Here is a 144179-nt window from a genome sequence, read left to right on the forward strand (position 1 = left end):
AAAAACCATGTTTATTTTTAAGATAGTCCTTGCGAAATATATTATTTACAAATCCATGTTTATTGATCAAATAGTCCTTGAAAAAATACTCTTTTCAAATCCATGTTTATTGGCCAAAAAAGTCATTGAAAAAATATTTTTTAAAAAACCACGTTAATTGATACTATAATTCATGGAAATATTATTTAACAATCTACTTTTATTGGTCAGAAAGTCCTTAATTTTTGTTTTAAAAAAATATTCTTTACAAATGCATTTATCCAAGCTAATTGATTCTACAGTCCTTGAAAAACATCCAGCAATAATCCACCTTTATTGATCAGAAAGTCCTTGCAAAAATATCATTTAAAAATCGGCGTTTGTTGGTCAGGATGTCGTTGCCAAAAATATTCTTCAAAAATCCATGTTTATTGGTCAGGTAGACCTGGCCAAAAATATTCTTTAATAATCCACATTCATTGATATTATAGTCTTTGAAAAAATATTCTTTAATAATCCACGTTAATTTATAGTCATTGAAAAAAATTATTTTATAATCCACATTTATTGATCACGTCCTTGCAAAAAATATCATTCAAAAATCAATGTTTGTTGGTCGGGTTGTCCTTGCCAAAAATATTCTTTAAACATTCAAGTTTATTGGTCAGTAGACCTGGCCAAAATATTCTTTAATAATCCACGTTCATTCATATTATAGTCCTTGAAAAAATATTGTTTAATAATCCACGTTAATTGATTTATATTCCTTGAAAAAATATTATTTAATAATTCAAATTTATTGATCACGAAGTCCTTCCAAAAATATCATTAAAAAATCAATGTTTTTTGGTCAGGTTGTCGTTGCCAAAAATATTCTTCAAAAATTCAAGTTTATTGGTCAGAAAATCCTTTCAAAAAATATCCTTAAAAATTTATATTTATTGAGAATTTAGTTCTTGAAAAAATATTCTTTAAAAATCCAGGTTTTAGAACAAATTCTTTAAAAGTCATGTTTCAGAAAAAATACTTAAAAAATCCACTTTTTAGAAAAAATTCTTTAAAAATTACTTTTCAAACAAAAATTCTTTAAAAATCCACGTTTTAGAAAGAAATTCTTTAAAAATCACGTTTCAGATTTTTTTTTTAAAATCCACGGTCAAATAGTCGTTATATTCTTTACAAATCCATGTTTATTGGTCAAATTGTCCTTGAAAAATTATTCTATACAAATCCACGTTAATTTATTCTATAGTCCTTACAATTATTCTTTAAAAATCCAATTTTATTGATAGGAAGGTCCTTGTAGACGTTTATTGGTCAGATGGGCCTTGCGAAAATATACTTTAAAACTCCGCGTTTGGAGAGAAAAATTTCTTGAAAAATCCACGTTTATTGGTCAAAAAGTCGTTGCAAAAATATCCTTTAGAAGTCCACTTTTATTGATCACATTAAAGAATGCTCGTTTCTGATGTGGTTGCTACAATTGGAATGACATACTGAATATACCCTCCATTCCATAGTGGGTTTATAAAAAGAAAAACATCCACCTAGCAAAGCCTTAATTTTATAAAAGCCACTTTTGAAGGTTTAAAAAAAAAAGATTAAAAAAGTTGTAACCTTCAAGATGTTCAGTGGGAATAAATGGCAGATTGGCAGGCAGGATGCTGCTAAATATTGAATGTGCCAAAGACGACATGACCGGCAGATACTCTCAATGGTCTCATCAATTCTTAATGGTCTGGCATTAAGTTTTGGCTAATTTCTGCGTGTTTTTTGGCCATTAATTAAAACAGAAAATGTGTAAAATTTTGTTTAAACGATTCGTTCGCCGATGTGGAAGCCTTTGCTGGCCAAGTGGCAGAAGAAAAATGAATTTTAATAATTTTTTTATTTTTTTTTTGGCGTTTGTTGTTGTTGCTGTTTTTTTTTTTTTTTTTGATTTTGTTGTGGCAACAATTAAGAAACATCACTTAAAAGATGAGTGGCTGCTCTTAAATGAAATAAATTTCTGCCAATAATTCATAGGATTTTTTTCGTTAAGAGATGTGTAATGGCGAAACAGGGAGTGCAGATGCTGATCATCATCAACAAAACCTGGCTCCCTTGTCATGCCAGCCAATTGAGCCAAACTGGCTCACTGGAATTTTTAAGACCTTTGCTGCTAATGTGCAGGTGGGTGTCACTTGTGCTAATATTTGGCCATAAATTATAATTACAATAAAAACAATGTTGGCCCCAAGTATTTTTGCTGCAGTTGTTGTTTTTCTACCTCTTGATCAATTGTTTCTTAATCAATTGTTGTACATTTAATTCTCTTTGGATCACTCCTTTATCTTTCTCCGCGAATCTCTGCCGTTTACAAGAATTGCTTTTAGAAGAATAATTGGCTTATTCTATGGTTTCCACAGTCAGTTAGTTTGTAGCATCTTTTAAAGATGCCGGCAATTCTTGAAAGCGAGAGAGCGGCTTGTTTTCCTTTGCTCTTTGGCAAAATTGGCAACTTTGGTACACTGTCACTTAATGTGTCATTTCAAAATATATCCCTGGTTTATTTGTTATGGGAGTTAAGAAGATGCCGTTTGATTGGAAATATTTTGGGATTTACAAAAATTATTTGAAATTTTTTCAAGGACTATTGGTATTTTATGATTATTTTTTAAGGGACTATCCAATAAACTTGGGATTTTAAAGACTATTTTGTGCAAGGACTATCTGGCCAATAAATGTGGATTTTTAAAGAGTACATTTTCAAGGATTAAATTGCAAGGACGAAATCACCAATAAACGTTTATTTTTAAAGATTACTTTTCGCAAGGAAGAAATCACCAATAAACGTTTATTTTTAAATATTACTTTTCGCAAGGAAGAAATCATCAATAAACGTGGCTTTTAAACAAAATATTTTTTCCAAGAACTCTTTCGCCAATATTGTTTGCAAGGACAATCTGAACAAAAACCTTGATTTTTAAAAAATACTTTTTGCAAGGACTAAATGACCAATAAACCTTGATTTTAAAAGAATATTTTTTTCATTACATCTGACCAATTAACGTGGGTTTTGTTTTTGCAAGAATTATCGACAAACAAACGAGGATTTGAAAAAAAATTTGCAAGAACTAAATTACCAAAAACTTGGATTTTTAAAAATATTTTTCATAAGGACTAAATGACCAAAAAACGTGGATTTTTAAAGATTTTTTTGCAAGGACTAAATGAACAATAAATATGGATTTTTAAAGGTTTTTAAAGATTATTTTTTAAGGACTAAATGACTATTAAATGTGGATTTTTAAAGAATATTTTTTGCAAGGTCTAAATAACCAATATACGAGGATTTTTAAAGATTATTTTTGCAAGGACGAAATCACCAATAAACGTGGTCTTTTAAAGATTATTTTTGCAAGGACTACATGACCAATAAACGTGGATTTCATTTTGGATTTTGAAAATCCAAGGATAAAATGACCAATAAACTTGGATTTTTAAGGATTATTTTTTACAAGGACGAAATCACCAATAAAGGTGGATTTGAAGAAATTGCAAGGACGAAATGACCAATGAACGTGATTTAAAAAAAAAAAACAGGAAGGACAAAATGACCAATAAACGTGGATTTTTTAAAGATTATTTTTTGCAAGGACGAAATCACCAATAAACGTTTATTTTTAAAGATTACATTTCGCAAGGAAGAAATCACCAATAAACGTTTATTTTTAATGATTACTTTTCGCAAGGACGAAATCACCAACACACGTTGATTTAAAAGAATTGCAAGGACGAAATCACCAATAAACGTGGATTTAAAAAAAATTGCAAGGACGAAATCACCAATAAACGTGAATTTAAAAAAATTGCAAGGACGAAATCGCCAATAAACGTGGCTTTAAAAAAATTGCAAGGACGAAATTATCAATAAACGTGGATTTAAAAAAATTGCAAGATGAAATCGCTAATAAACGTGGATTTAAAAAAATTGCAAGGACGAAATCGCTAATAAACGTGGCTTTAAAAAAATTGCAAGGACGAAATCACCAATAAACGTGAATTTAAAAAAATTGCAAGGACGAAATCGCCAATAAACGTGGCTTTAAAAAAATTGCAAGGACGAAATTACCAATAAACATGGATTTAAAAAAATTGCAAGATGAAATCGCTAATAAACGTGGATTTAAAAAAATTGCAAGGACGAAATCGCTAATAAACGTGGCTTTAAAAAAATTGCAAGGACGAAATCACCAATAAACGTGGATTTAAAAAAATTGCAAGGACGAAATCACCAATAAACGTGGATTTAAAAAAATTGCAAGGACGAAATCACCAATAAACGTGGATTTAAAAAAATTGCAAGGACGAAATCACCAATAAACGTGGATTTAAAAAAATTGCAAGGACGAAATCACCAATAAATGGGGATTTAAAAAAATTGCAAGGACGAAATCACTAACAAACGTGGATTTAAAAAAATGCAAGGACGAAATCACCAATAAACGTGGATTTAAAAAAATTGCAAGAATGAAATCACTAATAAACGTTGATTTAAAAAAAATTGCAAGAATGAAATCACTAATAAACGTGGATTTAAAAAAATTGCAAGGACGAAGTTACCAATAAACGTGGATTTAAAAAAATTGCAAGGACGAAATCACCAATAAATGGGGATTTAAAAAAATTGCAAGGACGAAATCACTAACAAACGTGGATTTAAAAAAATTGCAAGGACGAAATCGCCAAAAAACGTGGCTTAAAAAAAATTGCAAGGACGAAATCACCAATAAACGTGGATATACCTTCTGAAGATAAAAGTCGTTTGAGAGTTCACTTGTAGAATGAGAACCCCCAAAATCTGCCTTTCCGTTTCCCTTTGCTGTACCAGTGTACACATTTTCTTAATTTCCATCAACCCAACACAACATCACCCTTCACCCACATTCATCATACAATGTTGTAGATGCTATATAAATTATGTCGATTGTTTGTACTACCATGATGTAAGTTCAATTTTTTCGTGTTGACTTCGAATTGGTTGCGATTCAATTTTTCTTACGTTTGTTAAATGGCCCTGTTGTTTTCTTACATTTGTTAAATGGCCAACAACCACAAAAACAAACAAACTGGATTACAAAAAGGAGATGTTGTTCCATGTCAATATGGTCGAATATGCCACTTAATTGATTTATTACAGTTGTCTTTAATAAACTAAAAACAAAACGACGATGACGACAACAAGGAATAAATGTTCGCCTAATTAGATGCGATCAATGTCGGAGAATACCAAAATTACAGCAGAATTTCGCATTTCAGAATTGGAAGAAGTTACAAAATGATTTCTTGGAAATAAGCGGATTTTGTAATGTGTCAAAAGGATTTTGACAATGGATATTGTTATGTCACAAAATGTCATGGACAAGATGGTTGGAGAATGTAAACATCTTTGGGACAGAAGACAGAAATGATAAGCTGAACATTTTTAAAGAATATTTGTTAAATTCCCATAATTGATATTTTTATGGATTTGAAAAACATTTTTAAAACTTCAACAGAACCATAATCGAGGATTTTTATACCCTACAACACTATGTGTTGGGGGTATTATAAGTTTGATTGGGCCAGAATTTATGTAACACCTCGAAATATTGGTTTCCCATATAGGAAAGTATATATGGATCTTCCTAGCTCGCCGAGCTGAGTCGATCTAGCTATGTATGTCCGTCCGTCTGTCCGTCTGTCCATGTTAATTTGTAATCACGCTACAGGTCGCAATTATGGCCCGATCTTCACGAAATTTAGAATGGAGGTGGGTCTGGGGTCAGAAAAGAACCCTATTTCTTTTGGAGATGATCGCTAAATGTTTAGGGGTTGAAATGGACCAAATACTGAAAAAATGTCGGATTTTGCAGTAGCTATACAGGTCGCAATTATAGACCAATCGACGCGGAATTTCGCATGTAGCTAGAGTTTAGGGTGGGGAAGAAGCCCACCAATTTGGGTGGTCATCGGATAATATTTAGCGGTTAAAATAGACCATATATTTTGTGTTGAAAAAACTCAAAAATTTTCATTAAACCGCGAATATTTTAAATCCCGGCGAAATCACAAAGCCATGACAATGTTACTTCTGATCTTTACATTGATGTTAACATCCAACAAAACGGATATATAGCAAAATATGTGCGATATATACGTTTATCAAAGAAGATATGCTTGAAAAATCTCTTATATGTCGAGAACGGCTGAACTGATTTCCACAGTTCTCATTAATTCAGAATGGCCTCTTGGCAGGAAAGTAAAAACGTCTAAAAAAATCGCATAAAAATATCTCTCTAAAGATGAAAATATTGATTTTGTAACTTTTTCTCATATTTTTTCAATTTTGTCATATTTTTGGCATATTTTCATTTTGAATTGAACATTTGGTAATATTTCTACAGCTAACAAAACTAAGTAGTTAGGATATCAGGATATCATATACAGATCGCATTTATGGCCCGATCCTTACGAAATTTTGCATGGAGATAAGATGAGGGTCAGAATAGAAGCCTGCTCTTTGTGGAGATGATCGCCATATATTTAGGGGTTGAAATGGACCAAAAAACTGCAAAATTGTCAGCAGGTCGTAATTTTCGCCCGACCCTCACGCACATTTGAATGGGGGTTACCGGACATTGCAAGAGCCATGCAGTTTTGGATGGCCATCCAAAAATATTCAATGTGCGAAATAGTTTGCCAACTTTTGTAGACAAAATACGAAAATGTCCATTCCAGTGACTTTTTGGAGAATTCACAAATACAGGAAAGACGCACTTCTGACTATTTCGTTAACGCTGATTTCGTTGAAGGATATAGTCAAATGTCTGTATCTCATATAGATGCGTTTCAGTCAAAAACCAATAATAAATGTTAATCTTTTGCCACTTCTGAGAGATTATAGGTCTTTGGGAAATATTGGTTCCAGATCTAGGAAGACCATTTACTTGAACATCTGCCAATAAATTGGAAATGAGCTATTATTCGAAAATTAGAGAACGAAACCTGATGGTTTTCTTTTATAATTTGTCACAATATCTTGTGGAATTCTTTCGAGTATCTCGCCTATATAAACTGTATCGTTTATTATAGTGTTGTAGGGTATTCAACGGTCGGCCCCGCTCGACTGTAGCCTTTGCTTACTTGTTAAAAATATTTTTTTTTTTGGAAATTTGAAGGCAGCTTCCTATTAAAATACTCCAAACTTGATATTTCACCTCCCCACCAAAGGTCAATGACAATTACTTACATGTTTATCACCAAAAAATGCGGAAAATTTATGTACGTGTTTATATTAAATTTCAATAAAACATTTTTCCATCAATTTGTCCGAATGTATGTACGATGTCTTGTTTTCCCCTTCTTAATAGCTGCGAATAATTTTCGTGGTTTACCAGCCAGCTACTCAGTTCGCCAATATAAATGTAATTAATTTGAAATGTAATAAAATGAAATATGCTACAATGATTGGCACGTTAAATGGACATCATTATCGAGTCACGTTTTTGACACTTCATGTTGAGTTAATCATGGCGGAGACGGGCAAAGCTGCGACTCAGACGGCACTGACTGGCGGCAGTGGTCTTTCCATTCTTCGGCGGCGATTTTTTTGGCATATTTTTTCCAATCATAATCGCCGTGATTCTCGAGTGTGTTGAAGCATGAAACCTCAATGGTGATTGAGACAAGTACATATTACATACTTAATTTGCCAATTACAATGGTTGGTGGGAGGTTGGTGTGTGTGTGTTAGTATGTGTGAAGTCTCGATATTGGGAAAATACATTTTGATGTATAGCCTACATCAATGGTGATTTAATAAAAACATTTTTTGTTTCTCTGCTTTCGTTGGAAGTTTGATATGGGAATTTTTGCAAAACTATAATTGACCACGTTTTCGAAGTTTATTTTTTCATTAATAAGGATTTAAGAATTTGATATATTGTGTTATGAAGGTAAAATGGGTGATTAACAAGTAAGCAAAGGCTATAGTCGTGCGGGGCCGACCATGTGATACCCTACAACACTATAATATGTTAGAAGCCCCCTTATGTCCAAATCCATTTTGGCAGATTTCGCTTTTGAAATTATGTCACGGAGCACTGCCCAGATATTACTATCATTTTAGCCAGGAACATTTAACCAATATTTACGAACTTCGTCGTACTGTTAGTTGTAGTGGTCCATTTTATAGATAAATATAATCCAATGGCCATCAATAATGATAGACTTCTTCACCGTCCCTAACATTCTTCTCAGGCGTGTCGATTGGCTTCAATTGTGTGATTAGGAAATTTTCCCTGTTTTTGAATATTGTGCGATCATCTCCAAAAGCAAGAGGTCCCTCTGTATTTCTAAATTTAGACTCATCTATATGATTTGCTTGTCTATGATATTTGGCTATATTCGTCAACGAAATCAGCAAAAAAAGGCAGAAGTTCGCATTTTGTGTATTTCGGCTATCACCTGTAAGTAATGTTGGTATTTTTCAGACAAAAGTAGTGGTTCATTCTACCCGCTGTCTTCAACTCTAACTTTATGCTAGATTTCGTGTCCATTTGTTTCTATTTGTGACCTTTATAACGGCTGCACAATCAGGAACATTTTAGTTGTTGGTCCATTTCAACACCTAAATATATTGCGGACATCTTTGAAAACAATAGGCCTAGCCCTTCTGAGCCTAACCCTACCCTTTTCGTGAGGATCGGACGATAATTGCAATCTGTATATAATATCCCAAACCTGTGTTGTAAGGTGGAAAAATATTACAAAATGTATACCTTAATATTATAAGTCAAATGGAAAAAATCGCATGCGATAAAAAATATGAAAAAATAAAAAATGTCACAAAATACTACAAAATCTTTATTAACATCATTTTTGACCTATTTTTATGCGATTTTTTTAGATTTTATACTTTTATGTTAAGAGCGCATTCTGAATTGGCAAACTTTGTCAAAATCGGTCCAGCCATTCTTGAGATATAAGCATTCTATCTAACATTCCTTCCCTTTGTATATACATATTGTGTATATTTCGCTATATATATCCGATATATTTACTATCGGTATCTACGTAACGGTCACAATTGACCTGTTCGTCTATTTATGATTTCGCCGGGACTAAAAATATTCGCGGTTTAATGGAAATTTGACTTTTATTTAACACAAAGGTATAGTCTTTTTCACCCACTAAATATTACCCGATGACCATCAAAATTGGAAGGCTTCTGCCCAGCCCGTAGCTCTAGCCCCATGCTAACTTACGCGTCGATTGGTCCATAATTGCGACCTGCAGAGCAACTGCAAAATCAAGAAATTTTTCAGTTTTTGGTCCATTTCGACCCCCTAAATATTATGCGATCATCTCCAAAAGAAATAGGGTTCTATTCTGACCTTAACCCCACCTCCATTCTAAATTTCGTGAAGATCGGGCCATAATTGCGACCTGTAGAGTGATTACAAATTAACATGGACAGACGGACAGACGGACAGACGGACAGACGGACGGACGGACATACATAGCTAGATCGACTCAGCTCGGCGAGATAGGAAGATCCATATATACTTTCCTATGTGGGAAACCAATATTTCGTGGTGTTACATAATTTTTGGCCCAATCAAACTTATAATACCCCCAACACATAGTGTTGTAGGGTATAATTATACCTTACACCACAAGGTGGTCAGGGTATTATGTCTTTGTGCATTTGTTTGTAACAGGCAAAAGGAAACGAGATAGACCCATAGTTCCTTTTGATGATCTGCATAGAATCACATTCTGAGTCGATTTATGCATGTCCGTCCGTCCATCTGTCCGTCCGTCCGTCTGTCCATGAATTTTTGTAAACAAAGTACAGTTCGCATTTATTGCCCTATCCAGATGAAATTTTGCACAAATCATTTGTTTGGGCCAAGGACGAACCCTATTGAAATTGGAGATAATCGGTTAAAATTTAGATATAGCTCCCATATATATCTTCTTTTATTGTGCACCAAACGTGTAATATCAGTCCGAATAGTATGGAATTTTGCACGTACGATCAGATTGGACCTGAAAATAAGTATGTCAAATTTGATCCAAATCGGTTCAGATATAGCCATAGCTCCCATATATATTGTTCATCCGATTTGTCATATTTGTCCTCCGCAGCCGTAATATGCACTCTGTAACAACAATATTTGGGGAAATATATCAAATACAGCTCAGAAATACATTTGCTAAATTTTATCGAGATCGGTTCCGGTTTGGATATAGCTCCCATATATATTTTTATCCGATTTCAAATTAACTTCGCACCAAATGGACAATACAAGTCCGAATTTAAAAGATACAAATGCTTCAGCATATTTAGTCCCTTGAACTTTAAATAATTATAATTTTCATAGCGTGTATGAATGAATTCTCCCATAGAAACTTTTAATTGTTATGCGCAGCTCTACTAAATTAGCGAAGTGGTGTAGGGTATTATAAAGTCGACCCCGGCCGACTTTAAGACTTTCTTTACTGGTTTTTAGGTAGATTTTAAATAACACTGTGAAACACAAAAGATTATGAAATTAGAAGTAAATAAATAAGAAATGCAGTAAGTTCGGCCAGGCCGAAGTTTAAATACCCACCACGAATTTGAAAATGTTCAAAAAATAAAAATTCCCTTAAAAATTCTGTTAAAATCTTAAAAATACCGAATATAGCCGTTATATTGGGGTCTATACACGACGTGTGCCTGCATAGGTAATTCAAATTCCAAAAAGTGCTAGAACTTACACCGCAACGTAAAGAAAATAGACTCAAAAGAGCTAAAGAGTTACTTCGCTTGGCCGAAAGTGGTGAACTGCCGAATTTGGTTTTCTCCGATGAGAAAACATTCGTTGTCCAGCAGTTTGTAAACAATCAAAATGATCGTGTTTACTTGCCAAAGAGGTCAGCTGAAAATGTGCACCTTCGGTTGGCCACCAGAACTCAAGCGCCGGCCGATGGTCGCTCTCCTATTAATCGAACGTGGCATTAGAATAATATTCTGGAGGGTGTATTAAAGCCTTGGGAACGCAAATATTTTGGCCGCAGACCTTGGACATTCCAACAGGACTCAGCATCATCGCACTCAGCATGCGCCACCCAAGAATGGTTACAAAATGAGGTTCCTCGCTTCGTTTCCAGTGCACAATGGCCACTAAAATCTCCGGATACCAATCCGTTGGAAGGTTGACACTAAAAAATACCAAAGTTTCGATTACCTCAAACAAGCGTTTCGCCGGGAATGAACCAAAATACCACAGAGAAACATTCGGGCAGCGTGTGACGTTTTCATTGGTCATTAAGGCCATATTTGGTGCCAAGGGTGACCAATTCGAAAAAATCTAAACTTATTCTAAAATTTGATGCTATTTCCGAAATGTTATGCTTTCATTCAATAAAATTTAAAAAAAATGTCAAAATTATGGCGTTTGACTTTGTGCAGTTTTTTTTATCTCAACCTGTATTATACCTAAAATCGTCAAAATGCAGAATATAGAGAGGTACTGATATATATGGGGCCTATACGAAGACCTGGATCTGCATAGACAATTTTCTGTCATAGACTGTAGTTCCCATTACGAGCTTTAAATACGAAATTTGAAACAGCTCCGGTGAGTAATGTTCATAAAATAGTCAAAATACCGAATATAGGAGGTGCCGTTATATGGATGCTATGCGAAGACGTGGGCCTGTATAGGCTGTAGTACCCATTACAAATTCAAAATACGAAAGTTGAAACAACTCCGGTGAATAATGTGCCTTAAATCGTCGATATATCGAATATCGGGTGTACCGTTGTATGTGGGCTATAGGAAGACGTGGATCTGCATTCGAATTTTTGTTGCCATAGGTTGAAATGTTTTGCTTTCATTCAATAAAATTAAAAAAAAAATGTCAAAATTATGGCGTTTGACTTTGTGCAGCTTTTTTTTTATCTCAACCTGTATTGTACCTAAAATCGTCAAAATGCAGAATATAGAGAGGAACTGATGTATATGGGGCCTATACGAAGACCTGGACAATTTTCTGTCATAGACTGTAGTTCCCATTACGAACTCTAAATACGAAATTTGAAACAACTCCGGTGAGTAATGTCCCTAAAATCGTCAATATACCGAATATAGGAGGTGCCGTTATATGGAGGCTATACGAAGACGTGAGCCTGCATAGGCTGTAGTACCCATTACAAATTAAAAATACGAAAGTTGAAACAACTCCGGTGAATAATGTGCCTTAAATCGTCAAAATATCGAATATCGGGTGTACCGTTGTATGTGGGCTATACGAAGACGTGAATCTGCATTCGAATTTTTTTGCCATAGGTTGTAGTACCCATTACGTACTTCAAATACGAAATTCGAAAAAATTCCATTAAATAATGTCGCTAAAATCATCAAAACACCGAATATCGGGAGGTACCGTTATATGGGGGCTATACGAAGACGTGGACCTGCATACGAAAATTTTTGCCATAGGTTGTAGTACAAATTAAGATCTTCTAATACGAAATTTGAAACGATTCCGGTGCATAATGTTGCTGAAAACATCAAAATACCGAATATCGGGAGGTACCGTTATATGGGGGCTAATCGTAAACGACGACCGACATGGCCCAACCTGCCTACTGGTTAACTATGCATGTATGCACAATTTTAGCCTTTTATGTCAATTCGGTCGAAAGATAGCGTGATTACAACAGAGAGACAGACGGGTAGACTCAATCTCAATTCGGTCGAAAGATAGCGTGATTACAACATACAGACAGACAAACGGACAGACAGACGGGCAGACGGACAGACAGATGGGCACCGCTAAATCGTCTTAGAATTTTACGCTGATCCAGAATATATATACTTTGTAGGGTCTATTATGAATATTTCGAGGATTTACAAACGGAATTACAAAGCTACAATACTCTCCATAGAACCGTGGAGGTTGTAATAATATAAGGGATATACGTAAACGTGGACCTTTAATGATAGCTTTATAAATAGCTCAGTGGTTAAAATCTTCGATAATACTAATTCCATTATTACTGATGACACTATTTATGTAAATTGTCAGGATGTCAAGAAATCTTAACCCGCAGTCGTAAACAAATGTGGAAGAAGGCGTGGAACTACCCCCTCTACTTAGGTTGCGATATAAACATTCAAAATGCCGATGTTTTTCCTGTAATTGTGGACAAAAATGAAGTTTGTGCTATTATTTAGTAACTTTACATCGACGGACCATACCAAAATTTTGATCGGAACAACTTGTTCCATTGCAGCTTCTCATAAAGAACAACTCAAGCAAAATCTTTTTTCTTGACAAAGTTGCGTTTTTATCTGCACATAAAAAACAGCATTTCGGAACATCCTTCATGTTGCATATTACCTGCGGAAATTGTTTTTAACGCCTTCTTCTTCTTCTTCTGCAACATTCATAAACCCCTACCAAAGAACCTTTGAAAACGAAATCCATTTTAACATTACGTGTCGAGAGATAAAGCGTTTGTACATTAACACCCTTTTCCCAAAAGGAATATTAATAAAAACCAACAAAAACAAAACAACATCAGCAACAACGTCGATTTGTGCCACAAAACGAACCGAACACAATTCAACACTTTAACGCAATAAACATTTACACCTCGCCGATGAGATGCGATAGAAGAAAACCCGAAATGAATTAAAAAATCCCAAACAAACTCCACTGCATTGAATGAATTTTGGTTTTTAATCCGGTCAAACAATCGCTCATAAATAAACAACGAAAAAAGGAATCAGAAAAAAAAATCTCACAAAAAGCTTTTGCGTGTTATTAATAAAAAGCACATCCCTTTTTCGAAAAATTATTAACAAAACTAAAAAAGATTCTAGTCTTAAGAATTTTGGCCCAAGAAAAAGAAAAAAACAGTAAAGGAAGTCTTAAAGTCGGGCGGGGCCGACTTTATGATACCCTACACCACTTTGCTAATTTAGTTGAGCTCCACTTAATAATTTTTATGGGAGAATTCAATCATACACGCTATGATTATAATTATAATTGAAAGTTCAAAGGACTAAATATTCCGAAGCATTTGTATCTCTTAAATTCGGACTTGTATTGCCCATTTGGTGCACAATTAATTTGAAATCGGATAAAAAAATATATGGGAACTATACCCAAATCTGAACCGATCTCGATAAAATTTGGCAAAGATATTTCTGAGCTGTATTTGATATATTTCCCTGAATATCGTTCCTACGGAGTGCATATTACGGCTGTGGGTAACAAATACAATAAATCGGATGAACAATATATGTAGGAGCTATAGCTATATCTGTCACCAAATTTGACATACTAGCTTCTAGACTCAATTCGGTGGTAAGTGCCAAATTGCATCCCATTTGGACAAATATTAGCCGTTTGGTGCACAAGCAAAGGTAAATCGGACGAAGTTATATATGGAAGCTATATCCAAATCTGAACCGATCTCGATAAAATTTAGCAAATGTATTTCTGAGCTGTATTTGATATATTTCCCCAAATATTGTTGTTACAGGGTGCATATTACGGCTGCGGAGGGCAAAAATAGCAAATCAGATGAACAATATATATGGAGCTATAGCTATATATGAACCGATTTCGATCAAATTTGGCATACTTATATTCAGATCCAATCTGATCGTACGTGCAAAATTCCATACAATTCGGACCGATATTACACGTTTGGTGCACAATAAAAGGCAAATCGGACGAAGATATATGTGGGAGCTATATCTAAATTTTGACCGATTATCTCCAATTTCAATAGGGTTCGTCCTTGGGCCAAAAAAAAATGATTTGTGCAAAATTTCATCTGAATTGGGCAATAAATGCGAACTGTACTTTGTTTACAAAAATACATGGACAGACGGACGGACATACATAAATCAACTCAGAAAGTGATTCTATGCAGATCATCAAAAGGAACTATAGGTCTATCTCGTTTCCTTTTGCCTGTTACAAACAAATGCACAAAGACATAATACTCTGACCACCTTGTGGTGTAGGGTATAAAGATCGAAAACGGCATCGACAATTTTGCAGGAGATATATCGGGAATTCAAGCAAAAAGAAACTGAAGAGTGATAAAGGTCTCTGGTGTTGCATGGAAAAGGATTACTGTGAGGGTTTTTTTTTAGGTGTGTCCTTGTGTGTGTGTTAGCTTTTTGCATTGTGCCTCGTACGACTTCTGCAAAAGTGGTATTGTTTTTGATTTTTGTTACTTTCGGCGCCACATCCTGCTGCGCCAGACAACCATTGATAAACCTCCACTATGGTGTGGAGGGTATATTGAGTTTGTCATTCCGTTTGTGACACCTCGAAATATACATTTTAGACACCACAAAGTACATATATTCTTGATCAGCATAAAATTCTATGTCGATATAGCGATGACCGTCTTTCCGTCCGTCTATGGAAATTACTCTAAGTCCCTATAAAAATGCACCGTCAGATTTACAATTTACAATTTTAACCCAAATTTGCTGTAAACTGGAAGCATATGTTCCCACTATTAAAGAAACATCCTTGCATGTGGGTTTAAGTTTTGATATAGTCTCCATATAAGTGTACCTCCAAATAATCGGTATTTTGATGATTTGTGTCACACTTTTCATCGGAAATTTTTCAAATTTGCAATTTGAAGTTCCCAATGAGTACTAGATCCTATGACAAAAAATTGTACATGTAGGTCCACTTTTTCGTATAGCATCTATATGAGGTTACATCCCTATATTCGGTATTTTGATGATTTTAGCGAAATTATTAGCCGGAATTGTTTCAAATTTAGTATTTTAAGTATGTAATGAGTGCAATAGCCCCCATATAACTGTACCCTCCATTTTTCGGTATTTTGATGGTTTTAGCGACATTATCCACCAGATCTGTACGAAATTTCGAATATGAAGTTCCTAATGCGTACTACATCCTATTACACAAAATTACATATGCAGGCCCAGATCTTCGGATAGCCCCCATATAACACTTTTCCCCCATTATTCGGTACCTCCCTATATTTGGCATTCTTATGATTTTAGCAGTATTTTCTAGAAAATTGGCAAATTTCTTCCAAATTCTGGAGGGTCGTCAAAGTTCAGCCCAGCCGAACTAACTGCTTTTTACTGGCTTTTTTCATTTTTTGGCCATAACTCCTTTATTCATGAGTTCTTAAGTATTTTTGGGGTTTTTATACCCTACACCACAAGGTGGTCAGGGTATTATGTCCTTGTGCATTTGTTTGTAACAGGCAAAAGGAAACGATATAGACCCATAGTTCCTTTAGATAATCTGCATAGAATCACATTCTGAGTCGATTTATGCATGTCCGTCCGTCTGTCCATGTATTTTTGTGAACAAAGTACCGATCCAGATGAAATTTTGCACAAATCATTTGTTTGGCCCAAGGACGAACCCTATTGAAATAGGAGATAATCTGTCAAAATTTACATATAGCTCCCATATATATCTTCGTCCGATTTGCCTTTTATTGTGCACCAAACGTGTAATATCAGCCAGAATAGTATGGAATTTTGCACGTACAACCAAATTAGGCCTGAAAATAAGTATGCCAAATTTAATCGAAATCGGTTTAGATGTAGCTATAGCTCCCATATATTTTTCATCCGATTTGTTATATTTGTCCTCCGCAGCCGTAATATGCACTCTGTAACAACAATATTTGGGGAAATATATCAAATGCAGCTCAGAAATACATTTGCTAAATTTTATCGAGATCGGTTCAGATTTGGATATAGCTCCCATATATAACTTCGTCCGATTTACTTTTTATTGTGCACCAAACGTCTAATATTTGTCCAAATGGGATGGAATTTGGCACTTACGACCGAATTTAGTCTAGAAGGTAGTATGCCAAATTTGGTGAAGATCGGTTCAGATATAGTTATAGCTCCCATATATATTGTTCATCCGATTTATTGTATTTGTTACCCACAGCCGTAATATGCACTCCGTAACAACGATATTCAGGGAAATATATCAAATACAGCTCAGAAATATCTTTGCCAAATTTTATCGAGATCGGTTCAGATTTGGATATAGTTCCCATATATATTTTTATCCGTTTTCAAATTAATTGTGCACCAAATGGGCAATACAAGTCCGAATTTAAAAGATACAAATGGTTCGGCATATTAAGTCCTTTGAATTTTAAATTATAATTATAATCATAGCGTGTATGATTGAATTCTCCCATAAAAACTTTTAATTGTTATGTGGAGCTCAACTAAATTAGCAAAGTGGTGTAGGGTATCATAAAATCGGCCCCGCCCGACTTTAGGACTTTCTTTACTGGTTTTTTTAATATAATCCTTCTCGAAGTGATATCCTACACTCCATACCAATGTTATTTGGTATAAAAGATAATATTTTTTTCGTAAAATTTAGTTAACATCGATTCAGAATTGGATATGCCTCCCATAAATTAGTTTCCTCTGAAACCAAATACTAAAGCCAAAGGTTGATAGGTGGTATGATCTACTTCAAATAAATTATTTTCTTACGGGAGCTCTACTAAATATGCATAGTGGTGTAGGGTATCATATAGTCGGCCCCTCCCGACTTTTAGACTTTTCCTTACTGGTTTTCAACTTATCTTATTTATTTATCCTTTTTTGTAAAAAAATTCCCGGCCGAACTTGCTGTGTTTTTACTCGTTTTACTTACTTTTTCTTATTTTAGCCATAACTCTTTTATTAATGATTTTTTCTCGTTTTTTGATGTTTTAAATCTTATTTCAAATTCAATTTTTTTCAAATGCTTATTTTGACATTAACTCCTTTATAATTGAGTTTTTTAGGTGTTTTTAAACGTCGATTTTAAACAAGGAATATTTCAAATTCTTATTTTGGCCATAACTCCTTTTTTATTGAGTTTTCTCGTTGTTTAGGCGGAGATTCATGTTTTCAACAATGAACATTTCAAATTTTTATTTTGTGAATAACTTCGTAATTATTGAGTTTATCGCGTGTTTAGGTTATTTTAAATTGTCAATGGCTAGCATTTCAAATTCTTATTTTGGCCATAACACTTATATTACTTCACAGATATTCTCATAGCATAATTTCGCGAGCATTTGTAAAAGGTGTGATTTGACGTTAGATTTTTAAAAAATTCAAATTCAGAATAGGCCTGGAATCTCATAAGAAAAAAAAGCTGCAACAAACATAACTTGCGAACGCATAAACACCATAACACAAACCCTAGTTTATAATGTGTTGATGGTCTTCTTGTTAAGGAGACAGCAAAAAAGACAACCTCCCATTAGAACGAACATCAAGGGGAACCTCTGACGGTGGAAGAAGAAGAATGACTGTCGTTGTTATTATGATCGACAATCACGTTTGCGATCAACGCACACAGTTTGTATTCCGGGACTTGAAATAATGTTTCAAGTTTATTGCTGTGACTATCAACATGTTCGGATGAATGCATTGTAGGCTTGCTTACTTGTCTGCCTTTCTTTTGGTAGGCCTATTGCTTATTACCTTTTGGGTTCTTAAAAATTCATTGCGTCTTTTTTGCAGCGCCATAGTGGGTAGATGTTACGTTTTTTGCTTTGTTTTTGTTCTGCGTGGTGTAGATTTTATATGTCGATCTGTCTGTCTATCGGTCTCCATGCCAGCCAACCAGCCAAGCAGTCGTGCTGATGTTCATTGTTTGCGCACTGCTGTAAATGATGCAGGTGTTCTTCAGACTCCTAGGCGCCATTGTAATGGGAATCATTTAATGGAATTGCCTAAACTCGTTGTTGTTCTTCCTTCAACTCTCAACGTGGTCGGACTTTTTTGCTGGATGGATTGGCCGAGTGGGTTCATGTTCAAAGTAACAGTCGTTCGCTCGTAGCAGGCAGGCAGCGTCTGTGTCAAAGCTTTTCTTTGTCTTCAACTAAGTCGGCGTCATCGTTGTCTGTTGGCCGGTCGATTGTCTGTTAATGTTGTTGCTGTACTGATGCTTCAGCTGATGTTGTTGCTGTTGTTAGTGTCGTTGTTGCAGATCTGAGTAAACAATTTAAAGAAAATTAAACAACCCACTCACCAGTCACTCGTTTTGCAGATGAATCGAACCAAGAAACAAACGAACGAATGAACGAACGAATCGTTATAATGGAATTGGCATGGAACAATACCTGATGACCATATTTGGCCATAAAAGAAATAAGTGTCTGCAATAATAAAACTGCAGAATAAGATACACACACAAGACATGTTTTGGGAGATCAAAAACTATTCTTGAGATTAGGGATAATATTTATTTTACCTTTGGTGTTCAAAATCGGTAGATTATCAAAGTTAAAAATAGGAGACCCATTTATCGCCATTTTGAAAGTTTACATCACAAAAAACCTAAGTTTAAGGCATTAAGATTTCTTGATATCCTAACATTTTCGGGATATAGTGTCGTCGGGACTGACACTGTATTATTTTTATTGAAATTTTTCGGCCTCAAGCTATTCGCAAAAAATTAGTTGTCGTACAATTCGTCTTAAGGTATGAGACAAAACGTCAGGAATAAACCAGTAAAGAAAGTCTTAAAGTCGGGCGGGGCCGACTTTATGATACCCTACACCACTTTGCTAATTAAGTAGAGCTCCACATAACAGTTAAAAATATTTATGGGAGAATTTAATCATACACCCTATGATTATAATTATTATTTAAAGTTCAAAGGACTAAATATGCCGAAGCATTTGTATCTTTTAAATTCGGACTTGTATTGTCCATTTGGTGCAAAATTAATTTGAAATTGGCAAAATATATATATGGGAGCTATATCCAAATCTGAACCGATCTCGATAAAATTTGGCAAAGATATTTCTGAGCTGTATTTGATATATTTCCCTGAATATCGTTGTTACGGAGTGCATATTACTGCTGTGGGTAACAAATATAACAAATCGGATGAATAATATATATGGAAACTATAGCTATATCTGAACCGATCTTCAAATTTGACATACTAGCTTCTAGACTCAATTCGGTCGTAAGTGCCAAATTCCATCCCATTTGGACAAATATTAGACGTTTGGTGCATAATAAAAGGTAAATCGGACGAAGTTATATATGGGAGCTATATCCAAATCTGAACCGATAAAATTTAGCAAATGTATTTCTGAGCTGTATTTGATATATTTCCCCAAATATTTTTGTTGCATAGTGCATATTACGGCGGCGGTGGACAAAAATAACAAATCGGATGAACAATATATATGGGAGCTATAGCTATATCTGAACCGATTTCGATCAAATTTGGCATACATATTTTCAGGTGTATATGCATATTTGGGTGTATATGCAAAATTCCATACAAGTCGGGCTGATATTACACGTTTGGTGCACAAAAAAAGTCAAATCGGACGAAGATATATATGGGAGCTATATCTAAATTTTGACCGATTATCTCCAATTTCAATAGGGTTCGTCCTTGGGCCAAACAAAAGATCTTTGCAAAATTTCATCTGGATCGGGCAATAAATGCGACCTGTACTTTGTTTACAAAAATACATGGACAGACGGACGGACATGCATAAATCGACTCAGAATGTGATTCTATGCAGATCATCAAAAGGAACTATGGGTCTATCTCGTTTCCTTCTGCCTGTTACAAACAAATGCACAAAGGCATAATACCCTGACCACCTTGTGGTGTAGGGTATACAAATCAGCTAGTGTCGCCCGTGTCGAACTCTTAATACCCTCCATCATTTTGAATTTAATTGAAAATTTTCAACAAATTCCGAAAAATGCCGTTTAAATAATGTCCTTTATATGGGGGCTATACGAAGACGTACAGGGTTGCCCATATTCGACGGACCCATGTTTTTTTGGGCCCATTCCAATCGACGAGGCTTGTCCGCAGGCAATATTCTTTGCGAATAATCCGTTGTAAAGTGGACCGAGCCATGCCCAACTGCTGAAAACGGCGTTTTTGGGATGTTCTTGGGGACCCCTAAACACTGGCTCGTACGGCAGCGATATTCTCGGCCGATCGCCTTGGTCGACTTTTATATGGCCTCTTCGGATTTGAAAGAGCCTTACCAGTCGAAAATTTTTCGTATAAACGCTTAACGGTGTTCTTAGAAGGCACACTTCTCACATTTTTTTTTCACAATTGACTTCTTCTGTTGAATGTAAATTTCAACTATTTCAGAGCGCTCGCGTGGAGTCTATTGGTTCATGGTAAAAATCTGCTTGGACTGACGCTTCAAACACGGTATGTCATTAAGCGATGTGACATCGTCGAATATGGGCAACCCTGAACATCCCGATATTCGCACTTTGTTGATTTTAGTGACATTATTCACCGGAATTGTTTCAAATTTGGTATTTGAAGTCCGTAATGGATACTACAGCCTATTATAGGAGATTATCTGTGCAGTTCCACGTTTTTGTATAGCCCCTATATAACAGTACCTGCCGATATTCGCTATTTTAGCGATTTATGCTACATTATTCACCGGAAATGTTACAGATATGATATTTGAATTTCATAGTGGATACTACAGCCTACGACAGAAAATTGTCTGTGCATGTCCACGTCTTCGTATAACCCCCATATAACGGTACCTGCCGATATTCGGTATTTTGATGATTTTAGCTACATTATTCACCTATTTTTTTCAAATTTCGCATTTGAATATTGTAAAGGCTTATGACAAAAGTTGCCTATGCAGGACCTCGTCGTCGTGTACATACGGCTACATTAGGTATTTTTAAGATTTGAACGGAATTTTAAACGGATTTTATTTTTTTGAAAACTGCCAAATCTTTTCTTAAATGGTGGAGGGTATTTAAAGTTCTGCCCGGCCGAATTTTCAGTTTTTATACCCTCCACCATAGTATGGAGGTTATATTAAGTTTGTCATGCCGTTTGTAACACCTCGAAATACACATTTTAGACCCCACAAAGTATGTATATTCTTGATCAGCATAAATTTCTATGCCGATTTAGCGATGTCCGTCCGTCTGTGGAAACCACTCTAGCTTCCGAACGAAAAAAGTAGATTGATAAAATTTTACTCAAATGTACATTATGTCTGCAGGACTTTTGGTATTGAAAATGGTTTATGTAGGTCCACGTTTTGGTATAGCCCCCATATAACGATATTCGGTATTTTGATGATTTTAGCGACAATATTCATCGGAACTGTTTTATATTTGGTATTTGAAGTTCGAAATGGATACTACAGCCTAAGACAGAAAATTGTCTGTGCAGGTCCAGGTCTTCGTATAGCCTCATATAACGATACCTTCCGATATTCGGTATTTTGATGATTTTTGCGACATTATTCACCGGAATTTTTTCAAATTTGTTATTTGATGTTCGTAATGGATACTACAGCCTAAGACAAAAAATAGCCCCCACATAACGGCACCTCCCGATATTCGGTATTTTGATGATTTTTGCGACTTTATTCACCGGAATTGTTTCCATTTTGTTATTTGATGTTCGTAATGGATTCTACAACCTAAGAAAGAAATTTGTCTGTGCATGCCCACGTCTTCGTATAGCACCCATCTAATGGCACCTCTCGATTTTCGGTATTTTGATGATTTTAGCGACATTATTCACCGATTTTTTTAAGTTTCGCATTTGAATATTGTAATGGATTTTTAACTGATTTTATTGTTTTTGAGAATTGGCAAATTCCTCCCAAATGGTGGAGGGTATTCAAAATTCGGCCTGGCCGAACTTACAGCTTTTTTACTTATTTTTTAATTTTTTTTTTGTTTTAAATTTTTTTTAAAAATGTGACCAATATCAGAAAATCAAATTTCAAATTTCGTGGAAAGAGATTCAGAGTGTGAAATACCTCCTATATATTAGTTCCTCCCCAATCGAAATTATAACTTCTCTATAGCCATAATACTCATTCAAAAGAGGTTCACAGTTATTATAGTTCAATTCATATAAATTTCCAATAAAAACGTTTATTTTCTACGGCTAGCTCTGCCAAATATGCACAGTGGTGTTGGGTATCATAAAGTCCGACTTTTGGCTTTTCTTTACTGTTTTTATACCCTCCACCATACTATGGAGGGTATATTAACTTTGTCATTCCGTTTGTAACTCCTCGAAATACTCATATCAGACCCAACAAAGTATATATATTCTTGATCAGCGTAAAATTCTAAGTCGATTTAGCGATGTCCGTCTGTCTGTCTGTCTGTCCGTCTGTCTGTTGTAATCACGCTATCTTTCGAATGAATTGAGATAGGTGGCTAAATTTTTGCACACATGTTTATTTTTCCAGTAGGCAGGTTAAGTTCGTAAATGGGCCATGTAGGTCCACGTTTTCATATAGCCCCCATATAACGGTACCTCCCTATATTCGGTATTTTGATGATTTTAGCGACATTACTCACGGGAATTGTTTCAAATTTGGTATTTGAAGTTCAAAATGGATACTACACCCTATGACAGAAAATTGTCTGTGCAGGTCCACGTCTTCATATAGCCCTCATATAACGGTACCTCCCTATATTCGGTATTCTGATGATTTTAGCGACATTATTCACCGGAATGGTTTTAAAATTGGTATTTGAAGTTCGTTATGGGAACTACAGTCTGTGACAGAAAATTGTCTGTGCGGGTCCAGGTCTTCGTATAGCCCCCATATAACGGTACCTCTCGATTTTCGGTATTTTGATGATTTTAGCGACATTATTCACCGATTTTTTTAAGTTTCGCATTTGAATATTGTAATGGATTATGACAAAATTTGCCTATGCAGGTCCATGTCGTCGTATAGACCCTAAAATAACAGCTACATTCGGCATTTTTAAGATTTTAACAGAATTTTTAACTGAGCTTATTGTTTTTGAGAATTGGCAAATTCGTCCTAAATGGTGGAGGGTATTCAAAATTCGCCCCGGCCGAACTTACAGCTTTTTTACTTGTTTTATTTAAATTTTGTTAAAAATGTGACCAACATCAGAAAATCAAATTCCAAATTTCGTGGAAATAGATTCAGAGCGGGTGAAATACTTCATAAATCTTAGTTACTTCCCAATCCAAATTATAACTCCTGTATAGCCATAATACTCATTCAAAAGAAATGCACAGTTATTATAGTTCAATTCATATAAATATCCAATATAAACGTTTATTTTCTACGACTAGCTCTGCCAAATATGCACAGCGGTTTGGATATTATAAAGTCCGACTTTTGGATTTTCTTTACTGGATTTTTATACCCTCAGCCATATGGCTACAGAGGGTATATATCATTTGATACGGTCAAAACGTGCCTAGTCGAAATAACGGTTTTAGACCCTAGGTCTCTTTGGACCAAATCCGTTTCAGGACATTTGGAGTCGATCTAGCGATGTCCGTCCGTCCGTCTGTCTGTCTGGCTGGCTGGCTGGTGCGCACGATAACTCTCGAAGGGAGTACCCGATTTGGTCCAAACTTTGTACATCGTAATATTTTTGTCAAACATAGATCGAGTTCGGAGATGGGCAATATCGGTCCACTCCTTCTGGTACCTCCCCCACAAAAGGTCGAAATTTTCAAAAAATATATTTTCTGCACAGAAAGAGAAATGATGATCCGATTTTGCTCCAACTTTGCAAATCCTAATATTTTTGTCAGTGCTAGGTCAAGTGCGAAAATGGACAATATTGGTCCACTCTATCAAGTAATTCCCCCACAAAGGGTCAAAATTTTGAATAAAAACAACTCTTATAAAATGTGAAGTAAGAGTCCGATTGTCTTTAAATTTCACACATCCCAATAATTTTATTAGCGTAATATCTGGTATGAAGATGGAATACATCGGTCCACTCCTTCTGGTACCTCCCCCACAAATGGTCGAAATTTTCAAAAAAAAAAAAAAATATTTTCTGCACAGAAAGAGAAATGATGATCCGATTTTGCCCCATCTTTGCAAATCCAAATATTTGTAACAGCGCAAGGTCAGGTGCAAAAATGTACAATATCGGATCACTCCATCAAGTACCTCCCCCACAAAAGGTCGAAATTTGCAAAAAATATATTTTCTGCACAGAAAGAGAAAAGATGATCCGATTTTGCTCGAACTTTGCGAATCCTAATATTTGCGTAAGTGCTAGGTCAGGTGCGAAAATGGACTATATCGGTCCACTCCATCAAGTACCTCCACCACAAAGGGTCAAAAATTTGAATAATTATAACTCTTATAAAATGTGATGTAAGGAACCAAACGTCTTAAAATTTCACACACCTCAATATTTCTATAAACCTAAGATCTGGTGTTAACATGGAATATATCGGTCCACTCCTTCTGGTACCTCCCCCACAAAATGTCGACATTTTGAATACCCATGTGGCTCATAAAACGCCAAATTAACATTCGATTCCATTTAGACTTGGCACATCTGAATATTTCTATCAACACAAGATCTGTTATAAAGATGGTGTTCAAGATTTTGAAAAAAAAAACGCTCAAAAAAAAAAACGAAATAAGCATCCAACTCTCTGCAAATTTCAAACATACAAATTTTTGCTAACACAAGATTTGTATATATCTTCGAACCCCTTCTGGCACCTCACCCACATAGTGTCACAATTTTCAATAATTTTATCTGTTTTTATGATTTGGCATAAAATACGAAATGGACAATATTGACCCATTTCTTCAGAACCTGCTGCATAGAGGGTCAAACCTTTGAATAATCGTAATACTAACCAAAATATATTTAAATAATCTAACGTAGGCCGAGGGTATATATCTGTCGGCAATACCGACTGATACTTTTTAACTTGTTTTGTTTCAAATAGAGTTTTGGACAAAATTTGTGGCTGAGAAACAGATTATTATATATTATTACTGTCCTACTCTATTTTAACAAAAATAATTATTAAATATGGATTAAATGGATTATAGATTAAAACCGTCCTAAAAAATATTTAATTATTCGTTTATGGATTAAAAAAATATATATTTCATTTTTAATTCGATAAATTTTAAGAATTAAAAAGCCACTTTATTGCAATAACAAAGTTGAAAAGGGATATAAAATCCATAAAAGTCACCCCATGGTGTTTACGTTCGCTAAGGTAGCATTTCGTTAAAAGAAATCAGATTATAAGGAAATGTTAAAAAAAATAAAATATATTTTTGTATTTAAGGTCATTATTTTTTAATGGCTTTAAGTGCGAATTTGATTATCCATGTTGAGAAATGAAACAAAGATAATATTGCAGGTGTTGTTCGATGAAAATGCCTGCCCATTGTGTGTCACTTCAGAAACAATCTTTATTAGTTATCCGATGGCTGAAGTTGTCCATTAAATATCCAGCTTTTGGCAGTTTTATTGAAGGCAGATGATATTTTGTGGTCTTTTTATTGGAATATATATTTTAAATAAATATTCGAAATGGGAACCTGACAGTTTTTATACCCTACAACACTATGTGTTGGGGGTATTATAAGTTTGATTGGCCCAAAAATTATGTAACACCTCGAAATATTGGTTTCCCATATAGGAAAGTATATATGGATCTTCCTAGCTCGCCGAGCTGAGTCGATCTAGCTATGTATGTCCGTCCGTCCGTCTGTCCGTCTGTCCGTCTGTCCGTCTGTCCATGTTAATTTGTAATCACTCTACAGGTCGCAATTATGGCCCGATCTTCACGAAATTTAGAATGGAGGTGGGACTGGGGTCAGAATAGAACCCTATTTCTTTTGGAGATGATCGACAAATGTTTAGGGGTTGAAATGGACCAAATACTGAAAAAATGTCGGATTTTGCAGTAGCTATACAGGTCGCAATTATAGACCAATCGACGCGGAATTTCGCATGTAGCTAGAGTTTAGGGCGGGGAAGAAGCCTACCAATTTGGGTGGTCATCGGATAACATTTAGCGGGTAAAATAGACCATATCTTTTGTGTTGAAAAAATTCAAAATTTTTCATTAAACCGCGAATATTTTAAATCCCGGCGAAATCACAAAGCCATGGCAAGGTTACTTCTGATCTTTACACTGATGTTAACATCCAACAAAACGGATATATAGCAAAATATGTGCGATATATATGTTTATCAAAGAAGATATGCTTGAAAAATCTCTTATATATCGAGAACGGCTGAACTGATTTCGAAAGTTCTCATTAGTTTAGAATGGCCTCTTGGCAGGAAAGAAAAAGCGTCTAAAAAATCTCATAAAAATATCTCTCTAAAGATGAAAATATTGATTTTGTAAAATTTTCTCATATTTTTTCAATTTTGTCATATTTTTGGCATATTTTCATTTTGAATTAAACATTTGGTAATATTTCTACAGCTAACAAAACTAAGTAGTTAGGATATCAGGATATCATATACAGATCGCATTTATGGCCCGATCCTTACGAAATTTTGCATGGAGATAAGATGAGGGTCAGAATAGAAGCCTACTCTTTTTGGAGATGATCGCCATATATTTAGGGGTTGAAATGGACCAAAAAACTGCAAAATTGTCAGCAGGTCGTAATTATCGGCCGATCCTCACGCACATTTGAATGGGGGTTACCGGACATTACAAAAGCCAAGCAGTTTTGGATGGCCATCCAAAAATATTCAATGTGTGAAATAGTTTGCCAAATTTTGTAGACAAAATACGAAAATGTCGATTCCAGTGACTTTTTGGAGAATTCACAAATACAGGAAAGACGCACTTCTGACTATTTCGTTAACGCTGATTTCGTTGAAGAATATAGTCAAATGTCTGTTTCTCATTTTTTTGGGAAATATTGGTTCCAGATCTAGGAGGACCATTTACGTGCAACATCTACCAATAAATTGGAAATGAGCAAATTAGTTTAAGTTGCTATTATTCGAAAATTAGAGAACGGAACCTGATGGTTTTCTTTTATTATTTGTCACAAAATCTTGTGGAATTCTTTTGAGTATCTCGCCTATATCAACTGTATGGTTTATTATAGTGTTGTAGGGTATTCAACGGTCGGCCCCGCTCGACTGTAGCCTTTGCTTACTTGTTAATTATGAAAATATTATCAAAATTCAAAGGGATATTGAGCAGTAACGTGATTGCCTTTGCGGCATAAAAACTCACATTTATTTTTTTCACAAGCTCTGTTATCACACCTCAATCTTTTTACCCGGAAAGATGTGTCGTTCTACATAATTTGCGCTTAGCACTTCTTCTACATTTTGTCGCCTCCAATGCCTTTTTTGAAGATTGTGTTTCCAAAGCCTATTTCCATTGCAAAAGAAGTTACTTGATACAAATCCCTCCACACCCTTGGGGTATGCTGTTGGGTTGGGTGTCACTGTTGGCCCCTTTGTTTTTATCTATGTGAACTCACGTTTTAACCTTAACTTCGAAGTTAAACCTTTAACAACAAAAGGTGACAGGCAGACAAAGAGACAACCAAGAAATAACCAAGTCAAGTTGTTTCGTTGGTGTGCAACAGAGATATGAATTGGCGTTCTTGATTGAAGTTCATCGTTGGCTCAGCAACTCAAAAGTACTGTGGTGCGAAATATGTAATGCCATGGCAATAATTCTGAACTTCATATGCGAGAGCATGAATAAACACACACACACACTCACACACACACGAGTGTTCATAACTTTATAATTTATGAGTCGAACTTTAAAGTGCAAAATGAAATATTCATATGAGTGTTGCATGGAGATTAGGGTGGATCTTTAGGTTTTAAGGAAAAAATGTGGAATTTAAAACAAAATAAACAAATATTCATGAAAAGACAGATCAGTTTTTTAGATATGTAATTTAGTAAAGGTCGAGGTCTTCGTATAGGCCCCATACATCAGTGACTCCTTATATTCGGTATTTTGACGATTTTAAGTACAATATTCACCGAAATTGTTCGAAATTTCCTAATTACAGCCTGTGTCAAAAATTGTCTTTGCAGGTCCAGGTCTTCGTATAGCCCCGACATAACGGTACCTCTCTATATTCGGTATATTGATAATTTTAGGTACATTATTCACCGGATTTTGTTGCAAGTTTCGTATTTGAATATTGTAATGGCTTACAACAAAAGTGGCCTATGCAGGTCTGCGTCTCCGGAAAATTTTCAAATCCATTTGAAATGGTACAAAGATCGGGCCGGCCAAAGTTATTCCTTTTTATAGCCTCCACCATAGTATGGAGGGTATATTAAGCTTGTCATTCCGTTTGTAACACCTCAAAATATACATTTTAGACCCCACAAAGTCTATATATTCTTGATCAGCATAAAATTCTATGTCGATTTAGCCATGTCCGTCCATCTATCCGTCTGTCCGTCTGTGGAAATCACTCTAGCTTCCGAACGAAATGAAGTAGGTTGATAAAATTTTACTCAAATGTGCTTATGTCTGCAGGACTTTTGGTATTGAAAATAGGCCTGTAGGGCCACGTCTTCGTATAGCTCCCATATAACGGTACCTCCCGATATGCGGTATTTTGATCACTGGAATTGTTTCAAGATTGGTATTTAAAGTTCGTAATAGATACTACAGCCTATGACAGAAAATTGTCTGTGCAGGTCCACGTCATCGTATAGCCCCCATATAACGGTACACCCCGATATTCGGTATTTTGATGATTATAGCGACATTATTTACCGGAACTATTTCAAATTTGGTATTTGAATTTCGTAATGAATACTACAGCCTATGGCAGACAATTGTCTGTTCAGGTCCACGTCTTCGAATAGCCCCCTTATAACGGAACCATCGATATTCGGTATTTTGATGATTTTAGCGACATTATTTACCGGAATTATTTAACATTTTGTAATTGAAGTTCGTAATGGATACTACAGCCTATGCCAGAAAATTGTCTGTGCAGGTTCACGTTTTATAATCCCCGTGGTACCTTCCTATGTTCGGTATTTTCGATGATTTTAGCCACATTATAAACAGATTTTTATTTTTATTAAGTTCCGCATTTGAATATTGTAATAGCTTGTGACAATAGTTGCCTATGTTGGTCCACGACCCTAATATACGGCTACAATCGGCATTTTTAAGATTTTAACAGAATTTTTAACGGATTTTAGTCTTTAATTTCCAAATTTGTCCCAATGTTGGAGGGTATTCAAAGTTCGGCCCGGCCGAACTTACTGCTTTTTTACTTGTTTAATTGTTATATTTCCACACCACCCCAATATCCCTGCGTCAGTGTCAAAAATAACAATAGATTTTCGTTGGTATTTATTTGTTAGACATTTTGGCAGGAAAATATCGCCGACTGTTCTAAATAAAATTCGTGATCATATTCATGCCTTTTCGAAATATGGCTACAAATCAAACGGGGAGATTTGTTTTCCATTCGCACAGGTGTTGGGAAAACCATCACACAATAGCAACAAATAATAATGGACTACATCAAAATGTGTATACCACTGAACCGGGGTTACCATGAATGATTGATAATTCCATCAACATTTTCAAGATAGTAATTTTTTGAGTGGTGCGACAGGAGCTCTAGATTTCAAATGCGAAAAGATATTGGCACAGATTTCAATGCCAAATATTGAAAAAAAAAATGGTGTTGACTTTTTAAAAATTATCAACAAAAAAAGATTTAAATTGCGATAAGAGAAACAACTTGTAGAATATAATAGAGGCCAAAATAGAAACCTCCTTGTAAAATTAATTTCAACATAGGACCACATTAGGGTCAGAATATAAGCCTTTTGGAGATGATCGCAAAATATTTGATATTGTAGGTATTGCATATACATGTAGCAAAATAATAGATCAAAGATAGGGATATTAATTAGACCTCTTATAACTCAAACCTCGCTGGAATGATTTTGACAACTCTCACCAATTCGGAATTGTCTCTTGCTAAATAAGCATAAAATCTAAGAACATCGCGTGAAAATATTCCGGCGCGTCCGTCTATTGTAATCACGCTAGAGTCAAAACGAATATAGATAGGAAGTGTTGCACCGATCTTTCTATTGTCTGCAGCCAGGTCAAGTTCGAAGATGGGCTAGATCGGTCCACGATACCCTATAGCCCCCATATAACGGTACCCCCCGATATTCAGTCTTTTGATAATTGCAGTCAAAATTTTCAATAGAATTGTCTGGAAATCCGCACAAGGGGTTCCCTCTGAGTATTTTAACCCCTGGAAGAGAATTGTCTATATAGGTCCCTGTTTCAGTATAGCCTCCATATTATTTTATTATAAATATTTCCAGTTCCTTCTGAATGGTGGAAGGTACAAAAAGTTCGACCCGGTCGAACCTAGCTGCTCTTTAACTTGTTATTATTTATTTATTTATTTTTATACCCTACACCACAAGGTGGTCAGGGTATTATGTCTTTGTGCATTTGTTTGTAACAGGCAAAAGGAAACGAGATAGACCCATAGTTTCTTTTGGTGATCTGCATAGAATCACATTCTGAGTCGATTTATGCATGTCCGTCCGTCTTTCCATGTATTTTTGTAAACAAAGTACAGGTCGCATTTATTGCCCGATCCAGAGGAAATTTTGCACAGATCATTTGTTTGGCCCAAGGACGAACCCTATTGAAATTGGAGATAATCGGTCAAAACTTAGATATAGCTCCCATATATATCTTCGTCCGATTTGCTTTTTATTGTGCACCAAACGTGTAATAATAGTTCGAATAGTGTGGAATTTTGTACGTACGATCAGATTGGACCTGAAAATAAGTATGCCAAATTTGCTGAAGATCGGTTAAGATATAGCTATAGCTCCTATATATATTGTTCATCCGATTTGTTATTTTTGTCCTCCGCAGCCGTAATATGCACTCTGTAACAATAATATTTAGGGAAATATATCAAATACAGCTCAGAAATACCTTTGCTAAATTTTATCGAAATCGGTTCAGATTTGTATATAGCTCCCATATATAACTTCGTCCGATTTACCTTTGATTGTGCACCATATATATCTTCGTCCGATTTGTTTTTATTGTGCACCAAACGTGTAATAATAGTTCGAATAGTGTGGAATTTTGCACGTACGATCAGATGGGACCTGAAAATAAGTATGCCAAATTTGCTGAAGATCGGTTAAGATATAGCTATAGCTCCTATATATATTGTTAATCCGATTTGTTATTTTTGTCCTCCGCAGCCGTAATATGCACTCTGTAACAATAATATTTAGGGAAATATATCAAATACAGCTCAGAAATACCTTTGCCAAATTTTACCGAGATCGGTTCAGATTTGGATATAGCTCCCATATATATCTTTATCTGATTTCAAATTAATTTTGCATCAAATGGGCAATACAAGTCCGAATTCTCCCATAAAAATTGAATGATTGAATTCTCCCATAAAAACTTTTAATTGTTACGTGGAGCTCTGCTAAATTAGCAAAGTGGTGTAGGGTGTGATTTTATGACCCCCCCCTTCTTTAGGACTTTCTTTACTGGTTTTATTTTTATTATTTACTAGTATACAATATTTTACATTTGTTAATTATTTTATATTTTTTCATTTCAATTCTAACCCCAACAATTGCCTACTCTCTTTGTCTGTCGTTTAACAACCAATAACTAAATAGTTTAACATTTGTATGTCGTGATCCCACCATAACAACTTGACCCATAACCTCAAATATAAATGTTTGCCTCTCAACACAATTTTCACATTTGAATATTGAGTTTTTATGTCGAAGTAGGAGTAAGAGAGAACATCTGAGTGGCGGTTTAATTCAAAGAATTTTTTCTTTATATTTTTTCGTAAAATTTTTGTTTAAAATAGAAAAAAGACAACAACTACGTTATTGTTCTTTCATATATTTCATGTCGTTGGTGTTGCCAGTTGAAACAATAGAATGTTGGCTGGTATTTTATTTCCTCTATGAAACAATAACGCTGTTGTTGTTCGACATTCAAACATTGTTTCTTAGACATGGATTGAACCACCGATCGACCTATTGATCGACGACATGTTGTTGGTCTCTGGGGGGAGTCATTGTTATTGTTATTGTTATCCCTCTTACATTGTGGTTGGTTGGCTGATTCAGTTTGGTGTTGTTGTTGTTGTTGTTGTTACTGCAGCCTGTAATAAAATGGAAACTTGACCATTATATTGGGTCTCACAACTAATTAATTTGCCATTTGTGTCCCATTAGTGTAATTGTCTGTCAATAATAATAACACACGGTGAAAAGTGACTTTATGAGGGGGACAAAAGCATAACAAGAACAACAAGACAAAAAAATACAACAACACCGCTGGCCACAGAGATGTTGAGAGCTTCAAGTCGTATTTTACGACTACCCAGGGAGGCCCATGGCTTGGAGTTGAATTGAACGACAAATGAATGCAGCAGCACCACCACCTCCACACACCACCGTCAACTTCAATGAACCACTTCCAACAACAACCTACCGATCACCAATATGTTTTCAGTTTTGTTTCGACCACTATATGGCATATGTAAAAAATTGAAAAAAAACAAAAACTAGAAATTATGAAAATAATTTACAAGTCACTTGACTGTCGTTTGTGTGTGTGCGAGCGCTCGCTGGCTCAAAAATTAAATAAAAAAACACATTAATGACAACACCATGCAAATCCGCCGCCACTCAATGAAAACGGGGAGGAGTGGCCAATACAAAAGTTAAAATGTGGCGAACATTAACTGGACATGCCTATAACATGTCTCTGTTCGTTGGTTGTCATTGATCGGGTTTCGTTTTCCTGATTTGAATACCTAAACCACCTGTGCCTCCCTCTCGCACCAAGGACCACAACAAATGAGATATAATTTAAGGCGCCTTATTTCATGTTGAAAATCAGCGATATTATAAATCAGCTACCATTGTTAGGCAAACAATATGGAATATATAATTTTTATTATTATACCCTACACCACAAGGTGGTCAGGGTATTATGTCTTTGTGCATTTGTTTGTGACAGGCAAAAGGAAACGAGATAGACCCATAGTTCCTTTTGATGATCTGCATAGAATCACAATCTGAGTTGATTTATGCATGTCCGTCCGTCCGTCCGTCCGTCTGTCCATGTATTTTTGTAAACAAAGTACAGTTCGCATTTATTGCCCTATCATGATGAAATTTTGCGCAAATCATTTGTTTGGCCCAAGGACGAACCCTATTGAAATTGGAGATAATCGGTCAAAATTTAGATATAGTTCCCATATATATATCTTCGTCCGATTTGCCTTTTATTGTGCACCAAACGTGTAATATCAGTTCGAATAGTGTGGAATTTTGCACGTACGATCAGATTGGACCTGAAAATAAGTATGCCAAATTTGATCGAAATCGGTTCAAATATAGCTATAGCTCCCATATATATTGTTTATCCGATTTGTTATTTTTGTCCTCCGCAGCCGTAATATGTAACAACACTCTGTAACAACAATATTTGGGGAAATATATCAAATACATCTCAGAAATACATTTGCTAAATTTTATCGAGATCGGTTCAGATTTGGATATAGCTCCCACATATAACTTCGTCCGATTTTCATTTTATTGTACACCAAACTTCTAATATTTGCCCAAATGGGATGGAATTTGGCACATACGACCGAATTTAGTCTAGAAAGTAGTATGCCAAATTTGGTGAAGATCGGTTTAGATATAGCTATAGCTCCCATATATACTGTTCATCCGATTTGTCATATTTGTTACCCACAGCCGTAATATTCACTCCGTAACAACGATATTCAAGGAAATATATCAAATACATCTCAGAAATACATTTGCTAAATTTTATCGAGATCGGTTCAGATTTGGATATAGCTCCCATATATATCTTTATCCGATTTCAAATTAATTGTGCACCAAATGGGCAATACAATTCCGAATTTAAAAGATACAAATGCTTCGGCATATTTAGTCCTTTGAACTTTAAATTATAATTATAATCATTGCGTGTAGGATTGAATTCTCCCACAAAAACTTTTATTTTTTATGAGGAGCTCTACTAAATTAGCAAAGTGGTGTAGGGTATCATAAAGTCGGCCCCGCCCGACTTTAAGACTTTCTTTACTGGTTTAAAATTACTGATTGCTTTGGCAGCCAGAATGTTAGTGTTTGCCCTATGCATGTAGAACAAACATTTTAAAGCAAAGTAACCCGCCACCAAAAATAATACAAATTAAGGGACTCCTGAAAAATGTTATTAGCTTTGGCCTATATTTTAGTGAAGGACCTTTGGACATTTTTATAAGCTTTTGTCAATGTTTTGATGGAAAAACCATTGGAAAATATGACAAATAGAGGTCCACGTTTTGACAGAAAAATCATTGTCCTTGCAAAAAATTGATTCGAAAAGGTCCACTATGAGCCTTGAAAAATATTACCAAAATACAGGGTAAACTGCAACAAAGTTAATTTTTTTTACATTTTTTTAAATTTTATTGAATGAAAGCAACAAATGTCGGAAATATCATAAAATTTTAGAATAAGTTTAGATTTGTTCGAATTGGTCATCTTTGACACGAATTATAGTTTTCAAACGGCAAAGAAACCATCACACGCTGCCCGAATGTTGCTCTGCGGTTTTTTGGCCCATTCCCGGCGAAGCGGTTGCTTGAGGTGATCGATACTTTGGTATTTTTTAGTGCCAACCTTACTTTTCAAAAAACTCCAGACACAAAAGTCCAACGGATTGGTATCCGGAGATTTTGGTGGCCATTGTGAGCTGGAAATGAAGCGAGGAACCTCATTTTCTAACCATTTTTGGGTGGAGCGTGCTGAGTGCGATGGTGCTGAGTCCTGTTGGAATGTCCAAGGTCTGCGGCCAAAATGTTTGAGTGCCTAAAGCTTTAACACCCTCCAGAATAATTTCGCTATAATATTCGGCATTTATTCTGATACCACGGTCGATTAATACGAACGAAAAGCGACCATCGTCTGGTATGGCGGCCCACAACATCACCATGGCCGCCGCTTGATTTCTGGTGGCCAGCAAATGTATCTGGTGTATTTTGGAAAGCAAGGTTGGCCCTAAAAATACCAAAGTGTCGATCACCACAAGCAAGCGCTTCGCTGAGAATGGGACAAAATACCGCAAAGCAACATTCGAGCAGTGTGTGACAGTTTTATTGGCCGTTTGAAGGCCATAATTCGTGCCAAAGGTGACCAATTCGAACAAATCTAAACTTATTCTAAATTTTGATGCTACACCACTTTTGCTTTCATTCAATAACATTTAAAAAAAAAATTAAAAATTATGACTTTATTTCAGTTTTTTTATCTCACCCTGTAAAATATTATCTTTCCTTTCGTGTTTTGGAGTCACAATACAACACACAATACTCAAGGGAAGGCTTGATCTTTGCTGAGACATTAATTTTATTCTTAGGATGATGATTACTGAAAAATGGTATTTATCGATCCATGTTCAGGTAAAGCACCCATATTATGACTTTGCGTAGTTTGTAGGCTTCAGTCATAATTTCCAATCAAATGAATTAAAATTTGTATTTTGAATATCACCTCAATATGAGTCCAAAATTTGGTATAGCCCTCATATAACGGCCCCTACTGATATTCGGTATTTCGCAGCCCTAAATTATGGCATCCTGCCAATCCTGCCAATGAATATTTTTTAATATCGGTTCACATTGAGTTATAATCTCCATATAGTACCCCGGTCGATTGCAAGCATTTTCAAGATCTCGTGGCGTTGTACGTAATTTAATATTTTGAGAACTCTCAAACAGTGCAGCTCTAGGTTTGGGAATAGTCCCCACAAAACGTTAGCCCCACTAGTTGTCATTTCAAAGGCCCTATCTGTATCTTTCAACAAACGATAATTGAATACATAAAGGTATTGTAAATATTACACTTTTATTTCCTGTCATATGCTTGCAAACAAAAGACTTAAGCCACAAACTTTCCACTTCAAAATATTATCCCTTCTTATCTCAAGACATTATTTTCTCTGCCATTGTCTTTGTCCAGCTTACAATGTATTTACACCTGAAGTGTTTCTGTTTCTGTTGCGGCTGGTGCAACTGCAATTTGTTGGCAAAACGTTATCTGAACACCGAACAATTTAAGATTATTTGCATGCCACAGTGTATGTGTGCGTGTGTCTGGTTGGGTGATTACATGATTGCAAATAAATGACTCGTTTACTACTGTCACTGTCACTGGCTGCAGCCTGAACGGAACTGGAGATTATGATGGAGGTGGAGGTGCTGCCGCTGGTATGGGGCTATTTACTGCATAATTATTATTTTTAGGGGGTGTGCCGTAAAAATGTCGATCAACATGTCAACAACATTTTTTTTTCTTAAATTTTCATTGCGATACGATTTTTGCATGGACAATTGTAAAAACACACACACACACTGGCATACATGTAGACATTGCAGCAGCTGGTTAAACTTCTATCGGACATGTTATGATAGGAATACAAAATACTTGAATTTACATATAATTCAGATTCAGAGGCTGTGTAAGATGGCATTCTGCTTAGGAGGGCGAGTGGTGCAACAATGGGGGGAAATTTAAGGGAAGAATCTGAGAAATCAGATATCTTAAAACCCAATCTTTTTAATTGATGTGGAGGACAAATATCGGTGAATTATTTCTAAGAGAAATCCTCTAAATAATACCTGATAAGAATAATGGCGAATTCCTTAAAATTCCAAAAAACCTAATTTTTTAACGTGTTTTTAAAATATTAATATGTCTTGGACAGCTTATCATCCCAATCCTCTCCTCACTTTTTATCCACCCCTCGCAAAGACATTAAGACAACATGGAAATTTAAATTTAATTGGCTGTGATATTAATGAAAGGAGTATCCCCTGCTGGCAGCCACAAATATTCGCATATTTGATTAGCGGCTATGAATTTGATGACGCTGTTGACTAGGTGAAATTGATTAAAGCCATTAATCTTAGAAAATGTGTGTGTGCCCGAGTTTGACAAGCGTTTCTGCCTCTGCAACTGGCATGAAAAGAAAATAACAAATCGTGACTCCATTATTTAAAAATTCCGGATATAACAAGCTTGAAGACCATGAAATTGGTTTCGATTGAAATAATTTATTACTTGATTCTGGATAATACAAATTAAATGTTTTTAAAGAAAACAAGGTTTGTAATCCTTAAAGAGCTTGAACATAGTTAAAAATATAAAATCCACGTTCATACCTATGGTGATACTCGAATTTGAAATATATTCTTAAAAGTCTGATGGTGTTTCTGTAAAAAATCATTGTTTATATTACCGATGCTCCGGAAAAAATATTCTCCAAAAATTTCAAGTTTACAGTTTTTTAAGAAAAAATATCTTTTAAAATCCAAGCTTATAGCTCTGATGGTCCTGAAAAAAATTTATTTGAAAATCCACGCTTATAGCTCTGATATTCTTTAAACGATTCATTTTATAGCTCTGATGGTCCTGAAAAAATACTTTAAAAAATCATTTTATAGCTCTGATAGTCCTGAAATAAAAAAAAAATTCTTTAAATAATTCATTTTATAGCTCTGATGGTCTTGAAAAATTTGTGTGTTTGAAGGTCCACGTTTATAGCTCTGATGGTCCTGAAAAAAAATTTGTTTAAATGTTCCACCTTTATAGCTTTGATAGTCCTGAAATAAGTGTGTTAAAAAATCCTCGTTTATAGCTCTGATGATCCTGAAAATTATTTTTTAAAAATAAACGTATATCTCTGATGTTCCTGAAAAAAATTTCTTTAAAAATCCGCGTTTATAGCTTTGATAGTCCCGAAATTTTCTTCTTAAAAAAAAGCACGTTTATAGCTCTGATGGTTTTGAAAAAAAATGTTCTTTAAAAATTTAATTTTATAGCTCTGAGGGTCCTGAAAATTTTTTCTTTAAAAAATCCACGTTTATAGATCTGATGGTCCTGACAATTTTTTCTTCAAAATATCCACGTTTATAGTTCTGATGGTCCTGAAAAATGTTTCTATAAAAAATCTACAGTTCTTATGGTCCTGAAAAATGTTTCTACAAAAAATCCACAGTTCTGATGGTCCTGAAAAATGTTTCTACAAAAAATCCACAGTTCTGATGGTCCTGAAAAATGTTTCTACAAAAAATCCATCAGAAGGTTCTGTAAAAAATATTATTTAAAAAATCCACGTTTATAGTTCTGATGGAGCTTAAAAAAATGTTCTCTAAAAAATCCACGTTTATAGTTCTGATGGAGCTTGAAAAATGTTCTTTAAAAAATCCACGTTTTTAGTTCTGATGGCGCTTGAAAAAATGTTCTTTAAAAAATCCACGTTTATAGTTCTGATAGAGCTTCAAAAATTTTTCTTTAAAAAATCCACGTCTATAGTTCTGATAGATCTTGAAAAAATGTTCTTTAAAAAATCCACGTTTTTAGTTCTGATGGCGCTTGAAAAAATGTTCTTTAAAAAATCCACGTTTATAGTTCTGATAGAGCTTCAAAAATTTTTCTTTAAAAAATCTACGTATATAGTTCTGATAGATCTTGAAAAAAAGTTCTTTAAAAAATCCACGTTTTTAGTTCTGATGGCGCTTGAAAAAATTTTCTTTAAAAAATCCACGTTTATAGTTCTGATAGAGCTTCAAAAAATTTTCTTTAAAAAATCCACGTTTATAGTTCTGATAGAGCTTGAAAATTTTTTCTTTAAAAAATCCACGTTTTTAGTTCTGATGGCGCTTGAAAAAATGTTCTTTAAAAAATCCACGTTTATAGTTCTGATGGATCTTGAAAAAATGTTCTTTAAAAAATCCAGGTTTTTTGTTCTGATGGAGCTTAAAAAAATATTATTTAAAAAATCCACATTTATAGTTCTGATGGAGCTTAAATGTTCTTTAAAAAATCCACACTTAAATTTTCTTTAAAAAAATCCAAGTTTATAGTTCTGATGGTCCTGAAAAAATGTTCTTCAGAAAATCCATGTTTATAGTTCTGATGGCGCTTGAAAAAATGTTCTTTAAAAAATCCACGTTTATAGTTCTGAGGGAGCTTGAAAAAATTTTCTTTAAAAAATCCACTTTTATAGTTCTGATGGAGCTTAAAAAAATATTATTTAAAAAATCCACGTTTATAGTTCTGATGGAGCTTAAAAAAATATTATTTAAAAAATCCATGTTTATAGTTCTGAGGGCGCTTGAAAAAATGTTCTTTAAAAAAATCCACGTTTATAGTTCTGAGGGAGCTTGAAAAAATTTTCTTTAAAAAATCCACGTTTATAGTTCTGATGGGGCTTGAAAAAAGGCTCTTTAAAAAAATCCACGTTTTTAGTTCTGATGGAGTTTGAAAAATAGTTTTTTTTTAAAATCCACGTTTATTGTTCTGAGGGAGCTTGAAAACATTTTCTTTAAAAAATCCACGTTCATGATGCTCCTGAAGAAATTTTATGAAAAAAATACACGTTTATAGCGGGGACGACCATGTGGTACTTTACAACACCATAATATATTGCTCGGGGGAATTTGTTTCGTAAGGATCGGGTCATTTGCGACCTGTAGCGTGATTACAAATTTGGACGGACGGACATATATAGCTAGCCCAACACATAGTGTTGGTATAAAACCACAATTTATGACACTTTCAAAAATATTCTTTATTTATTTTAGAGTTACCTGAAACAATTTTTTGAATATTTAATTTATATACACTCGGGTAAAATTTCTGACAACGAGCTTGAGAAGCCCATCATTTGCCGGCGCAACAACTCTTTCATTTCAAAATCGAAGGGTTCACCGTAGCAGAGTTCCTGATCGCGATAGTTGTAAATCAAGGTCTTTAGATTCTCCATCAGACACTCTTCTTGTTCCTCCTGCTCTGCGGTTTCATCGCATTCCTTTAATTGTACCTCGGTGCGACATTCTGCGGGCACCAATTCATTAATCGATTCATTCAATACTCCAAAATTGGTGATCATCTCCTCTAAGGCCACCATTTGAAGTTTGGCAATAAATGGAATTTCGGTGTGTTCCCAACAGCTTTTGTGATCATCGAAGGTGTCGAATAAATGAAGAAATACACTCGCCTCACAATCGGCACATTCCTGGATGGGTAATGCCACAGCAAATTGATTTAAGAGTAGGGAAACTAGAAAAAATTAAAATTTGATTCAAATTTATTGAAAATAATGGTGCAAATTTGAATATATTTCAATTAATTGTAATTCAAAAATTTATATATTATCAATGTAATAGAAAATTAATTAGCAAGCTTATTTACCGCCAATGGAAATTAAAATTTGCGAAAAATACATTTTGATCGAATGACTTTACTACGTTTGTTAAAAATTGAAAGTGTCAAGGTTTTTCTATATCTTTAAGAATTTATTCATAATGGAATAATAGAAATGTTCAAACAATGTAAATATTTTCCAAACACAATTAAAAATGTTTTAAATTGGGTGATTAAGTCAGCTGGATAAACAGAAGCGTGAATGAAACGCTATCAAACAACAATTGAAAGTATTGAATATTCTATGAAAAAAATTTATTGTTGATTATATACAATATTTAGAATGTTCAGTTACCAGTAATTATCAGAAAAAGGTTGACATTTGTATGTCAAAGCCATTAGTCATTGAACACAAGTTGGGAAGGTAGGAAATTCCAAATTTAGGGGAAATATGTTATTTTAATTAGGACTGTTTGTGAAGGAGTTGCAGGAGAGAGCGGACGACAGCTCACTTCTTCGTCATTGACAAATTCTACAAAAAAACAATAAGAAGCCGTTGAAAAAAATTTTTACATTCTTGGATCTTGAATTCTCTGAAAATCCACTAGCTCTTGAAAAAATTCGTAAAACATGCTAATAAAACAATCTTAAAAAACAGTCTTGAAGAAAATCCAGAAACCTTTACCCAAAAAGAAAACAAGTAAGCAAAGGCTATAGTCGTGCGGGACCGACTATATTATACCCTACAACACTACAATAAGTTAAAAGCCCCCTTATGTCCAAATCCATATTGGAAGATTTCGCTTTTGAAATTAGAATTTTGAATAGGGACATTTGCCCAATATTCCTGCACTCCGTCGGGCTGTTAGTTATTGTAGTCCATTTTACAGCTAAATATAATCCAATGGTCATTCAAAATGCTAGAATTCTTCCCTGTCCTTAACTCTCTTCACAGGCGTGTCGATTGGCTTGAATTGTGTGATCGGAAAAACATTTCTATTTTGGTTAATTTGAACCCCTAAATATTTTGCAATCATCTCCAAAAGCAAGAAGCCCCCTCCGTATCTCCAAATTTAGACAGAAGTTTGCCTTTTGTGTATTTCGGATATCACCAGTAAGTAATGCTGGTATTTTTTCACACAAAATTAGTGGTCCATTTTTCGTGTCCTTTGGTTTCTATTTGTGACCTTTATAACGACTGCAAAATCAGGAAAAATTTTAGTTGTTTAATTTCAATTGCGGACATCTTCTGAGCCCAACCCTACCCTTGTGAAAATTTTCTGAGGGTCGGACGATATTTGCAATACTTATATAATATCCCTAACCTGTCTTGTGAGGTGAAGAAATATTACAAAATATACACCTTAATATTATAAGTCAAATTGAAAAAAATCGCATGCGATAAAAAATATGAAAATATAAAAAAATGTCACAAAATACTACAAAATCTAAATTAACATGATTATTGACATATTTTTCTGCGATTTTTTTAGATTTTATACTTTTATGACAGGAGAGCAATCTGAATTGACAAAATTTGTCAAAATCGGTTTAACCATTCTTGAAATATAAGCATTTTAGCTAACATCCCCTTCCTTTTTTTATACACATTGTATATATTTCGCTATATATATATCTGATATATTTACTATCGGCGTCTACTTACCGGTCAGAATTGACCTGTTCGTCTATTTGTGATTTCGCCGGGATTAAAAATATTTGCGGTTTAATGGAAAATTTGACTTTTATTTAACACAAATGTTGAAATGGCCTATTTCACCCACTAAATATTACCCGATGACCATCAAAATTGGAAGGCTTCTGCCCAGCCCTAAGCTCTAAGCCCATGCTAACTTCCGCTTTGATTGGTCTATAATTGCGACCTGTAGAGCAACTGCAAAATCAGGAATTTTTTATTAATACAGGAATAAATATTATGCAATCATCTCCAAAAGAAATAGGGTTCTATTCTGACCCTAGCCCCACCTCCATTCGAAATTTCGTGAAGATCGGACCATAATTGCGACCTGTAGAGTGATTACAAATTAACGTGGACAGACGGACAGACGGATGGACGGACATACATAGCTAGATCGACTCAGCTCGGCGAGCTAGGAAGATCCAAATATACTTTTCTATGTGGGAAACCAATATTTGGTGGTGTTACATAATTTTTGGCCCAATCAAACTTATAATACCCCCAACACATAGACGAAAAATACCACTCAAATGAAAACCTTTATATGGGGGATTTACGAAGACATGGTTCTGCATAAGTATTTTTTTGTCATAGGATGTACTAACGATTCCGAACTTAAAAAAAAAATCAATTCAGTTCGTCATTGCATTTGTAACACATCGAAATAATCACTTTAGACATAACAAAGTATATATTTTTCATCAGCGTAAAATTCTAAGACGATTTAGCCCTGTCCGTCCGTCTGTCTGTTGTAATCACGCTAGAGTCAAAACGAAGATGGGCTATATCGGTCCACGATATCGTACAGCTCCCATACAACCGTACCCTCCGATATTCGGTATTATGATGATTTCATCCACATTCTTCAATAGAATTTTCTTAAAATTAACACAAGGAGTTCCTTGCCAGTACTTTAGTCCCTGGAAGAGAATTTTTTTATAGGTCCAAGATATTGTATAGCCCCATATAACGGTACTCCCCGATATTCGGTATTTCGATGATTTTAGCCACATTTTTCAATGAAGTTGTCTGAAAATAAATATAAGGAGTTCCTTTTGAGTACTTTACCCCTGGAAGAGAATTGTTTTATAAGTATATGCGATATCGTATACCCACCATATAACGGTACCTCTCTATATTCGGTATTTTGATGATTTTAGCTAAATTTTTCAATGAAATTGTCTGAAAATCCACAAAAGGATTTCCTTCTGAGTACTTTACCCCCTGGAAGAGTATTGTCTATATAGGCCCACGATATCGTATATCCCAACGGTACCTTCCTACATTCGGTATTTTGTCGATTTTAGCAACATTTTTCAATGAATGTCTAAAAATCCATACCCGATATTCGATACTTGGTGATTTTAGGGACGTCATTCACCGGAATTGTTTCAAATTTCGTACCTTTAATTTGTAATGGGTACTATAGACTATGACAAAAAACGCTTATGCAGGTGCATGTCTTCGTATAGCCCCCATAAATCGGTACCTCCCGATATTCGGTATTTGGATGAGTTTAGCGACATTATTTAACGGAATTGTTTCAAATTTGGTATTTGAAGTTCGTAGTGGATACTACAGCTTATGACAGAAAATTGTCTGTGCAGATCCACGTCATCGTAAAGCCCCCATATTTTCGGTATAATTTTAGCGACATTATTCACCGGAATTGTTTCAAATTTGGTATTTTATGTCCGAAGTGGCTGATACAGCCTATGACAGAAAATTGTCTGTGCATGCCCAAGTCTTTGTATAGCCCCCATATAACGGTACCCCACGATATCCGATATTTTGATGAGTTTAGCGTCATTATTCACCAGAATTGTTTCAAATTTGGTATTTGAAGTTCGTAGTGGATACTACAGCCTATGACAGAAAATTGTGTGTGCAGATCCACGTCATCGTAAATCCCCCATATAAAGGTACCTCCCAATATTCGGTATTTTGATGATTTTAGCGTCATTATTCACCAGAATTGTTACAAATTACTTATTTAGAGTTCGTAATGGGAACTACAGTCTATGACAGAAAATTGTCTATGCAGGTCCAGGCCTTCGTACACTCCCCATATATCAGTAACTCCCTATATACGGTGTTTTGATGATTTTAGGTACATTATTCACCGGATTTTTTCATGTTTCGTATTTTTTATTGTAACAGCTTATGACAATACTTGCCTATGCAGGTCCACGTCTTCGTATAAACCCCTATATAACGGCTATATTCGGTATTTTTAAGATTTTAACTGAATCTTTTGCAAATGTTAAGTTTTTTAAAATTTTCGAATTTGTTCCAAATGGTGGAGGGTATTCAAAGTTCGACTCGCCCAAACTTACTGCATTTTTACTTGTTAATCCATTTAGTTGCCAGAGGATCCTTGAAAACATTTTTTTTAAATCACGTTCATTTGTTAGTCTTAGAAAGTCCACATTCATTGTTCAGAAATTCCTTGAGAAAATATTCTTAAAAATCCACATTTATTGGTCAAAGGGTCCCTGAAACCTATTTTCATTTTAAAAAATATTCTTAGAATATCCTCATTTATTTGTTAGATATTTTTCCTCAAAAGTCCACTTTGAGTAGTCTTTAAATCTACAACTATCTCGGGTATGAGGATCGCTATTGTGTGAGAGATTTTTAGAAGAAAGTTCTAATTTAAAAGCTTATATAAGGTAGTTTTTAAAAATCTTACTTCGAGTGTACGAAAAGTTTGAAATAGGAAAGTCATTTTTAAATTTTGAAGAGTTAGTGTGTTAGAAACCAAAAGAAGTGATTTAATATTGGCTATATAATTAATACGACGTGTAAAGTTTTATTCCTTTCGGGTACGATATAAGTTCATTTTTTTTTTTAAAAAAATTGTGGAAGTTTCTTAATTAAAGTTCGATATATAAATATTGCTATGTGGAAAGTTTCAACCATTCTCTACATTTATGGGGCACAAACATTAGACGGAGAGAAGGACAAACATAAATCGGTTGATGTACTCCAAATGTCCTGAAACGGGGTTTAATCGAAGGGAGATATATAAGGCAAATTTCACATATTTTCTCACAAAATAAACCATATTCCCTTTATTACTACACATTTCGAACTTAACTTCTTTTACACTGGCAACGACAATTTTGTCGTGATGGTAATTTTCTTATCCACTCTGACTTATCTGACTTGGTTAATGATTATAGAGTCAACAATTTTAATTTATTTTAGAAAATATTATTTTTATTTTGTATTTAATAACACCTTCAGGGCATTATGCCAGACGCCTGACAGGTTGGTTAACTGCCAAGTGGCCAAGTGGTGGTTCGGCAGCAGCGGCGGCGGTCGCCTATCCATCTGATGTGGTGCAACTTCAATTATTGTCGTTTTTCTATCTCCACATCTTGACTCGTGTATTGACTGGCTGTCACTGTCGCTGATTTCCATTTTATATTTTAATTAATAAAGTAATTAAAGTGAATATTCTTAAAAAAAAAAAACTACAAAAAATAGCACAATATCAATGTATCTGCATGTACATTCACGCATGCTGCATTCGGTCTTTGGTATAAATCAATTACAAAACGAAAAAACGAAAGAAAGAAAGAAAAAACACCACAGAAATGGTAAATGTGATGGCTAATTGACAGGTTATTAAGAGACAAGGAGGAGTTTCAAAAGGAAATTGAGGTAAAAAAGAAGGAATTAATGAATCTTGTGGCTTGTGTGAAAAAGGAAGAAGTAGGAAAGAGGCAGTGCTCTATACGTCTTGGAAGCGAAGTAAAAAAGAAATAAATGGATTGAAATTTATTTCTTCTTTCAATATCTCGTTCGCAAAAGGTTCTTCATTAATATTCACATCAAATACGCATGAAACATTTTTGGAGGAATGCTGTCTTAGTTTTTATGTTGAACATTCGAGGACTTTTGGAATAATTTGTTGTTCCACTAATTGCTGAGACATGTTCTGACTTGAATTTTAAACAGACAAGTGAAAGAGGGATTTAAAACAAAATTTTTATTGTATAGTTAGTTTGATGATCAAATTGTTTCAAAACTTAAGTCCAAAAGAAAAATTTTAAAGGTTGGTATTAAGGCATGCAACAGGTCATCTGACAAGAAAAGACCTGTAAAAGGTCGACATTTCAAAACTATTTTATTTATAGAAGGTCTGTGATAGGTTTTGTTGCTATAGACGACCTGTCCGACATTTAAGATTTGAAGATCATCCATCCATAGACGTCTTCTGTCCATAGGAGATCTGCTGAACGTCTTCTATCCATAGAATACCTTCTTAACATTTTCAGCCCATAGAAGATCTGCTTAACAACTTCTGTCCATCATAGACCTGCAGAAGATTTTCTGTCCAAAAGTCTATAAAAAACCTTTTGAAGGTCTTCAGTCTGAATGCCATCTGTCATCCATAGAAGACCTGCTAAAGGTCTACAGTCTATAGAGGACCTGCTGAAGTCCTTAGTCCTTAAAAGACCTGAACTGAATGTTTTCCATCCATATCAGACCCGCTGAACGTCTCCGGTTTATAGAAGAACTCCCGAACGTTTTCTATCCATAGAATACCTCCTTAACACTTTCAGTCCATAGAAGATCTGCTAAAGAACTTCTGTCCGTGATAGAAGATCCAAAAGTCTAAAGATGGCGTTTCAGTCTATAGAAGACCTTTTGAAGGTCTTAAGTCTGAAATCATTTGTCATCCCTAGAAGACCTGCTAAAGGCCTACAGTGTATAGAGGACCTATTTAAGTCCTCAGTTCTTACAAGACCTGTTGAAGGTTTTCCATCCCTATGAGGCCTGCTTAAGAACTTCGAACCATATATGACCTGCTAAAGATCTTACATCCATATGAGGCCTGTTTATGATCTTCTGTCCATATATGACCTGCTGATGGTCTTCGGTGCATATATGACCTACTAAAGGTCTTCTGTCCATAGAAGACCTGCTGAAGGTCTTCAGTTCAGAGAAGGCCGGCTGAAGGTCTTCGGTCCATAGAAGATCTTCTGAAGAACTTCTGTCCGTGATAGACATGCAGAAGATCCAAAAGTCTAAAGATGGCGTTTCAGTCTATAGAAGACCTTTTGAAGGTCTTGTGTCTGAAATCATCTGTCATTCCTAGAAGACCTGCTAAAGATCTACAGTCTTTAGAGGACCTATTCAAGTCCTCAGTTCTTACAAGACCTGTTGAAGGTTTTCCATCCCTATGAGGCCTGCTTATGATCTTCGGACCATAGATGACCTACTAAAGATCTTACACCCATATGAGGCCTGATTATGATCTTCTGTCCATAGATGACCTGCTGAAGGTCTTCGGTGCATAGATGACCTACTAAAGGTCTTCCGTCCATAGAAGACCTGCTGAAGATCTTCAGTTCAGAGAAGGCCGACTGAAGGCCTTCGGTCCATATAAGATCTTCTGAAGTTTTTCGGTCCATAGAAGACCTGCTGAAGGTATTCTCTCTATAGGAAACCTGCTGAATGTGTTCTGTCCATAGAAGACCTGATGAATGTCTTCTGTCCATAAAAGACCTGCTGAACGTTTTCGGTCTTCTGACCATAGAGGACATTCTGAACGTTATCAGTCCATAGAAAATCTGCCGAAGGGTTTAATCCATAAGAGTCTTGTAGAAATTCTTCTGTCCATAGAAAACCTGTCTTCTATTCCTAAGGGATGTATCTCTTCACTTACCATTAACACATTCCCCCCAGTGTTAAGTGTGTACAACCCATCGAGGAATTCATAATGATTTATGGCACTGATTTCCTGTCCCACATCAATATATTTATTTTGACAATGGAATCATTCCCGGTCTGTTGTTTCCTTAGAGGATACATATTTGAACACCGCATAACAAATTGTGAAACATCTTCATTAGATTGTTTCCACCTCAGGTGTGTGTGTGTGTGTTTGTGTTTGCGAAGTCAACAAAACACCTTAAACGGCTTCTTATTTTATCCACGGACATTGGTAGACTTGAATTTCATTATCGAGAAACCTCCATTCATAATTCATATTTATGTGGCAGTTGGACCTTAGGCAATTTTGGGTAATATTCCTTTTTTCAAAAACACAAAAAGGCTTACAATTATTAGTGGTCGATACGGACCTACATATATGTGTTGAGCATCGATGAGTTTCGGTTTCAAAAAAAAAAAAAAAAAAAAAAAAAAACAAAAAAAACTATAAAAAAGTGTTGCTACTTGTCTGAGAAGTCAGGTGCCGTAATTTAAATTTTGAGTATTGCTTGCCAACAAAAAGCACGCATTGATTGCATTCGCCCTAAGCTAATAAAATTTGAGATTTTCGGTTAAAATTTGGTAGCAGTAGGTTTTCGGTTTTGTTACTGAAAATAAAATACTGCAGCCAATCTTCAATTCTAATGATGGGTTAATGAAATATTAAATTGCATTTGCTCTAGGCCATGACATTATTTATTCGCCATGAACGGTTGAATGGACCATGGAATAATGAATTGGGAATACTAAATGAAGGATATTGCAGGTATGAACACACTTGTCTGAACGAATACTTGTCTGTTTGTCTTTCAGCTATTGCAAACTGTTAATGTATGTTATAAAGGTTTAATTGTTTTCCAAATACAACATACGAACAAATGAGCATTTGCTCAGAAAAAAAGACAGAATTAAATGACAGGTGAATTAGGATCAATCGCGAACGGACAATTTTTTGGGAATAGGTGGTTGTTGGCAAGATGGAGGTTGGGGGGTTGCTGCCACGATCGACTCAAAGAATCAAAATATATAAAAAAACAGGAAAAAACAAGTAAGCAAAGGCTATAGTCGTGCGGGGCCGACCATGTGATACCCTACAACACTACAATATGTTAGAAGCCCCCTTATGTACAAATCCATTTTGGAAGATTTCGCTTTTGAATTTATGTCATGGAGCACTGTCCAGATGTTACCTTAGCAACCAGGGACATTTGCCTAATAATTACGCGCTCCGTCGTGCTGTTAGTTGTTGTGGTCCATTTACAGCTGAATATAATCCAATGGTCATCCAAAGTGCTAGACTTTTTTCCTGACCTTAACTCTCTTCTCATGCAAACTTTTGTGTCGATTGGTTTTAATTGTGTGATCAGGAACATTTTTCATCAAAAAAGCAAGCGACCCCTCTGTATCTCCAAATTTAGTCTCATCTATATGATTTTCTCGTCTACGATATTTGGCTATATTCGTCAACGAAATCAGCATAAAAAAGCCAGAAGTTCGCCTCTTGTGTATTTCGGTTATCGCCTGTGAGTAATGTTGGTATTTTTTTACACAAAAGTAGTGGTCCATTCTACCCGCTGTCCTAACTTCATGCGAGATTCCGTGTCTTTTGGATTCTCTAAATATATTGTGGACATCTTTGAAAACAATAGACCTAGCCCTTCTGAGCCTAACCCTACCCTTGCGGAAATTTTCGTGAGGATCGGACGATAATTGCAATCTGTATATAATAATCCCAACCTGTGTTGTAAGTTGAAAAAATATTAAAAAATATACGTACACAATTAAAATAATTCGCATGCGATAAAAAATATGAAAAAACAAGTAAGCAAAGGCTACAGTCGAGCGGGGCCGACCGTTGAATACCCTACAACACTATAATAAATTATACAGTTTATATAGGCGAGATACTCGAAAGAATTCCACAACATATTGTGACAAATTATAAAAGAAAACCATCAGGTTTCGTTCTCTAATTTTCGAATAATAGCAACTTAAACTAATTTGCTCATTTCCAATTTATTGCTAGATGTTGCACGTAAATGCTCTTCCTAGATCTTGAACCAATATTTCCCAAAGACCTATAATCTCTCAGAAGTGGCAAAATATTAACATTTTTTATTGGTTTTTGACTGAAACGCATCTTTATGAGATACAGACATTTGACTATATTCTTCAACGAAATCAGCCTTAACGAAATAGTCAGAAGTGCGTCTTTCCTGTATTTGTGAATTCTCCAAAAAGTCACTGGAATGGATATTTTCGTATTTGGCAAAGTATTCACACATTGAATATTTTTGGATGGCCATTCAAAACTATTTGGCTTTTTCAATGTCCGGTAACCTCCATTCGAATGCGCGTGAGGATCGGGCGATAATTACGACTTGCTGACAATTTTGCAGTTTTTTTGTCCATTTCAACCCCTAAATATATGGCTATTATCTCCAAAAAGAGTAGGCTTCTATTCTGACCCTCATCTTATCCCAGACCAAACAAAGTACATATATTCTTGATCAACGTAAATTCTAAGACGATTTAGCCCTTTCCGTTCGCCCGTCTGTTGTAATCACGCTAGAGTAAAACGAATTAAGATAGGAAGCTAAAATTTTCAAGATGGGTCCACGATATCGTATGGCTCCCACATAACGGTATCCCATGATATTCGGTATTTTGATGATTTTAGGCACATTTTTCAATAGAATTGTCTGAAACTCTACACAAGGAGTTATTTGTGGGTAATTTACTGTCTGTAAGAGAATTGTTTATATAGGTCTATATGTCTGAAAATCCTCAAAAGGAGTTACTTCTGAGTACTTTACCCCCTGGAAGAGTATTGTCTATATAGGTCCATGATATCGTATAGCAGTAAAGGTACCTCCCTATATTCGGTATTTTGATGATTTTTTTTTTTAAATTTTCAACAGAACTATCTAAAGTCCATACTAGAAGTTCTTTCTAAGCACTTTACCCCCTGCAAAGGAAATATCTATATAGGTACACGATATCGTATAGCTTATATGCAACGGTACCCCTCGAAATTCGATATTTCCATAATTTTTGCGACATTATTCACCGGGGTTGTTTCAAATTTCGTATTTTTAGTTGATATGACGGAAATTGTCCATGCAGGACCACTTCTTTGTATAGCCCCCATAGAACCCTTTATTCGATATTTTAATGATTTTAATGACTCTATTCACCTGAATTGTTTCAAATTTCGTATTTAGAGTTCGTAATGGGAACTACTATGACAGAACATTGTCTATGCAGGTCCAGGTCTTCGCATATGCCCCAGATATCAGTACCTACCTACATTCGGTATTTTGATGATTTTATCTACATTATATAACGGAAATATTCGTTATTTTTAAGATTTTTACAGAATTTTTAACGGATTTAATTTTTTTTTGAAAATTTCTAAATTCGTTCCAAATGGTGGAGGGTATTCAAAGTTCGGCCTGGCCAAACTTACTGCTTTTTGCTTGTTATACCCTACACCACGTTTTATGAGATCAATGGATATTCAAAATTTCGACCTTTTGTGGGAGAGGTACCAGAAGGAGTGGACCAATGTATTCCATCTTAACACCAGATCTTGGGTTCATAAAAATATTGGGGTGTGTGAAATTGTAAGACAATCGGATTTTTACATCACATTTTATAAGAATTATTATTATTCAAAATTTCGACCCTTTGTAGGGGAGGTACTTGATGGAGTGGACCGATATTGTCCATTTTCGCACCTGAAATAGCACTGATGAAAATATTAGGATTCGCAAAGTTGGAGCAAAATCGGATTATCGTTTCTCCATCTGAGCAAAATTTCGACCATTTGAAAATTTCGATAATTTGTGGTGGAGGTACCAGAAGGAGTGGACCGATATATACAATTTTAACACCAGACTTTGGGTTAATATAAATGTTTACTTAAAATTTAGATCCTTTGTGGGGGAGGTACCAGTAGGAGTGGACCGATATTGTCCATTTTCGCACTAGACCTAGCACTGACGCAAATATTAGGATTTGCAAAGTTAGAGTAAAATCGGATTATCGTTTCTCTTTCTGTGCAAAAAATATATTTTTAAAATTTCGACCATTTGTGGGGGAGGTACCAGAAGTAGTGGACCGATAAATTCCATCTTAACACCAGACCTTGGGTTAATATAAATATTGGTATGTGTGAAATTTGAAGACAATCGGGCTCATGCATCACATTTTATGAGAGTTGTAACTATTCAAAATTTTGACCATTTGTGGGGGAGGTACTTGATGGAGTGGACCGATATTGTCCATTTTGACCTAGCACTGACGCAAATATTAGGATGTGCAAAGTTGGAGCAAAATCGGATTATCCTTTCACTTTCTCTGCAAAAAATATATTTTTTGAAAAATTCTACCTTTTATGGGGAGGTACCAGAAGGAGTGGGCCGATGTTGCCCATCTCCGAACTCGATCTAAGTTTGACAAAAATATTACGATGTACCAAGTTTGAACCAAATCGGATACCCCCTTCGAGAGTTATCGTGCGGACCAGCCAGCCAGATAGACAGACGGACGGACAGACAGATCGGCTAAGACACAAATGCAACCGCAAATTATACAGATATTACTCACATATATTAGTTTCGACTTTATATTATAGCTGCTTTAAATCCTTAATATGCATTCAAAAACAATCATTGTTGGTATGATTTATTTTTCATAAATTCTCCATCAAAACGTTTATTTGTTATGGGTAGCCTTACTAAAAATACACAGTGGTGTAGGGTATCATAAAGTCATTCCCGCTCGACTTTAAGCCTTTCTTGCTATGATGTTTCCTATTGTTAGTTATTATTTAATACTTAGTTTAAATCTATTCAGACATTGAGAATCAGAGTTTTCATTGAGCTATATTCATTATTAAATTTAATAGGATTTAAGAAGTACTCCTACTATTAAATGATATGCGCTGTCCAATAGCTTCTATCTACCGTCTATGATCCTCTTTCTCCCTCGTTTTTTAATTAATTTAAGTTTAAAGCTAGACGTGTTAAAATAATTAACCAGCCGTCAATACAACGTTCCGTAAAATGTAACATAAAAACGAATTTTAACACTGGCAGACACTGCCAAACTTCCATGACAGGCAGGCAGGCAGACAGACAGACCGGCCGACAGGTACACGCACTAAAACGCCAAATCACCATCCACAGATAAATCGGAAAGTGAACAAATTGACAGGTCTACATAGCTGTTGATTGTGTTGGGTTTTTGGTCCAACCTTTGTTGTGTTTAATAGAGATAGGCGCTAAATTAATTTTTATTTATATATTTTTACTATTCGTATTGAACGCATTGTGGATTTAACATTTTCAGGGCTCTTCTAAACAATTAAGGATTTTTTTGAGAATTGTTTATATTACTAAAATTCATTGAGTTTGAAAAATCCAGGATTTTTTAAAAAAAAAAAAATATTATTCGACCTTTTGAAAAAATAGTGCATTCTTCAGAAAATTTTTGTACGGCTTCCTAAAAAATTGTCGATTTTTAAGAACACTTTAGCAAAACAACTTTTTCAAAAAAAAAAAAAAAAAAAAAAAAAAAAAAAAAACAGTAAAGAAAGTCCTAAAGTCGGGCGGGGCCGACTTTATGATACCCTACACCACTTTGCTAATTTAGTAGAGCTGCGCATAATCATTAAAAGTTTTTATGGGAGAATTCAATCATACACGCTATGATTATAATTATAATTTAAAGTTCAAAGGACTAAATATGCCGAAGCATTTATATCTTTTAAATTCGGACTTGTATTGCCCATTTGGTGCGAAATTAATTTGAAATCGGATAAAAATATATATGGGAACTATATCCAAATCTGAACCGATCTTCATCAAATTTGGCATACTACCTTCTGGACTAAATTCGGTCGTATGTGCCAAATTCCATCCCATTTGGGACGTTTGGTGCACAATAAATGGTAAATCGGACGAAGTTATATATGGGATCTATATCCAAATCTGAACCGATCTCGATAAAATTTAGCAAATGTATTTTTGGTCTGTATTTGATATATTTCCCCAAATATTGTTGTTACAGAGTGCATATTACGGCTGCGGAGGACAAAAATAACAAATCGGATGAACAATATATATGGGAGCTATAGCTATATCTGAACCGATTTCGATAAAATTTGGCATACTTATTTTCAGGCCTAATTTGGTTGTATGTGCAAAATTCCATACTATTCGGGCTGATATTACACGTTTGGTGCACAATAAAAGGCAAATCGGACGAAGATATATATGGGAGCTATATCTAAATTTTTACCGATTATCTCCAATTTCAATAGGGTTCATCCTTGGGCCAAACAAATGTTGTTTGCAAAATTTCATCTCAATCGGATAATAAATGCGACCTGCATTTTGTTCACAAGAATACATGGACAGACGGACGGACGGACTGACATGCAAAAATCAACTCAGAAAGTGATTCTATGCAGATCATCAAAATGAACTTTGGGTCTATCTCGTTTCCTTTTGCCTGTTACAAACAAATGCACAAAGACATAATACCCTGACCACCTTGTGGTGTAGGGTATAAAAAAAAACTGTAAGGAAAGGTCAAAAGTTTGGCAGGCCTTGTATATATAGTAGTTATAAGTTGGGAACTATATACAACTCTGAATCGATTTTCAACAAATTTGGTGGAGACTTTTGTACCTTTAGAATCATAGCTGTATATTCCATGATATGACTTCGATAAGGATATTTTAAAAAAATATTTATTGAAGCAATAGATATACCGAACCGAGTTGCACCACATGGAAAAATTCGGTTGAATGTGAAAAAAAAAGTAAAAAAGCAGCTAAGTTTGTCCTGGCCGAACTTTTAATACCCTTAACCATTTGGAAGAGACTTGAACAATTTCAACAAAATTCCGAAAACTACCACTTCAATGAAAACCCTTATATTGGGACTTTACAAAGACGTGGCCCTAAAATAAAAAACCGAGTATCCGGAGGTACCGTCTATGGGGGCTATACTGCTATACTGTAGTACACATTACGAACTTCAAATACGAAATTTGAAATAATTCCGGTAATTAATGTCGCTAAAATTTTGAAAATACCGAATATTGGGAGGTATGGGGGATATACGAAAACGTGGACCAACATGACCCATCTTCGAACTTAATAATAGCTTGATTACAAAAGACCGACGGACATCACTTATCCAAAATATATATACTTTGTAGGGTCTATTATGAATATTTCGAGGAGTTACAAACGGAATGACAAAGCTAATATACCCTCCATAGAATAGTGGAGGGTATAAAAATCTATCCATAAGGGTTGATGTTACATTTATGGTGAACAATAACCGTAAAATCGGATAAAGATATATGTCGAAGCTACATAAAAATCTCAACCGATCTCGATAAAATTTGATAGAGGTATTTTCGAGGTGTATCTGATGACTGGAACTAATATCATTGTTGTGGAGTGCATATTACGAATGTGAGGGACTTAAACACCAAATCGGATGAAACATGTATTGGGAGCTATAGATATTTCCGAGCCGATTTTCTCCTAATTTGATGTACTTGCTTCTAGTCTGAATTCGGTCTGATGTACAAAAATGTAGAACTTTTGGACAATTAAGCCGAAATCGGTTAAAGATATATGGGATCTATATCCGATCCGATATCCGATTATCACCAATTTCAATAGGGTTCGGGCCAAAGAAATATTGTTATGAAAATTTCATCTGACTGACTAACGGACTGACATGCATAAATCGACTCAGAAAGTGATTCTATAAAGATCTTCAAAAGTAACTAGGTGTCTATCTCGCTTCCTTCTCTATGTTACAAACAAATGCACAAGAACAGAAGTCCCTTACCACTATGTGGTGTAGGGTAAAAAATATTATTTTTTTTTGTTAAAAATATTTCAAGAACTTTCTGATAAGACCATTGTAATTATCCTGGAGAAAACCATGACTTTTTATGAACATTTTTTTCAGAGATTTGTAGACAAATTTCTAGTTAGAGTTTTTTTTCAAAAGGACTTCCACACGTTTTGAATTTTTTTATGATTTTTTTCAAGGACTTCACGTTAATATGCGCATTTTGTTAAAAGGTGTTTGTTGAAAATACCATTCACTTGTTCTCCTTTCTCTCCCAATCATTTACACAAATAGTCACCCCGTGAATCAACAAAAGACCTGAGAAGCAAAAAAATACATTCCTCGTTGATTTATAACATTTCTCAGATTACAGCTTTATTGCGGCGTGGGTAAAACAAAATTTTCTCATAAACATAAATTTAGCTCCACTCATAAACAGAAGTAAGCTGATGATTTATCTATAAAAACCTCCTTAGGCGCCCCTCACTGTCTCTCTCTCCCACACCCCCTCATTGCTCTGTTAAACATATTTCCAAATCAAAACAATCAAAATGACATTTTCAACGACTATGTCTAACGCCTGGGGCCTAACGATCACACATTTGCCGAACACAAACAAACAACAACACCCGACTGCAAAATTTATTAACAATTTTTCATTTATGATATGTGAAGTTCTTACACTCTCAATATTTGTTTGGTAGTTCTTTATTGTCGTGTGTTGTTGTTGTTGATGTTGGGGTTTCGTTTCCAAGCCATGTTCAATTCAAATCGAATTTCCATCATCAACCAGCAGGCCGAATGGCTAAGGTTTGGAAATAGTCGTAAATCACTTTTTTCGGTTATGGGAGTACAAAGAATGGCATAGAGTTTGGGGGAAAACAAACGATCAGCCAAACACAGATGGATAGGCTGACTGGCTGGCAGCCTCTGTACAAACAAACATACAGACAGCCAGCCAACCAGGCGAGGGAGAAAGAAACAAATATTAAACAAACAAATAACCAAACAACACATGTGCGATCACACGTTCAAATGGCAACATAAATTTCCTGGCTTATCAGCATTTTGGTAACAAGCACCGAAATGCATTAAGGCCATATATCATGATTTGGATGGCTTGGCCGGGAATTGAGAACTGAGAATTGTTTTGAAAAAAAAAAAAATTAAATTCCAATGAAAGGGTTTCAGGCAATCTCTACCCTCTATCTTTTAGTTGATATTACTTCTCCATGCATTTTTCAAAACATTTAAAACAAAAGGGAGCCAGAAAATTATATGAAACATCTTAGAGACTCCCCCACAAACTGAAAGCAACTACGCCAATGCTTTTGCCAATAAATCGGAATTATTTGTTTTCAAATATTTTACCCGAGATGCTGGCGTATAATTAATTTTATTTGCACATGCAAACCAAAAACGGGCTGTTGTTGCAACTGTCCACCTTCTGTCGGAGCCGTCATTGCTCCCTGATGAATTACCGTTGAATCAAAAACAAAAAAAAACAAGTAAGCAAAGGCTACAGTCGAGCGGGGCCGACCGTTGAATACCCTACAACACTATAATAAACCATACAGTTGATATAGGCGAGATACTCAAAAGAATTCCACAAGATTTTGTGACAAATAATAAAAGAAAACCATCAGGTTCCGTTCTCTAATTTTCGAATAATAGCAACTTAAACTAATTTGCTCATTTCCAATTTATTGGTAGATGTTGCACGTAAATGGTCCTCCTAGATCTGGAACCAATATTTCCCAAAAAAATGAGAAACAGACATTTGACTATATTCTTCAACGAAATCAGCGTTAACGAAATAGTCAGAAGTGCGTCTTTCCTGTATTTGTGAATTCTCCAAAAAGTCACTGGAATCGACATTTTCGTATTTTGTCTACAAAATTTGGCAAACTATTTCACACATTGAATATTTTTGGATGGCCATCCAAAACTGCTTGGCTTTTGTAATGTCCGGTAACCCCCATTCAAATGTGCGTGAGGATCGGCCGATAATTACGACCTGCTGACAATTTTGCAGTTTTTTGGTCCATTTCAACCCCTAAATATATGGCGATCATCTCCAAAAAGAGTAGGCTTCTATTCTGACCCTCATCTTATCTCCATGCAAAATTTCGTAAGGATCGGGCCATAAATGCGATCTGTATATGATATCCTGATATCCTAACTACTTAGTTTTGTTAGCTGTAGAAATATTACCAAATGTTTAATTCAAAATGAAAATATGCCAAAAATATGACAAAATTGAAAAAATATGAGAAAATTTTACAAAATCAATATTTTCATCTTTAGAGAGATATTTTTATGAGATTTTTTAGACGCTTTTTCTTTCCTGCCAAGAGGCCATTCTAAACTAATGAGAACTTTCGAAATCAGTTCAGCCGTTCTCGATATATAAGAGATTTTTCAAGCATATCTTCTTTGATAAACATATATATCGCACATATTTTGCTATATATCCGTTTTGTTGGATGTTAACATCAGTGTAAAGATCAGAAGTAACCTTGCCATGGCTTTGTGATTTCGCCGGGATTTAAAATATTCGCGGTTTAATGAAAAATTTTGAATTTTTTCAACACAAAAGATATGGTCTATTTTACCCGCTAAATGTTATCCGATGACCACCCAAATTGGTAGGCTTCTTCCCCGCCCTAAACTCTAGCTACATGCGAAATTCCGCGTCGATTGGTCTATAATTGCGACCTGTATAGCTACTGCAAAATCCGACATTTTTTCAGTATTTGGTCCATTTCAACCCCTAAACATTTGTCGATCATCTCCAAAAGAAATAGGGTTCTATTCTGACCCCAGTCCCACCTCCATTCTAAATTTCGTGAAGATCGGGCCATAATTGCGACCTGTAGAGTGATTACAAATTAACATGGACAGACGGACAGACGGACAGACGGACAGACGGACGGACGGACATACATAGCTAGATCGACTCAGCTCGGCGAGCTAGGAAGATCCATATATACTTTCCTATATGGGAAACCAATATTTCGAGGTGTTACATAATTTTTGGGCCAATCAAACTTATAATACCCCCAACACATAGTGTTGTAGGGTATAATCAAAAAATTCTAAATAAATCCAAAGATTTTAAGAGTGTTGTAAATATTGAGAATTAATTGAAATCGCATCAACACAAGTAAACAAATATCCAAATTGCCATGAGGAAAATATACAATGGGATCAAATGTTAGGCCTCTCCATTTAAACCTTGTTGATGATCTGTCAAAAAAATATATGTATTTTGAAAAATCACCTTGCTCATCGTGCACTTTATAACGATGAAATATCGACTTCGATATTTAAAAATAATGTGTAAATTCAAATAAGCGAGGGCGGTGTGGATATTTTGGGGAATACACGAACCTTTGACGAAGAAGATAGAAGAGTTTACATAGCACTTTGTAACATGGACATTTATATCCTAAATCATATTGTGGTCAGGGTAGTATGTCTTTGTCCATTTGTTTGTAACATGGAGAAGGAAATGACATAGGACCAGAGTTACTTTTGAGAATCCTCATAGAATCATTTTTGAGTCGATTTATTGATGCCCGCCTGTCCGTTCGTCTGTCAATGTATTGTAAACAGAGTACAGGTCGCATTAATTGTCCGATCAAGATAAAATTTTGCACAAAACACTTGTTTGATCCAACGACGAATCCTAATCGGCCAAAATTTAGGTATACCTCCCATAAAGTATGGAATTTTGCATATATAACCAAATTGAGCCTAGAAATAAGTGTGTCTGTTGGAAATCGGTTTAGAAATACCTATAGTTCCCATATACAGGGTGAGATGAAAAAACTGCAACCAACTTCAGACTACTGTCATTTTTAAGCCACTCGTTCGAAAGCTGTTAGCATTATTCCACTGACTGCTCATTATATTGTTTACAAGCGTATAAAAGCATTTTGGTGAGAATTTTCCAGAAAAAAAGTTATTCGTGATGGAACTCAAGCGTGATAGTGTGATTTCTTTATATTTGGCTGGAAAACCATTAGTGGCTATCGTTAGAGCCCTTCAGCATTTAAATGTGTATAAATCTTTTGTGTCTTGTACCATCGCTCGTTACCGTGATACTGGTAGCGTAGCCCGACGTCAATGAATTGGACGGAAGAAAACAGCAACATCAGGAGAAATGGTTCGAAAAGTAATGAAGCGACTTGCCGCTTCGCAGTGGCCGAAGAATGACTCGTAAGCTGAACAATCGCAATATTCCGTTCGGCAAATATTGAAAAATGAGCTCGGGGTAAAGTCATTGAAATTCCAAAAAGTGCAAGAACTCACACCGCAACAGAAAGAAAATAGTCTCAAAAGAGCTAAAGAGTTGCTTCGCTTGGCCGAAATTGGTAAACTGCCGAATTTAGTTTTCTCCGATGAGATAACATTCGTTGTCCAGCAGTTTATAAACAAACAAAATGATCTTGTTTACTTGTCAAAGAGGTCAGCTGGAAATGTGCACCTTCGGTTGGCCAGCAGAACTTAAGCGCCGGCCATGGTAATGGTGTGGGCCGCCATAACAGCCGATGGTCGTTCTCCGCTCATATTAATCGACTGTGGGATCAGAATAAATGCCAATATTATCTCGAAAATATTCTGGAGGGTGTATTAAAGTCTTGGGCGACCAAACATTTTGCCAGTAGACCTTGGACATTCCAACAGGACTCAGCACCATCGCACTCAGCATGCGCCAACCAATAATGGTTTCAAAATGAGGTTCCTCGCTTCATTTCCAGCGCACAATGGCCAACAAAATCTAGGATACCAATCTCTGGACTATTGTGTCTGGAGTATTTTGGAAAGCAAGGTTGGCACTAAAAAATACCAAAGTGTCGATCACCTCAAGCAAACGCTTCGCCGGGAATGGACCAAAATATCGCAGGGCAACATTTGGGCAGCGTGTGACGGTTTCATTGGCCGTTTTAAGGCCATAATTCGTGCCAAAGGTGATCAATTCGAACAAATCTAAACTTATTCTAAAATTTAATGCTATTTTTTGCATTTCGTTCAAAAAAATTTAAAAAAAAATGTAAAAAATATGGCGTTTGACTTTTCTGCAGTTTTTTTTATCTCACTCTGTATATATTCTTCATCTAATTTGTTGAGTTTCTACTCCACAGCTGTAATATGCACTTGGTAACAACGATACTAGTTTTATAGATTTGGATATAGCTCCCATATATATATCATCGTCCGATTTGCTTTTATTTTGCATTAAATGTGTAATATTTAATATGATATTTAATTTTTCACATACGATCAAACTGAGCCGAGAAGGAAGTATGTCAAATTTGCTGAAAATCGGTTGAGGTATAGTTATAACTCCCATTTACTTTCTTCGTCCGATTTCTTATTTTTGTCCCTCACATCCGTAATATGAACTCCATATCAATGATATTTGGAAAAATATATCAAATACAGCTCAGAAATAACCGTACGAAATTTTATCGATATTGGTTAATATTAAGGTATAGCTTCCATATATATCTTTATAGGATTTTAACCGACCGAACGACATGCGACCCCAGAATGTGTGTCAAATTTGCTGAAAATCGGTTAAGGTACGGCTATAGCACCCTTATACGTATCTCATCAGTCTTTGTATTTAAGTTCCTCACACACAACGATATTAAGAGCCAGCTCTCAGACACAGAATGCAGAGTCACTCGAGTTGTGGCAATCTAGTTCATAGTTCAGTACACCAGTTTCTAAAAGTATGAGTGATTTCATAAATATCAAATCACTCATACGCAGGATTTTCATACAAACGACCGGAGTCCACAGTACAAGATAAGGATCTAGATCGTTCGATCGAAATAGATTGACACAACTCTGTTGTTTTTTAGGAAATTCGAACTTTAAGTGTAGGAAAAGCACTGAAAGGTACTAGTTTAGAACGGGAAGACTTAAAAACTTGAAAAATTATATGGGAATCAAAATTGACTATGCCTGATAAAAGGAAGTGGATTTGGAAATGAGATAGTACAAAGTTTAGGGTGAATGGATTAAGGTGGCATTTGAAAATCTGTATTTAATATTTTTTTAGTATTAAGTACTTTTTAGTGAATATGTTCATTAACTGTGTAACACAACAGGCCTCATGTCAGAATTCAAGCTCCTTTCCTTTTTATTTAGTGGTATTTTATACCCTCAGCCATATGGCTAGAGAGGTTATATATCATTTGATACGGTCAAAACGTGCCTTATCGAAATTACGGTTTTAGACCCTAGGTCTTTTGGACCAAATACGTTTCAGGACATTTGGAGTCGATCTAGCGATGTTCGTCCGTCCGTCCCTCCGTCTGTCTGTCTGCTGGCTGGTGCGCAAGAAAACATTCAAAGGGAGTATCCGATTTGGTCCAAACTTGATACATCGTAATATTATTGTAAAACTTAGATCGAGTTTGGAGATGGGCAGTGTAAGTCCACTCCTACTGGTACCTCCCCCACAAAAGGTCGAAATTTTCGAAAAAAAAAACTATTTTACTGTACAGATGGAGAAAGGATAGTACGATTTTGCTCCAAATGTGCAAATCCTAAATGGACAATGTCGGTCCACTCCATCAAGTACCTATCTCACAAAGGGCCAACAGTTTGAATAAATATAACTCTTATAAAATGTAATGAAATTACATTTGAAATGACTTGAAATTACACACATCATAATACTTTTATTAACTCAAGGTCTGGTGTGAAGATGATACATTTCGGTCCACGCATTCTGGTAGCTTCCCCCAAAAGGTCGAATTTTGAATATCAATGAAGCTTATAAAACGCGAAATCACCGTCCGATTCCATTCAGACTTGGTACATCTCAGTACTTCCATCAACACAAGATCTGTTATAAATGGTACGATAATATTGATCGGACTATTCCTTCTGGGTTTTCACCCACAAAGGGTCAAAATGTTGAATTAATATAACATATATAAAATGTAATGTAAGAGTCCCATTGTCTTCATATTACACACATCACAATACTTTTATTAACACGTGGTCTGGTGTTAAGATGAAGTATCTCGGTCCACTCATTCTGGTATCTTCCAAACAAAGGGTCAAGAACCTACGTAGGTAACATTTGTCATAAGCCATTACAATATTCGAAATCGAAAAAACTGCGAAACTTAAAAAAATCGGTTATAATGTCGATAAAATCAAAATACTGAATATCGGGAGGTACCGTTATATGGGGGCTTTACGAAGACGTGAACCTGCACAGACAATTTTCTGTCGTAGGCTGTAGCATCCATTACGAACTTCAAATACCAAATTTGAAACAATTCTGGTAAAAATGTCCATAAAATCATTAAAATACCGAATATCGGAGGTACCGTCATATGGGGGCTCTACGAAGACGTGGACCTGCACAGACAATTGTCTGCCTTAGGATGTAGTATCCATTACGAACTTTAAATACCAAATTTGAAACAATTCCCGTGAATAAATTCGCTAAAATCATTAAAATACCGAATATCGGGAGCTACCGTTATATGGGGGCTATACGAAGACATGGACCTGCACAGACAATTTTCTGGCTTAGCATGTAGTATCCATTACGAACTTCAAATACCAAATTTGAAACAATTCTGGTGAATAATGTAGCTAAAATCATCAAAATACCGAATACCGGGAGGTACCGTTATATGGGGGCTCTGCGAAGACGTGGACCTGCACAGACAACTTTCTGCCTTAGGATGTAGTATCCATTACGAACTTTAAATACCAAATTTGAAACAATTCCCGTGAATAAATTCACCGAATAAAGGTACCGTTATATGGGGGCTATACAAAGACAAAGATCTGCACAGGCAATTTTCCGTCATAGGCTTTAGTATCCATTACGAACTTCAAATACCAAATTTGAAACAATTCTGGTGAAAAATGTCCATATAATCATTAAAATACCGAATATCGGGAGGTACAGTTATGTGGGGGCTATACCAAAACGTGGACCTACATGACCCATTTTCAATACTAAATGTCCTGCAGACATAACATACATTTGAGCAAAATTTTATCAATCTACTTCAATTCGTTCGTAAGCTAGAGTGATTTCCACAGACGGATAGATGGATAGACGGACGGACATCGCTAAATCGACATAGAATTCTATGCTGATCAAGAATATATATCCTTTGTGGGGTCTAAAATGTGTATTTTCGAGGTGTTACAAACGGAATATAACCTCCATACTATGGTGGAGGGTATAAAAATGGTAGAGATCGGACCATTTCGTTTAACATGTATCCCCACCCACAAAGAGTCAAAGTTTTCAATACCAAAAACGATTATAAAATTCGAAATAAGCACCCGGTTCTCTTCATACTTCACACATCCCATAATTTCTACTAACACAAGATCTGCTGTGAAGATGGGATATATCGGTCCACTCCTTCTGGTTCCTCTCCCACAATGGATCAACATTTTGAATGTTCTGAAGTTCATAAAACGCGAAATTAATATCCGATTCCATTCAGACTTGGGACATCTCTATATTTCCATCGACACAGGATCTGTTAAAGAAAATGGAACAGATTGGACCATTTCGTCTGGTACATCCTCTTCATTGGTTTCAAGATTTGGAAAAACAAAACGCTCAAACACAAGATCGGTTTTGATGATGAAATATATCCGCGAACTTCTTCTGGTACCTCACCCACAAAGGGTCACAATTTTTAATGCTTTTTATCTGGCATAACGTGAGATAAGTATGGATATATTCGGTCGACTTTATCTGGTACCTCACGCACATTTTAATATTTTCTAAAGGTATAAAGTGAAGGAAGTAACCAATATAGTCCAAACCTGGCACGTCGCAATATTTATGCCTTATTTATTAAGGTCCGATACAAAATGGACAAGATTGGCCCATAAATCGAATTATATTTAAATAATCGAAAATTGCCTGAGGGAATACATCTGTCGACAAAACCGACTGATACTTTTTAACTTGTTTTAAATTGAGAACATTTCCCAACCTTTTTTCGCCCCACTTCCATATGAGAAGAGATCAATTCAAACTCCAACCAACTACATCCATTTAACATTTGAGCTGCAATTTGTAATCAAACAAAAAACACAACAAAGTGCGTGCATGTGCCCAGTTACAAGCTCCCAAAAACCAACAACAAAGATCTAAATGTTTTACAATTTTGTGATTTGTTTTGATGAATGTTAACAATTTTTCACTGTCCAATGGTCAGCCAGCCAGCCAGCACGTCAGAGGTGAGGTGAGGTGTAAACGGAATGAAAACAAACGCAACGCAACAAAACGAAACACGCCAAAAGATTTACATTTAAATTACACGAAAATTTGCCATTTTAGCTGTCACTCAAAACATGTTCACATTGCTGATTAAACGCAAGCGCAGCCATTGAATTGAGATTTAAGGCGAATGATTAAAAATAAATTAACCCCGGCTATTATTTGGCCAATGAATTGAAACGCTAGGGAATATTTTTCATCGCGATTAGTGACTGACATGTAGACACTGGCATTAGGTTGCAGTTTCCCGTTAGCGTAACGAATTTGGAGGGGGGGGGGGGGGGGGGGCTTGTTTGCGAATCAACAAATACAATTGTCATTAACTTGTCAGAGAGCTGGAGGAAATCACTAAACCACTTATTTGGACTAGGCTTTTGGGATAACATGCCATAGTCATAAATGGTGAAATAAAAGACGATACAGTGGTTTTTTGAAAATAAGAAATGTCCTTGTTCAAGCTCAGCAAAACATTTGGTAGACGTCCGACTTATATATTTTATGCACCAACCCGATTCAAATAATATTTGGAATGAGTAACGCAATTTGGTACAAAAATAAATTAACCAAATTATATTGAAATCGGATCAGATTTGGATATAGCTCCCATATCTTTTTCCGGCAGATTTCATGTATTTGATGTATCTCTAATCCAAGATGTATCTCCAATTTCAATGAAATTTGAAATGTGTGACGAAATTGCATTATTTATACCGTACAACACTATGTGTTGGGGGTATTATAAGTTTGATTGGGCCAAAAATTATGTAACTCCACGAAATATTGGTTTCCCATATAGGAAAGTATATATGGATCTTCCTAGCTCGCCGAGCTGAGTCGATCTAGCTATGTATGTCCGTCCGTCCGTCTGTCCATGTTAATTTGTAATCACGCTACAGGTCGCAATTATGGCCCGATCTTCACGAAATTTAGAATGTAGGTGGGGTTAAGGTCAGAATAGAACCCTATTTCTTTTGGAGATAATCGCATAATATTTAGGGGTTGAAATGGACCAAAAACTGAAAAAATTCCTGATTTTGCAGTTGCTCTACAGGTCGCAATTATAGACCAATCGACGCGGAATTTCGCATGGGGCTAGAGTTTAGGGCGGGGAAGAAGCCTACCAATTTGGGTGGTCATCGGATAATATTTAGCGGGTAAAATAGACCATATCTTCAAAATTTTTCATTAAACCGCGAATATTTTAAATCACGGCGAAATCACAAAGCCATCACAAGGTTACTTCTGATCTTTACATTGATGTTAACATCCAACAAAACGGTCTATCAAAGAAGATATGCTTGAAAGATCTCTTATATGTCGAGAACGGCTGAACTGATTTCGACAGTTCTCATTAATTCAGATTGACCTCTTGGCGGGAAAGAAAAAATGTCTAAAAAAATCGCATAAAAATATCTCTCTAAAGATGAAAATATTGATTTTGTAAAATTTTCTCATATTTTTTCAATTTTGTCATATTTTTGGCATATTTTCATTTTGAATTAAACATTTGGTAATATTTCTACAGCTAACAAAACTAAGTAGTTAGGATATCAGGATATCATATACAGATCATATTTATGGCCCGATCCTTATGAAATTTTGCATGGGGATAAGATGAGGGTCAGAATAGAAGCTTACTCTTTTTAAAGGTAATCGCCATATATTTAGGGGTTGAAATGGACAAAAAAACTGCAAAATTGTCAGGAGGTCGTAATTATCGCCCGATCCTCACGCGCATTTGAATGGAGGTTACCGGACATTGCAAAAGCCAAATAGTTTTGGATGGCCATCCAAAAATATTCAATGTGTGAAATAGTTTACCAACTTTTGTAGACTAAATACGGAAATGTCCATTCCAGTGACTTTTTGGAGAATTCGCAAATACAGGAAAGACACACTTCTGACTATTTCGTTAACGCTGATTTCGTTGAAGAATATAGTCAAATGTCTGTATCTCATATAGATGCGTTTCAGTCGAAAACCAATAATAAATGTTAATCTTTTGCCACTTCTGAGAGATTATAGGTCTTTGGGAAATATTGGTTCCAGATATAGGAAGACCATTTGCGTGCAACATCTACCAATAAATTGGAAATGAGCAAATTAGTTTAAGTTGCTATTATTCGAAAATTAGAGAACGAAACCTGATGGTTTTCTTTTATTATTTGTCACGATATCTTGTGGAATTCTTTCGAGTATCTCGTCTATATAAACTGTATCGTTTATTATAGTGTTGTAGGGTATTCAACGGTCGGCCCCGCTCGACTGTAGCCTTTGCTTACTTGTTTGAAAATAAGAAATGTCCTTGTTCAAGCTCAGCAAAAATTTCGTAGACGTCCGACATATATATTTTATGCACCACGCACGACACATATGCCCGATTCAAATAATATTTGGATAAAAACAATTTTGGTACAAAAACAAGTTAAAAAGTATCAGTCGGTATTGCCGCCAGATATATACCCTTAGCCTATGTTCGATTATTTAAATATATTTTGACTTGTGCTAAGATTATTCAAATGTTTGACCCTATATGGAGTAGGTCCCGAAGGAATGGGCCAATATTAACTTGGGAATGGGCCAATATTGACCATTTCCTATCGGATCCAAAAATATGATATCAATATTGCGACCGATGTGCCAAGTCTAAATGGAATCGGATGTTAATTTGGCGTTTTATGAGCTTCATGGGTACTCAAAATTTCAATATTTTGTGGGGGAGGTAGCAGAAGGAGTGGACTGATGTATTCCCCCTTCACACCAGACCATGGGTTAATACAAATATTAGGATGTGTGAAATTTGAAGACAATCGGACTTTTACATCACATTTAATGAGATTGTAATTATTCAAAATTTTGACCATCTGTGGGGGAGGTACTTGATGGAGTGGACCGATATTGTCCATTTTCACAGCGCAGACGTTAATATTAGAATATGCAAAGTTGGAGCCAAATCGGATTATCCTTTCTGTGCAAAAAATATATTTTTTGAAAATTTCGACCCTTTGTGGGGGAGGTACCAAAAGGAGTGGACCGATATTGTTCATCTTAACAACAGACCTTGGGTTACTTTGAATATTGGGATGTGTGAAATTTGAAGACAATCGGACTCTTACATCACATTTTATGAGAGATGTAATTATTCAAAATGTTGACCATTTGTGGGGGAGGTACTTGATTGAGTGGACCGATATTGTCCATTTTCACACCTGACCTAGCACTGGCACAAATATTAGGATTTGCGAGGTTGGAGCGAATTCGGATTATTCCTTCTCTTTCTGTGCAAAAAATATATTTTTTGAAAATTTCGACCCTTTCAGAAAGGGGTGGACCGATATTCCCCATCTCCGAACTCGATCTAAGTTTGACAAAAATATTACCATGTACCCAATTTGGACCAAATCGGATACACCCAGACAGACGGACGGACGGACGTCGCTAGATCGACTCCAAATGTTCTGAAACGGATTTGGTCCGAAGAGACCTTGGGTCTAAAACCGTTATTTCGATTAGGCACGTTTTGGCCGTATCAAATGATATATACCCTCTGTAGCCATATGGCTGAGGGTATAATAAATTAACCAAATTATATTGAAATCGGATCAGATTTGGATATAGCTCCCATATCTTTTTCCGGCAGATTTCATGTATTTGATGTATCTCTAATCCAAGATGTATCTCCAATTTCAATGAAATTTGAAATGTGTGACGAAAACTGGTTTCCAAATTTCATTATTTTTCAAATAATTTTGAAATTTTTTCAGATTTGGATGTAACTCCCATATATATTTTAGTCCGATTTCATGTATTTGATGCACCAACTACGTATCTACGTATCTCCAATTTCTATGAAATTTAGAATGTGTGACGGAATTTGGTTTATAACTTTATTTGATTTGGATATAGCTTTTAGTTTTTTTTTTTGGATATAGCTTTTATATATTTTCGTCCGATTTCATGTATTTGATGCACCAACTACGATTCAAGTAAAATCTGGAGTGAGTAACGGAATTTGGTTAAAAAAATAAATTTTATAATTTTCAATACTTACATCTCTCATAACCTGCAATACAAGTTAGCGATTCTGTTTCAAACTTGTTATATCTAAATACTTATCTAATTTGAATATCCCAATATTTTTATAAGTATTGGATGAAGTGTGAAAACAAAATACTTTGGACTTGCCGTTATATTGGGATATACGATATAGTGGACCTATATAGATAATTCTCTTTCAGGGGGTAAAGTACTCATAAAGAACTCCTTGTGTAGAATTTTTGTTAATTGCATTGAAAAATGTGCCGATTTCAGGTTTATTATGCAAATAATGGCTAATATCATATCCCCATATAACGGTACATATGCGGATATGATATTAGCCATTATTTGCATAATAACCTGAAATCGGATAAGGGAAATATATAAGAGCTATATCCAGATCTGAAAAGATTTCGATAAAATTTGGCAAAGGTATTTCCGAGCTCTATAAGATATATGTTATCCAATATCATATGTGATACACCTGTGAGGGATGAAACATATATATGAGAGCTATGGCTATATCGGAACCGATATTCACCAAATTTGATGTATTTGCTTCTAGACTGAATTCCGTCGGAAGTACCAAATTCAGTCCATTTGGGCTGATATTAGCCATTTGGTGCAGCAATGGCTATGGCTATATCTGAACCGATTTTCACCAAATTTGATGTATTTGCTTCTAGACTGAATTCCGTCGAAAGTACCAAATTCAGTCCATTTGGGCTGATATTAGCCATTTGGTGCACGAAAAAAAACCTCAAATCGTATAAAAATATATAAAGGAGCTACATTCAAATCTGAACCGATCTTGACAAAATTTTAGGCATATATTTCTGAACTATATCTGATATCTGGTACCAATGATCATTGTTGTGGATATTATATTACGTATGTTTTGGACTTAAAATCCCAAATCGGATGAAACAAATATATGGGAGCTATAGCTATATCTGAGCCGATTTTCCCCAAATTTGATGTACTTCTTTCTAGACTGAATTCGGTCGGATATGCCAAAATTCAAGTCATTTGGACTGGTATTGGTCATTTGGTGCACAATTAACTCGAAATCGGTCGAAGATATAATAGGAGCTATATATAAATATCAACCGATTCTCACCAATTTCAATAGGGTTCATCCTTGCGCCAAACAAATATTGTTTGGAAATTTTCATCTCAATCGCATAAAAAATGCGACCGGCAGACGGACGAACGCACTGACATGCATAAATCGGCAGAAAGTGATTCTATGAAGATCATCGAATGTAACTACTATGTAACTAACTATGCCAAATATCGTAGACAAGCAAATCATAGAGATGTGTCTAAATTTGGAGATACAGAGGGGCATCTTGCTTTTGGGGATGATCGCAAAATATGAACCAAAAACAGAAAAAAATTCCTGATCACACAATTGAAGCCAATCGACACGCCTGAGAAGAGAGTTAAGGGCAGGGAAGAATTTTAGAATTTTGGATGACCATTGTATTATATTTAGCTGTAAAATGGACCACAACAACTAATAGCATGACGGAGTGCGTAAATATTGGGCAAATGTCACTTGTCAAAATGCAGTGCTCCCAGACATAATTTCAAAAGTGAAATCTTCCAAAATGGATTTGGACATGACGGGACTAAAATCATCAAAATACCGATTACCAATACGTTGACCTGCACAGACAGTTTTCTGTCATAGACTGTAATATCCATTACGAACTTCAAATACCAAATTTGAAACATTTTCGGTGAATAATGTCGTTAAAATCATCAAAATATCAAATATAGAGCAGGTACCGTTATATGGGGGCTATGCCAAGACGTGGACCGGCACATCCATTACAAACTTCAAATACCAAATTTGAAACATTTCCGGTAAATAATGTCGCTAAAATACTCAAAATACCGAATATCCGGAGGTTCGGTTATATGAGGTGCACAGACAATTTTCTGTCATAGACTGTAGTATCCATTACGAACTTCAAATACTAAATTTGAAACAATTCCGGTGAATAATGTCGCTAAAATCATCGAAATAACGAATATCGGGAGGAACCATTATATGGGGGCTATACGAAGGCGTGGACTTGCACGTACAGTTTTCTGTCATAGGCTGTAATATTCATTACGAACTTCAAATACCAAATTTGAAACAATTCCGATGAATAATGTCACTTAAATCAAAACCGAAATACCGAAAATAGAGAGGAACCATTATATGGTTGCTATACAAATACCTGGACCTACTTAGCCCATTATCAATACCAGAAGTCCTGCAGACATAATATACATTTGGGTAAAATTTTATCAACCTACTTCATTTCGTTCGGAAGTTAGAGTGATTTCAACAGACGGACGGACGGAAATCGCCAAATCGACATAGAATTTTATGCTGATCAAGAAAATATATACTTTGGTGTCTTAAATGTATATTTCGAGGTGTTACAAACGGAATGATGGTGGAAGGTATAAAAATGGTATTCTTCCACGAATCTTTCGTTGGAAATATATCTCAAATTATTGCGGTCTCTTTGTGTATAGTCCCGGCTATATCAAGGCTTGAACACAATTTGACCCAAGAATCCGAAACTCTTTTTAGGATCTTTAAAACGAGAACTACCAAATCCACTTTGGGTTTTCCATTACCCAGACTGGCTGATCTAATATAAAGATGGGATTTGTATGTACAATATTAAACAAGTAAGCAAAGGCTATAGCCGTGCGGGGCCGACCATGTGATACCCTACAACACTGCAATATGTTCGAAGTCCCCTTATATCCAAATCCATTTTGTAAGATTTCGTTTTTGAAATAATGTCAAAGAGCCCCGCCCAGTTGTGGTCCATTTTACAGCTAAATGTAATCCAAGGGTCATACAAAATCTAGACTTCTTTCCTGCCCTTAACTCTCTTCCGATGCGATATTCCGTGTCGATTAGTTTCAATTGTGGCTTATAGAGCGACTACAAAATTAGAAAAAAATACTTTTTTTTAGTCCATTTGCACCTCTAAATGTACATCTTAAGAACAATTGGGTTTAATTCTGACCCTAACCCTACCTCCATGCCAAATTTCGTGAGAATCGGACGATAATTGCGTATAATACCCTCAAAACGTAGTGTTAAAGGATGTAAACATTTAGAAAATTTACAATTCAAAATTGTAAGTCAAATTGAAAAAATCGCCTGCGATAAAAAATATGACAAGAATTGAAAAAAATGGAACAAAAAATATTCACTTTTTTATTGGTATATTTTCCGCGATTTTCTTAGATTTTCTGCTTTTCTGGCAAAAGACCATTCCGAATTGATGGGAATTGTGAAAATCGGCCCAGCGGTTTTTGATTTATAAGCAGAATAAATAAGATCAATTCTTTTACATATATATTGTACCTATTTTGCTATATATCCGATTTCTTGGCTATTAGCATCACTGTAATGGTCAAAAGTGATATTTTAACGTATTAGTGATTTGGCTGGGGTTGAAAATATTCGCGGTTTAGTGGAAATTTTCCTATTTTCTTACATAAAAGTTAGGGTCTATTTTACCCGCTAATTATTGTCCGGTGGCCGCCCAAATTGGTAGGTTTCTGTCCACTACTAAACTCTAACTCCATGATTGGTTGATAATTGTGACCTATAGAGCAACTGCAAAATCAGGAATTTTTTCTGTTTTTGGTCCATTTCAATCCATAAATATCGTGCGATCATCTCCAAAACCAATAGGGTTCTATTCTGACCATAACCCCACCTCCATTTTCAATTTCGTGAGGATCGGTTCATAATTGCGACCTGTAGCTTGATTACAAATTAACATGGACAGACGGACGGACGGACATACATAGCTAGATCGACTCAGCTCGGCGAGCTAGGAAGATCCATATATACTTTCCTATGTGGGAAACTAATATTTGGAGGTGTTATATAATTTTTGGCCCAATCAAACTTATAATACCCCCAACACATGGTGTTGTAGGTTATAATAAAGGCTTTACATAAATGAGGAACAAACACTGTCGGAACTCCCACTTAATATTATTCCTCTCCTGGCTTCGTCTGAGCTCTTTTTCATCCCTAAATAATACCACATATTATATCATGTTACGACAAAATTAATTGGGCGCCACGACCCTGTGATTGAACATAATTAGTGGACAAATAAAAAATGCTGTGACATTTCAACGACTTTAAAATTAGATTACATATCCGATTATATAAAAACTTTAAAGTTATACAATTTTTCCCGTCCCACTGTTCAGGTTTCCTTCGAAACCCACAAACGAACCATATTAAGGGAATTTCAGACTATGCCCCCAGGAATAAAAAACTGTGTGGCATTACAATAACATATTACATATTTTATGGTAGTTGTTGTGCCGTCACCGTCATCGTGTTGATGCACGTTTATCACCCCATTACTTTTAGGTACCTATTATGTCGTTGTGCACTAATATGGTACCGCAATTAAACAGTTGCCTTAAATGATTTCAAATTGCTGCTGTCGTAGTAATTTTGTATTTTGTTTTGTTTTTTTTTCTTCAGAAGTAAATCCCCAAACAGTAGTGCTGTACAGCAACAGGCAACATAAACAATAGCTCAAAACCACCAACAGCAGCAACGGCAACGGCAACTACGACATGCAACAAAGCACATTAAAACATTAAACATTTCCACAATCTTTGTTTAAATGTTGCCAAAAGTGTAATAGTCAACATGTTGTACTGCGATATGAATGGCGATGAAGAAAACCCAGGCACGATAAATTTGTCCCAAGCTTTGTTGTCGCTGCCGACTACTTGTCGCAGCGGCGGCGAGTTGCTTGGCAATTTGACCACTCATTCGTCGTTTAACTAGCCCCACAACAAATTGTCCGAATATGCCTGAACATTTCTACGCCTATCGGATTATTGTTCGTTTGTCCATTTTGTGGTTGACTCTGTTTTTGGTTTTCTGTTGCAACTCTAGCTGGCGGCCTAACAACTGCCGGTGTTTTTTTTTTTGCGCTCGCCAACAGAATCGCATAAAAATGCCAGCTATGTTGTGCCACTGTCAGCAATGAGAAATTACAATGAATTAATTAATTGTCAATGGTCACAACAAACATAAAATTCACTTTAGATTACAAAATGCCCAACATGCCATGCCCCACCAAACATGGTTGGCGTTCGTGGGTGAGAGGGGGCGGCAACGAGATAAAGAAAATGTTGTTGTCTATGGCAAAGAAAGTAGTAGTTAGAATTCCTCGAATTTCTAAGCTAATGAGAATCTCATGAAAATGAAATAAATAAAAATATTTGAGAATAACCAAAACGGGGCTTCGATCAGAGACTTGCTGTTTTTACAACATGTTTTGAGTTTGAACATGTCCATTGTTAAATTAAATGAATTTTATACCAAATAAGAACTAGGTAATTACGCTTGAACAATGTCGGACTAAGTCTATTTGAGTCCATATTTGATACAAGGAACTTGTTGAGATTAAATGTCTATGACTGTTGAACATATTTGTGTTTAAATGGAGATTTTTTTGGAGTAAAAATTGATTGTTTTAGAATTAAAGGCAATTTAAATTAAAACAAGTAAAATAGCAGTAAGTTCGGCCGGGCCGAACTTTGAATACCCTCCACCATCTGGAACGAATTAGAAAATTTTCAAAAAAAAAAAAAAAAATCCATTAAAAATTCTTTTAAAATCTTTAAAATATCTAATAGAGGTAGGTGCCGATATATGGGGGGATATACGATATTGAGGACCTATAAAGACAAATCTATGTCTGCGTGTAAAGTACTCACAAGGAACTCCTTGTGTAAATTTTCTGATAATTCCATTGAAAAAAGTTACTAAAATCATCAAAATACCGAATATAGGGGGAGTACCGTTATATGGGGGATATACGATATTGTGGACCTATATAGACAATTCCGTTTCAGAGGTAAAGTGCTCACAAAGAACTCCGTGTGTGGACCATTCCGTTGAAATATATGGCTAAAAAAAACATCAAAATACCGAATATCGGGGGTACCGTTATAAAAGGGCTATACGATATGGTGGACCTATATAGATAATTCTCTGCCGAGGTATAAAGTACCCACAAGGAACTCCTTGTGTGGATTTTCAGACGATTCCGATGAAAAATGTGGGTAAAATCATCAAAATACCGAATATCGGGGGGTACCGTTATAGGGGGAATATACGATATCGTGGACCTGTATAGACAATTCTCTCTCAGGGGGTAAAATGTCCACAAGGAACTACTTGTGTGGATTTTCAGACAATTCCATTGAAAAATGTGGCTAACATCATCAAAATACCGAATATCGGGGGGTACAATTATATTGGAGATATACAATATCGTGGACCTATATAGACAATTCTTTTTGATGGGGTAAAATGTCCACAAGGGACTCCTTTTGTGGAATTTCAGACAATTCCATTGAAAAATGTGGCTAAAATCATCAAAATACCGAATATCGGGGGTACCGTTATAAAAGGGCTATACGATATGGTGGACCTATATAGATAATTCTCTGCCGAGGTATAAAGTACTCACAAGGAACTACTTGTGTGAATTTTCAGACAATTCCATTGAAAAATGTGGCTAAAATCATCAAAATATCGAATATCGGGAGTACCGTTATATGGGGGCTATACGATATCGTGGACCGATATACCCCATCTTCGAACTTGACCTGCCTGCAGACAAAAGAGAGATCTGTGCAAAATTTTACAACAGACGGACGGACAGGGCTAAATCGTCTTAGAATTTTACGCTGATCAAGAATATTTATACTTTGTTGGGTCTAAAATGATTATTTCGATGGGTTACAAACGGAATGACGAACTTAATATACCCTCCATACTTTTTTTGGTGGAGGGTATAATTAATCTGTTTTGTATTGTATGCATGCTTAGCGGAATGCATCCCCTGAAAATGAAAATATATAATATTCAATAATATTTCATCCCAGTTTCGTGTGTCTATACTATTTCGGGCACAAAAAGCACTATTTTTATACCCTCCACCATACATAGTATGGAGGGTACATTAAGTTCATCATTCTGTTTGTAACTCATCGAAATAATAATTTTAGAGCCAACAAAGCATATATATTCTTGATCAGCGTAAAATTCTAAGACGATATAGCCCTGTCCGTCCGTCCATCCGTCTGTTGTAATCACGCTAGAGTCAAAACAAATTAAGATAGGAAGCTAAAATTTTGCACATATCTGGCTTTGTCTGCAGGCAGGTCAACTCCGAAGATGGGTTATATAGGTCCAAGATATTGTATGCCTACCATATAACGGTACCTCCGATAATTGGTATGTTGATGATTTAAGCCACAATTTTCAAATAAAATTGTCTGAAATTCTGCACAAGGAGTTCGTTGTGAGTACTCTATCCCCTGAAAGAAAATTGCTCTATAGTCTCACGATATCGTATAGCCCCCATATAACGGTATCGAATATTGGGAGGTATTTTGATGATTTTAGCCACATTTTTCAATAGAATTGTCTTAATATCCACAAAAGGATGTGATGTGAGTACATTACACCCTGGAAGAGAATTGTCTGTGTAGGCCAACGATATCGTTTATCCCTTATATAAAGGTTCCTCCCGATATTCGGTATTTTTATAATCGTTGCCAAATTTTCCAATGGAAATATCTGAAAATCCACACAGGGAGTTCTCTCTGAGTACTTTACCCCCTGGAAGAAAATTGTCTAGGTCCACGTTTTAGTATAGCACCCATGATTTTAGCGACATTATTCACCGGAATTGTTTCAAATTTGGTATTTGAAGTTAGTATGGGTACTACAACAGAAAATTTTCTATGCAGGTCCGCGTCTTTATATAGCCTCCAAAACAACGGTACTTCCTTTAAGTAACGTCTTATACCCCACACCACCACAGTGGTAAGGTGTTTTTCGCATTTGTTTGTAACATGGAGAAGGAAGCGAGATAGACCCATAGTTACTTTTGAGTAACTTCATAGAATCACTTTATGAGTTGATTTATGCATGTCAGTACGTCCGTCCATGTATTTTTGTCCGACTGAGATTGAATTTTTCAAACAATATTTTTTTTTGGCCCAAGGACGTACCCTATTGAGTTGGTAAGAATCGGTTTAAATTTAGATATAGCTCCAATCCATCTTCAACCATTTTAGGTTAATTGGGCGCCAAATGGATAATATCAGTCCAAATTACCTGAATTTTGGCACATCAGATCGAATTCAGTCTAGAAGCAAGCGTTGATCTCTCTTGCCAGATATCAGATACAGCTTAGAAATAAGTGCCTACAATTTTATGAAGATCAGCTCAGATTTGGATGTAGCTCCCATATACAGGGTGAGATAAAAAACTGCAACAAAGTCAAATGCAATCACTTTTACATTTTTTTAAAATTTATTGAGTGAAAATGAAAAAATGTCGGAAATAGCCTCAAGTATTAGAACAAGTTTAGATTTGTTCGAATTGGTCACCTTTGGCACGAATTATGACCTTCAAATACTCCAGACACAATAGTCCAACGGATTGGTATCCGGAGATTTTGGTGGCCATTGTGCGCTGGAAATGAAGCGAGGAGCCTCACTTTGTAACCATTTTTGGGTGATGCGTGCTGAGTTCTGTTGGAATGTCCAAGGTTTGCGGCCAAATTGTTTGCGTGCCCAAGGCTTTAATATACCCTCCAGAATAATTTTGGGATAATATTTGACATTGATTCTGATGCCACGGTTTATTAATATGAGCGGAGAGCGACCATTGGCTGTTATGGCGGCCCACACCATCACCATGACCGGCGCTTGAGTTCTGGTAGTCAACCAAACGTGCACATTTTCAGCTGACCTCTTTGGCAAGTAAACACGATCATTTTGTTTGTTTACAAATTGCTGGACAATGAGTGTTTTCTCATCGGAGAAAACCAAATTCGGCAGTTCACCACTTTCGTCCAAGCGAAGTAACTCTTTAGCTCCTTTTTTAGTCTATTTTCTTTCTGTTGCGGTGTAAGTTCTTGCACTTTTTGGAATTTCAATGGCTTTACCCCGAGCTCATTTTTTTATACTTGCCGAATGGAGTATTGCGATATGTTCAGCTAACGAGCCATTTTTCGGCCGCTGCGACGCGGGTTTCGATCAAGTCGCTTCTTTACTTTTCGAACAATTTCTGCTGATGTTGCTGTTTTCTTCCGTCCACTTCCTTGACGTGGAGTACGCTACCAGTATCCCGGTAACGAGCGATGGTACGAGACACAAAAGATTTATTCACATTTAAATGGTGGAGTGCTCGAACGATAGCCACTTGTGGTTTTCCAGTCAAATGTAAAGAAATCCTACTATCACGCGTGAATTCAATCACGAATAACTTTTTTTCTGGAAAATTCTCGCCAAAACAATACATTATAATGAGCAGTCAGTGGAATAATTTTAACAGCTGTCGTATGAGTGGCTTAGAAATGACAGCAGTCTGAAATTGGTTGCAGTTTTTTCATCTCACCCTCTATATCTTTATCCGATTTTCAGAATTTTACCATTTGGCCAAACTCGGTCCTGTATCCGGATCAAAGTCATATCATGACATGCAGTCATGCAATGACAGCAGTCTGAAGTTGGTTGCAGTTTTTTCACCTCACCCTGTATGTCTGATATAAATAGTACAACGTGCCACATTTGGACTACATCACTCTATGTATATCAGATGTAGTGGATGCAGGTATTACACTTCACCTTATTCTATTAAAAGAAGTTGAATAGAATAGTATATGTTGAAAATCGATTCAGAGTTGGATATAGCTCCGAATTTGTGACTACTCTAAGGTCATGATACGCATTCATGTGAGGTTCACAAAAATTACCAATATGAACTTTTTTGTTAGGGGTGCTCTACTAAATACACATAGTGGTGTAAGGTATCATATAGTCGGCCCCGCCCGACTTTTGACCTTTCCCGTACTGGCTTTCTTTATTGTTTAACTGAAATTAAATTTTTAAATATCAGTACAATTCGGATTGTGTATTATGTTTGAACGACGTTTTATATTGCTGCCATAAGAATGAATACCCCCAACCATAAACAAGTAAGCAAAGGCTATAGTCGTGAGGGGCCGACCATGTGATACCCTACAACACTACAATATGTGAGAAGCCCCCTCATGTCCAAATCTATTTTGGAAGATTTCGCTCAGATATTACCCTTAGAATTTTGACCAGGGACATTTTCCCGATATTTATGCACTCTGTCGTACTGTTAGTTTTTGTGGTCCATTTTACGGCTAAATATAATCCAATGGTCATCCAAAATGCTAGAATTCTCCACTGTTCTTAACTATCTTCTCAGGCGTATCGATTGGCTTCAATTGTGTGATCAGGTTTTTTTTTCTGTTTTTGGTTCATTTGAACCCCTAAATATTTTGCGATCAGCTCCAAAAGCAATTTGGCTATATTTGTCAACGAAATCAGCATAAAAAAGCTGGAAATTCGCCTATTGTGTATTTCGGATGTCACATGTAAGTAATGTTGGTATTTTTTCACACAAAAGTAGTGGTCCATTCTAACGCTGTCTTAAATTCTAACTTCATGCAAGATTACGTGTCCTTTGGTTTCTATTTGTGACCTTTATAACGGCTGCAAAATCAGGAACATTTTGAGTTGCTGGTCCATTTCAGCCCCTAAATATATTACGGACATCTTTGAAGCCCTTCTGAGCCCAACTCTACCCTTGTGAAAATTTTCGTGAGCATCGGACGATATTTGTATAATAAATCCAACCTGTGTTGTAAGGTGAAAAAATATTAAAAAATATTATAAGTCAAATTGAAAAAATCGCATGCGATAAAAAATATGAAAAAAATAAAAAAATGTCACAAAATACTACAAAATCTATATTAACACCATTATCGATTTTATGGGTTTTTTTAGATTTCATACTTCTATGCCACGAGGGCATTCTGAATTGACAAAATTTGTCAAAATCGGTCCAGCCATTCTTGGAATATAAGCATTCTAGTTAACATCCCCTTCCTTTGTATATATATATATATATATATATATATATATATATTGTATATATTTCGCTATATATATCCTATATATTTACTATCGACATCTTCGTAACCGTCAGAATTGACCTGTTCTTCTATTTTTAATTTCGGCGGGATTAAAAATATACGCGGTTTAATGGAAAAATTGACTTTTATTTAACACAAATGTTATGGTCTATTTCACCCACTAAATATTACCCAATGACCACCAAAATTTGATAACTTCTGCCCAATCCTAAGCTCTAGGCCCATGCTAACTCCCGCTTCGATTGGCATATAATTGCGATCTATAGAGCAACTGCAAAATCAGTTTTCAGTTTTTGGTCCATTTCGACCCCTAAATATTATGCGATCATCTCCAAAAGCAATAGGGTTCTATTTTGACCCTAGCCCCACCTCCATTCTAAATTTCGTGAAGATCGGGCCATAATTGCGACCTGTAGAGTGATTACAAATTAACATGGACAGACGGACAGACGGACGGACGGACATACATAGCTAGATCGACTCAGCTCGGCGAGCTAGGAAGATCTATATATACTTTCCTATGTGGGAAACCAATATTTCGTGGTGTTACATAATTTTTGGCCCAATCAAACTTATAATACCCCCAACATGTTGTAGGGTATAAAAATAGTATTCCCATTCCAATTTAATTCCAAATTTTCTCCATAAAACTTTTAGAATGTTCATCATGTTCGGTTTTTTTTCCCAAATCACATCTGCCGGTTTGCTGGAATTGTGTGAAAGATTCTGTTGCTTATTTGCGGTCAAATTAAATTACATTCGTGCACAAAATACATAAGAATTCTACAACGACTGGAAGAGAGATAGAAAGAAAAAGAAATTAAAACTAATTTACAACACTCACCATCATAAATACCTCACTAATTAATGGACAATTTGGTCGTAATACCTTGAGCACCAGGCACTTGGCTGGCTAACAGGCTGATGATGTTTTTCCCAGAGAAATAAAATGAAAATGTCCATTATAAGGAAAAGCCAATACAAATATCATTAAATCAGTAAAACGTTTAACATGATCACCATATATGATCATATGATGAGAATCACCAGAAAAAGAAGAAAACGAAGTAGAAGCACGCAAAGAGGACGAAAAAAAAAAAGAAAAAACTTTACAACATTTTTGTCGGGATTACATGATAAAATAGGGGAACTAAACACGAACCCATCAAGATATGAAAGCCGGCGATTTGTTGGCTGTTGTCTTGACCATAGTCATTCCTGTATGATCCAGGTTCTAGCTTCTGATGGTGATGATGATGATCATTGCCAGCCATCAACCATCCATGATTCCATACTCTGTAACTGGCATTAACATGGCCAGAAGCTTAAAAGCCTTCAACAATCTTGGTAATGCACAAAATGACCTTTTATGGCCAATATTTAACATTGAACAGCCAAGAAGAAAGAACACAAACGACATTAGCGACAAGTGTTTTTCAAACGCTGATGAGCCATTGCCGATAACTCTGCCAGCTAGCCAGCCAGTCAGCCAGGCCTTTGCAACTCCATACGAATAGCACAATGAATGCAATGTAAAAATGTCTTAACTTTTTAAAAGGCCATGTTGTGGCGTTTTTTTACTGCCACAAATGGAAAGTAAAAGTAAAAGCCACAAAATCACACACACACACGCATATAGAATTGGGAGGAGAGGATAGTTGCGTAATGTGGGCACATGTAAATCTTGGGATTATTACCGATCCTTCTGTAAACCGCCTTAACACTGGGTATAATATGAGAAACATTGAAAACAGAAAATCGGATACCTATTCAAACTTTTTAATACCCTCCACCATACATAGTATGGAGGGTATATTAAGTTCGTCATTCCGTTTGTAACTCATCGAAATAATCATTTTAGACCCAACAAAGTATATATTCTTGATCAGCGTAAAATTCTAAGACGATTTTGCTATGTCTGTCCGCTTGTTGTAATCACGCTACAGTCTAAACGAATTAAGATAGGAAGCTAAAATTTTGCACAGTTCCCTCTTTTGTCTGCAGGCAGGTCAAGTTCGAAGATGGGCTATATCGGTACACGATATCGTATATTTTATTTTTTATTCGGTATTTTGATGATTTTAGCCACATTTTCTAATGGAATTGTCTGATAATCCACACAAGGAGTTCCTTGTAGGTACTTTATCCCTTGGAAGATAGTTATCTATATAGGTCCTCTATATCGTATAGCCCCCATATAACGGTACCCCCCGATATTCCGTATTTTGATGATTCTAGCAACTTTTTTAAACGGAATTGTCTGATAATCCGCACAAGGACTTCCTTGTAGGTACTTTATCCCTTGGAAGATAATTATCTATATAGGTCCACGATATCGTTAGCCCCCATACAACGGTTCCCCCGATATTCGGTATTTTGATGATTTTCGCCATATTTTTCTATGGTATTGTCTGAAAATCCAGACAAGGAGTTCTTTGTGAGCACTTTAACCCCTGAAAAGTAATTGTCTAGATAGGTCCACAATATCGTATATCGCCCCCCATAAAGCACCTTCTGATATTAGATATGTTAAAGATTTTAACAGAATTTTTAATGGATTTTATTTTTTGAAAATTTTCTAATTCGTTCCAAATGGTGGAGGGTATTCAAAGTTCGGCCCGGCCGAACTTACTGCTTTTTTACTTGTTACTTGTTCACATTGTAGATGGAGTGGACTTTTGTTGCTCATCTGTCAATCATGATATAAAGTGGTTTTTGGAATTTTGTACTTAAAGGTACTAAACATTGCTAAAACAAGTTAAAAATATCAGTTGGTTTTTGCCGACGGATGTATAGCCATGCGGCACATTGGCATCCGTATTTATTATTCATCATGTTAAGCCTTTAAGGGGTAAGGAGTTGGAAAATACTGAAACAATGTCAAACGCCATAATTTTTAATTATTTTTTTTTAATTTTATTGAATGAAAGCAAAAAATCTTGGAAATATCATCAAAATTTAGAATAAGTTTAGGTTAGTTCGAATTGGCTACCTTTGGCACGAATTATGATCTTCAAACGGACAATGAACACACGTTACCAGAATGTTGCTCTTCGGTATTTTGGCCCTTTCCCAAGGAAGCGCTTGCTTGAGGTGATCGATACTTTGGGTTTTTAGTGCCAACTTTGCTATCCTAATACTCCAGAAAATAGTCCAACGGATTGGTATCCGGAGATTTTGATAGCCATTGTGCGCTGGAAATGAAGTGAGGAACCTCATTTTGTTACCATTCTTGGCTGGCGCGTGCTGAGTGCGATGGTGCTGAGTCCTGTTGGAATGTCCAAGGTCTGCGGCCAAAATATTTGCGTGACCAAGGCTTTAATAACCCTCCAGAATATTTTCGCAATAATATTCGGCATTTATTCTGATGCCACGGTCGATTAATACGAGCGGAGAGCGACCATCGGCTGTTATGGCGGCCCACACCATCACCATGGCCGGCGCTTGAGTTCTGGTGGTCAACCGAAGGTGCACATTTTTAGCTGACCTCTTTGGCAAGTAAACGCGATCATTTTGTTTGTTTACAAACTGCTGGACAACGAATGTTGTCGGAGAAAACCACATTCGGCAGTTCACCACTTTTGGCCAAGCGAAGCAACTCTTTAGCTTTTTATACCCTCCACCATGGAAAGGAGGGTATATTAACTTTGTCATTCCGTTTGTAACATCCTTAAATATTCGTCGTAGACCCCATAAAGTATATATATTCATAATCAGCATAAAATTCTAAGTCGATTTAACGATGTCTGTCTGTCCGTCCGTCCGTCTGTCTGTTGAAATCACGATACAGCCCACATTATTTGACGTAGAGCGCCAAAATTTAGCAGAGCAATTGGTATTGTGTCTAGGATGGTTGGTATTGAAAATGAGATATATCGGTCCACGTTCTGGTATAGTCCCCATATAACGGTACCTCCCGATATTCGGTATTTTGATGATTTATGCCACTTTTTTCACGGATTTGTCTGAAAATTGGTATTTGTAGGTCATAACGGGTCCCTGCACGTGTGGCAAAACATTGCATGTATAGGTCTACGTTTTAGTATAGTCCCCATATAACGGTACCTCCCAATATTCGGTATTTTGATGATTTTTGACACATTTTTCACGAATTTCTCTGAAAATTGGTAGTTGTAGATCATAATGGGTCCCAGTTCGTATGGCGAGTCATTCTAATTATAGGTCCACGGTTTGGTATAGTCCCCATATAACGGTACCTCCCGATATTCGGTAATTTGACGATTTTTGCCACATTTTTTTCACGTATTTGAAAATTGGTATTTGTAGGTCATAATGGGTTCTAGCTCCGGTGGCTAAACATTGCATGTATGGGTCCATGATTTGGTATAGCCCCTTATAACGGTACCTCCCGATATTCGGTATTTTGATGGTTTTTGCCACATGTCTTCTAATGTTTCCTTTACCCTAAGGTGGAGGGTATTAAAAGTTTGGCCCGGCCGAACTTAATGTTCTTTTACTTGTTTAAGTCTATTTTCTTCTGTTGCGGTGTAAGTTCTTACACTTTTTGGAATTTCAATGGCTTTACCCCAAGCTCATTTTTGAATATTTGCCGAATGGAATATTACCATATCTTCAGCTCACGAGCGATTGTTCGGCCACGGCGACTCGGATTTCGATTAAGTCGCTTCTTTACTTTTCGAACCATTTCTGCTGATGTGGCTGTTTTCTCGCGTCCACTTCCTTGACGTCGCGCTACGCTTCTAGTACCAGACACACAAATAATTTATTAACATTTAAATGCTGGAGTGCTCTAACGATAGCCACTTGTGTTTTCCAGCCAAATATAAAGAAATCACACTATCACGCTTAATATCCATCACAATTAACTTTTTTTTTCTGGAAAATTCTCACCAAAGTACTTTTGTACGCTTGTAAACAATATAATGAGCTGTCACTGGAATAATTTTAACAGATGCCGAACGAGTGGCCTAAAAATGACAGCAGTCTGAAGTTGGTTGCAGTTTTTTTCATCTCACCCTGTATGGCTTATATAAATAGTACCTGTATGGCTGATAGTAATAGTACAAATGTGGCACTTTGGACTACATCACTTTATGTATGTCAAATATAGTGGATGGAAGTATTACACTTCACCTTATTCTATTCAAAGAAGTTAAATAGTATCAGTCGGCTGTGCCGACAGATGTATACCCCCAGCCTTGAGTTATGATTATTTTAACTGTTGACCCGTTTATGGGAGAGGTATCGAAGCAGTTGGCCCCTGTTGTCCAATTAGATTAATTACATATTGATATCAGCTTTCTGGTTAGGGGAAATATTTATGCATAGCAATATGTATAGAATCGCCGACTTGTTTCACTAGTTATGACAGCTATGAGTATTGGCAATTGTAAACCTCGTTTTGGTTATTCGGAACTTTGAGCCTTTGTAGGGGAGGTACCAGAAAGAATGATTCGATCGCTACCAACTTTAGAAAATATCTTGTGTTGATAGAAATATTGAGATGTGCCAAACCTGAATGGAATCGGATGTTAATTTAGCTTTTTATGAGATTCATGGATATTGAAAAATTTGAGGAGAGGTATCAGAAGGAGTGGATCGATGTATCCCATCTTCATAACATATCTTGTGTTAGTAGAAATAATGGGATGTGTGAAATATGAAGAGAGCCGGACGCTTATACCGGAGGATTTCCATAGTTGGAGCAAAATCGGATTATCCTTTCTATTTCTTGCAGTTATTTTTTTTTTTAATTTCGACCTTTTGTGTTGGAGGTACCAGAAGGAGTGGACCGATATTACCCATCTCCGAACTCGATCTAAGGTTGATAACAATATTACGATGTACCAAGTTTGGACCAAATCGGATACTACCTTCGAGAGTTAACGTGCGCACCAACCAGACAGACAAACGGATAGACGGACGGACATCGCTAGATCTACTCCAAATGTCCCGAAAAGGATTTGATTCAAAGAAACCTAGGGTCTAAAACCGTTATTTCGGTGAGGCACATTTTGACCGTATCAAATGATATACACTCTATCTAGCCATATGACTGAGGGTAAAAAATTAAGAAAACCAGTAAAGAAAGTCCTAAAGTCGGGCGGGGCCGATTTTATGATACCCTACACCACTTTGTTAATTTAGTTGAGCTCCACTTAATAATTAGAAGCTTTTATGGGAGAATTCTATCATACACGCTATGATTATAATTATAATTTAAAATTCAAAGGACTAAATATGCCAAAGCATTTGTATCTTTTAAATTCGGAATTGTATTGCCCATTTGGTGCACAATTAACTTGAAATCGGATAAAAGTTTACATGGGAGCTATATCCAAATTGGAACCGACATCGATAAAATTTGGCTAAGATATTTCTAAATTGTATTTGATATATTTCCCTGAATAACGTTGTTACGGAGTGCATATTACGGCTGTGGGTAACAAATATGACAAATCAGATGAACAGGGAGCTATAGCTATATCTGAACCGATCTTCACCAAATTTGACACACTAGCTTCTAGACTCAATTCTGTCGTAAGTGCCAAATTTCATCAAATTTGGGCAAATATTAGACGTTTGGTGCACAATCCAAGGTAAATCGGACGAAGTTATATATGGGAGCTATATCCAAATCTGAACCGATCTCGATAAAATTTAGCAAAGGTTTTTCTGAGCTGCATTTGATATATTTCCCCAAATATTATTGTTACAGAGTGCTTATTACGGCTGCGGAGGACAAAAATAACAAATCGGATGAACAATATATATGGGAGCTATAGCTATATCTGAACCGATTTCGATCAAATGTAGCATACTTATTTTGAGGTCCAATCTGATCGTACGTGCAAAATTCCATACAATTCGGACTGATATTACACGTTTGGTGCACAATAAAAGGCAAATCGGACGAAAATATATATGGGAGCTATATCTAAATTTTGACCGATTATCTGCAATTTCAATAGGGTTCGTCCTTGGGCCAAACAAATGTTGTTTGCAAAGTTTCATCTCAATCGGATAATAAATGCGACCTGCATTTTGTTCACAAAAATACATGGACAGACGGACGGACGAACGGACAGACGGACTGACATGCATAAATCAACTCAGAAAGTGATTCTATGCAGATCATCAAAAGGAACTATGGGTCTATCTCGTTTCCTTTTGCCTGTTACAAACAAAAGCACAAAGACATAATACCCTGACCACCTTGTGGTGTAGGGTATAAATATTAAGGAAATAACAACTTTCATGTTGCTCTGTTAACGTTAACATTGCTCTGTTATCTTCTATGTTAAATGTGTGTTTCCCTTCCCGTAATACTAAGGGAAACTGTTAGCTGGTAAATCTAAAGATTTACCTTCAGTAGACATAAGACTGTACAACTATTTGGGTTTAAATGCGATCACTTTGCTCATTTGAAGGTGTGCTTGCCTGCTTTAGCGTTTTAGCTCCAAACTGTTAAACACCCAAAAGGAATAAGCCTTTTTCGAGATGTCTTTCTAAATTGTTTAATTTATTATCCATTAGTTTATCGTAAGGTTTATCAATTCTTTAATTTTTCATTCCTTTCTTCACTGTCTCATGAAACTTTAATCCTGCGATTTCAAACGGACAATAAAAAGACTTACATATCTCGCCTTCATGCCTCCCCACCGACCTGCCTTCTTCGTTCTTTCTTTTCTCGTTTTATGTCATTTTCATGTTTATTTCGTGGCTTATTGTTAACATGTCGTTCTTTGGATGCAGCTGTAACGCCAAGATAATTGGCTAACGAACAGCGACAAGTAAATGTCGTAGACACATAGCCAATTTAGCGACGACTTTTCACAATTCTGGCTTATTCTGGCAACAACAACGGCAACAACGAAAGACTGGCAACAATGTGAGCCCAAAAGAATTACTCTGTGACTGAGGTTATACATCCAAGCCAGAGATTCGATGGAGGTTTCTTCAGAGAGAAGGAAATTTGCAGCTTAAGAAATGGAGGGAATGAAAGGAAAGGAAGAAAAGTCCTAAGTTTAATGTCACTCAACCCTTTTGCCACTTAAACCCAACGACCAGCACTAACAGAGATTCAGACAATGATGACATTTTGACAACATTGCCATATACACTTCCACACAGTCCTAGGCGGATTCCATGCGAACAAAAAAAAACGTTTATGGAATTTGCAATAGAAAACCAACAACAACAGCAACAAATGTAAGACCATGTCTTCCAGGAATTACACAGTTAAAGGAAACCCTTCTTTTAACACCACACCAACTGATGGAGAGGAAAACATTAACAGCCTGTTTCCAGATTTAAGATGAAGTGATCGTTAGCTAAGCCTTCGTCGTCTGGCCGTCTTCATGAATATTTAAATGGTTTCCCAGGAATTAACGAGTTCCAATCACGTTTTCCACCAACACAACATTGCCAGGCAGCCGGCATGTCTTCTCATCGGCAATAATCCTTTGCTAAGATTTTTCACGTTTCTACAGTCTGCGGATGGGACTGCAACTTTGGAAGAGTCACACATATGGATAAAGCTTAACTTAGTTTTCCTAAGATCTTCCAAAAGACATACACCAGTGTTGTTGTACATACATATAATGTTCGTTCACATGTTGTTGTTGTCTGCTTGACTTGTTATTGTCATGGACCAGGGATGGGAAATCAAGAAGGGAAAACAAGAAGTTTTATAATTCTCACAGTTTTGCAGGGGACAAGGATTTTCTGTATGTTTTCTATGGAAATAGGACCCTTAATAGGCCTTCTAGGGACAGAAAACCTTCTTAAGGTCGAAATGGTAGACCTTTAAGTGACCTTTGATAGAATACCTAGTCTAGAGCCTTTTTATAGATGAAAATTCTTATAGACCATTCTTATCCTTGGATAAGAAGACAAGAACCTCTCGTCCTCTGTGAGAAGAAGTGTTCTATGGAATACCCTTTGTCTTCTATCAGAAAAAAATTTAGACTTCTATGAGAATAACCTTTGGTCTTCTATGGAAGACCCTTTGGTCTTCTATGGAAGACCCTTTGGTTTTCTATGAGAAGACCCTTTGGTCTTCTATGAGAAGACCCTTTGGTCTTCTATGAGAGAAGACCCTTTGGTCTTCTATGAGAGAAGACCCTTTGGTCTTCTATGAGAAGACAGTTTCGTTTTCTATGAGAAGACCCTTTGGTCTTCTATGAGAAGACCCTTTGGTCTTCTATGAGAAGACCCTTTGGTCTTCTATGAGAAGACCCTTTGGTCTTCTATGAGAAGACCCTTTGGTCTTCTATATGAAGACCCATTTGACTTTTTTACATCTTACAATATTTTTGATTATTTTTGACTTCGGGTTTACATTCAGAATTCTTTTGGGATTTCTATGAGAAGGTCCTTTGGTATTCTATGAGAAGAACTTCGGGTCCTTCCTGAGGAGACCCTGTCGTTTTCCATTGAGACAAGACTTTCGGATCACCTATGAAATGACCTCGAGTCTTGTATGAGAAAACCATCAGGACTTCTAATAAGAAAATCTTAGGGTTATCGCGTCTTCCGTAAGGAAACCTTGTCGTGTTTCATTTGGAGAAAGGATCTTCTATTCATGTATAAGAATTTTTTCGGGTCTTCCATGAGAAAATCTTCAGGTACTTCTCTTAAAATTTCTTCGGGTCTTCTAGGAAAAGTTCTTCGGATTGTTGATGAGAAGATCTTCGGATCTTCTGTGAGACGTTTCTCGTGCTTTTTATGATAAGACCTTCATGTCCTTTATGTTGGAGATTTATTCAAACGGTTCGTATGAAGTACGAGTTCAAACCTACAATATGGCGTTTTGTTCAGATTTAGAATTTTGATGTATTCTAGGACCTATAGTAGAATTTTATAGCAAATAATTTTGTAGGATATTTTGGCTCACTATGATTCCGTTTAAAGGAAGTTTTATCTATGTTTTAGGAAAGGACAAACGTATTGTTATCTTTAATATTAATAATTATATTACTAGTATTCTCTATGTAATCCTACTACTGTCCATTGAGATAATGTAACGGGTTACCATTAGCATATAGAAATTTTACTAGTGCTAATTTAATTTCCCACCCCTGGCACACACTACTTTTTGCGATCATGCTCATACCCTTTGATTCATGCGACCAGTAATCAGAATTTTCTGTAAGGAAAACTCTCGGTAATTTTCACAAGAGAATTTCGGATCTTCTTCTGCTTTGTAATGTAATTCTACTATTTTTATAGAATTTTACAAGTGTATTGAACTTCCCATCCCTGAAACTCTCTACTTCCTCATATCATTCTTATTTGATGGTTTATGCGACTCGGTGGGGTAAGGAGATTGTTTACCACAATTTCTATGTACTCAGAAATGATTTGCTTGGCTTGATAGCGTTGACAGTTTAATGCTTCCAATGTTTTGCTACTGTTTGCTGGTTTACTGGCTGCATTTCTTTCCCCAGCTGAAGTAAAGAGAAATGCTTAGAAATTCAATATGTTCTCAAGCCTATCATGCCGTGGATAGTGTTGTAGTTGTTGCTAACAGATTTGTGTAAACCACAAAAATGTGTAAATGCTGACTACCACTGATTAGAATCTATGGAAGTTCATAGGAAATTGCAACTATTGTTGTTGTAGCTTTTTTTGCTTCTTGCGGTAAGCAGTAGGAGATATGGGAAATAAGTTGCAAAAAATATCAAACTTAATAAAATATCAGGAAGTTGTTTTAGTCGCAATAGTGATATAGAAAGAAACATTTTTTACGTCTAAATAAAAAAAATATTTGACAAAGCTTTTTACACGCCAGGGAGATGGCGGTCATTTTACATTATAAAGTTCGTCATTCCGTTTGTAACTCATTGAAATAATAATTTTAAACATTTTAATCTTGATCAGCTTAAAATTCTTAGGGGATTTGACCCGGTCCGTCCGGCTGTCCTTCTGTTTTAATCACGCTAGAGCCAAAACGAATAAAGATAGAAAGCTAAAGTTTTGCACAGATCAGTCTTTTGTCTGCAGGCAGGTCATGTTCGAAGGTGGGTAATCCAAGGAGTTTCTTGAGAGTACGACGGACCCATCTGGCAACGACATAACTTTTGACAGAGATGTCACATCGCTTAATGACATACCTCGTTTGAAGCGTCAATCCAAGCAGATTTTTACCATGAACCAATACACGCCACGCGAGCGCTCTGAAATAGTTGAAATTTACATTCAACAGAAGAAGATAAAAATGTGAGAAGTGCGACTTCTAAGAATACCATTAAGCGTTTATACGAAAAATTTTCGACTGGTAAGGTTCTTTCTAATCCGAAGAGGCCATATAAAAGTCGACCAAGGCGATCGGCCGAGAATATCGCTGCCGCACGAGCCAGTGTTGAGAGGTCCCCAAGAACATCCCAAAATCGCCGTTCTCAGCAGTTGGGCATGGCTCGGTCCATTTTACAACGGATTATTCGCATTGATTTGCATTTGTTCCCGTACAAAATTCAATTGATGCAAAGAATGTTGCCTGCGGACACGCATCTACAAAAATTTTCTATGCAGGTCCAGGTCTTTGTATGGGCCTAATACATCATTTTCTCCCTATATTCGGCATTTTGATGATTTTAGCTACATTATTCACCGGATTTTTTTTTTAATTTTCGCATTTGAATATTGTAATGGCAAAAGTTGCCTATGCAGGTGCACGTCTTCGATGAGGATCCAATATAACAGCTCTAATCGTAGTTTTTAAGATTTTAAAAGAATTTTTAACGGATTTTATTTTTTTGAAAATTTCTAAATTCGTTCCAAATAGTGGAGGATATTTAGAGTTTGGCCCGAACTTACTGTATACCACATAGTGGTAATGTTATTATGTCTTTGTGTATTTCGTTGTAACATGGAGAAGGAAGCGACATAGACACATAGTTACTCTTGAGGATCTTCATAGAATCACATTCTGAGTCGATTTATGCATGTCAGTCCTTCCGTCCATGTATTCTTGTGAACAAAATGCAGGTCGCATTTATTATCCGATTGAAATGAAATTTAGCAAACAACATTTATTTGCCCCACGGACAAACCCTATTGAAATTGGTGATAATCGGATCAAATTTAGATAAAGCTCCCATATACAGGGTGAGATAAAAAACTGCAACAAAATCAAAAACCATAATTTTTAATTATACCCTACACCACAAGGTGGTCAGGGTATTATGTCTTTGTGCATTTGTTTGTAACAGGCAAAAGGAAACGAGATAGACCCATAGTTCCTTTTGATGATCTGCATAGAATCACTTTCTGAGTTGATTTATGCATGTCAGTCCGTCTGTCCGTTCGTCCGTCCGTGTCCATGTATTCTTGTGAACAAAATGCAGGTCGCATTTATTATTCGATTGAGATGAAATTTTGCAAACAACATTTGGTTGGGCCCAAGGACAAACCCTATTGAAATTGGCGATAATCGGTAAAAATTTAGATATAGCTCCCATATATATCTTCGTCCGATTTGCCTTTTATTGTGCACCAAACGTGTAATATCAGCCCGAATAGTATGGAATTTTGCACATACAACCAAATTAGACCTGAAAATAAGTATGCCAAATTTTATCAAAATCGGTTCAGATATAGCTATAGCTCCCATACATATTGTTCATTCGATTTGTTATTTTTGTCCTTCGCAGTCGTAATATGCTCTCTGTAACAACAATATTTGGGGAAATATATCAAATGCAGCTCAGAAATACCTTTGCTAAATTTTATCGAGATCGGTTCAGATTTGGATATAGCTCCCATATATAACTTCGTCCGATTTACCATTTATTGTGCACCAAACGTCTAATATTTGTCCAAATGGGATGGAATTTGGCACATACGACCGAATTTAGTCTTGAAGGTAGTATGCCAAATTTGGCGAAGATCGGTTCAGATATAGCTATAGCTCCCATATATATTGTTCATCCGATTTGTGTTTTTTCTCCTCCGCAGCCGTAATATGCACTCTGTAACAACAATATTTGGGGAAATATATCAAATGCAGCTCAGAAATATCTTTGCCAAATTTTATCGAGATCGGTTCAGATTTGGATATAGTTCCCATATATATTTTTATCCGATTTCAAATTAATTTCGCACCAAATGGGCAATACAAGTCCGAATTTAAAAGATACAAATGCTTTGGCATATTTAGACCTTTGAATTTTACATTATAATTATAATCATAGCGTGTATGATTGAATTCTCTCATAAAAACTTTTAATTATTAAGTGGAGCTCAACTAAATTAGCAAAGTGGTGTAGGGTATCATAAAATCGGCCCCGCCCGACTTTAGGACTTTCTTTACTGTTTTTTTTTTTTTTAATTTTATTGAATGAAAGCAAAAAAATGTCGGAAATAACATCAAATATTAGAATAAGTTTAGATTTGTTCGAATTGGTCACCCTTGCGACACATATAAGGCCTTCAAACGGCCAATGAAACCGTCACACGCTGCATGAATATTGCTCTGCGGTATTTTGGTCCATTCCCCTCAAAGCGCTTGATTGGGGTGATCAACACTTTGGTATTTCTTAGTGCCATTCTTGCTTTCCAAAATACTCCAGACACAATAGTCCAACGAATTGGTATCCGCAGATTTTGGTGCCCATTGTTCGCTGGCAATAAAACCATCATGGCAATGAAACCTCATTTTGTAACCGTTCTTGGGTGACTCATGCTGAGTGCGATAGTTCTGAGTCCTGTTAAAATGTCCAAGGTTTGCGCCCAAAATGTTTGCGTGCCCAAGACTTTAATACATCCTCCAGAATATTTTCGCAATAATATTCGGCATTTATTCTGATGCCACGGTCGCCATGGTGTCCAACCAAAGGTGCACATTTTCAGCGGACCTCTTTGGCAAGAAATAACGTATTGTTTTTGCGGTAGCTCTGCTAAATATGCATAGTGGTGTTGGGTATCATATAGTTTTAGCCAGATCTCCTTTAATTAAACCGGTGTTATTTCTTGGTATCACTGTGTACCCTTTCAATTTGATTTAATACAAAACTATTCAAACAATCCCACTTTTTCCTAAAGAAAAAAAAAAAACCGCATAAAGTAAGTTTTTTCAAATAAATCATAGCGTAAATATTTAACATTCTCTTTGCCCGGCAACAACAAGAACAAAATATTGAAAGCCATTTTGACACTCCTCCAATTTGAAAAAAAACGGATTTTTTTTCAAAAAAAAAAAAAAAAAAAAATATTTGTCACGACTTAAACCACACAAAAAGGTTGTTTTACAATGAAGAAAAAATGAACAAATCAAGGCACTGCACACATGTGCCACCAGCATGTCGTCACACATGTGAATGTAGGTATGCAGCGGGGCGCGAAAGCCTCAACGAACACTGAACTTTTGGTGATTGTCATTTGAACTCGGGTCGCAAATGTGCCAAACAATTCTGAAAATCATCGATTGGCTGAAAAAAGTCGAAAAAAAAAACTGAAAAAAATCTTAAAATGTTATTAAAAGCCAAACAAACATTTAAGGCTTTCAATGGCTTGTAAGTTGTTTTCTTGGAAAATCTGCAACAATAACAACAAAAAAAGAAACCAACAAAGTGTAATAAATGATTTCAAACAATATTGCAACTGATCAATCTATCATGATTATGCCACACATGTGCCATGTGCTGGCTGACTGGCTAGCTGACTGGCTGGCATGAGACTCTAGCAGAATGAACGAATGTAAAAAGTGCCAAGAAGCTGTTTGCTGTTGTTCCCCTCTTCCCTTGTTAGCCATTTGCTGGTCGATTGGGTTGGTGGGTGGGTAAGTTGTTCCATAAATAGATAATCATAAAATAAACTTTGGCCAGGTAATGGGAATTTGTCACTAAATCAAAATAATAGAACACCAAAGGCTGGTTGTCCGACAATCCCGGCCATGTTAGTGACTGTCATGCATTGTTTAGCCTATCAATGTTTGTCTTTGGTGTCAGAAATTTACATCGATTAACAGCGGTAGCAGTCCGAGCAGTAGTAAAAAAAATGAATGAGTAGCTGGTTTGGTGAAAAATGTTGCCACATCGGAATTTTATTGCCGGCCAAAAATATAAGAGCTTGTCGATTTTGGGCCAGTAAACGATGATATGTGCATTACAAATAATTAATTACAGGAAAATTCCAGAGAGGCTATACTTGTGGGGGGCCGACTATGTGGTACCCTACAATACTATAACACATTGAAAACCCCACTTAGGTAAAAATTCATTTTGGTCGATTTTTATACCCTCCGCCATTTAAGTTAAGTTAAGTTTGTTTGTTCCGTTTGTAACACCTCGAAATACACATTTTAGACCCCACAAAGTACCACGATTTAGCGATGTCCTTCCGCACGAATTGAAGTAGATTGATAAAATTTTGCTCAAATGTATGTTATGTCTGCAGGACTTTTGGTATTGAAAATGGGCCATGTAGGTTCACGTTTTGGTATAGCCCCATATAACTGTACCTCCCGATATTCGGTATTTTGATGATTTTAGCGACATTTTTCACCGGAATAGTTTCAAATTTGGTATTTAAAGTTCGTAATGGATACTACAGCCTATGACAGAAAATTGTCTGTGCAGGTTCACCTCTTCGTGAAGCCCCCATATAACGGTACCTCCCGATATTCGGTATTTTAATGATTTTAGAGACATTTTTCGCCAGAATCGTTTCAAATTTGATATTTGAAGTTCGTAATGGATACTACAGTCTACGACAGAAAATTGTCTGTACAGGTCCACGTCTTCGTATAGCCCCCATATAACGGTACCTACCGGTATTCGGTATTTTGATTTTATCGACATTATAACCGATTTTTTTATGTTTCGCATTTGAATATTGTAACGGCTTATGACAAATGTTACGCAGGTTCATGCCGTCGTATAGACCCTAATATATTAGCTACATTCGGTATTTTTAAATTTTTAACAGAAGTTTTAACGGATTTTATTGTTTTTTAGAATTACCAAATTCGTTCCAAATGGTGGAGGGTAGTCAAAGTTCGGCCCGGTCGAACTTATAGCTTTTTTACTTGTTTGTTTAAAATTTGATATTTAGAGTTTGTAATAGAAACTACAATTTTGTCTATGCAGGTCCAGGTCTTCGTATAGGCCCCATATATCAGCACCTCCCTTTATTCGGTATTTTGACTATTTTAGGTACAATATTCACCGGAATTGTTGACAATTTGCAGGTCCAAGTCTTCGTATAGCTTTCATATAACGGTACCTCCCCATATTCGGTATTTTGGCTAATTTAACTACATTATTCGTATTTATGTATTGTAATGGCTTATGGAAAATTTTGACAATGCAGGATCCGTATAGACCCCAATATAACGGCTATATTCGGTAATTTGAAGATTTGAATAGAATTTTTAACGGATTTTATTTTTGACCCGCCCGAAATTACTGCTTTCTTACTTGTTTTAAGTAAGTTCGAATAGTAAAGAAGCGACTTGATCGAAACCCGCGTTGCAGTGGCCGAAAAATGGCTCGTGAGCTGAACATATCGCAATATTCCATGCGGCAAATATTGAAAAATGAGCTCGGGGTAAAGCCATTGAAATTCCAAAAAGTGCAAGAACAAAGTGGCCGAAAGTGATGAACTGCCGAATTTGGTTTTCTTCGTCTCCGATTAGAAAACATTCGCCTAGCAGTTTGTAAACAAACAAAATGGTCGTATTTACTTGCCAAAGAGGCCAGATGAAAATGTGCACCTTCGGTTGGCCACCAGAACTCAAGCGCCGGCCATGGTGATGGTGTGGGCCGCCATAACAGCCGATGGTCGCTCTCCGCTCGTATCAATCGACCTTGGCATCAGAATAAATGCCGAATATTATCGAGAAAATATTCTGGAGGGTGTATTAAAGCCTTGGGGTCATTCCGACAGGACTCAGCACCATCGCACTCAGCATGCGTCGCCCAAGAATGGTTACACAATGAGGTTCCTCGCTTCATTTCCAGCGCCCAATGGACACCAAAGTCTCGGGATACCAATCTATTGGACTATTGTGTCTGGAGTATTTTGGAAAGCAAGGTTGGCACTAAAAAATACCAAAGTGTCGATCACCTCTAGCAAGCGCTTCTCCGGGAATGGGCCAAAATACCGCAGAGCAGCGTATGACGGTTTCATTGGTCATTTGAAGGCCATAATTCGTGCCAAAGGTGACCAATTCGAACAAATCTAATCTTATTCTAAAATGTGTTGCTATTTCCGGCATTTTTGGCATTCATTCAAAAAAAAAAAAAAAAATATATATATATTAAAAAAAAATTAAAAATTACGGCGTTTGGCTTTGTTGCAGTTTTTAACACCTGTTGAACTTTAAGTTTGTAGATTTTTTTAAAAATTACTTTTCAGGGATTACTATTTTTTATTTTTTTTTTTTAATTTTTCCTTTAAGGACTATCGGATTGCAGATTTTTTGAAATATGTATTTTTTTTATCAAAGATAATGATAATTGATCCATTTATTGGCCACTTTTGTCGTCCCAAAGTTCACCCAGAAGTGGCCAAGCTTTAATAGAATGACTTGAGTTTCTTTGATTTGTTGTTGTCGTTACTGAATGATTGTCTCTCTGTGTGCTGTTCTGTTTTTCCATCAAATGATTCATATCACCATTACCCGGGAAGGCGTGTCACAATTGCTCTTTGAATGTGCAACTGTTCAATTGTTATTCTACACTTTTGGCTAACTGACTGACTGAGTGACTGCCTAGCCATCGTCATCTAACTACCAGCTCTCGTATTCCATTTCAAAATGACAACAATAATAATAAGAAACGAAATCACTGTCAAAATTACTGACAGTATGTGTTAGGGTGGTATAAGTGTTACCGTGAAATGGGGCGTCAATTGACGGTGGCTTTGACTGTGTGTGTCTGTGTGGCACAAGCAATCAACGGTTTTCCAATTTGCTCTGCATCCCATTCACATGTGGCGCAGCATGCCACATTTGATTTGATTTGAATTGAATTGATTCGAGTTTCGGCTTCAATTTTCAAACTATGTTTATGTTTATTTTTGTTGTTGTTGTTGTTGTTTCGCTTATCTAGATTTCGGATGCCTTTGAGCAAACATTGATTTTGCTCCAACTTATTTGTCATATTTACAGTTGCCGAAATTAAATTTGAGATTTACGATTTGAAATTCAAAATTGTTAAAATGTTATCTATACGAAAAGTATATAACATATTTTTTGGTTTATTGTATTATTTGATGTAGCTGACGGCAGAGGTAATTGCCTCAAATTACCAGAAGGTTGGTTGTGCTTGGACATGATATATTGATATTGAAATTTAAAGTTCAATTTAATTGAATTCAGAGATCTTAGTTTTGGGGGGAGAAAAAATTATGAGTCTTGCAGAAAATTGTAACAGTTGTGGATTTTGAAAAATATTTGCAGTGACCCCCGAGCATGTCGATTTTTTTTTAATATGTTTACAAATACTTCCGATAATGAAGATTTTTTTAAAAATATTATATAATGATAACAAATAAAAAAGCTGTAAGTTCGGCCGGGTCGAACTTTGAATACCCTCCACCATTTGGTACAAATTTGGCAAATTTCTGTTAAAATCTTAAAAATACCGAATATAGCCGTATATTGGTGTCTATACGATGACGTGGACCTGCATAGGCAATTTTTTTCACAAGCTATTACAATTCAATATTCACAAGCTATTACAATATTCAATATTGAAAAGAAAACTGTTTATAATGTAGCTAAAATAATCAAAATACCGAATATAGGTAGGTACCATGGGGGCTATAAAACGTGGACCTGCACAGACAATTTTCTGTCATAGGCTGTAGTATTCATTACGTACTTCAAATACTAAATTTGAAATAGTTCCGGTAAATAATGTCTCTAAAATCATCAAAATACCCAATATCGGGAGGTACCGTTATATGGGGGTTGTACTAAGACGTGGACCTGCACATACAATTTTCTGTCATAGGCTGTAGTATTCATTACGAACTTGAAATACTAACTTTGAAATAGTTCCGATAAATAATGTCTCTAAAATCATCAAAATACCCAATATCGGGTGGTACCGTTATATGGGGGCTATACGAAGACGTGGACCTACATGGCTCATTTTCTGTCTTAGGATGTAGTATCCATTAGGAAATTACAAATACCAAATTTGAAACAATTCCGGTAAATAATGTCTCTAAAATCATCAAAATACCGAATATCGGGGGTACCGTTATATGGGGGTTGTACTAAGACGTGGACCTGCACATACAATTTTCTGTCATAGGCTGTAGTATTCATTACGAAATTCAAATACCAAATTTGCAATAGTTCCGGTAAATAATGTCTCTAAAATCATCAAAATACCGAATATCGGGGGTACCGTTATATGGGGGCTGTGCGAACACGTGGACCTGCACAGACAATTTTCTGTCATAGGCTGTAGTATCCATTAGGAAATTATAAATACCAAATTTGAAACAATTCCGGTAAATAATGTCGCTAAAATCAACAAAATACTGAATATAGGGTGGTACCGTTATATGGGGGCTATACCAAGACGTGGACCTGCACAGACAATTTTCTGTCGTAGGGTCTAGTATCTATCACGAACTTTAAATACTAAATATGAAACAATTCCCGTAAATAATGTCGCTAAAATCAACAAAATACCGAATATCGGGAGGTACCCTTATATGAGGGCTATACGAAGACGTCGACCTACATGGCCCATTTTCAATACCAAAAGTCCTGCAGACATAATACACATTTGAGTAAAATTTTATTAATCTACTTAATTTTGTTCGGAAGCTAGTGTGATCCATCTGTGGAAAGATGGACAGACGGACGGACATTTCTAAATCGTCATAGAATTTTATGCTGATCAAGAATATATATATTTTGTGGGGTCTAAGATGTATATTTCGAGGCGTTACAAACGGAATAACAAACTTAATATACCCTCCATACTATGGTAAGGGGTATAATAATGAACGGATGAAGTTGGAAATTTTAAATTTTGAGTTGGGGTCCCTCTTATTTAAATTTTTTATAAGGCGGTCACTTTGGAAATTTATACTGCAAGTGCTCGAAAAGTACTAAATATTACTTTATTTGGTAAAGTTTGGTATTGGCTGAACAGATAGTACTTACAATTTGAAATTTTGTATTAGTGTCACTATTCATGTGTAGCCTTGACATATGGACGTGGTCTTGGTACTAAACTAAATTGGTATTGTGTGAATGGATTGGTCTGGAATTCTCAAATTTGAGATTGAGTTTTTTTTCTTTTTGATATGTGGAATTGTGTTATGGTTTCGGAAATGTGAATTACAATTGTTCGAAAAGTGGTACTAAATTCGGTGTTGGGTCAATAAAGAAAACTGGAATCCGGAAATGTTATATCGAGGTCTCTTCTGGTATGTGGAATTGAGATATGGAGGTGGTTTTTGAAGTGTACGAAAAGTACTAAATTTGGTATTGGGTGAAGGAATAGAGCTGAAATCCTGAAATACTAAATGGTACTAAATTTGGTTGGTTGGTGGTGGTTAACGGTATAGGCCTGGAATCCTCAAAATTGATATTGAGACCTCTGTTGGTGTCTAGAATTGAGATATGGATATGTTTTGAAAATATGTCCTATATTTGTACGAAATATAGAAGATGGTACTAAGTTTAGTATCGGGTGAGGAGATAGAACTGGAAACCTCAGATTTGATATAGATGTCATAGTTGGTGTTTGTGGTTAGGATATGGAGGTGGTTTTAGAAATGTTAATTGTAATTGTTTAAAAAGTACTTAATAGTACTGAATTTGGTATTGGATGAAGGGATAGGCGAGTAGTTTACAAATTTTATATTGAGATCTCTGTTGGTACTTGGGAAATTCGTCCTAAATTTTTACGAAATGTACCAGATGGTACTTAACTTTGTATTGGTTGAAGGTATAGGGCTGAAATCCCCAGATTGAATATTCAGGTTTCTAGTGTTGAGATCTGGCGGTGGTTTTACAAATGCAAACTACAGGGTGAGATGAAAAAACGGCAACCAACATCAGACTGCTGTCATTTCTAAGTCACTCGTCCGACAGCTGTTAAAATTATTCCAGAGACAGCTCATTATATTCTTCCAGAAAAAAAAAAGTTATTCGTGATGGAATTCAAGCGTGATAGTGTGATTTCTTTATATTTGTGTGGAAAATCACAAGTGGCTATCGTTAGAGCACTCCAGCATTTAAATGTGAATAAATCTTTTGTGTCTCGTACCATCGCACGTTACGGTGATACTGGTAGCGTAGCCCGACGTCAATGAAGTGGACGGAAGAAAACAGCAACATCAGCAGAAATGTTTCGAAAAGTAAAGAAGCGACTTGATCAAAACCCGCGTCGCAGTGGCGAAAAACGGCTCGGAGTAAAGCCATTGAAATTCCAAAATGTACAAGAACTTATACCGCAACGGACAGAAACTAGGCACAATAGAGCTAAAGAGTTGCTTCGCTTGGCCGAAAGTGGTGAACTGCCGAATTTGGTTTTCTCCAATGAGAAAACATTCGTTGTCCAGCAGTTTGTAAACAAACAAAATTATATTTGTCATAATTCGTGCCAAATCTAAACTTATTCTAAAATTTGATGCTATTTCCGAAATTTTATGCTTACATTCAATAAAATTAAAAAAAATGTAAAAATGATGGGGTTCGACTTTGTTGCAGTATATTTATTTCACCCTGTATTTTTAAAATTGGACATTTTATTATACCCTACACCACAAGGTGGTCAGGGTATTATGTCTTTGTGCATTTGTTTGTAACAGGCAAAAGGAAACGAGATAGACCCATAGTTCCTTTTGATGATCTGCAGTCCGTCAGTCCGTCTTTCCATGTATTCTTGTGAACAAAATGCAGGTCGCATTTATTATCCGATTGAGATGAAATTTTGCAAACAACATTTGGTTGGGCCCAAGGACGAACCCTATTGAAATTGGAGATAATCGGTAAAAATTTAGATATAGCTCCCATATATATCTTCGTCCGATTTGCCTTATATTGTGCACCAAACGTGTATATCAGCCCGAATGGTATGGAATTTTGCACACACAACCAAATTAAGCCTGAAAATAAGTATGCCAAATTTTATCGAAATCGGTTTAGATATAGCTATAGCTCCCATATATATTGTTCATCCGATTTGTTATTTTTGTTCTCCGCAACCGTAATATGCACTCTGTAACAACAATATTTGGGGAAATTTATCAAATACAGCTCAGAAATACATTTGCCAAATTTTATCGAAATCGGTTCAGATTTGGATATAGCTCCTATATATAACTTCGTCCGATTTACTTTGGATTGTGCACCAAACGTCTAATATTTGCCCAAATTGGACGAAATTTGGCATTTACGACCGAATTGAGTCTAGAAGCTAGTATGTCAAATTTGGTGAAGATCGGTTCAGATATAGCTATAGCTCCCATATATACTGTTCATCCGATTTGTCATATTTGTTACCCACAGCCATAATATGCACTCCGTAACAACGATATTCAGGGAAATATATCAAATACAGCTCAGAAATATCTTTGCCAAATTTTATCGAGATCGGTTCAGATTTGCATAAAGCTCCCATATATATCTTTTTCCGATTTCAAATTTATTGTGCACCAAATGGGCAATACAAGTCCGAATTTAAAAGATACATATGCTTCGGCACATTTTTGGTCCTTTGAATTTTAAAATATAATTATAATCATAGCGTGTATGATTGAATTCTCCATTAAAACTTTTAATTATTAAGTGGAGCTCAACAAAATTAGCAAAGTGGTGTAGGGTATCATAAAATCGGCCCCGCCCGACTTTAGGACTTTTTTTACTGGTTAAAATTGGACATTTTATTTTTTTTTTCGAAGGGCAATCGATGGTGACATTTTTAATATATTTTTCCAAAGACCAGTAGATTTATTGCAATAATTTTTAAAAAATCGAAGAATGAAGGATTTTTTGAAATGCATCAACTGTCAAGGAAAACACATTTTATTAAACCCTTACACTCAGTTATCGGACTTGTATATTTATTTGCATATTTGTTTATATTTATGAGACTGAAATTTACAACATCATTGCAACATAAATTTTTATTGCAACTTTCTGAATCGTCCCCAAAATAATTAATTTCCGACATCTTGCCAAAAAAAAAAAAAACGAAGAGGTGTTAACAAATGTAAAATTAAAATATCTTGCTAAGCCACCATTCAAAAGAAATGTCGAATAATTGAAGTCCAGGGTCTTCAGACAGCCAACACTTCGAGAGAAATTAATGGCTTTACATTTACAAAAATTATAAAATAATTTGTTATTGCAGCCAGCATTTCGTTAACATTTTCTTGCCAAACAAAATGCAATGTTCGAATCAAAGTAACAGCAACACTTCTTAACAAGTTGCAACAATTTATGGCAACTGTTCAACTTTATCATGCTTTGAATACCGGAGAGCATCCATGCAACCGACGGACCAACGGGCAGGACAAATGTCCAAAAGAATGGCCGAAAAGAAAGCTCAACAAAACAGCATCAGCATCTGTAAAACAACAAATGTTACAAAGAGATTGTGCAACACCACTTTGTTGTTACATTAACCCGAAAACATACGGACTGTGGCAAGTCACTGCGATTGTCACATGTGTTCCAAGTGTTCGGTGGAGCAGCAGAAAAAACAACAACATGTTAAATAATCAATTGCCATAAATTCCAGCATTTAACAAAAAATATCCCAAGAACTGTTTCAGACCCCCAGACATTCACTCTCCTTGGCTAGCTGTAGGCAGCAGTTGTCGTAAGAAACAGAACTTTTTCGTTTCAGACCCACATGTTCCCTCTGATTCAGTTTTTTTTTGTTCTTCCAAAGAAGAAAGAAAGACATTAAGTCACTTCAGGCCGTAAGTCTGGACCAATAGCCCACATTGCGATGGTAATGAAATTTCTTTCTCCGGCCAACCCCCTCACCCACCAAAAAACCAAACACGATTACAATAAACGCTTGCCAATATGAAGTGAAGCAACTGGGCAAATGGTAAAGTAAAAGTCTTGAAATGTGAGAGGCGATCAGACCTTCCAGAAGATGTTCGGGGCCACACGTTCATGTAAGTCTGGTTGTGTGTGTGTGTGTGTGTCGGTTTTGGTCTAAATGAAGGTACATATATAAATAAATGCGACTACAACAATTGGCTCCAAACACGTGCAGAGCACAGCTGCGCATGCGTTCATTTTTTGCCTTCCCTTTTCCATCGTCTTCATATTTTCCATTAAGCCAGCCAGTTTTTTTTTGTGTGTTTGTGTATTACATTTGCCGAAGAGCTCCAGAGTAGAGCCGATGTCCAATTGGCATGGGACACAAGTGTCCTGCAGCATAATGTGCTTAATAAACCATGAATCACTGTCGCCATCATCGTCATGGCCGCATCGCTTGAGTCACCGCCATTTTTGTGAATCAATGAATTGTATGACATTGGCATGAGATGATGACGGTTTAAGGCCACAGAAATGCTTTAGGCCTGAGGAGCGTGGACAAATTTTCGTAGAAGGGAGGGATCACAGTCTTAATCTAAGTAATGGAGGTATACATGGTCCTACGCTGAGGATCTCAGACAAAACGACTCCTACATTTTAATAGGAATCAAAAAGCTTCGGTTCTCTTAAAATGAACCATAGCTCTGAAATGCGGAGCGAGTTTCCCTCTTTACACGAATTCGAGACAGGGAGAGAGTTTGTGTACTCCTGCGAGTAAAAAAACGTCGGTATACTCTATTTTTATAAGTCATTCGAATAAGAGCGAGTGGATTTCGCTCGTTTTCGATTGAGACTACTTTTAGCTAGAAAGCTCGGGGAGATTCTTATATTGCTGAGTACCCTTTGTAACACCTAAATATACACATAGACCCCACAAAGTATATATATTATTGGTCGGCATAAAATTCCACGTCGATTTAGCCATGTCGTCCGTCTGTGCAAATTACTCTGGCTTCCGTACGAAATGCAGTAGTTGGATAAAATTTTATTCAGATGTGTGTTTTTTTTTACGCAGAACTTTTTATATTAAAAATGGGCCATATAGGTCCAGTTTTAGTATAATCCCCATATAACTGTACAGACAGATTTAAGGTTTTTTTTTGCAGCTTTAGTCACAATTTTAACCCAAATTTGCTGTAAATTGGCACCATGTGTTTCCATCTTTGCATTGAACTGTTAAAGTAGGTCTAGGTTTTGATATAGTCCCCATATGACTGTACCTCTAAATATTCGGAATTTTTATGATTTTTGTCACACTTTTTACCGGAAATGTTTTAAATTTTGCAATTTGAAGTTCCCAATGGGTACTGCATCCTATGACAGAAAATTTCCAAACCGGGTCCACGTCTTCATATAGCCCCCATATAATGGTACTTCCCTATATTCGGTATTTTTATGATTTTAGCGACATTATTCAACGTAATTTCATAAAATTTCATATTTGAAGTCCCTAATGGATACTACCGTTTGCGAAAGAAAATTCGCTATATAATGGAAACTTCCTATATTCGATATTTTTATGACTTTCGTAATATTTTTCAAAGGATTTTTTTATGGGTCAAAAATTATGTAACACCTCGAAATATTGGTACGCAACATAGGAAACTATCTATGGATCTTCCTATCTCGCCGAACTAAGTCGATCTAACTATGTATTTCCGTCAGTCCGTTTGTCCATTTTAATTTGTAATCAAGCTACAGGTTGCAATTGTGGGGTGGAGTTTGGGTCAATGTGGTGGTGGTTCGGTCAATTAGCCTATTGTATTTTGAGATGAAAATTATTTAGGTGTTGAAATGGACCAAAGAAATAATTTTTTCCTGATTTTGCTGTTGATCTACATGCCAAAATTACAAAGAAATCTACGGAATTTTGCATGGAGTTAAATTTTATTGCTGGGCCGAAGCTTACCAATTTAGAGGTCTTCGGACAATATTCAGCGGGTAAAAAAGTATAACTTTTATATAAAAAAACGATTTTTTTTTGTTGAAAATTGGACATCTGTAACCATTTTTTTGCGAATAATTGTTAATCATAATTTTATCTTTTGTGGGGAGGTACGAGATGGAATGAGCCGATAAATTCCATATTCACATCAGATGATTGATTGAGAAGAATATGTATTTATACTAAGTATTAAAAGAACTGTCGACTTTTTTGCAGGAGAGATACCAGAAGAGGTATGCCGATATATTTCATTTTCACACCGGATATTTGAAATTTGAAGTAATCTGATGTATATTTCAAATTTTATGAGATATATAACAATACAAAATTTTAACCCGTTGTGAGGTGGTAGTGGTCCGACATATTCCATTTTCACACCTAATTTTGGGTTGATAGAAATATTGAAATGATTGAGATGAGTTTGAAAGAAATTGGATGCTCATTTCGCGTCTTACGAACTTCATTGCTATTGAAAATTTTGACCCGTTGTAGGGGAGGTGTTAGAAGGAGTGACCCGATATATCCTACCTTCACTTCGCGCTTTATAAGTGTCATATTTATGCAAAATATTTGACCCGTTCTATTAGCAGAAGCGGTCCCACAAGATCCATTTTCGCAACAGATCTTGTATTGATAGAAATATTGAGATGTGCCATGTTTGAAGGGAATCAGATGCTCATTTCGCAATTTATAAGCTTCATGGCTATTCCAAATTTTGACCCGTTGTGGGGGAGGTATGAGAATGAGTGGTATATCCTACCTTTACGCCAGATATAGTGTTAATAAAAATATTGGAATGTGAGAAATTTGAAGATATTCGGCCTCTTATTTCTCATTTTATAAGAGTTATAATTATTGCAAAATTTGACCCTTTGTGGGGGAAGTACTTGATGGAGTTGGCCGATATAGTAAATTTTCGAACCTTAATGGCTCTGAACAAAAATATTGGGATTTGCAGCGTTGCTCAAATCAGATGATCCGTTCTCTTTTTATGAGGTAAATTATTGTGTTTGAAAATGTTGAACTTTTGTGGGGGAGGTACCAGGAGGATCGGACCAAACTGCGTCTAAGTTTGACAATAATTTTACGATGTATCGCGTTTGGACTAAATCGCATATTCAGACATTCAGACAGACGGACGGACGGATCGACTCCAAATGTCCTGAAACGGGCTTGGGGTCTAAAACCGTTATTTCTATGAGGTTTTGGCGCTATCAAATGATATATACTTTCGGTAGCCATATGGTTGAGGGTATAAAAATGAGTTTCCCATTTCATTTTTTTCCTTCCTCTCTCAACACAACATACACCCCTGGCATGGCTCCCTTGATGCTGATAAAGGTTAAATATAGCATGCCTACAATTTTAACTCCTCGTTATTCAGTACATGTTCGGTCGTAGATTGCTCGTAGTGTTGTTTATGGCATCAAAATGTTCATAAGCGACAAAGGACACTGACACACAGAAAAACACACAATGCAGACATCATTCTTCCAACATTGATTTTGTCACGACTTAAAGTACTCTGACACTCACACACACACAAAGCTAAGCTCGTAACAAGCTAGGCCCACCAGAGTCTTGGCAAAGCAGTTTTCTCGCAATCAAAGAGAATTGTAAAGTTGTACGCAACATTTATTCATTATCAAGCGCATGTGCGTTTTTTTTTTGCCTTTCATCCTACCTATTTCGTAGTTGGTATTGAGTTGGTATTGAGCCAGGCAACGTGATGGCAGCGACAACTTCGACAATGCCAATGCCTTGCCACATGTTGACGACTTCTCCGATAAAGGGCCACTCGCTTATACTGCTGTTCATACATTATTAGGAAACAAATATGGCTGGAATACTATTTAAAGCGAACTTTGGTGCACGTCGGTGAATCAATCGACAATGAAGATAATAGTTTCGTTAAGAGGTACAGTGGGAGTCAACTTTTTGGAAGGGAATCTGCACATGGAGGGTATATTAATTTTGTCATTCCGTTTGTAACTCCTCGAAATACTCATGTCAGACCCAACAAAGTATAAACATTCTTGATCAGCGTAAAATTCTTAGTCGATTTAGCGATGTCCGTCTGTCTGTCTGTTGTAATCAATCTTTCGAATGAATTGAGATAGATGGCTAAAATTTTGCACACATGTTTATTTTTCCAGCAGGCAGGTTAAGTTCGTAAATGGGCCATGTAGGTCCACGTTTTCATATAGCCCCCATATAACAGTACCTCCCTATATTCGGTATTTTGATGATTTTAGCGACATTATTCACCGGAATTGTTTCAAATTTGGTATTTGAAATTCCAAATGGATACTACACGCTAAGATAGAAACTTGTTTATGCAAGTCCATGTCTTCGTATAGCCCCCATATAACGGTACCTCCCGATATTCGGTATTTTGATGATTTTAGCGACATTATTCACCGGAATTGTTTCAAAATTGGTATTTGAAGTTCGTAATGAATACTACAGTCTAAGATAGAAAATTGTCTGTGCAAGTCCATGTCTTCGTATAGACCCCATATAACGGTACCTCCCGATATTCGGTATTTTGATGATTTCAACGACGTTATTCACGGGAATTGTTTCAAATTTGGTACTTGAAGTTCAAAATGGATACTACACCCTAAGACAGAAAATTGTCCGTGCAGGTCCACGTCTTCGTATAGCCCCCATATAACGGTACCTCCCGATATTCGGTATTTTGATGATTTTAGCGACATTATTCACCGGAATTGTTTCAAAATTGGTATTTGAAGTTCGTTATGGGAACTACAGTCTGTGACAGAAAATTGTCTGTTCGGGTCCAGGTCTTCGTATAGGCCCCATATATCAGTACCTCCCTATATATTCGGTATTTTGACGATTTTAGGTACAATACCCACCGAAATTGTTTGAGATGTGGTATTTGAAGTTCGTAATGGATGCTACAGCCTGTGACAGAAAATTGTCTATGCTGGTCCAGGTCTTCGCACAGCTCCAATTTAACGGCACCTCCTTATATACGATATTTTGATGATTTTAGCTACATTATTCACCGTTTATTTCAAGTTTCGAATTTGAATATGGTAATGGCTTATGACAAACAATGTCTATGTATGTCCACGTCGTATAGACCCCAATATAACGGCTATATTCGGTATTTTTAAAATTTTAACAGAATTTTTTAGGGATTTTATTTTTTGAAAATTTCAAAATTCGTTGCAAATGGTGGAGGGTATTAAAAGTTCGGCCCTATCTACCTAAACATCTATCTATCTATCTATCTATCTATCTATCTATCTATCTATCTATCTATCTATCTATCTATCTATCTATCTACCTATTACTTTAATTACTAATTTAATTTAACTTTCTATCTATCCGTTTAGCTATCTACTTATTTATCCACCTAGCTATATCTTCTTTTTCGAAAACAGCTCATTTCTCAATGTTCTTATATTCCCCACTGTACCACGACAACCCTTTATAAAATCGAATGCACGCCGTGTGTAGGCCTGCCTCATCATCAGCTGTGTCGTCTTCTTTTGTCGACCCAACGTTGTACGTTGTACGTTGCTGTTGTTGTTGGCGTTTTCGTTTTTTATTTGTGCAAGTGTTTCTTAAGTACTTTACGCTCAAAAGAAGACCCATCAACATTCTCAGGTGCGCCAAGTGTTTTTCTGACGTTATTGTTGCTATTATTTTGCACAAAGTTAAGACTTAACAATTCTTGAGAGGTTTAAATTGTTTGACGATGTATTTGTACTACAGGCCTACTCAGCAATGGGTTTTAGGAGTGGTTTGTGACATTTTTGGTCTGCATATATGACTACATGGTTTTCTGTGGAAGAACGTTTCTTTTTCTGTTCCGGACTGTGGAAAAGTCCTATTGAATAAATAGTTCTTGATCTCCTATGGACGAAGCCCTTATGGTCTTCTTTGACAAGAATACCAAAGGTGTGGTAAGAAGACTTCCTGATCCTATATATGACTCCATGGTCTTCTATGGAAGAATACCTCACGGTCGTCTACGGCAGAGGACGACCCGGTCTTCTACGTAAGAAGACCTCCTGATCTTATATTGAAGAAGACCTGCCGATCTTCTGCTGAAGATGACCACCTAGATCACTTGGTCTTCTATTGAAGAATACCATCCGGTATTCTACGGAAGAAGATTTCTCGGTCTTCTACTTAAGAAAACCACCACCTGAAGATGACCAGGTGGTCTTCTGGTTAACTACTGGAAAAGGCAACCAGGCCTTCAACATGGATAAGACCACCTAGTCTTCACCTAGAGAAGACCACCTTGTCTTCACTTCGAGGAGACCACCTGGTTTTTACCTAAAGAAGACCACCTAGTCTTCTCCTGAAGAAGACAACCTGATCTTCGCCTGGAAAAGCCCACCTGGTCTTCACCTGGATAATCCCACTTAGCCTTCAGCAGGAGACTGTAGGAGACTTCTGGAGAAGAACACCTGATCACATTCTGGGGAAGACGACCTGATCACATTCTGGGGAAGGCCACCTGATCATCTACTAGAGAAGACCACCCGGTCTTCTTCTGAAGAAGTTCTCCTTCTACTAAAGAAGTCCACCTGGTCTTCTACAGAAGATGACTTCTACGGAAGAAGACTTCGCTCTTTTGGATGAAGAAGTTCTTTTGATTTTAAAAAGAAGTTAAAGTTGACAACATTGGTATCTATCGGTAGGTCTTAGCGACTACTTTGATTGGGTCACTAACTTATCGACAAAATTCGTAATTTGCCGGTTATTAAAAAAAATTATGTCGGTAATTAAAAAAAAATAGTTAGAGAAGTCCGCAATTGGTTTTCTGTTGAAGACGAACTTCGGATTTAATATTGAAGACATTTCGGTTGGAATTCTGTTAGGGAGGACCCCATGTCAAAGGAGAAGACATGTTTTTCTACTTTTTATACCCTACACCACAAGGTGGTCATTACACCCTACACCACAAGGTGGTCATTACACCCTACACCACAAGGTGGTAAGGGTATGATGTCTTTATGCATTTGTTTGTAACAGGCAAAAGGAAACGAGATAGATCCATAGTTACTTTTGAGGATCTCCATAGAATCACTTTCTGAGTAGATTTATGCATGTCAGTCCATCTGTCCGTCCGTCCGTCTGTCCATGTATTCTTGTGGTCGCATTTATTATCCGATTATCATGAAATTTTGCAAACAACATTTGTTTGGCCCAAGGACGAACCCTATTGAAATTGGAGATTATCGGTTAAAATTTAGATATAGCTCCCATATATATCTTCGTCCGATTTGCCTTTTATTGTGCACCAAACGTGTAATATCAGACCGAATAGTATGGAATTTTGCACATACAACCCAATTAGACCTGAAAATAAGTATGCAAAATCGATTCAGATATAGCTATAGCTCCCATATATTGTTCATCCGATTTGTTATTTTTGTCCTCCGCAGCCGTAATATGGACTCTGTAACAACAATATTTGGGGAAATATATCAAATGCAGCTCAGAAATACCTATGCTAAATTTTATCGAGATCGGTTCAGATTTGGATATAGTTCCCATTTATATTTTTATTCGATTTCAAATTAATTTCTCACCAAATGGGCAATATAAATCCGAATTTAAAAGATACAAATGCTTCAGCTTCCTTTGAATTTTAAATTATAATTATAATCATAGCGTGTATGATTGAATTCTCCCATAAAAACTTTTAATTATTAAGTGGAGCTCAACTAAATTAGCAAAGTGGTGTAGGGTATCATAAAGTCGGCCCCGCCCGACCTTATGACTTTCTTTACTGGTCTTACATATAATTCTATGGAGGAAGAGCACTTAGTAAGCGAAGGGTATCTTCAATTCGTCATGAAAATTCCATTTTTATTTTTTCGATCAATATAATGCGTTGTTATTTCATTATTTACAGCCTCCACGCATGCGCGTTGCCTTTTTCCAGTTCTGCTACTCAATATCCGAAAGAGAGTCTTAGTGCAACTATGTTGTCCGCTCTTTTAGCAGCATTAAAGCTAAATCACAGTTGTTCTTTTTTTTTTGTAATGGTACATCCTCTGTTTCCTTTCCCCCAACCTCCCCGATATTGACTTGTTTACGACCAAGTTCTATTGTCTTCAGCATAGAATGCCCAACTCTTTGGACTTTCTTAATTCAAGGACATGGCAAAGATAGATTTTTGAATTCTTTATTGGTTATGGAAGCTTGTTTGTTGTCGCAATGGACAAAACAACGCTTCAACAGTAATTGAAAATTGCCCAAGAAGAATAAAGCGCGTGTACACACACCATCGTTCTGCAATCGGTGCTCCATTGGTGAGCGCATCATCAAATGATGTTGGAAAAAATAAGATTCTCACGCTCCTTTTATGGTGTGTGTAGCAGCAGCCGGAGCTGCTCATAATAAATAAGACCGCCACCAGGCGATCTACACGATCAGCCATTGAACTGGTTTCCAAACACCAGCAATGGTGGATGCAGTCAGTTATGAAGTCTTCGAACCTTTTTGATGGTACTTAATTTACACATAACTTGACCATATTTAGTAGGTGGACGATGCTGACCACTGGCGAGCACTGGACGTGTTTACATTGTTTATGCGTGACTGGTCGGTGGGTCGTGAAGTGAGCTGGATTAGAATTTTAAAACATTCGAATCCACAAGGGTATAACAAGCTATTGTCGGCTCTGAATATGGCCGAAGTTATGTTGTAACCATCATTTGTGTATTTCCATGAGATGGAATTGGATATGGACAAGGGGAAAGGGATCTATCTACATAAAAGGATATTCAGAATGTAACATTTGCAGGTTGCAAAATCGCCAGGGAATTCGTTAGGAATGTTGGGGAATTTGTTTTCTCTTCAAATCATTTAATCAAAACAAAAGGTGGTTTACCATCTATGGCGAGCAGTTATTCCCAAAGGGAAAATACTTCAGCTGAGAATGTTTGAGAAATATTATTGCAATTATTGAGAATTATAAGAAAGACCTATGCCTTGTCACAGAGATTAGAAATAAAGCGAAACATGGAAATACAAATGTGATTGGGAAAATTCTGTAATTTCTGTAGGCCGATGGTTTTATGTGCTAAAACAAATTATTTCAAGGACATTTAGAAAGAATGAAGGAATGTTTTAAATTTAATAAAAAAAACAAATATCTGAAAAACTGGCAAAAATTGTTTTTTATCATTCGAATTCCCAATCGAATCGTCATACAAAAGCAGAACATCAGATTATATTTCCAAGGTCGTAATGGTGAGGGTCATGGATTTTTTAATGTTATTTCTAAATGAATCTTAGAGTTACTTTCAGAATACAAACGAGGATGTTTCAGGATATTTTAAAGAATTTTTATGGACTAAAATGTAAGGGATATTTTCGAGGTCTATCCATAGGACCCTTAAAATATATACTAAAATGTTGTGAATTTTCTTAGGAAATTTTTCGGGCTATTATTGTGAATTTTTCGTCGATTCTCTTTTGGCAATATATCTTTCAAGGACTATAATCGTATTTTTTTGCAGGGACTTTAAAGCATGAAATCGTGATTTAAAAATGATTCAAGGATTCTTTTATAGGGACGCTGAGGGATATGATTGTGTTTTTTAAACAGTGTTTTTCAAGGACTGTAAAGGATATAAACAAACGTTTTTACGAGTACCTTTGCAGGAACTCTGTGGTCGATAATGGATTTTTATGCACGATTTTTAAAAACTCCAAGGAAAGCCAGTTTTTCAAGGACATTCTTCAAGGATTCTAAGGCCTACGAACAATGGTATTTATACCCTATTAAATTCATCATTCCGTTTGTAACTCATCGAAATAATAATTTTAGACGCCCCCACTTATATGGGGGATATATGATGTTGTGGATCTATATAAACAGTTCTCTTCCAGGGAGTAAAATACTCAGAAGGAACTCCTTGAGTGGAGTTTTTTTTTTTCAGATAATTCCATTAAAAATGTGGCTACAATCATCAAAATACCGAATATCGAGAGGAACGGTTATATGGGGGTATACGATATCGTGGACATATATAGACAATTCTTTTTCAGGGGGCAAACTTCTCAGAAGGAACTCCTTGTGAGGATTTTGATTACAACATACGGGCAGACTGACGATCGACTTAGAATTTTTAGTTAGGTCTAAAAAATTATTATTTCGATGAGTTAATAATAAAACCAGTAAAGAAAGTCCTAAAGACGGGCGGGGCCGATTTTATGATACCCTACACCACTTTGCTAATTTAGTTGAGCTCCACTTAATAATTAAAAGTTTTTATGGGAGAATTCAATCATACACGCTATGATTATAATTATAATTTAAAATTCAAAGGACTAAATATGCCGTAGCATTTGTATCTTTTAAATTCGGACTTGTATTGCCCATTTGGTGCAAAATTAATTTGAAATCGGATAAAAATATTTATGGGAACTATATCCAAATCTGAACCGATCTCGATAAAATTTGGCAAAGATATTTCTGAGCTGTATTTGATATATTTCCCTGAATATCGTTGTAACGGAGTGCATATTACGGCTGTGGGTAACAAATACAATAAATCGGATGAACAATATATATGGGAGCTATAACTATATCTGAACCGATCTTCACCAAATTTGGCATACTACCTTCTAGACTAAATTCGTGTGCCAAATTCCATCCCATTTGGACAAATATTAGACGTTTGGTGCACAATAAATGGTAAATCGGACGAAGTTATTTATCGGAGCTATATCCAAATCTGAACCGATCTCGATAAAATTTAGCAAAGGTATTTCTGAGCTGCATTTGATATATTTCCCCAAATATTGTTGTTACAGAGTGCATATTACGGCTGCGGAGGACAAATATAACAAATCGGATGAACAATATATATGGGAGCTAAAGCTATATCTTAACCGATTTCGATAAAATTTGGCATACTTATTTTCAGGCCTAATTTGGTTGTATGTGCAAAATTCCATAATATTCGGGCTGATATTACACGTTTGGTGCACAATAAAAGGCAAATCGGACGAAGATATATATGGGAGCTATATCTAAATTTTTACCGATTATCTCCAATTTCAATAGGGTACGTCCTTGGGCCAAACAAATGTTGTTTGCAAAATATATGCGATAATAAATGCGACCTGCATTTTGTTCACAAGAATACATGGACAGACGGACGTACGGACGGACAGACGGACTGACATGCATAAATCAATTCAGAAAGTGATTCTATGCATATCATCAAAAGGAACTATGGGTCTATCTCGTTTCCTTTTGCCTGTTACAAACAAATGCACACAGACATAATACCCTGACCACCTTGTGGTGTAGGGTATAATAAAAGATAGCAAGATAAAATTTTGCACAGATCAGTCTTTTGTCTGCAGGCAGGCCAAGTTCGAACATGGCCTATATCACTCCACGATATCGTATATCCCCCTTATAACGGTACTTCCCTATATTGGTATTTTGATGACTTCACATACATTTTTCAGTAGAATTGTCTAAACATCCATACTAGAAGTATGGAAAAGAAATGTCTATATAGAACCAAGATATCGTATAGCCCACATACAACAGTGCCGCCCGATATTTGATATTTTGACGATTTTAGTAATATTATTCAAATTTCGTATTTAGAATTTGTATTGGGTGCTACAGCCTATGGCAAAAAATTGCGTACGCATGCCCACGCCTTTGTATAGCCTTCATATAACGATACCTCCCAATATTCGGTATTTTGATGATTTTAGCGACATTATTCACCGGAGTTGTTTAGCATTTGATATTTAGAGTTCGTAATGGAACTACAGTCTATGACAGAAAATTGTCTACACAGGTCCGAGTTTTGGATAGGCCACATATATCAGTAACTCCCTATATTCGGTATTTTGATGATTTTATGTAAAATATTTACCGGAATTCCTTGAAAGCTTGGTATTTGAAGTTCCTAATAGGTACTACAGCCTGTGACAAAAATTTTCTATACAGGTCTTCGCATAGTCCCCATATAACGATACCTCCCTACACTCGATATTTATACACGGTTGTCCATATTCGACGGACCCATCTGGCAACGCCATAACTTTTGACAGAGATGTCACATCGCTTAATGACATACGGCGTTTGAAGCTTCAGTCCAAGCAGATTTTTACCATGAACCAATACATGCCACGCGAGCGCTCTAAAATAGTTGAAATTTACATTCAACAGAAGAAGTCAATTGTGAAAAAAAATGTGAGAATTGCGCCTTCTAAGAACACCATTAAGCGTTTATACGAAAAATTTTCGACTGGTAAGGCTCTTTCTAATCCGAAGAGGCCATATAAAAGTCGACCAAGGCGATCGGCCGAGAATATCGCTGCCGTACGAGCCAGTGTTGAGAGGTCCCCAAGAACATCCCAAAAACGCCGTTCTCAGCAGTTGGGCATGGCTCGGTCCACTTTACAACGGATTATTCGCATTGATTTGCATTTGTTCCCGTACAAAATTCAATTGACGCAAAGAATGTTGCCTGCGGACAAGCCTCGTCGATTGGAATGGGCCCAAAGAGTCATGGGTCCGTCGAATATGGGCAACCCTGTATGATTTTAGCGTCATTATTCACTGGAATTATTCACAAATGTCGTATTTGAAGTTCTTAATGGTTACTACAGTCAATGACGGAAAATTTTTTAACCATGTCGAGGGGTCGAATTTTTAAAGGTTTTTATGACCAACAATTGCCGACTTTTTAATTACATTTTTCCGTTCAAATCTCCTTCACCAATCTCTGAACTCTCCGAATGCAGTCCAATTTGTTTTCCCATTTTCAAAGAATTATCAACGAATTATTTATTATCGTCAAAGTCTCACAATTGAATAACTCGGAATGATTGCTGAAATATCGATTATATTGCAACGATATGGATCTATGGTGGAAGAAGTTTTGGCAAAGAATACAAGAGCACGATCCGTGATTTTATTCCATCAGCGCAGTGAATAAGTGTAAAAGGAATACGGGTATTGCCAGAATGTGTCCATAATGTCAATCAACATGCACAGAAACCAATCACAGAGTAGTGTCACATTGCCATTCGAAATGTGCATCTACCTTAATGCCTTAATTTTGTAAGCAGCCGTAAAAACCATATTGTGGGATTTCTTGGTTTATGCCAAAGTGTATACAGCTTTTCTCTATGGGGGAGCTTGGTAATAAATACACCCCTTTTCCTAGTGTATAAATGGAATTAATTCTGAGATTACCTGTAATATTTGCCTAGGGCAATTTCCAGTTCCCAACAACAGGAAATAATCATATTTTTTCAGTTGTACACACATGCGCTTGTTGTTGTTGTTGTTGTTAATTTGTAAATAATTTATATTTATTTTCTATTTTTATTTAAATAATATTTATCGTTTTGCCTAGTTAACACAACATTGTCGTTTTTATTATCAACAGCAATTCTTGTTGACTTTTTGATTTATTTATTGGCCAGATTATGTTTCAGCATTTGCCCAGTTAGCACTCCAGCAACCAAAACCAATCACCACAACCCACACGCATTTCATTGTGTTTGGCATAACTTGGGCAATTAGGTTTTCTTTCGACAAACTTGGCCAACATTTAATGGAAAATCCAATGGGCAGAGACGACATGAGCGAGAGTGCTGGCAGGCTGGCTAGCTGGCTGGTATGCAGTCCGCCAGCAAGCCAGGCTGTTAAAATTTAATCGAAAATATGCAGGTCTAGCAATTTTGTGTGAGCCTTAGTGTTCATGTTCGTGTCAGAGTCTGTGTGTGTGTGTGTGTGTCTGTGTTAACGTTTCTGTTCTTCAGGTGTAAATTAAACACTAATAATGACACAAAGTTTATTTATTTAAAGCACACCTTAAGTGATTGTTATTATTATTAATACTCTATCGCTTAACTATCTATTTGTCTGCCTGTCCGTCGGTCGGGCTGTCAGCCTGGCCGCCTTGACTAACAGCATGCAGCAAGCATGCTTACTCACTCACCACTTAGCTCATAAAGGAAGGGTGCACAAAATGAAATTTTGAAAACAATTTTTTGTAGTGGTGGTGGTGGTGGTGGTCCATAACCAATTTAATGCGAAACTCTGTCTAATCTCTTGGTGTGAATTGCACTCCAGCTCTGAGCGTAGGTAGCAAGTCAAGGAAGGAGAATGAAAATCGATAATTTATTTAATAATCTCCATGGAGATATGCCGGTTATTGGACAAAAGCGATATTTGTTGGTAATGCCAAGTACGAACTTAAGTATTTGGAATTTTTTGCAATGTAGTCCTTAAGTGGGGTCATGTTGAGTTGCAGTTTATTGCTATTTGATGGCTTAATAGTTGCTTGATTCATTATTTTTTTTTTCAAAGTCCATGAATTTTTTTATAGAATATTTCTTAACGTCCATCCTTAGGGGGGTTTTTTTAAACAACATTTTTAAGGTCTAACCTAAGCCTGATTTTTTATAGAATATTTTTCATTCATTATTATTATTTTTTATTATTTTTTTTTATCAATGTCCATCCAAAGCGTGGATATTTTAAAGAATATTTTCTAAGGTCCCTTCTAGGCGGGTATATATTAAAGAATATTTTAAGGTGCATCCTAAGCCTTGATTTTATATATTTTAAGGTCCATACAAACAGTGGGATTTTCAAAGAACATTTTTTTAAGGTCCATACTAGGCGAGGATAAATAGAAAAAATGAGAGATTTAGGGGTTCCTATACAAAGTATCCTATTAGAAATATGTGACATTAAGGTATCCTATAGAAAATAAGTGACCTTAAGGTATATTATAAATTATAAAACCCCTTAAGGTCTCTATAGAAAACAGTAGCCCGTAAGGTCTTCTATAAAAAAGTTTAAGACGTAAAGGTCTCTTATAGATGATAGGAGACCTTAATGACTCCTGTTCGCCATAGATCTCCTATGGAAAAATTGAGGAGCCTCAAAGGTTCCTATGAAAATAAGGAGACCTCAAGGGCTCTTTTAGAAAATGGGAGATTAAAGAGTCCTATAGAAAATAGAAGACTGTAACCCTAAGGTGACCTTATACTATAGGAAATAGGAGGCCTTTAGGTATCCTATAGAAAATAGGAGAACTCATAGTCTCTTATAAAAAAAAACAAGAGACCTCAATGTCTCCAATAAAAAATAAGAGACCTCAATGTCTCCTATTAAAAAATATCTGACATCAAAGTCTTGTATAAAAAAATAGAAGTCCTCCAAGTCCAAGTCCTCCTGTACATCATAGTTCTCCTATGAAAAAATGGGATACCTCAAGCGCTCCTATGGAAAATAGGAGACCTCAAGGGCATTTATTAAAAATAGAATACTTCAAGGCCCCTATAGAAATGGGAAATTCAAGAGTGCTATAGAAAATAAGAGACCTCAAAGTGTCGTATAGGAAATAGGTTACCTTAAGGCATCCTATAAATAAAATGAAAACTTAAGCCCCAAGGTCTCCTATAAATAATTGGGGATCTCAAGGTTTCCTATAAAAAAGTTGAGACCTTAAGGTGTCCTATTAAAAAACAGGAGACCCAAAGGTTTTTTATGGAAAATATAAAACCTGAAGGTGTCCATAATTTTATAGGAGACCTTTTTAAAGATAAGAGACCTCAATTATTGGAGACCTAAAGGTTATTTTTTAAATAGGGTACCTCAACGTCTCCTACAGAAAATAGGATACCTTAAAGTCTACTGTAGCAAGTAGAAGATCTCTAGTAGACTTCAATGACTCCAATAGACAATATAAGACCTCAAGCTTTTATATAGACACAAGGAAATTTTAAGGTAGCCTATAGAAAATATGAAACAACAATGTATCTAATAGATAAGAGACCTGAAGTTCCAATACAGGCAAATTTAGACATCAAGTTTTCTTTTAGACAATAGTACATCTCAAGGTATCCTATAGGCAAATGAAGACCTGTTAAACCTGTTGAAGGCCTTAAGGTCTTCCAAAGAATATACTAGACCTCGAGGTCTACTATAGGCAATAGAAGGCCTCAATGTGGTTTTGTGGACAATAAAAGACCTCAAAGTCTCCTCCAGGTAATATGAAAATCTGAATTTTTTAAAAAATATTTTTTACGGTCTTTCATTTGGATTTTTTAAAAAAATATTTTTTACGGTCTTTCATAAGCGTAGATTTTTTAAAAAATATTTTTTACGGTCTTTCATAAGAGTGGATTTTTAAAAATTTTTTTACGGTCTCTCATAAGCGTGGATTTCATAAGCGTAAATTTTTTAAAAAATATTTTATACGGTCTTTCATAAGCGTGGATTCATTAAAAAATATTTTTTACAGTCTTTCATAAGCGTGGATTTTTTAAAAAATATTTTTACGGTCTTTCATAAGCGTGGATATAAAAAAATATATAGCGTGGATTTTTTAAGAAAATATTTTTAAGGTCTTTCATAAGCGTGGATTTTTTAAAAAAATATTTTTAAGGTCTTTCATAAGCGTGGATTTTTTAAAAAAATATTTTTTACGGTCCTTCATAAGCGTGGATTTTTTAAAAAATATTTTTTACGGTCTTTCATAAGCGTGGATTTTTTAAAAAATATTTTTTACGGTCTTTCATAAGCGTGGATTTTTTAAAAAATATTTTTTACGGTCTTTCATAAGCGTGGATTTTTTAAAAAATATTTTTTACGGTCTTTCATAAGCGTGGATTTTTTAAAAAATATTTTTTACGGTCCTTCATAAGCGTGGATTTTTTAAAAAATATTTTTTACGGTCTTTCTTTCTGGATTTTTTAAAAAATATTTTTTACGGTCTTTCTTTCTGGATTTTTTAAAAAATATTTTTTACGGTCTTCATAAGCGTGGATTTTTTAAAAAATATTTTTTTACGGTCTTTCTTTCTGGATTTTTTAAAAAACATTTTGTAAGGTCGTGGATTTTTTAAAAAATATTTTTACGGTCTTTCATAAGCGTGGATTTTTTAAGAAAATATTTTTAAGGTCTTTCATAAGCGTGGATTTTTTAAAAAATATTTTTAAGGTCTTTCATAAGCGTGGATTTTTTAAAAAAATATTTTTAAGGTCTTTCATAAGCGTGGATTTTTTAAAAAATATTTTTAAGGTCTTTCATAAGCGTGGATTTTTTAAGAAAATATTTTTAAGGTCTTTCATAAGCGTGGATTTTTTAAAAAAATATTTTTAAGGTCTTTCATAAGCGTGGATTTTTTAAAAAATATTTTTAAGGTCTTTCATAAGCGTGGATTTTTTAAAAAATATTTTTTACGGTCTTTCATAAGCGTGGATTTTTTAAAAAATATTTTTTACGGTCTTTCATAAGCGTGGATTTTTAAAAAAAATATTTTTTACGGTCTTCCATAAGCGTTGTTTTTCTTTCATAAGCGTGGATTTTTAAAAAAAATATTTTTCCGGTCTTTCATAAGCGTGGATTTTTTAAAAAATATTTTTTACGGTCCTTCATAAGCGTGGATTTTTTAAAAAAATATTTTTTACGGTCTTCCATAAGCGTTGTTTTTCTTTCATAAGCGTGGATTTTTAAAAAAAATATTTTTCCGGTCTTTCATAAGCGTGGATTTTTTAAAAAATATTTTTTACGGTCCTTCATAAGCGTGGATTTTTTAAAAAAATATTTTTTACGGTCTTCCATAAGCGTTGTTTTTCTTTCATAAGCGTGGATTTTTAAAAAAAATATTTTTCCGGTCTTTCATAAGCGTGGATTTTTTAAAAAATATTTTTACGGTCTTTCATAAGCGTGGGTTTTTAAAAAATATTTGTTAAGGTCTTTCATAAGCGTGGATTTTTTAAAAAATATTTTTTAAGGTCTTTCATAAGCCTGGATTTTTTAAAAAAATATTTTTTAAGGTCTTTCATAAGCCTGGATTTTTTTAAAAAATATTTTTCCGGTCTTTCATAAGCGTGGATTTTTTAAAAAATATTTTTTTACGGTCTTTCATAAGCGTGGATTTTTTAAAAAAATATTTTTTTACGGTCTTTCATAAGCGTAAATTTTTTAAAAATATTTTTTTACGGTCTTTCATAAGCGTGGATTTTTTAAAAAATATTTTTTACCGTCTTTCTTTCTGGATTTTTTAAAAAATATTTTTTTACAGTCTTTCATAAGCGTGGATTTTTTAAAAAAATATTTTTTTACGGTCTTTCATAAGCGTGGATTTTTTAAAAAATATTTTTTACCGTCTTTCTTTCTGGATTTTTTAAAAAATATTTTTTTACAGTCTTTCATAAGCGTGGATTTTTTAAAAAAATATTTTTTTACGGTCTTTCATAAGCGTAATTTTTTTAAAAAATATTTTTTTACGGTCTTTCATAAGCGTGGATTTTTTAAAAAATATTTTTTACCGTCTTTCTTTCTGGATTTTTTAAAAAATATTTTTTTACGGTCTTTCATAAGCGTGGATTTTTTAAAAAATATTTTTTACCGTCTTTCTTTCTGGATTTTTTAAAAAATATTTTTACCGTCTTTCTTTCTGGATTTTTTAAAAAATATTTTTTAAGGTCTTTCATAGGCGTGGATTTTTTAAAAAATATTTTCTATAGTCTTTCTTTCTGGATTTTTTAAAAAATATTTTCTATAGTCTTTCTTTCTGGATTTTTTAAAAAAATATTTTTACCGTCTTTCTTTCTGGATTTTTTAAAAAATATTTTTTAAGGTCTTTCATAGGCGTGGATTTTTTAAAAATATTTTCTATAGTCTTTCTTTCTGGATTTTTTAAAAAAATATTTTTACCGTCTTTCTTTCTGGATTTTTTAAAAAATATTTTTTAAGGCATCTTCATTTTCTTGCAGTATTCTGAAAATTACGTTTGATTTATTATCACCAAGCCATAATCATTACCAAATTCTCATAAACCATAAAAACACACTTGCCAAAAAATTACCCAATCAAATTGGTAATTTGATCAAATTAAAAAATATTAAAGTGTTGCCTGTGCAACACATTAACTCAAAGCACCATGCGATTCTTAGAAGACAACAAGAATAATCAAATCCCCTTATGGTTACCCAGAAAAACAACATTTGGAAAATAACACTTGCGTTTCGAATGTGTCCATCCCATCCTGTAATTAGCAGATTTAACAAAATCCACGAAAACAAGGTGTTATATCGGCAGGATGTCTGATTATGATGGCTGAACATGACCATGGGCACCTTTGCTGCTTAAGCTTTTATTAGGACAAACAACACTTAGGACACACTGCAGAACATTGGCGAAGAGTTGGATCCTTAATCACAATGCGGTAGTTTTTAATTTGATCCCGGCTCGCCAAAATAATAATTTGATTTAAGTATTGGGTTTGGCGAATTTCAAGAACACTTTTCGGCCAAAGAGTTTTAGCAAGTGTTGGCGTCGAGTGTTAATTGTATCAAACCAAAAAGTATATTGGAGAATTTTTGTTATACATCAATGCGTATGTATACATGTGTGTTCTTGTTTTAACAAATTGCCTGAACAAAGAATTCATTTTGAGAACTATCTGTCGTAAAACAGCAATTTTGGCCTGCTTGATTTATGTTGTTAACACATGGTCATATAAAAAGTGTGGCAATTTCGGGAGATAAAAGAAGCTTTCAAAAGGATGGCATACATTTTTAGCAGGTGCTAAATGCCTTCTGGGATCATTAAAACGAATTTGGGGAGTTCTGTGGAATTTGGCGTATTGAAGTGCGGAATGATGGTATCTTACTCGAACCATATGGGGGTTGGAAAAAATTAAAACTATTTCCCGACATGATCAGATTACACAGGGCCAAGAGAAGCAACTCTTTAGCACTTTTGAGTCTATTTTTTCAGTTGCGGTGTAAGTTGTTGCACTTTTTGGAATTTCAATGGCTTTAACCCGAGCTAATTTTTCAATATTTGCCGAATGGAATATTGCGATATGTTCAGCTCACCAGCCATTTTTCGGCCACTGCGACGTGGGTTTCGATCAAGTCGCTTCTTTACTTTTAGAACCATTTCTGCTGATGTTGCTGTTTTCTTCCCTCTTCTTTCTTGATGTTGGGCTACGTTACAAGTATCACGGTAACTAGCGATGATACGAGACACAAACGATTTATTCACATTTAAATGCTGGATTGCCCTAACGATCCATCACGTATTACTTTTTTTCTGAAAAATTCTCAATTCTCTTATATACATTTAAGGTGATTTCGTAGGTATAGAGCTTATATGAGACTTCACAAAACACTTAATGATTTATGCAGTTCAGAAGAAGGGAGTGAGGAATGTACATAAGTTTCCCTACATGCGGTCATACCTATGTGAGGGGTTTAAACCTTAAAATCGATGGACCATATTTTTGACCGTGTGCCATCTAAAGTCATAAATCAATATTGACGGGATTTATAGAAAGGTGTTAGCGTATAAAGTCCTTTATCGAATCGGACCTAAGAGTGACAAAAACTTTAAATGTACGACGGTATCAATTTTCACAGAGGTGGCTAAAAAAGCGTATGTTGTAGGATATATGAGTTTTATTATTTTTATAGCAGGTACTAAATGATAAGGACCACTCTAGCTTCCGAACGAATTGAAGTAGATTGATAAAGTTTTACTCAAATGTATATTATGTCTGCAGGACTTTTGGTATTGAAAATGGACCGTGTAGGTCCACGTCTTCGCATAGCCCTCATATAACGGTACCTCCCGATATTCGGTATTTTGACGATTTTAGCTATATTATTCACCGATTTGTCGCATTTGAAGATTGTAATGGCTTATGACAAAATTTACCTATGCAGGCCCATGTCGTCGTATAGACCCTAATATAAGAGCTATATTCGGCATTTTTTCCGGCAGATTTTAACAGAATTTTTAACGTTTTTTTTTTGTTTTTGAGAATTTCCAAATTCGTTCCAAATGGTGTAGGGTATTCAAAGTTCGGCCCGGTCGAACTTACAGCTTTTTTACTTGTTTATATCCTTGACGATACGATCAAATATTTGATACGACCAAAACGTACCTCATCGAAATAATGATTTTATACCAAATCCGTTTTGGGACATTTGGAGTCGACCTAGGGGTGTCCGTCCATCTGTCTGTCTGGCTAGCTTGCGCGCACGAGAACTCTCGAAGGGAGTATCCGATTTGGTCGAGACTTGGTACATCGTAATATTATTTGCAACCTTCGATCGACTTCGGAGATAGGTAATATAAGCCCACTCCTTCTCGTTAAAAGTTTTATAGAAAATAATTTACTCTATAGATCAAGAAAGGAGGATAATATTTGTATTAGTTTTAGGCCAGGTGGAAAAATGGACAATATTGGCTCACTCCATGAAGTACCTCCACCATAAAGGGTTCAAATTTTGAAAATTCATGACTCTTATAAAAGGTGAAATAAGAGTACGATTGTCTTAAAATTTCACATATTCCCATATACGAAGTTTGGATATATCGGTCCACTCCTTTTGGTACCTCCCCCAAAATTTTGAATAACCATGAAGTTTGTAAAATGCGAATTAACCTTTTGTATGCAAGTTTTGGACAGTATTATATTCAAATTATATATGTTCTGTCAGGGGATATTATCCCTTCTCTATGATATAAGCAATGTTTAAAATATATGATTTCAACTTGTCTTACATCATTACAAATCCGCCTTCACGCCAATGGTAATAAATCGATGCAATATTTTCACAAACAAATAAAACATTTACAATAATCTGGCTGTCGGCCTGTCATAAATAAATATAAATTAGCAATGCAAAGTAATAACGAATAAAAACAACAACTAAACGATTTGTTAACAAACCCAGTGCGTAAATGTAAATATCGCGTATTTGTTTGTAAATTACAAATATCGAAACGAATTATGTAAATTGCATTCAGAAGTGAGGGTTTTGCAAGCAGTGATGGCGTTTAAATGTCTACCTCACCTACCTAACCCAAGCGTGTGATTCATTCCCCGAGTGATTTCATTGAAAATCTCTCATGATATTTGAAAAGATCGAAAATCGCAAGAGAAAAACACCTGCAACATTTTTTCATTCATACACACAACAACAGCAATAATAACAATATTTTTTGCTAATAAAATAAAAATCAATTACGATATTTTATAACATGCAAAACTGTAATAATAACAACAACAACCGCATAGTCCATTCTATCCTACACGGTTCTTTTTTCTTAAATCTCAAATACAAAATCAAATTCCCCGATGATTTCTTAGTTTCCATTTCATGTTTTTGTTGGTGTTCTGCTTGGATTTTTTTCGTTTAATTTTTTAATGACAGCCGTTGAGAAACATGAAAATTAAAATTGTTTATTCGACAAAATGCCTTCAACAGTTGTCCGTCATCACATGTCCACACACAGAGAATTGCAAATTCAAATGCTAAACGGAGATTCGATTTTAACCCCCTCAGGCTTTATTAATTAATAAAAATCACGAACATAAAACAACAATAATATCAATTAACTGTTGATCATCGGACATTCCGTTTAGAACAAATTATAGGCTCTGTCCAAATCGAGTATCCGCTTAAATGTTTGATATTGAAATTGAAGATTACACAAGTTGTGGTGGAGGATTTAAGAGTGAGAGAAATTGGTAAATATTCGAAATTAAAGGCAATAGTTTTGAAATAAACAGGACCATGTTTCTGTAGAGATTGTGAGCAAACAAAAATAGGGAGCAATACCAAAACGTGGACCTGCGCAGACAATTTTCTCTCATTGGCTGTAGTATCCATTACGAACTTCAAATGCATTCAAATTTGGAACAATTCCGGTGAATAATGTAGATAAAATCATCAAAATGCCGAATATCGGGAGGTACCTTTATATGAAGGCTGCACCTGCACATACAATTTTCTGTCATAGGCTGTAGTATCCATTACGAAGCTAGAGTGATTTCAACAGGCGGACGGACGGACATCGCTAAATCGTCATTTTATGCTGATCAAGAATATACAGGGCAAATATTGAAAAATTAGCTCGGGTTAAAGCCATTGAAATTCCAAAAAGTGCAAGAACTTACACTGTTACAGAAAGAAAATAGACTCAAAAGAGATAAAGAGCTGCTTCGCTTGCCCGAAAGTGGTGAACTGCCGAATTTGGTTTTTTTCCGATGAGATAACATTCGTTGTCCAGCAGTTTGTAAACAAACAAAATGATCTTGTTTTTTGTTTACCAAAGATGTCAGCTGAAAATGTGCAACATCGGTTGGCCACCAGAACTCAAGCTCCGGCCATGGTGATGGTGTGGGCCGCCATAATTATCGCGAAAATAATCTGGAGGATGTATTAAAGCCTTGGGAACGCCAAACATTTTGGCCGGAAACCTTGGACATTCCAACAGGACTCAGCACCATTGCACTCAGCACGCGCCACCTTTTGTAACTTTGTCATTCCGTTTGTAACTCATCGAAATAATCATTTTAGACCCAACAAAGTATATATATTCTTGATCAGCGTAAAATTCTAAGTCGATTTAGCGATGTCCGTCTGTCTGTCTGTCTGTCTGTCTGTCTGTCCGTCTATCTGTCTGTTGTAATCACGCTATCTTTCGAATGAATTGAGATAGATGGCTAAAATTTTGCACAGATGTTTATTTTTCCAGTAGGCAGGTTAAGTTCGTAAATGGGCCATGTAGGTCCATGTTTTCATATAGCCCCCATATAACGGTACCTCCCTATATTCGGTATTTTGATGATTTTAGCGACATTATTCACGGGAATTGTTTCAAATTTGGCATTTGAAGTTCAAAATGGATACTACACCATAAGACGGAAAATTGTCTGTGCAGGTCCACGTCTTCGTATAGCCCCCATATAACGGTACCTCCCGATATTCGGTATTTTGATGATTTTAGCAACATTATTCACCGGAATTGTTTCAAAATTGGTATTTGAAGTTCGTTATGGGAACTACAGTCTGTGACAGAAAATTGTCTGTGCGGGTCCAGGTCTTCGTATAGGCCCCATATATCAGTACCTCCCTATATTCGGTATTTTGACGATTTTAGGTACAATACCCACCGAAATTGTTTGAGTTGTGGTATTTGAAGTTCGTAATGGATGCTACAGCCTGTTACAAAAAATTGTCTATGCTGGTCCAGGTCTTCGCACAGCTCCGATATAACGGCACGATATTTTGATGATTTTAGCTACATTATTCACTGTTTATTTCAAGTTTCGAATTTGAATATGGTAATGGCTTATGACAAACAATGCCTATGTATGTCCACGTCGTATAGACCCCAATATAACGGCTATATTCGGTATTTTTAAAATTTTAAAAGAATTTTTTAAGGATTTTATTTTTTAAAAATTCCCAAATTCGTTGCAAATGGTGGAGGGTATTAAAAGTTCGGCCCGGCCGAACTTACTGCTTTTTAACTTTTTTTTTTTTTTACTTTCTATGCTTGGTCATCTTCTTATAAAACATACATACTCCATGAAATGCCTACCGCTTTCCATTTCAAAACCATGGAAAAAATGTTGCTGTAATCTTACAATGAAAGTGAAATGTAAAACCCTCACCATGACTGTCACACAATATTACCACAATGCAAAGCAAATTTTTGGAGCTTAAGTCCTCCTAAAGCCCTCCAAAAGTCAGTAGCCAAAAAAACGTTGTCTAAAAAATGACAAAAAACACTCCTTAAAATTCAAATCATGTTTACATAGGGCCAATGCAACGAGCAAACCAAGTGACAATCTCATTATATCCCCGCCACTCCTCCACGATCTCTTTCCCGTTTTAGGTTTCCTTTTTTACAATTTAACCTCACGTTGTTGCTGAACTGGGCAACACTTTGTGCATTTTTTTTCTGCGATCAGTTGTTATTGAAATTATAGTGTGGCGTTTTGGTAATCTTGTGGCTAAAAAAAACGAAAAAAAGCTCTTGTTTACGAATTCGTTTGACTTTGGTGTTGGTTGGTGGCGTTTTGCTCGTTCGCTGGTTGGTTGGACGGTCTACTAAAATTACTCCTGATTTTCGAGGTCATGGGAAAAAACTTTTGTAATATGAGGTTTTATGCTTCAGTTTTTGTTTTTGTTGGTTTGCACAAAAATCGTGGTTTTCTTTTCCTTTGTTTTGGTTGGGCTTCTTGTTGCGGTGTCAGCTAGCTATATACATGCATAGCCTACCAGTCAGTCAGTCACCCAGCCAAAAATCAACTGGCATAAAAAATTTCCAACACAAACTAAAATTATGAGTTTCAAATTTCAATTGTTTGAAAATCCATGAAATTAAGATCATTATTTGTTTTTGTATATAAAGTTCTTTTGACTGTTGTTATTGTTGTTGGTGTTGCTTGTTTTTGTAATGTTTTCATAAATTTTATTGTAATGTCAGTCAGGTAATCAATTATTTACGTTGATTGTTGTCAATTTGTTTAAAATAATTTTCCTTTCATGTTGACTCGTTAAAAGAAAATAAAAGAAAAAAACTAACAAATTGTGTCAATAATTTGGATTTTGATTGGAAAATTGGTGTAGGAGATTTTGTTGAATATTGCTGATGTTTGATAAAGGAAGAAAAATCTATATAAAATCGCGATTTTAGACGTTGGTTCAACAATTGAGAAGGAAGTAAACGATTAGACTTTATACTCATCGAAGAGGATCTAATAACATTTCTTTCCCTTAGAATGTGCCATGGTAGAAATACCAGGTAGCAACATAGGCGAAAATTACAACAAAGCAACTTTTTTGGAAACTTGATATGTCAAAGTTGTAGTCAGGGCGAATTGATTTGAAGTACAAAATTTGGGGCAAATTATTTTTCCAATCAAAATATTAAATTAAAAATTTTCAAAATTGTTGTTTTTTCTATTACAAAAGCAAACATTCAAAACTTCCATCATCGATTGAAAGTAATGCTGAAGCCGCTGCACCTTGGTTTGATTATAGCACGTTCAATACAACATTTTTGAAAATCACAGAGACTGGAAATGGAGTGATCGTAGTCTCCAGCGCTCCAACGAAGGACATTTGCGATAATAGATGTCCAATCGTTGTTATCTCTTCATCATCCTTACACAGCATGCAGTGTTGGTAAAGTTGGCAACGTTTATTTCATATTCAACAGCTATAATGTTCTTTACAAGAAAATATCCGGAAAATTAGTTTTGATGCTTTAAAATTAGGTTTTGTCGTGGTTCTGGGGTGTAGCCTTTTTTCTTTTGCTACATCATCAGCTTTCTCGCTGTAGTGACATGCTACCTAAAAGGTACTTTAGGGTATATTTACTCCTCAGGCTTACTTAAGATTTGGATCAAAGATTGCAGAAGATACAGGGGGCTGAGTCTACTGTGAGTCCACGCATATTATTTGCTTAGCTATGAAATGTATAGCAGACAGGAAGTCTTTTATGTATAGATAACTTTAATACATTCGAGCAATTTGAAATAAAAAAATCTCAATATTTAATCACACCCCAAAAAATTGCCAATGTTTTGTTCCCCAAACCAATCCAATATGCTTTGGAATCATTCACCTTTCACTGTTGAATCCCTATAGTATATAACATAATGAAAATCCGTACAAATAAGATGATGAAATTCCATGTATCGGTTTATCTCCTATATGAAATTGATTCCCTGTTTCACTTATTTCAAATATCCACGAATTTCAAGTCTCCATATTACCTATGCCTACCATATGTTGAATATACACTTCTTCCCTCATAATCTATACAAACGTAAAATCTCGATTTTCTATCAATAACAATGTTAAAGTTTGAAATCATGCAACAATTTTCTTATGTGTAAATGAAGGCGAATTCAAATTACAACAATTTTTTGACATATCAAATTGATACCAGCTGGCCTGAAAGGGTTACCTTGTAATTCTACCATGGAATGTGCCATCACCCGAAAATGACTCTTAAATTGTTGTACAGAATAATTAAATGGCGTATAAAGTAGCAAAATACCTTACTATCAAGTTGTTTGGGAAGTTATGTGGGTTTTTATACACTATATCACTATATAAAATATTGGTATTGGAATTATTGGTTTCCCACATAGGATTGTATATATGGATCTTCCTATCTCGCCGAGCTGTGTCGATCTAGCTATGTATGTCCGTCCGTCCGTGTGTCCATGTTAATTTGCAATTAAGCTACAGGTCGCAATTATGACCCGATCCTCACAAAATTAAAAATGGAGGTGGGGTCTGAATAGAAACCTATTGTTTTTGAAGATGATTGTAAAATATTAAGGGGTGGAAAATGGAACAAAAAAAGAAACAATTCTTGATTTTGAAGTTACTCTACATGCCACAAATATAGACCAATCGACGCGAAATTGGCATGGAGTTAGAGTTTAGAGTTGGGCAAAAGCCTACCTATTTGAAAGGTCATCGGACAATATTTAGCGACTAAAATAAACCATAACTTTTATGTAAAAAAATACGAAAATTTTCACTAATCCGCGAATATTTTTAATCACGGAGAAATTACAAATACATTAAAATGTCACTTCTGGCCATTACAGTGATGCTGATAGCCAAGATATCGGATATGTAGCGAAATAGTTACAATCTATATGTACATGAAATTGATATTAGTTATTCCGCTTATAAGTCAATAACTGCTGGAGGAATTTTGATAATTTTCAGCAATCTGCAATGGTCTTTTTCCAGAAAAGTCTACCAAGAAAAATGTGCATATTTTTTATATTTTAGCCACATTTTCTAAGGGATTGGTCTAAAAATCCGCACAAGAAGTTCCTTATGAGTACTTTATCCCTTAGAAGAAAATTATCTATATAAGTCCACGATATCGTATAGCCCCTATATAATGGTACCCCCGATATTCGGTATTTTGATGATTTTACCCACATTTTTCAACGAAATTGTCTAAAAATCCACACAACGAGCACCTTGTGGTACTTTATACCTCGGAAGAGAATTATCAATATAGGTCCAACATATCGTATAGCCCCCATATAACGGTACCCCCCGATATTCGGTATATTGATGATTTCAGCCACATTTTTCAATGGAATTGTCTGAAATTCCACACGAGGAGTTCATTGTGAGTACTTTACCCCCTGACAGAGAATTCTCTATATAGGTTAACGATATCGTATATCCCCCATATAACGGTATGCCCGATATTCGGTATTTTGCTGATTTTAACCATATTTTCCTATGGTATTATCTGAAAATGCACACAAGGACTTCTTTGTGAGCACTTTAACCCCTGAAAGGTAATTGTCTACATAAGTCCCCCCATATATCGGCACCTTCCGATATTAGATATTTTAAAGATTTTAACAGAATTTTTAATGGATTTTAATTTTTTGAACATTTTCTAATTCGTTCCAAATGGTGGAGGGTATTCAAATTTCGGTCCGGCCGAACTTACTGCTTTTTTAATTGTTCAATTTAAATTTTGTCTACACCCTGCATCACTATGTGTTGAGGGTATTATATACAGGTTGCAATAATCGTCCGATCCTCACGAAAATTAGCATGGGGTAGGTTTAGGGTCAAAATTAAAGCCTATTTTTATAGAGATGTAAATTTTGATGTTCAAATTAACCCAAAACATTAAAATTTTCCTGATTTTGCACTCGCTCTATAGGTCACAATTGAAAACCAATCGAAACGGAATTTTGCATAAGGAGAGAGTTAAGAACAGGGAAGAGGTCGAGCATTTTGGATGACCATTGGATTATATTTAGTTTAAAATGGGCCACAACTTTTGTTGATTTTTTTTCATATCAACACGACGGAGAGCGTAAATTGATTTGGGTATAAGGAGGCTTTCAACGTATTGAAGCGTTGTAGGGTATCATACGGTCGGCCCCGCATGGACTATAGCCTTTGCTTACTTGTTTATATTGTATCTTATTGTTTTGCTTGATCATTAAACCAGTGCCTCCATTAGTGACTGTGATTTTCGGTAGGGACTTTAACGAAAATATTAAAAACAAGTAAAGAAGCAGTAAGTTCGACCGGGCCCGAACATTGAATACAATATGCAATATTTAGAACAAACTTGGACATTTTCCAAAAAATAAAATCCCTTAAAGATTCTGTTAAAATCTTAAAATACCCAATATAGCGGATATAATGTGGTCGGTACGAAGAGACACATTTTGTCGTAGACCAATACAGTACTGAAAAAAATTCGGTGAATAATGTAGCTAAAATCATCAAAATACCGAAAATAGGGAGGTGCCATTACATCGGGGCTATACGAAGACCTGGACCTGCATAGATAATTTTCTGTGACAAGCTGTAGTACCTTTTAGGAACAAATACGAAATTTGAAACAATTCCGGCGAATATTGAACCTAAAATCATCAAAATATCGAATATAGGGAGGGGCTATACGAGAACGTGAACCTTGCATAGACAATTTTCTGTCACAGGCTATAGTACCCATTTGCAACTTCAAATACGAAATATGAAACAATTCCGGTGAATAATGTTGCTAAAATCATCAAAATACGGAATATAGGAAGGCACCCTTATATGGAAGCTATACGAAGACCAGTACCTGCATGGACAATTTCATATCACAGACTGTGGTACCCATTAAGAACTTCAAATATGAAATATGAAACAACTCCGGTGAATAATGTCGGTAAAAATCATGAAAAATACCGAATATATGGGGGCTATGCGAATGTGGGCCTACATACGCAAAATTTTGTCATAGACTGTAGTACCCATTACAAACTCTAAATACAAATTTAAACAACTTCGTCTATATGATATCGTTGACTGATATAGCCCATCTTCGAACTCGATCTTCCTTCAGACAAAATACTACTCTGTGCAAAATGTTGGCTTCCTATCCTTATTCGTTTTGACTCTAGCTTCATTACACCAGACGGACGAACGCACAGGGCTAAATCGTCTTAGATGTTGCGCTGATCAAGAATTGTTGTTAGGTATAAGATTTTTATTTGATGAATTAAAAATGAATGACGAACTTAATATACCCTCCATGCTATACATGGTGGAGGGTATAAAAACGTGACAATGAATCTTTACTCTGCTCATTACTAAAGAACAATTTCCCTTTAACATTCCGCCTTGTGCTATAAGTGTTTGCCACTTTCTTTCTATGAAACTGAAGATGTATACACACGATTGTGTGGGAATAAATCTGTGTGCGGCTTTGTTCTGGCAAAGATGAGGGCATTGTTGTTACTTATTTTGGCCATTCTCGCCAGAGCTTATTAAGATTTATTTACTTGTTTTTTTTTTCTTCTACCTTTTGTTTTTCCAATTCCACTATTCAATGTAGATTTATTTCTATGGACGTGTTAAATGAAATTTCCTGTTCTCACGCTGCTAAAAAGACATAAGCTCCAAAAAAAAAAAAATTGTGACCTACTATTCTAGGAAATTTAAACAAAAATATCCTCAAATTTCATTCCTTTTGTTGTAGGGAGATGTGAGTGATATCGAGAATACGAAATGAAATATAATTAGTAGAATTGAAAACATCTGTTTATTATGGGATACTAAGAGACGCTTAATTGAGAAGGTCATTGAAGAATATAAAAACAAATAAAAGATCGAAAAAAAAATGTTTCTCTAAATCACGTATTCCTGTGTTGTAGTGTATGTGTCTTAAGTCTTTTGATTTGAAAATAATTAGTTTGAGCACTGTTATTCCATTTTTATACCCTACAACACTATGTGTTGGGGGTATTATACGTTTGATTGGGCCAGAATTTATGTAACATCTCGAAATATTGATTACCCATATCTTCCTAGCTCGCCGAGCTGAGTCGATCTAGCTATGTATGTCCGTCCGTTTCTTTTGGAGATGATCGCCAAATGTTTAGGGGTTGAAATGGACCAAATACTGAAAAATGTCGGATTTGCAGTAGCTATACAGGTCGCAATTATAGGACCAATCGACTCGGAATTTCGCATGTAGCTAGAGTTTAGGGCGGGGAAGAAGCCTACCAATTTGGGTGCTCATCGGATAATATTTAGCGGGTAAAATATACCATATCTTTTTGTTGAAAAAAATTCAAAATTTTTCATTAAACCGCGAATATTTAAGTCCCGACGAAATCACAAAGCCATGACAAGGTTACTTCTGATCTTTACATTGATGTTAAGATCCAACAAATCGGATATATAGCAAAATATGTGCGATATATATGTCTATCATAGATATGCTTGAAAGATCTCATATATGTCGAGAACGGCTGAACTGATTCGACAGTTCTCATTAATTCAGAATGACCTCTTGGCAGGAAAGAAAAAACGTCTAAAAGATCGCATAAAAATATCTCTCTAAGATGAAAATATTGATTTTGTAACATTTTCTCATATATTTTCAATTTTGTCATATTTTCGGCATATTTTTTCATTTTGAATTAAACATTTGGTAATATTTCTACAGCTAACAAAACTAAGTAGTTAGGATATCAGGATATCATATACAGATCGCATTTATGGCCCGATCCTTACGAAATTTTGCATGCTAGCCTACCCTTTGTGGAGATGATCGCCATACATTAGGGGTTGAAATGGACCAAAAAACTGCAAAAATTTGTCAGCAGGTCGTAATTATTGCCCGATCCTCAGGCACATTTGAATGGGGGTTACCGGACATTGCAAAAGCCAAAGCAGTTTTGGATGGCCACCCAAAAATTTCCAATGTGTGAAATAGTTTGCCAACTTTTGTAGACAAAATACGAAAATGTCCAATTCCAGTGACTTTTTGGAGAATTCACAAATACAGGAAAGACGCACTTCTGACTATTCGTTAAGGCTGATTTCGTTGAAGAATATAGTCAAATGTCTGTATCTCATATAGCTGCGTTTCAGTCAAAAACCAATAAAAATGCTAATATTTTGCCACTTCTGAGAGATTATAGGTCTTGGGAAATATTGGTTCCAGATCTAGGAAGACCATTTACGTGCAACATCTACCAATAAATTGGAAATGAGCAAATTCGTTAAGTTGCTATTATTCGAAATTAGAGAACGAAACCTGATGGTTTTCTTTTATATTTGTCACAATATCTTGTGGAATTCTTTCGAGTGTCTCGCCTATATAAACTGTATGGTTATTATAGTGTTGTAGGGTATTCCAAGGTCGGCCCCGCTCGACTGTAGCCTTTGCTTACTTGTTATTTTAAAGTTAAAGAAAATATTTCAAAATAAATGAATCGGGTTTTGAATAATAGGTCCATTTCCAGGGAAATTTATTAATAAAAATTCTTAAAACTAAAATAGGATCGGTCGATTTTGGCGACAGATGCATACTGTCAGGCAATGTTCGATTATTTAAAAATATTTTGACTTCTATTATGATTATTCAACTCTTGACCCTCTATGGAGTGCGTTTTGAAAGTATGGGCCAATATTGTCCATTTTGTATCGGACCTAAATAAATATGATATAAATATTGCGACGTGCCAGGTTTGGACTAAATTGGTAACTTCCTTCACTTTACATGATAATGTATAATTTTTTAGAAAATATTAACATGTGCGTGAGGTACCAGATATAGTCGACCGAAGTATTCCATTTCATACTTCATCTAATACAGATAAAAATATTTATATGGCCAAAAATTTAAGAAAATCGAACATTTTTATCCAATTTATGGGAAATAATAAATTCCATATTCATCTTAGGTTTCTGGTAAAGACATATATTAGCATGTAGCAAATTGTAAAGAATCGCTGAGTTGTTCGCAATTTATGACAGATAAATTATTGAAATTGTGACCCTTTGTGGTTGAGGTATTAGAAGGGGTTCGCAGATATATAACATCTTCACAAAGGGATTTTGTGTTAGCAAAAATGTTTGTATGTGTGAAATTTGAAGAGAGCTTCCTTTGAGCGTTTTGTTTTTCAAAATCTTTAACCCTATGTGGGGCAGGTAGCAAAAGAAATGGTCCGATCTCTGCCATCTTTATAACAGGTCTTGTGTTGATGGAAATATTGAGTGTACCAAGTCTGGAATGGATCGGATGCTGATTACGCTTTTTATGAGTATCATAGATATGCAAAATTTCGAGGCTTTGTGGGAGATGTACCAGAAGAAGAGGGGGACCGATATATCCCATCTTCACAGAGATCTTGTAATAGGTTAAATGTTTGTATATGTGAAATATAAAGATAACCTGATGCTTTTTTCCGATTTAATAAACTTTTTGGTTATTCGAAACTTTGACCATTCGTGGGGGAGGTACCAGAAGGAATAGTCCGATCTCCACCATCTTTATTACACATCCTGTGTGATAGAAATATTGAGATGTGCTAAGTCTAAATGGAATCGGATGTTAATTTTGCGTTTTATGAGCTTAAACGACCCTTTGTGGGGGAGGGTACCAGAAGAAGTGGACCGATATATTCTGTCTAATATCAGAACTTGGGTTAATATAAAATATTGGGATGTGTGAAATTTGAAGACAATCGGACTCTTACATCACATTTTGTAAGAGTTATAATTATTCAAACGTCCCGTTCTTGTATAGGCCCCATATATCTGTACCTCCCTATATTCGGTATTTTGACCATTTTTGGGTACAATATCACCGAAATGTTTGAAATTTCGTATTTGAAGTTCCTAATAGGTACTACAGCCTGCGACAGAAAATTGTCTATGTAGATCCAGGTCTTCGTAAAGCCCAGATAAAACGGTATCTCCCTATATTCGTATTTTGATGATTTCAGCTACATTATTCATTGGATTTTTTTCAAGTTTCGTACTTGAATATTGTAATGGCTTATGACAAAAGTTGCCTATGCAGATCTACGACTTGCTATAGACCCAAATATAACGGCTTTATTCTGTATTTTAAGCTTTTAACAGAATTTTAATGGATTTTATTTATTTTTTTTTAATTTCCAAATGGTGGAAGGTATTCAAAGCTTGATCCGGCGGAACATACTGCATTTCTATGTTTTTTTTTGCTCCATTTTCTGCTGGAGTTATCACGTACTTATTATACCCTCCACCAAAAAAAGTATGGAGGGTATATTAAGTTCGTCATTCCGTTTGTAACCCATCGAAATAATCATTTTAGACCCAACAAAGATATATATATATATATATATTCTAAGACGATTTTAGCCCTGTCCGTCCGTCTGTCCGTCTGTTGTAATCACGCTACAGTCTAAACGAATTAAGATAGGAAGCTAAATTTTGCACAGATCTCTCTTTTGTCTGCAGGCAGGTCAAGTTCGAAGATGGGCTATATCGGTCCACGATATCGTATAGCCCCCATATAACGGTACCCCCGATATTCGGTATTTTGATGATTTTAGCCACATTTTTCAATGGAATTGTCTGAAATTCCACAAAAGGAGTCCCTTGTGGACATATTATCCCCTCAAAAAGAATTGTCTATATAGGTCTACGATATCGTATATCCCCCATATAACTGTACCCCCCGATATTCGGTATTTTGATGATTTTACCCACATTTTTCATCGGAATTGTCTGAAAATCCACACAAGTAGTTCCTTGTGGGTACTTTATACCTCGGCAGAGAATTATCTATATAGGTCCACCATATCGTATAGCGCCCATGTAACGGTAACCCCGATATTTGGTATTTTGATGATTTTATCCACATTTTTCAATGGAATTTTCTGAAATTCCACAAAAGAGTCCCTTGTGGGCATTTTACCCCCTCAAAAAGAATTGTCTATATAGGTCCATGATATCGTTTATCCCCATATAACTGTACCCCCGATATTCGGTATTTTGATGTTAGCCACACTTTTCAATGGAATTGTCTTAAAATCCACACAAGTAGTTCCTTGTGAGTACTTCACCCCCTGAGAGAGAATTGTCTATACAGGTCCACGATATCGTATATCCCCTATATAACTGTACCCCCCGATATTCGGTATTTTTATGATTTTATCTACATTTTTCATCGGAATTGTCTGAAAATCCACACAAGGAGTTCCTTGTGGGTACTTTATACCTCGGCAGAGAATTATCTATATAGGTCTACGATATCATATAGCCCTCATATAACGGTACCCCCGATATCATCGTATCATATATCCCCTATATAACTGTACCCCCGATATTCGGTATTTTTATGATTTTATCTACATTTTCATCGGAATTGTCTGAAAATCCACACAAGGAGTTCCTTGTGGGTACTTTATACCTCGGCAGAGAATTATCTATAGGTCTACGATATCATATAGCCCTCATATAACGGTACCCCCGATATTCGGTATTTTGATGTTTTTAGCCATATTTTTCAACGGAATGGTCACAAGGGGTTCTTTGTACACAAGGGGTTCTTTGTGAGCACTTTACCCCTCGACAGAGAATTCTCTATATAGGTTAACGATAACGTATAGCTCCCATATAACGATACCCCGCGATATTCGGTATTTTGATGATTTTAGCCACTTTTTCCAATGGAATTATCTGAAAATCCACACAAGGAGTTCCTTGTGAGTACTTTACACGCAGACATAGATTTGTATTATAGGTCCACAATATCGTATATCCCATATATCGGCAATATCGTATATCCCCATATATCCTGGTCTTCGTGTAGTCCCCATATATCGGTACCTCCCTATATTCGGTATTTAATGATTTTAACTACATTAACCGGGGTTTTTTCAGGTTTCGCGTTTGAATATTGTAAGGATCTATGACAAAAGTTGACTATGCTATGCAGGTTCGTATAGACCCCAATATAACGATGTTTTTCAGATTTTAAAGGTTTTTTAGAACAGTGTTGGCATGTTTTGTTCGGGATACCATATTATTTTGTTATTGCAAAATGGTCAGGCTTAATCACATTATAAAAACAACGTTAGTTTATTAGTGCAGAACGATTGTAATGTTTACCAGGGGGTAGGCAGGGAATACCTAGGTTTCGGAAAGAGCCACCAATCTTCATCGGTCCCTTCTTTTTGTCTGGGATATTCTCCCCAGAAGTTATTTTTAAAACAACAAACAGTTTTTTTTGAAAATTTCCAAATTCGTTTCTAATAGCCCCGCCGAACTTACTGTTTTTATTTACTTATTAACTTTACTGATATAATCTGCTGGATTTCTTTCTTTAAATTGCATTCTGTTAACATCGCTTTAATTGAGAAGCGAGTGAGGCATCTCAAAACAATACATCACAGATTTACATTTCTTTGTTCCTATTTTCAGTTTAAAAAAAATCTTTCTTAGTTGAAACATCTTTAAGTCTATAATTCGATTTTTTTATTCACACTAACTAAATATTCTCCCCTTTCCAAATCTCCTCCTTGATATTCTCACCAAAGGCATGGTTTCTTCAGCGACGTATTAAAATACATTGTACGTTTTAGTTCTACGTGTACCTAGCAATTTCCCCTACACCATAAAGGATAATTTAAAGTTATTTACGTAACTGCTGACCTTTTTGATCCGAAACGATTACAAAATCGAAGAAGAAAAGTTCGCCATGAAAAAAATAATGTTGATGTACAATTTAGTGTTGATATTATTTTGATATGCCTTCATCTTCAATTTCCATACAATGAAAACAAAGTTCAATATATTTATCTACAATCGCGTTTTCCTGTAGTCATGAAGAAGAAACACAAAATTGCTCAAGTCTTAATATGAGATGAAGATGTACGAGGTTTATGATTCACATATTAAAAAACGAGGATGTTTTAGAAATTTTAGAAATGAGCCCCGACTACACAAAATATTCACTGCCAATATTCATAGCATATTGTTGGTCTTATCACTTTTTACAAAAATACTATCTTGTTATATAGAAACAAATAATTTAGAAATGGTACAGGTCGGACCATTCCTTCTGGTACCTCCCCCACAAAGGGTCAATATTTTGAATAGCCAAAACTATCATAAAATACGAAAAAATAAGGTTCTTTTTTATATTCACAGATCCATTATTTCTACTAACACTGGTACACTTTTATCGGTACACTTTTACTGGTACCTCCCCACACACAGGGTCAAAATTTGAATACCCATGAAGCTCATAAAATGCGAAATTAACATCCAATTCCATTCAGACTTTTATACCCTCCACCAAAAAAAGTATGGAGGGTATATTAAGTTCGTCATTCCGCTTGTAACTCATCGAAATAATCATTTTAGACCCAACAAAGTATATATATTCTTGATCAGCTTAAAATTCTAAGACGATTTAGCCATGTCCGTCCGTCTGTCCGTCTGTTGTAATCACGCTACAGTCTAAACGAATAAAGATAGGAAGCTAAAATTTTGCACAGATCTTTGCAGGTCAAGTTCGAAGATTGGGTATATCGGTCCACGATATCGTATACCCCATATAACTGTACCCCCGATATTCGGTATTTTGATGATGTTAGCTACACTTTTCAATGGAATTGTCTTAAATCCACACAAGCAGTTCCTTGTGAGTACTTCACCCTCTGAGAGAGAATTGTCTATAGGTCCACGATATCGTATATCCCCATATAACGGTACCCCCCGATATTTCGTATTTTTATGATTTTACCCACATTTTTTAACGGAATTGTCTGAAAATCCACACAAGGAGTTCCTTGTGGGTACGTCATTCCTCGACAGAGAATTATCTATATAGGTCCACGATAACGTATAGCCCCCATATAACGGAACTCCGCGATATTCGGTATTTTCATGATTTTAGCCACATTTCCAATCGTATTGTCTGAAAATCCACACACGGAGTTCTTTGTGAGCACTTTACCCCTGAAACGGAATTGTCTATATAGGTCCACAATATCGTATATCCCCCATATAACGGTACTCCCCTATTCGGTATTTTGATGATTTTACCCACATTTTTCAACGGAATTGTCTGATAATCCACACAAGGAGTTCTTTGTGAGCACTTTACCCCCTGACATAGAGTTCTCTATATAGGTTAACGATATCGTATAGCCCCCATATAATGGTACCCCCGTTATTCGGTATTTTATGATTTTAACTATATATTCCAATGGTATTCTCTGAAAATCCACACAAGGATTTCTTTGTGAGCACTTAACCCCTGAAAGGTATTTGTCTATATAGGTCCACAATATCGTATATCCCCATATAACGGTACCCCGATATTCGGGATTTTGATGATTTTAGCCACATTTCCCAATGGAATTATCTGAAAATCCACACAAAGAGTTCCTTGTGAGTACTTTACCCCCAGACATAGATTTGTCTATATAGGTCCACAATAGCGTATCCCCCTGAAAATACCAGGGATTCGTCGGTTATTTTCCTGTAGGAAATGAAGGCGCTTAGAAACCGAACCAAAGAAATATTGGTGGAAACACAATATTTCTCCCAGATGGATTTCAGGATGTATAGGAAAAAAAAAGAATGAAATAAAAACACAAAAGGATTAGAGTGTTGAATTAAACAATACAGGAATATCCTTTATTGAAAGAAAATTTTTAGGTTTGTTGAAACGAATTCTTACCGCTTGTAACAATGGTTGAATTGTAAGTAAGTAAAGGAGGAAAAAGAAAAAGTCCGTGAAAGCACAGACGACATGTTTCGAAAATGAAAGCAGAACGCATACATATACGGATAAGTAAGCGGCAATGTCAAAGTGTTTGTGAGGAAAATCACTGAAAAAGAATCAGGAAAACCCGAGATGCCAGAAGTTAGGATATTTTCCTTTCACCCACGGTATTGACATTAACATCGCCGCCCACCTTGCAGTTACACTGCAATGAAAGAAATGAGGACAAGTTCATGTCGTGTGTACTTTTCCGGATTACAACGTAATCTGAATGGTAGCTGAAAAGGAAAGTTTGTGTTTCGTTCGCAAGAATAAAATAAATACAAAATAGTGCAAAATTTTCATCGGAATTCATTACTTTACTTCAGAATAGAACAAATATTTTATTTATCAACAAATTTTACTTCAGGACAGAAATATCGGCTAGAACAAATGTGGTCCATAAATTGCCCAGCCAAATATGGTGTTGAGGGCTGTTGGCAGTCCGGGCCTCGTGATCGAACCGTCGAAAACTATCTTTGTATAGATGTCGGCACCAATGATAATGTCGACTGTGGATCGCTCAAAGAAGTTTGAATCTGCCAAACATAAGTTGATAAAATTCTCCTTGACGTCGGTGGGCAGATTTTTAGAAGGCGTTTTGATGTTCATGCGACTATTCACTCTTAGCATGACGTCGATATGCCGCTCGGCATCGAACCTCGAAGTTAAAGTCAAAGGACATAATGACTCTGGGTCCAAAGTGAGCGTGGTCAGCTTTATAGAGTCGGTAAACCGCTTCGATATTCTGCTGATAGTAGATCCAGAATCTAGGAGGCATCTCGCTGTCGATTGTATCTTTCCATCCGATATATATACGACTATTGTGGGAACTAAGACGACAGTGTTTGGCGCATAAACGAGGAGAGCGTCTGGTGGGAAATGCTTCGGGAAGTCGATGGCGTAACTTCGGGGCAAGAACGGCCTTCGGATTGGGAACGACCTTCGGGTTGGGAG

The 144179-nt window shown here is 35.8% G+C and overlaps 1 protein-coding gene across 1 annotated transcript; it reads right to left on the bottom strand.

Moving 5' to 3' along the window:
* Nucleotides 1-40522: 40522 nt before the first annotated feature.
* LOC101894715 (uncharacterized) lies at nt 40523-41280 on the bottom strand. Its single transcript, XM_011295021.3, has 2 exons — nt 41163-41280; nt 40523-41030 (listed from the first exon to the last, which is right to left on the bottom strand). The coding sequence occupies exons 1-2, from the start codon at nt 41194-41196 to the stop codon at nt 40585-40587; spliced, it is 480 nt and encodes a 159-aa protein (XP_011293323.1). The 5' UTR covers nt 41197-41280; the 3' UTR covers nt 40523-40584.
* Nucleotides 41281-144179: the final 102899 nt, after the last annotated feature.

Source organism: Musca domestica, unplaced genomic scaffold (genome assembly GCF_030504385.1).
Source record: "Musca domestica strain aabys unplaced genomic scaffold, Musca_domestica.polishedcontigs.V.1.1 38, whole genome shotgun sequence".
NCBI classification, from domain to species: Eukaryota; Metazoa; Arthropoda; class Insecta; order Diptera; family Muscidae; genus Musca; species Musca domestica.

Coding starts and splice junctions, on each gene's coding strand:
- LOC101894715 (XM_011295021.3), bottom strand. CDS start 41,196: ATGTATTTTTCGCAAATTTTAATTTCCATTGGCG. Junction 41,031..41,162: donor AATTTTAATTTCCATTGGCG/GTAAATAAGCTT, acceptor AATTTTTTCTAG/TTTCCCTACTCTTAAATCAA.